A 141,922-nucleotide genomic window follows, 5' to 3' on the forward strand; every position below is an offset into this window, starting at 1 on the left:
CTGGTTGCCCCCACCTGGGATACGGGCTCCCCTGCGCTTGTCTGTCCTACACCACAGTGATGGGCACAGATGTGGCCCCAGGCCCCATGGTGCTTCAGTGACGCGTTGTGTGCTCAGCTAGGGCTGCTACACTGGGCTCCCTCACCCTGTCCTCACCCAGCACGCTGATTCCTTGCCAGTTTTGCTCACCTTTCTCCAGGTCTGTCTCAGGAGGTGACTGAAGGGCACCCGGGTCGCCTTTCCTGTTGGCAGCGATGGGAGAACCCGCCCTGGGTTTGCAGACTTTTTCATTTTGTGTCCATATGATGGGGGCAAAGCACAATGTCGTTGTGACTTTAACTCATACTCCCTCCACATACACGCTAGTGCGTATGTGTTTGTTGTAGTTAGGGTTTGTTATTCTGTAAGTTACTGATTTATATCCTTTCCTCATTTTTCGACTTTTTCTTCCAAAAGTCTCCAGGAGCTTGTTTTAGATGATAAATATTAAGCATCCATCTGTCATACAAATGTTTTCTTAATGTTGTCTGTCTTTTGACTTTGTGGCTGTCTTAAAGGAACGTGATTGAAGATGGACACAGGGATGTCTATATGCCTGTCTTGTCTTCAGAGCTTTTGGGTTTCTCCCATACCTGCTTCAGGTATTTTTTCATTAGAAAATTTTAATTACAACATTGTGGAAAATAATACTTATTGTAAAGTCATTAAAATTTACATTTAGAAATAAAGCAGGGCCGCTGTCATCATTGTTAATGTGATGGTTCACCAAACTGGACGGAACTGGAGCGCATCACCTTCGCGTTTCACCGTCAAAACCCTGTGTTGCGTGTTTCATCGCAGCTGGGGCCGACAAAGGAGATTTTGTGTCTCGGCACTTAAAATCAGGCACACCGCGCAGGTAAGCATGTCCCTCTTGCCTCTAAAGACTTCCAGGAGTAGAAATCTTGGGATCAATAGAACCAAGGCAATTGGTGTTCCCAGGCGAGCACCCAAAGAATCATGTGATTGGCAAGTGCCTCTTTCGTGTCTAAGTGGATGTGTGGATTCCCGGTGTTTTCCACCCCAGTCTAGTTCTGCCATCCACATGCTGGCTGATTTCCGGGGTCCAGCCCTTGGGGGTCTGGAGAGCTACCCAAGCCCACCTGCTGTGTGCAGCCCCGGCCATTTGAGCACAGCAGGTCCTTCTAACTGTTGTCATATGTCTTTGCTCTTTTCTTCTGTTTCCTGCTCTTTCACTTTGAGCTTTGCCCTCTGTTTCTCTTCAGAACTGCTGACTGCTGGTTTTACTTCTGCCCCTCCTTTCCTGGCCCTATCTGACTTCCACTTGGGGCCTCTGCCCCAGTGTCCACACTGCCACCATCTCGGCCATCTCAGGTCTTCTCTTTAGAAAGACGTGAAACCTACCAGGTTAAATGGGACTCCCATCCCTTCCCTCCCACCACAGAGGTCACCACCATCCGGAGTTGAGTAGAGCCCACTACCAGGCCTGCCCTCACACCTTTCATCCATGCAGGGATATGGACCAGCAAGATACACTGCTGTCTTGCATGTGTTGTAACCTTCTTTAAATGCACCACGTGGTCCAGCTCCATCTCCTGCTGGCTGCAGGACCAGATCTGTGGGAGTTTTCCCTGGGTCTCCCGGGGTGCCCGTCAGGCTGGTTCCTCCTTTGGTGCTGCTGTCTGGTGGCACGCAGCACATCTACACTCCAGCTGAACTCGAAGTTGCCAAATCCCTTACCACAGTGGTTGCTGAAATGACTGTCCCCCAGAGTTTGTGTTGCTCCGTGACTTCACCAGCACTTGGTACTGGAGAGGATGTACTGTCTGCTGATCTGATGGTGGTGAACTTGATACCATTTCCTTCTCGTTTGCCTTTCTTGGCTTAAAATTGAGGTTGCCTGGGAAAATGAAACATAAATTACCATGTGATCCAACAATTCCACTTCTGCGTATTTACCCAAAAGGATCGAAAGCAGGGTCTCAAAGAGCTGCTTGTACAGCTGAGTTCACAGCAGCATTATTCACAGTAGCCAAAAGGTGGTAGCAACCCAGGTGTCCATCGATGGATAAATAACAGATAAACAAAATGCGGTCCATCCATACAGTGGGCTGTTATTTAGAATGAAAAGGGAAGGACATTCTGACACCTGTGACAACACGGATGGACCCTAAGGACATTATGCTCAGTGAAATCAGCCGGTCAGATGCAGACAGACACTGTATGATTCCGCTTCTATGAGGTCCCTAGAGACAGAGAGCAGGAGGGTGGGGGCCTGGAGCTGGGGGAGGGGGTTCGTGTCTAACGGGGACAGAGTTTCAGCTGGGGGAGATGAAGGGTTCTGGGGATGGACGGTGGTGACGGCTGCACAACAGTGTGAATGTACTTCATGCCGCTGAATAATACACTTAAACACAGTTAAAACGGTAAATGTGATGCTGCGTGTAATTTACCACGATCAAAAAACCAAACGGGCTCTACCAGCCCTTTTGCTCTCTCTGTCTTTATTTAACTACATTTTTAAAAAAATCAACATTGATCTCAGCAATTCACTAGCTGGGAGGGCTTGGGTAAATTTCATAAGTGCCCTGTGCCTCAGTTTCCCCTCCCAGGTGTGTGGGGGGGTTGCTGCGCATGAGGACTCAGCACCTCTGACAAGTGTCTGCACAGAACAAGGTGTTGGTCCTGTCAACTCTTCCCAGCCTGGTGTTGTATCTCTTTGGCTGGACTGTAGATGAGGAAACACGAATCATGCTGGAAGTAGCTAACGGTTACTGAGGGTTTACTGTCAAGGAACATGAGTTTGGAGAAGTTGGATGACCTTCAAGTTGGTGGAGGTAGAAAGTGACCCAGGTGGGGTTCGCCCTAGGGCTTCAGACCTCCCTCCCTGCTCCCTGCTCTCAGCACCTGTTCTGTCCTCTGTAATTGGAGCCCTTGGCACCATGACTTGGGAGGCTAATTTCTTTTTTTTTTTCGGGGGGAGGGATACATAATTAGGTTTATCTATTTAATTTTTTTGAATAAGGAGGTACTGGGGACTGAACCCAGGACCTCATGCATGCTAGGCGTGTGCTCTACCACTGAGCTATACCCTCCCCTGCCAATTTTGTTTTGAAAATACATTTTAAATAGAGCTAGAAATCACATACCACACAGTTTGTGCTTTTAAAGTGTACATTTCATGTTTTTTAGAGAGTCACGGAGTTGTGCAACCAGCACTCCTAATTCCAGAACACTGTCATCACCCCCAAAAGAAAGCACGTCCCCATTAGCAGTCACTCCCCATCCCTGCACCCAGCAGCTCCAGTGCCCACTCATTTGCTTCTGCAGATTTGGATTCGTGTCTTGTGGGCCTTTCTTACAAGTGGGAACACGCTCCGTGGCCTTCTGTGTCCGGCTGCTCTTATGTGGCATCCTGTTTTCCGGGTCCACTCACAGCGTGGCACCGATCTGTACTTCATTCCTTTTGATGGCAGTAGAGTATTCCATTGCGTGGCTAGACCAGGCATCAGACCAGTGTGTTTATCCAGTCATCAGCTGATGGACATTTGGGTTGTTTCTCCCTTGGGCTCTTAGGAGTTATGCTGCTATGAACATGTGCGTATAGGTTTCTGTGTGGACAGATGCTTTCCTTTCTCCTGGGTCTATTGCTGGGATTGGACGTGCTAGAATCTAGGCTAATTCCACGCTGAATTGTTTGAGGAGCCATCACGCTGTTCCCACCACAGCTGCACCGTTTCGCATTTCCACAGCAATGCACAAGGGTTCCTATTTCTCTGCAATCCTCCGCACCCCTTGTTATTAATTTTTGATTCTAAGCATCCTAGTGGGTGTGAAGTGGGCTCTCATTATGGCTTGAAAATACATTCTTAATTTTCAAAACCCTCTAATCAGAGCTGTAATAGCACAGGCACTTGGATGTGTCACAGGTCAAGGGCGGCCCGGGTAGCCTGGGGTGCCTGACTCCCAGCCTGTCAGCTTCTCCAGAGAGTGCCCTGCCCTTGACAGGCGAGCCATTCAGAAATCCTTTCCGTTTGACTCTTCATCTTTGCCATTCAGATGGGCTACTTTTTCCAGATTGTTCTTTATATTGTACAAGCCAAACAGGTGAAGGGGCTGAGCCTGTGACACTAACAGCCACTGAGCTAAGCCAGCCCCTACTGGGGTCAGGGCTTCTGTGGTGGTGGATACCACAAACAACAGATGTCATCTCCGAGAGGATTTCAGATACTTCAGGTTGGGGGACTGTCAGAGATTAGAGATATTGTCTTATTGTATCAAAACCACAACCTACAGGCATATGCTGTTTACCAGACACACACCTAAAGCATATGTCTGCAGAAGGATCACAAGTGAAAGAATGAGAAGAAAAAAGATATACTCGGCCCCACTAGCCACAAGAGAGCTGGTGCAGCTGTACTGATATCACACAAAGCAAGAACATTTTAGGGATAATGTTAAAATAGGTTCAAAATATATAAAGCAAAAATTGGCAGAACTACAGGGAGAAATAGGCAAATCTACCACCACAAAGGGAGGTTTGTACAGGCTTCCCTCAGACGAATTTAGGTCAGGCAGACAACAGTTCCGTGAAGAGTCAGAAAACAAGCCTGTGACTAAGGGTGCTCAGACCATGTCTTCCTCAGTCGGAGTGTCTTCCATCTCCTCCCATGTCCAGAAGTGGCATTTAAAGACAATGGCAGGACTCAATCCCCAGTACCTCCATTAATAAAAATTTTTTTAAACAATTAAAAAAAATAAAGACAATGGCAGCAAGAAGCAGGCAGGTGTGAAGCTTGGTAGCAGAGCACATAATCAGAGTGCAGTGCCATTAGGTTAGAAGTCAGTTTGCATACACGCGCACACACATAGACACAACTGCCACATGTTGCAAAGTTTAAAAAAATCATGAGAATTTTAAAATACCAGAACTACAGTAATAAAAATAACTCAACAATAAAACTGGTGAGTGATAGTGAAATTGGCCCTTAAAGTAACAGGTACAGCTTTATAAGCTCACATATTTAAATTATATTTATTGAGTCAAAACATGTTAAGTGTACTCCTCACACTTTCTATGCACACAGTAGAGGCACCATCAAACCGATTCTCAAGGTAAACACTACTGTGACCTCTAGCACTACAGATTGCTTTTGCACGTTCTAGAACGTCATAGAAATGGAGGCATACAGCATATGACATTCATACAGGAACCAGCCCATTCATTCCTTTTTATTCCTGAGTAGTATCCCAACATATGGATACGTGACAGCTTTGTTTATGTGCTCGTCTGTTGATGGGCTCTGGGTTTGTTTCTAGTTTGGGGCTCGTATCAATAACGCTGATCCCGACAGTCATGGACCCGTCTGGACGAAACGTGCGTTCCCGGCTTTCTGGGATACACCTAGATGTGGAATTGTTTGCTTAGGGTAGGTGAAGTTCTAGTTCATAAGAAACCCTCCAACAGTTATCTAAAGGGCTGTTCCAGTTCACACTCCTTGTCGACACTTGTGTGAGCAGTCTTTTCACTGTGGGTCATGCTCGTGTGCGTGCGCAGCCATCTCCTTGCGGTTGGATCTCGTATTTCCCCCTGACTAATGAGGCCCAACATCCCCTCGCCTGCGTCTGCGTCTGCGTCTGCGTCTGCGTCCGCGTCCGCCCCCGTGGGGAGGGAAGGGAGGGGCGGGGAGCGGGGCAGGGGGAGGCCCGGCAAAGAGCAGCCGTGCGGCCCCTTAGGGCCGGGCTCCTCCGCTTTAACCCGAAGTGAGATGCATTCCAGCTCCGAGCGGCGGCCTTGAGCAACAGCCTTGAGCGGCGGGAGAGCAGCCGCCCCAGCTGGAGCTTCGTGCCGGGGCTGGGAGGGACGCGGGCGCCGCCGCGCTGCGCGCTGCGCGCGGCGGGGCGGGGCGGGGCGGGGCGGGGCGGGGCGGGCGCCGCTGGGGCGGTAGGAAACAGCCCGCGCCCGAGCGGCCCGGGAGACAGCCGCCGCTGGGCCGGGGAATGCCGAGAGGTGTCAAAGAAATCCTTCCCGGCCTTTCAGAAACGGGCAGTTCCACTGTCTTACGGAACGTAAAGAAAAGCTGCTAAACGTGTTTTAAGAAACCGCAAGAACCTTCCCCCGGGAGAACGTGGTCTCCGTCATTGATCCATTGCAGGAGTCCCGGCCAGTATCTGGTGCTCAGTAGGCACTTCTGGCCTCACTGAATGAATGAATCTGGTTTCCAGATTTGACAAAGATAACACTCCCACTCCGCACCCACCACAGAGAACACTTCAGATCCTTATCACTGAAATATCCATGCATATCAAAAATGAAAAATCAGCTAATACACTCCAAAAGCAGATTAAGGAATGAATATACCATAGCCCAATGGCGTTCATTCCAACAGTGCGGAGATGATTCATTTAGCGATTATGTTACTAAAATTAGTAATATTAATATGTCAGAGGAGAAAAACAGGACATTGGTAGATGTCAAAAAGGTCTTTGGAGCAATTCCACTTATGGGTAGCAACCCAAAAGAATTGAGAGCAGAGATTGGAACAGGTATGTGCACACCAGTGTCCACAGCTGAATTACAATAGCCAAAAGGTGGAAGCAACCCAACTGTCCACCAATTGATAAATGGAGAAACAAAATGTAGTGACACACAATGCAATGTTATTCAGCTCTAAAAAGGAAGGAAATTCTGATACATGTCTCAACATGGATGAACCTTGCAAATATTGTGCTAAGTGAGATAAACCAGACCCAAAAGAACAAATGGTGTGTGATTCCATTCTGTGAGGTTCCTGAAGTAGTCAAAGTCACAGAGACGGAAAGCAGGATGCTGGCTGCCAGGAGGGCGGCGGGGAATTATTGTCTAATGGGGACAGAGTTTCAATTTTGCAAGATGAAAAGGATTCTGGGGATGGATGGCGGTGATGATTGCACACCAATGTGAACGATCTGAACTTAAATCCCAGTTAATGGTACAGGTAGAGATGGTCAAAATGGTAAACTTTATATATTTTACCACAATAAAAAATAAAGTGGGGGGAAGGTAATAGCTCGGTGGTAGAGTGCATGCTTAGCATGCATGAGGTCCTGAGTTCAATCCCCTGTACCTCCATTTAAAAAAAGAACATTTAAAAAAATAAAATAAAGGGTAAAAGGTATTTGATAAAATTCAAATCACTTAATAATGAAGGAATTTGAATAGATGATATTCCAGTTAACTATGGCCGCACAACAAACTACCCCAAAACAGTGGCCTAAAACGACTCCGAGCCTCCATTTGCTAATGGATCTGCAACATGGGCAGAGCTTATCTCTGCTCTACGTGGTGTCAGCTGGGGCCAAGATGACAAGTGGGGAAGTTGGTGCTGGATGTCAGCTGGGAGCTCTGCTGGGGCTGAGGGCAGAGTGCAGAGGGCGTGGCATCTGCCTCCAAGGGTCAGCGTCTCAAGAGAGGAACCTGACTTTGGAAGCCACTCGTGTCCCTTCTGACAGACTCCATCTAGTCAAGGCAGTTGTAAAGGCCCACTCAGGGTCCAGGGGACTCCACTTCTTGATGGGGGAGTGGAAATGTTCTGGAAGAGTCAGTGGGGTGGGAAATATTATTCAAGTCATTTTTGGAAGGTGAAATATATGACAGATGATAGCTTCATAAGCTGAAACATTATTTATCATCTATCTATGTATCTATCATCTCAAGCCAAAGGGCAGTGCTATGTTTAATGGGGAAATAAAGCTGGAAGCATTTTCATTAGCCAAGAACAAGACTATATCCTGGGAGGAGAGGGAGGGTATAGCTCAGTGCTCATGCTTAGCATGCATGAGGTCCTGGGTTCAATCTCTAGTACATCTGTTAAAATAAACAAATTAATGAAAAAAAGACAATATCCACACGATCACCGTTATTATTTAACATTGACAAAAATACAAGGAACACATGCTGGAAAGGACAAAGCAAAGTTCTCATTATTGGTAAATAAGATGATTGTACAACTGAAAAGTCCAAGAGAATCAAGTGAAAAAGAGTTCTGAAAAACAAGCAAATGCAGTCAGTTGGCTGGTTACAAAATTAACACCGTACCCTAAAAAGGGTGGGTTTCAATGTAAAACCAAGTTAGAAAATGTAGCAGGGTATCCCATTCCACCCCCTCTCCTGAGGCCACACCAACAAGAAAGGCCGACCAACATGCAAGAGTCTTCCATATTAGGTCTTATCTGTTGAAGATCAGTGTTGCTCTTGGCCACTGGGTCCCACCTTGGAGAGCGCTGGTCCCCTGCCTGAGGCTCTGAGCTCCAACAGGTGGCGGGAGACAGCGGTGGTGGCGGTGTGCCCAGAGGCCACCCGGCATCAGTCAGTAGTGTCCTTCTGGTCTGGGGCTGCTGGAATGGCACGTGGGGCAGGACTGGAATCTCCTGGCCAGCCCTGATTCTGGGTCGGATCTGAGGCTGGGCATTGTTTTCTCTTTGGGTTTGCCTAGTTTTAGCATCAGGTTTCACTCCTTTAACCAGTCTTTGTAGGTAGTCAACTCTTTGGAAGCATATGCACAAAATGGTTTTATTTTTACCAGTAATTGCCCCCCCCCTTTCCATCGGGTTGTGGTAAATCTCCCTGAAGACATCGAAGGCAGAGTCCATCACTTTTCAGGTCTCCTGTGGTTAGTCTCATTCTGGTGAAACCGATGGTGTTCATTTTCATACATTACCCTTGAATCCAGTCCAAATCGCTCTCCTGCCCAGGAGTCCATCCACCTTGGGCTCGGCCTTCTTCCTTGCCTCTGGGTCCTGTCTACCCCACAGCTCCTGCTGCTGGTGGTGGGGGGTGGTCCCTCAGTAGGAAATCTTTGTGGGTAGAGTCAGCAAGATGGCCCACTTGAAACCCACCATCTCCTTGCTATGCCAGTCCCCAGCACCAGGAGCTCTGCCCCTTCTGGATGAGACAGGAACGATTCAAGCACCCCTCATCTCCAGGAGTGATTCTCTTGGGGCACCACTCCCTTGGCTTTGTAGAGGGCAGCCCCCCACGTGCTCCCCTCCAATGTTACACCAGCCGGTGCCTCTCGTTGCCTGAGCAGTAGCGTGACAGCTGTGGTGTTGGGAGGCCCAGTTCTGCTCGATTGCGATTGCACCTCTCGGCAAGCCCCAGGGAGAGGTGGCTTCCCTCAAACGCAGCAGCTTTGGACCTCCTCAAGTGAGAACTGAAACCATAGATAATCATCCAGCCTCTTATCTCCCAGTGCCTTTAGTATGCCAGGAAATTTTTGTCTAGGACGAGGAAGTTGCAAATAAGTTTATTGTTTATTTCAGGAACTTCCTGAAAATCCATTTATCCAAACATTCAACTAGCCCTCATCAGGGTAGCAGCCCCCAGCAGAGAACGAAGGTCTGCTCATCTTGGTAGTGCCAAAATGGGGTAGGAGCAACAGTGGCCTAGGCGGGGGCTCACTTGTGAAACCTGACACTGGCATCCTTTCCTAGTCCTGCGTTAAACCATTACACCTTACTGGGAGCTAACATACCATCCTGGCCCCATAACAAACAATTCTGGGACCAGGTATCCTTTCCCATTCCGTTGTTAAACTGGGAACCAAGCAAAGTACACAGGATACTGGCTCCTGGATGTATTCTCACCTAGAAGGTCAGACTATAACCCCACCTTCAAGGAGCCCCACCCCTGGGCTGTGTCCACCAATCCAAAGTGACTACATCATAACCTTGCCCTGCCCTCAGGTTCCCACCTTGAAATTGCTGTGAGACTCTAATGCCCCGAGCCTTGCTGCCAGTTTGCTCTGTGGAGGCAGTGTTCTTCCTCATTGCCTTTGCAGTGAGTCCAGTAAACTCAGTTTTGCCTGATCGACAGGTTTTTCTGGCAATCATTTTGGGGAGTTGGCAGCCAAGAGCTGCAATTGGGAAAATGGGGGGGGGCGCCGCTTTGGTCACCTCTAGTGGCTCTGGTGGCTGCACACGGGTAGAAAGAGGCCACACACACATTCTCAATGTAGGTTGTGTTCTAGTCCCAAGTTTATTAGCCAAAGATGCAGAATTGTGTCTGAAGCCAAATGACCACACTGCACAGGGGCAGACGCAGCCCCAGAGCCAGGCAGGGGCCCCGAGTCTCATTTCTTCTGATACTCGGGGCTGACCAGGCTCCCCCAGTGGAACTGCCTCTGTGAAAGGAGAGGACAATTTGCTAACACGGGCTGTTTGCCGTGTTTAGTGCTGTGGCTGGCAATTCCATTTCATGTGTGACTTTTGTTGTATTCAGTTTTTCTACTTCTTTTTCAGACAATTTTGGAGGTTTCCATTTTTCAAGGAAAATAATTTAGTCTAAAATTTCAAATTATTGGTATAAGGTTATATTTGGTATTTAGTATTTTTAAAAAATTTAATTTCCTCAACCCACGAGTAATATTCTGTTGTATATATAAAACCACATCTTCTTTACCCATTCATCTGTTGGTGGACATTTAGGTTGCTTCCGTATCTTGGCTATGTAAATAATGCTACTGTGAACACTAGAGTGCATGTATCTTTTCAAATTTGTGTTTTTGTTTCTTTTGGAAATAAAAATTCCAGGAATGGAATTGCTGTATTGTATGGTACTTCTATTTTTAATTTTTTTGAGGACCCTCCATACTGTCCTCCACAGTGGCTGCACCAATTTACATTCCCACCAACAGTATAGAAGGGTTCCCTTTTGTCCACATCCTTGCCAACATTTGTTATTTGCGGTCTTTTTGATAACAGCCATTCTGACAAGTGAAGTAAATTTTTGCATGGAAAGTACCAGGAACAAAGGTAAAGGCACATCACAAACCAGGATAGAATAGTCGTAACACATATGACTAGACCAAGAAGATGACCCCGGTAAGAGAGCCGAGTGGGCATTTGACCACAGATACGACTAGACAGCTCACATGAAAATAAATTCAAAAGGCCAATGAAGACCAGTACAGGAACAGCCAACTTCACTCAGACTGAAGGAAGTGCAAATAAAAAGCAAGATATGCCTTTTCACAGATTAGCTTTGCAAAGGTGAAGCTTTTGCCAATGCCTGGTGTTTTGGAGGCCACTTTGGCTCCATCTACCAAAACGAGTGATCCAGTTCCGAGGGGTCTCACCTAAAGAAAACCCTTGCCTGAGCGTGTAAAAATGCATGTGCAAGGATCCAGGATTGTTTATGGTGGCAGAAGCACAGAGTAACTGGAAACCTCCTAACTGACCGCCGATATTGTGTCTGCCCTGCCTCTCTGCGGAGGTACAAAGGTAGTGAGACTGGAAGGGGGCAGGGCACAGCCATTCAAGGAATGCCACAGCAATTAACATCAAAATGGTGAAAGATTCAACCCCCAGTAGGCCTTGAGGCTCAAGATGATGAGAGATTTAACTTCTAGTAGATCTTGAGCTTCATTATATGCTCATTGTAATATATTAACATGGTGAATAACACGCCCCCAGGCACCATGGCAGTCCCAAGGCTGGCCACAAAAGGTCAAAGGGTGGGAAATGGCCAACTTCCTGGGAATCCCAGCCCCTTCCCCAGGCTACTTAGACGGGTCCTTCCACTTATTAGCATATGAAGCCACCAAGCCCATAAAAACCAGCAACGCGGCGCTTCGCTGCCGCCCCTCTCTCTCCCTCTTCTGAGGCAGCCCACACTCTGCGGAGTGTGTACCTACTTTTAATCTGAGCACCCAACCCCCACACCTCGTGGCCTTTCTCTTGCCTTTCAATGTGTCTCTCTGAATAAATCTACCTTTACTCAACTGTGGCTCGCTCCTGAATTCTTTCCTGCACAAAGCCAAGGACCCACGCTTGAATGGGCACATCCCAGGGGCTCAACCGAAGCCTGGAACTCAGCCCTTCTCATGCCCCACATCCGGTTTCCTGCATCAGTAGGGCTGAGCAGGGGGCCAGGGCGCAGGCTGTCTGCACAGGGCTGGGTGCAGGGGGCAACGCCAGCTGAGTCACGGGAGGTGGCCCGTGGTGGTTTGCTGCTCTCAGGGTGGAGATTTCAGGTGGGGAAAGTGAGAAGGGGTTTGTCTTCCTTTGTACACGACACTTCTGTACTGTTTGGAATTCTTTGTAATGAGCAGGTATTTTTAAAAGGAAAGGTTTGTTGGTTTGTTTTTTTAAACAGACTCTAAAAATATTCTGGCTAGGGGAAAAAAAATGACTGCATGGTGGCCAGGAATGGGACGCCTGATCCCAGGTTGGCTTTGCTCCCAGCCTGCTCACTGGTTGCCTTAGAAACAGGCGGGGGGGCGCAGTTATCTAGGGTAGCCATTAAGGCAGTGACTCAGCAGAAAACTCAACCCAAGAGGGAGGTCTCCATTTACTGTTTTTGCCTGCTGACTTTCATTCTCTTCTAGAAAAGCAACAGCAAGGGAGAGTTTCTGATGTCACATTAGATATCTGTTGAGATGATTAAAAAAATGGAGGGGCTAGGACAAGTCGACCCTCTCTTCTAATTTCTCACCAGCTGAGCAGTGTTCCTGTGTTCTCCTGTCCCTCAGGGACCATGGTTCCCCTTTCCTCTGCCAGCCTGTCCTTTGGCTGGACTTCATATCCAGCCTCCACTTTGGGCTGGCATCCCAGACCCTCCCCCTGACAGTGTAAAGCAAGCCTCCTTTCAGGAGGGCTTACTCAAGGTTGCTACAGGAACTGGTGGCCTACAGACCACAAGCAAGCCAAAAAAACCTCCTACCATTAGTGGCGAAACTCAGTATGGTTCATACACTCAACGGAGAGAAAAAGCTAAGGGGCATAGTTTGGTTTGGCTTCAGTCTGGCTGGCCCGGGCACAGATCTGACTTGAACGGGGGTAAATGGACAGCACAGTTTGACATCTGAGTGTTGTCACTTCACAACTGCTGCATTCATGTCGACGGGACTGAGAGACCTGAATGGCGGGAGAAGAGGCTGGAGGGCTCGGCAGGGGCGGGGCCCCTGCAGTGCGATGCCGGCTGTTGGAGCCATCAGTGACAGAGCTGATGGGGGCCTGGGTGGGGCAGGGGCCAGGGAGAGGGTACCAGACCAGTGGGAGAAATGTACAATTTGGAAGAAGATAAGCTGTGTGGGTTCACTGGTGTTGGGGGTGTGAGTGTGGGAACAGGAGGAAGTAAGAATAACTTCTGGCCACGGATGATAGTCTATCAGACTCTCACTGAGAACAGCTATAGTAGTTGGACAAAATGTATATTTTTAAAGACTCATTTGAAGGCATCAGAGAACAAGCAGCAAAGGCCTGACTCAAATAAGGGTGCATGCAAGAGGCAAGGGCCAAAGTCACCCTGGCTTGTCCCCAGGCAAGAGAGGAGAGAGGGAGCGATACTTGAAGAGATAGTGGCTGAGAATTTTCCCAAGCTGACGAAAAGACATCAAACCCCAGATTCAAGGAGGTCACAAACATTAAGCAACATAGATACAAAAAAAAATCACAGCCAGGCACATCGCAGTCAAACTGTTGCAAATCCAAGACGGAGAAGAACTGTTGAAAGCAGCTAGCGGGAAACACTGCCGGCCTGCGGAGGCATCATAATATGACTGACGCTTGACTCGTCAACACAAATAGTGAACGGTGATGGGGTGATAGCTGTTAAAGTGCTGAAAGAGAAAAATTGCCAACCTGGAGTTCTAGACCCAGCAAAACAGCCTTTACAGGCGAAGGCAAAATAAATACATTTCAGGCAAAGGTTGTGGCAACTCAATGCCAGCCTGTGTGTCCTGTAAGAAATATTTCAGGGAGCTCTTCAAGGTGAAAGAAAATGACCCTGCACCTGAAAAGATGCTCAATGTCATTAGTCATTAGGGAAGTAGAAACCAAAACTACAGTAAACAAGCCAGCACTTCACACCTACTAGAATGGCTGTCATCAAAAGGACAGACAGCACCAAGTGTCGTTGGTAAGGACAGGGACACATCGTAACCCTCACACGTTCTAGTGGGGATTTAAAATGGTGCAGCCCTTCTGGGAATAATTTGACAGATCCTCAGAACGTTACACACCAGTTACCATATCACCTAGCAGTTCCACTCCTAGATTCATGAAACATGGCCACAGGAAAACTTATACACAGATGTTCACAGCAGCACTATTCACAGCAGCCCCAAAGTGGAGAAAACCCAGATTTCCTAGATTTCAGTCTAGGGATGACTGGATACACAAAATGTGGTCTCTCCATACGATGGACTATTATTCAGCTGTCAAAAGGAATGGCTGATTGACATCTGCTGCACCATGGGTGAGCCTCAAAATCATCCTATTAAGGGAAAGAAGTCAGACATAAAGACCACATTTTTATGACCCCATTTAGATGAACTGTCCAGAACAGTAAAACTGCAGAGACAGAAAGTAAATTAGTAAGTGCCTTGGTTTGGAAGGGGGACAAAGAAGGATGGGCAGTGACTGCTAATGGGCACAGCGTTTCTTTTTGCAGGGATGACGATGCTCTACAATACATTACAGTGATGACTGCACAACTCTAAATATATGGAAGGAGGGAGAAAAATAGCTCAGAGGTACAGTACAGTGCATGCTTAGCGTGCATGAGGTCCTGGGCCCAATCCCTGGTCCCTCCATTAAAATAAATAAATAAAATTGAATTGCCTACTTTAAACCAGTGAACCTTGTGGTATGTGAATTATATCTTTTTCCAATGTTATCTACTTTTATTTTTTGTGGGGGAGGAAATTAGGTTTATTTATTTATCTTTAGAGGAGGTACTGGAGATTGAACCCAGGACCTTGTGCATGGTAAGCATGTGCTCTCCCACTCAAGCTATATCCTCCCCACCCCTGTAAGTTATACCTTAATAAAGGCGTTACAAACCCCAGCAGATTTGCCCCAGCCCTCTTAATAAACACGTGATGGAGACAGGAACAACCTTCCCTGGGTTGCAGAGGACCACCCGTAGCATATTTGTTACTTAAAGTGTAATTCAAAAAATACTGACGTTTATGCCAGAGGACCCTAGAGGGTTGGCGGTGATGTTGGCAGGAAACAGCTGGGGCTGGATCCTATTCGTTAGTGTCTCCTAGAGTGATGCTATCCTCTCATTATTTTCTTGACCCTATTTTCTGCCAAGAAATGAAGTAATTTGAGAAAGAAAGCAAGGGAGGTGGGGAGGGAGGGAGGGATACAAGGTGGAAGAACAAAGCCCCAGGCAGGCATGTAGAACCCTGGAAAGGGAATTGATGGGGGTAAACACAGTTTAAGTCAAGACGAACTGTTTCAAACACCACCAGTAAAGCCTTTAGGGGTTTAAAAGATAGCGCCAAAAGCCAGGGGGAGGGGTAAATGTTCAGTGGGCAGAGTTTACATCGGGGACGAGGAAAAAGTTTTGGGGTACAGATAATGGTGATTGTTACGCAGCACTGCGTACGCCTCCAGTGTCAGTGAATTGTATACGAGCAGCTAACATGATAAACATTAGATCACGTACATTTTCCTGTGAGAAACACACACACACAACCATATGGGCAATTACATTAAAATGTCAATGGAGAAACAATGCTTGCCAGGCTGGATTAAAGGAAAAAACCCAGCAATATGTTGCTTAAAAGAGACATACTGTATTTTTGAGAGTTTTGGTCTTGTTTGGTTTTGGGGGGGGCTTGATTTTTTTATAATTTTTTAAGTTTTATTTTTAATGGAGGTACTGGGGATTGAACCCAGGGCCTTGTGCAGGCTAAGCATTTGCTGGACCACTGAGCTATAACCTTCCCCACCCTAAAACTGGTTTTTTTTTTGAGATCGAATTGACATAAAATAAACTGCACGTAGCTTAAAGCCTATAGTTTGAAATTTCCATCTGGGAAACCATCACCTCCAAAAGCTTCCTCCTGCCCCTGGGGACCCCCTCCAGCCTGGCCCTCCCTGCCCAGCCCCAGTCAGCCACTGAGCAGCTTTCTGTCATGAGAGATAAGTCTGCGTTTCCTGGAATTGTGTCTAAATGCGTTTGCTGTCAGGCCCCTTTCACTCAGCAGTTAGTCTGAGTTGGATCGTTCATTCCTTTGTACTGCTAAGTAGTCTTCTGTTGTATGAACACGCAGTTTATTCACCCAGTATCACCTGATGGCCATTTGGATTGTTTCCTTGGTCTGGCTGTTGTGAACAGAGCAGCCATGAACATTTGGATACCTGTCTTTGTGTGGAGATATGAATTCATTCCTCTTGGGTAAATCCAAGAGTGGAATGCTCATATCACGGTAGAGGTGGATGGTAACATTTTAAGACACTGCCAAACCATTTTCCAAAGTGGCTGACCCATTTTATATTCCACCACTGTAAAGACAAAGGGCCCAGAATAACTGACCATCTTGAAGAAGAACAAACCTGGGGCTTATCACTGACAGAAATCAAGACTCTGGGGGGAGGGTGTAGCTCAGTGGTAGAGTGCATGCTTAGCATGCACGAGGTCCTGGGTTCAATCCCCAGTACTTCCATTAAAATAAATAAATAAATAAGCCTAATTACCTCCCCACCAGAAAAAAAATCAAAAAAAAAAAAAAAGAAAGAAAAAAGAAAAGTTAAAAAAAAAAGAAATCAAGACTTGCTCCAAGAACCAAGCTGGTGCGGTGCTGGTCCAGGGCCAGCTAAAGAGACTGGGGGAATGGAACGGAGGCTAGCCGCAACTCCATGCAGACACAGCCAGCGGGCTGATGACAGAGTCGTCACAGTGGGTCAAGAGTCTTTTTACTAACTGGTGTGGGAAAACTGAATGTCCATGCAGGGAGAAAAGGCCATCTTGATGCCCACCTACCACCAGAAACAAAAATCAGTTTAATTACAAAAAAAAGGCAAAAAAAATCAGTTTGAGATAGAGCTTACACTCAAATATGAAAGGTAAAGCAAGGAAGTGTCTAGAAATCAAAGAATATCTTCATGACCTTGGAAGAGGTAAAAAAAATGTCTTAAACAGAGCACAGAAAGCATTGATCAAAACAGAAAAGATCAATTAGGCTGGACTTCACTAAAATTAAGAACTGTTCATCAAAAGGCGTCCTTAAGAGTGAGAAGGTAAACTCTAGAGTGGCAGGAGATGTCTATGGTACACATATCACCCAAGACTAATACTGTGAATATCCATGGAAGTGTTCCATATTGGCAAGGACAGCAACCCAATTACACCGCGTGCCTTCCACCGGGGAGGATCTATGGGTGGCCAATAAGCAAAGGAACTGATGCTCAGCATCATTAGTCATTAGAGAAATGCAAATTAAAGCCACAATGAGATCCCATCTCACATCTGTTAGAATGACTACAGTTAAAACTAGCTGACAATACCAAGTGTTGGTGAGGATTTGGAGCAATCAGAACGCTCAGAAACTTCTGGGGGATGGTGGGGGGGGTAGGTAAATGGGTACAGCCACCCTGGAAAATGCCTGGCAGGATCTGCTGAAGCTGACCATAGGCATTCCTTGTGACTCAGCAGTCCTGTTCCCTGTATACAGGCGTGTGCTGCTTTGGTACAGTGTCAGTCTAGCTAAGCTGGAGCTACATTTCCCAGAATTCCCTTTCCTGTGTGTTCTGGCTCAGAATTTGGCAGATGGGAGGCATTTTTATGTTGTGAAGGCTGCTGTGAGGCACCATCCCAAATGCCAGGCCAGATGTGTGTGCAACTTTGTGGTGAAGGGGGCCAGTCATCCCGGGGGGGCTGCCTGTGTCACCAGCATTTGAATACAGTGAGACAGATGTGGGCTCTACTTGGTTTTCCTCTCCCACGAATGGCTGTCTCTCCATTCCAGAGGCCAGCCCTACTGACCTGAGGCCCGACACCAGAGGCAGAAGCAACAGCTTCACAAAGATTGCCAGGTCGAACCATATCTGTATTGATTATTCTCACCTGTAGTGGTTCTGCCTCTCAGACTAAATCCGGATACAACACTCAAGAGAAATACGTCACTGAGCCAACCTAGTGGCTCTCGTGTGTGAGAAACCTTTCCAGGGCGACGGAAATGCCCTTGTGCCAGTTTTAACCCTGTCCATGAATCCTTTGATACTCCTCCCATCAAAAGCTGGACTGTAATTCCTTTCCCCTTGAGGGCACAGCAGAGACCAGGCCATGAAAGGTGACAGCCTCCACCAGGCTGTCTTGAGATGGTCACTCTTAGAAGCCACCCCTCGTGCTGGGAAGAAGCCACATGACCACAAGGAAGAGGCATGTTTAGGTGTCCTAGCCCCTGAAGGGTCCTCAGCTAACCACCAGCATCGACCACCAGACACGTGTGGGAGACTCCAGATGGTTCCAGCAACCAGCCTTCTGGCCACTCCAGCTGACACTGAGTTGCCCATCTGAGCCCCGCCCAGACTGCAGGTTCATGGGCAAAATAAACATCATTGTTTCAGTCCCTGAATTTTGAGATAGCTTGGCACAGGAGATAACTGGGGTAGACTTGCATCTAAGCATGGCTGTCGACACATATAAAGCCAGTGAGCAGTACATGACAGTTTGTGTACTTTTCTGCCTTTAAGTTATACCTCCATAACGAAGTCTACACAAAAAGCCTAACTTCCCAGGGTCTGGCTTGGGCAGCTGGGTAAAAGGTGGTGGCAGTGCCACACACTGAGACAGGAAGCTTGTAGCGACTGTGAATCCAGCATTCTGTTTTGTCATTTGATTGGAAACATGAGTGAGAAGCTCAGAGGAGGGTTGGGTAGAGATGTCATTTGGGAACGATCGGCAGAGAGATGATCTTCAGAGCTATGAGAATGAGTGAAGTCACTACTGGAGTGAATGGAGGTAGTGAAGAGGGTCTCCCACCCTGTAGAGGTTGCGTAGAGGAGACAGAGGGCAGTGTCGCAGAGGTCAATAGGGGAGGGCAGTTGGAGGGGCTGTGGGCACCGAGAGGCCACTAGATTCAGCAGCATGGTCACTGGCGTCTTTGACTTCACTCTGGCGGAGTGGTCGGGTAGGAGCGAGATGAGAAGGGATTAAAGGGGGGATGGGAAGGAAGTGAGAAATGAGGTAATTATTTTGAGAAGCTTGTCTATAAAAAGGAACAGAGAATTGGGGTCATGACTGGAGAGAGGTGTTGGGTCAAAGGACTGTTTGTTTCAAGAATGGAAGCCACCAGGACGTATTTGATGAAAATAGACCTAGGAAAAAAAGAAAGAAAATAGACCCGGGAGCGAGGAAGAAACTGACCACGCGGGAGGAAGACAGGCTGATCTTAGGAGTGAAGAACACCTCAGAGAAGACGGGAAAGCTGTGATTCTGGCCATAACGGAGGAACCAATACCAGAACAGTCCTCTCACTGTAAACAACTAGAAAGCCAGGCAAAATATTTCAAACAACTATATTCAAACAGTGGACAGCAGGCAGGGCAAGACTGATCAGAATGAAAACAAATGTGGTGGTCCCTATGAGCGGCCTGGGTTTCTGTCTGAGTACAGTGCAGGAAGGGGGCTCCTGAGCAGAACCAGTGCTCTCAGTTATTAGAGCTAACAAGAAAATAGTGGAGAAAAGATAGAATACCAGAAATATTTGATTAATCCAAAAGAAGTCAGGAATAGAAGAAAAAAGGAGCAAAGAATACATGGAACAAATAGAAAACAAATAGCAAGATGGTAGACTTACACCCAACCATTACATGTAAATGCATTAAACAGACCAATTAAAAGGCAGAGATTGTGAGGATGGTTTAAAAAGCAAGACTGAACCATATGCTATTTATAAGTGCACTTTAAATATAAAGACACAGATTATTCATACCAGACAAAGCAGATGTCAAAAGAAAGAACATTACCAGAGATAAAGAGGGGCATTTCATAATAAAAGGGCCAATTTATCAAGAACACAGAACAATCCTAAATGTGTATGCACCCAATTAGAGCTTCAAAACACAAGCAGCAAAACCTGATGGAACTGAAAGGGGAACGCAACTCCACAATTACAGGTGGAGAGGGCGATACTTTCCTCTCAGTCCGGCAGAGACTTGAACACTATCAACCACCTTGATCTAATTTGACATTTAGAGAACACTCCACCCAACTGCTGAATATACACTCTTCTGAAATACACATGGAACATTCATCAAGCTAAACCAAATGTTAAGCCATAAAACAAGTCTCAGTAATCTTAAAAGAAATGCAATTATACAGAATAAATGTTCTGACCACAACAGAATTAAAAACACGTAACAAAAAGATATCTGCAAAATTCCCCAAATGTTTGGAAATTAAATACACTTCTATGTAAGACATTGGTTAAAGAAATAATCACAAGGGAAATTAGAAAACATTATGAGCTGAATGATGATGAAAACAGAACATATACAAATGAGTAGAATGCACCTAAAGTTGTTCTCAAAAGCTTGCTTTATGTATGTATTTATTTATTTATTTTTGGTGAGAGGAGGTAACTAGGTTTATCTATTCTTAAAGGAGGTACTGGGGATTGAACCCAGGACCTCATGCGTGCTAAGCATGTGCTCTACCACTTGAGCTGTACCCTCCCCCCAGTAGTGTCTAGTTTTAAATGTTTACGTTACAAAAAGAAAGGTTTAAAATCAGTGATTTCTTTTTTTCTCCTCCGGGGACAGTATCTGGAGGCATTCAGAATGGTCCAGCGTTTGACATACCATCATAGGCTGTCCTACAATACAGCCTCTAACAAAACTAGGCTGTTCCGAACCCCTGGTAATAGAATGGTTTATGTTTATACCAAGAAAGTTGGGAAAGCACCAAAATCCGCAGGTGGCCTGTGCCCAGGCCAACTTCAAGGAGTTTGTGCTGTGAGACCTAAAGTTCTTACGAGACTGTTTAAAAGAAACAAACATGGCAGCTGGGCTCATGGTGGTTCCACGTGCACTGAATGTGTCCACAGCAGGTTCAAGCGTGCTTCCTTACAGAGGAGCAGAAAAGGTTGTGAAGGTGTCGGAAGCACAAGCACAGAGTCAGAAAGCTAAATAAAAACAAAGAAGCTTTTTCGAGCAATAAAAAAGTGAACAAAATAAATGATTTAAGGTATACTTTAAGAAGCTCAAAAAAGATGGTCAAATTAAACACCAAATAAGATTTATTACTCAAAAATGAATAAAAGGAAATGATAAAGAGTGGAAATAAAAAAAAATAGAAAATGGAGAAAAATCAGAAAACCAAACTTCGTTCTTTGAACACAATCAAAAAAAAAAAAAAGGAAAGACATAAATGCTTAAAACTGACACGTGAAAAAACAAAATCTGAATGGCCTCATATCTAATTAAAAAAATTATATTTATAATGAAAAACCTTCCTACAAAGAAAACCCCAGGTATAGATGGCTTCACTGGTGAACCCATCAGACATTTAAAGAAGTAACAGCAAGCATACACAAGCCCTTTAAGAACACAGGAGAATGAAATACTTTCCAACTTATTCTGAGGCCCTGACATCAAAACCACATAAAGGTATTACAAGTACAGATCAATATCTCTCATGAACATACTTGTAGAAATTCTCAAGAGATATTAGCAAATGGAATTCAGCAATATGTAAAAGGATAACACATCATGACCAAGAATTGTTTTTATCCAAGGAATGCAAAGTTGATTTAATACTTGGAAATCAGTTGGTGGGGTTCACCACACCGACAAAGTCCATCTGTGACAACCCTATAGGCAGCATTATGCTTAATGGTGAAAGACAGCACTTTGCATGTAAGGTCGAGAATGAGGCAAGGATGTCCACTTTCACAACTTCCATTCAACTTTTTTTTTAACTTGATATTTCTACTTCTTTTTAAAAATTTTTTATTAAAAAATTTTTTTAAATGGAGGTGCTGGGGATTGAACCCAGGACCTCATGAATGCTAAGCACACATATTTTTTTTTTTACCACTGAGTTATATCTCTATCCCTCGACTTCAACATTTGACTAGAGGCCCTAGCCAGTGAAATAGGCAAGAAAAAGAATGGAAAGGCATACAGATTGGAAAGGAAAAGGCAAAACTGTTTATTTGCAGATGAGATGACTGTGTGTATAAACTACCCCAAGGTATTTACCAAAAAACTACTAGAGCTAATGTGTGAATTGAAGCAAGGTCATAGAATGCAAAGCCAATATACAAAACGTAATCATACTTCTATACACTACTAATGATCAATTAGAAAGTGAAACAGGTACCATTTACAATAGTGTCAAAATCCATCAAATACAGAGGGAACACTTAACAACTTGTGAACACACTGTTGGTGAGTAGTGTTGTGAATGAGCCACCAGTCTGGGGGCCTCAGTGGGAGTGGAAACAAGACTCGTCAGAGGATCTGGGGCTGGGAGGTTGGTGCTTTGGTTTGGACAGTCGAGAACCCTGAGATGAAAAGCACTGGAAAAGCTCAAGGCTTTCAGCGCAATAAAGCCTACGGGCACAGCCAGAGATCGGAACTTAAGCTCTGCCGCCCCAGGACAACTGGGGCCTCACCAGGCCTGGTGCTGTGCGGCACGTAGTGTGACTCACCTTTGCAGACAAAAATCATCGTAAGCCTGGGCTACAACCCTGGGTGACTTTCAAAGACACTCAGTCACAGGAAACCTGGCTTGCTCCTAAAAACCTGAGCCCCATTCTCTTCTTCCTCCCTCTCTTCCAGCTTCCTGCCCTCTTGGGGACTCTCATTGTCTGCGTAACACAGGCCTTGGGCCCAGTCAAACCTTGGGTAGTGGCCCCTCGGTCACAATCAGTGCCTGGGCCTGAGGCTGAGCCTGTGGCCTCTGGAGCCTGACCTGGCTGGGTGCCCGTCTGGAGCACCCAGAGGTGGCCTGGCTGGTAGGCAGCCATGTTACGCTAGCCCCCATGTCCCCGGCGAAGCCTGCAGACATCGGCCTGACAGGAGCCGACGCTAGACTCTCTGGGCTGTCTCAGAGCTCTCACTTCTAGCTAGAGGGCTGAGCCGCATGACAGCCACAGCCACAGCCACAGCTCACCTTTCCTTTTCCAAATTACACGCGGCTGGTAGGGCCCTGGGCCTCAGCGACTCTGTCTTCAGAGTGGCTGCTTTCCCACAGGGCTTCAGCAAAGTCCAAACAGAAGGGCTAAGGGCTGCTGCTGTAGGCCTGGACGGCAGTCGCCCTGCCCGACCCTCGGGGGAGCTGGCTCCCCACTCTGTCCCACTGGACCTGCGGCCCCACTCTCCTCTCCTTCTTGGCTCCTGTAGCCAGCACCCTCAGGACATGCACTCTCCTCGCCATGGCCCTCCAATGACATCGGCTTTCCTCTCCTGAAAATTCTAGACTGTAGGCAGGCCTTTCAGATGTCCTGCCCTGCCAACGGCTAGCAGCGGCCAGCCCGGGGGGCTCTGTGTCCTGTCTGTGCCTAAAGCCCTAGAGCAGCAGGGCCCATCACCTGCTCTCCCACGGGAGGCTGGAGCCCCTGCCCCGCCACCCGCGAGCTGCCAACGGTTCGTGTGCCGTGAGAACTTCTGACCATGAGAACTGTGACTTCCAGGTTTGGGGGTCTAGTGCCCAGGTGAGCTGGTCAGCTCTGAGATTCATCACTCTCCTCAGGCCCCTGCCTGCACTGCTGGTCCGGGCCCAAGCCTGCAGGAGGAGGAAGAAACGTTGGTCAGTTAGCACACAGGGGGAGGCGTGCTCTGGAATCAGAGATTTCTATTCCTAAGCAGCACCCCTTCAAATATCACCTGGAAAGGAACGTGCCTGCTGGGGCTTCGTATATTCCAGAAGCATGGGGGGGGGTTTCTGGCACCCCCAGGCTAAGGGAAGGTGAGGGACCTAGGACAGGGCTTTGCCTAGAATACACACTTCCCAGAGGAGGTTTGGGGACAGGCTGGGCTTCCGGCCGTCTTCAGACGGGGTGTCCTCCTCTGTGCGATCCCATCCCCTTGGGGAGCAGTGGCCTTGGCTGTGCCCCATCAGGACAAACGTTCCAAGTGGCCCCAGAGGGCAGGCATCCAGCTGCAGAGTGCACATGGGCTACCCTGGGCTCCGAGCCCCATCACCACTGGGGGTGGGTCCTGGGGTACCTGGGAGGGAGCTTGACGACAGCAGCTGCAGGCTGTCCAGAACCCCATCCTCGTACAAGGCCAGCTTCTGCAGCATCTTCTGTCGGGCTGGGTTGATGACAATCTGCGGAGGCCGCGATGATGTGGAGCTGCCCAGGAGTGAGCCTGGGGTGGAGAGAATGCCCTCTTAGCTGCAGGGGCTGATGTCCCTGGGAACTCCCTGCTGACACTGCTGGCCTCAGGAGCCTTCCCGGTCTCCAGCCTAGCTCCCTCTCTTTTGGGATAGAAATCCTCAGCGCTCTCTCTGCGGGCAGGGCCTAGAGCCCAGTCCCAGGCAGAGCCTTCCTTGTTCCTGGCTTGCAAGAAGCAAGCTCCCTGCCTCTCTTCACCCACCTGGGGGCATGGCCCGGGGAGATGAGACAGCACCAGACTGTCCTGTGTCCCTTTCCCAGGCCAGGCAGGCAGCCTGCCCTGTGACAGTAGCTTGGAGCTTGCTAAGAACAGAGTGAGCTTAACAGCAGGCCCCAGTTCGAGGTGGGGAGTATGGGGACTGTCACCAAAGGAGGTCCCTGGGCCCTCTTCCGGGCATGAGCCCCAACTACCTTCCACGGCTGTGGGCTGAAGCCCTGGGCTGCTCCCCCAGCCTGACTCTCGGGTGGCGCCCTCTTGAGTATAGCCAGCCTGCCCGAGGGGTGCCAGTGCCCACTCGGCCGCCCCTTGCTTGGGGCTGCCTGGCTGGGCTGGGCCTGGGGGGCAGCTCGGGGTCAGGTGCCAGGAATGCAGGGCAGCAGACAGGCCAGACACGCTCTCATCACTCTCCACTGGCTGGTTGGTGCCTTTCTGAAGCCACTCTGTTGCCTGGGCCAGGGCTCCCGAGGGCACGGCCAGGGGCTGTCGTGGGCTGCCCCTGCTCAGAGTGCAGCCGGTGGTAGAGACGTAGGAGTTCTCCTGCGGGGAAGAGGGGTGGCGGCTGGTGGCCTCTGGCTCCGGGGATGGCCCCGCCACTGCCGCCTGCAGCTTCTCCAGCCTCTTGTACACCTGTGAGGAAAGAGAGGGGCACTCGGGCTGAGTGGCCCCGACATGGCCACGCAGACCAGTCATGGTCCTCATAGGAAATGGTCAAATGGCAGGGCAGCTCCAGGTCACGAATGAAGTAGAGCCAGAGTCACCAAAGCCAAGGACTGAGAACGGCTTCTCTCTGTCTTTTAGAAACAGAACTTCCCTGCCCTGATGGCCTTCAAATGGGGCTTCTCTCTACTCTGAACAGTCAGAGGGAAAGTGGCGGGGGCCAGGGAGGAGACATGAAAAGGCTGCACCAGCACAGAACTCCCAGAAGAGGGCGCAGTAAATGCCTTTTGCCTCTACATACTGGGCGGGGTTCAGCGGGGCTCTGGCCACCCTAAGCAGAACCAAAGGGCCAGGGCAGAGCATTGGGAGATTGTCTCCAGAAAGAGGTCTGGCAGGGGCTGTGTCTGGCTCACTAGAGGGTAGGGCCAGGAATGTGGGGTTTTCAGCAGGTCACTGTCCCCATGGCGGCTGGCATCTCAACGGCTTCTTGACTTGCCCCTCCCTGCGCCCAGGACTACCTGGGTCATGGGGGGTCTCCTCTTGGCCCGGCGGTGCAGGCAGCAGCAAGCCAGCTGGCCCAGGGCTAGTCCCAGCTCAGGTGGACATGGCCCGGGCCTGGGGTCCAGGTGCTTCTTGTAGATCTGGGTGGCAACTGGTACAGCCCAGGCGTCTGCAGCCAGACCTGTTTGGAGTGTGGTCTGGACACTTTTCAGGGCCACCCCAGCCTCCTCGGCTTCCTCTTCAACCAGGTCTTTCTGTGGGATAGACAATATGAGCGTGGCTGCCAGGCGGGGGTCATGCCTTCAGCAGCATTCACTGACTCCTGTGATCTTTCTTTGGGTTTATTAAGTACTCACTGGGTGTCCAGTGGTGCCCCAGGCCCCAGGGATACAGCCACAAACAGAACCCCCTGAGCCTGCTTTCACAGAGCTGACTTCCTGGGAGGGGGGAGAGGCCAAGGAGCCTGAAACCAGTGGAAACCAAGGCAGGGAGGTCCCACGGCGGTTTCATCTGGGACCTGAGCAAGCGGCACTTCAGCTGGGATCTAAAGGCAGGAAGCAGCTGGAGAGGGCGGAGCCGAGAGGGGAGCAGCCTACGGAGAGGCACCCTGGGTAGAAGCAGGACCAGAGGCCACCCTGAGTTCTCAGAGGGGAAGGGCCAGGAGGAAACACCTGGAGCCAGCAGAGTACGGGGACAGAGAGAAAGCTGGTGGTGGTGGGCCCCAGGGGGTTGTAGGGCAGGTCACGATAGTGGATTGGGCCTTTGTCCCGAGCACAGTGGACAGGTAAAGGGGCTTCCACGGTCTCTGCACGTCTTTGAAAGATAGCTTTGGCTGCGGCGTGGAGAACGAATAGAAGGGTCCAGCAAAGGCCCCTGAGGGAGAAGTCCAGTGTGCTGCCGATGCAGAGAGCAGCCCTATTTGCATCTAGCTTGTCTGTTTCCAGGTTCTGGCCCAGATCTGCTGAGACCCGGTAATGGACACAAACACACAGGAAATGCATCAGGTCCTAAAGCGTGAAGCACCAACATCGACTGAGAGGAAACAGGCCCAGCGGGGAGCTGGTCGCCGCCTCTGGCCCAGGAACCAAGGAGTAAGGGTGTCCCTACAACTTGGAGCATTCGTCTGTGCCTTGCCTGGGCTCCCCCAGTCCCCTGGTTCTGTTTCCCACTGCAGCTGCTGGTCTCGGCACACCAGGACAGCCCAGCCGGGGCTCCCCTCCCCTGCCCCAGCCCAGGTCGGGTCTGCAAAGGCCTACGGCATCTGCAGAAGGCAGATGGGTTTCTCCCCAGCAAGGCAAAGGAAGCCGTCTGGGACCCTGCCTACTTTCAAAGATGACTCAGCAGCAGCAGCAGAGGCTGGCTTCTGTGGGGCACCGTGTTCCGGGTCATTCCACCCTCCAGGGCTACACCTGTTGGTTGCCAGGAGCAGCACCTCCCTGCCTCCCTCCACCCTCCCTGCCTGCCTTCCTCTCCGCCCTGCCTCAGGAGGCTCACCAGATACTTGGTCTGGGCACCGTGCATCCTCACGGCCCTCTGACCAGCCAGGGTCTCCAGCACAACCTGGGAAGAGGGCGAGGTGGGATGTGTAGGAGTGCCTTCCGGGATGGTGCTGCCCCCAGCCTTGGCAGGGAGGGCCGTGTGCAGTGGGGGCTGCGGGTGGGATGGGGCAGCCTGGCCCAAAGGGGCTGCTAAGGCATGGCCTCTGGTGACAGGGGCCCAGCCCTCAGCCTGGCAGATGAGGTTCGGCTCCCAGTAGGGACAGAGCCACGTGCTGTGGGACTGAAGTTTTGGCAGTTTAGAGGACCCACTTGAAGAAAAAGAATGCAAAATTACACACATGAAGTGATGTGCAGGGCCAAGGAAGCAGCCCGGGGCCAGGGAGGGAGGGGCCTGGGGGTTGAAGCTCCATTAGCTTCCTGCCAGGTTGGCCTCTGGCCCCACACGGAATTCTCCCGGCCTTCCTGTCTTGACTTGGCTGCAACCCCCCACCCCTCAAGCCAGCAGAGGGCCCAGCGGCTCACCACGCCAAAGCTGAAGGTGTCGGTGTCCACGGCCAGCCTTCCCGTCTTGATGTACTCCTCGGGCAGGTAGGCCAGGGTGCCGCGCACAGTCCGAGTCCGGGCCACGGCGCTGCTCTGGCTGGGGCTGGCCCCTGCAAATCGGCTGAGACGGGCCAGGCCGAAGTCTCCCAGTTTGGGCATCAGTCTCTCATCCAGAAGGACGTTGGAACTTGAGGAGGAAAGGGAGTAGTGTCAGCCTGGCCTCGGCCCTGGCCTGCTCTGCGACCCACTCACCCTCACGCCTGCCTGGTCCTAAGGAAATCGCACTGGGGGCCGACACTTTCCCACAGAAAGTGGCCAGGGCCAGCCGCTTGAGCGTCCCGGCTGCCTGGGGCTCCAAGCCAGCAGCTCCCAGAGCGCCCTATGCAGTTCGGTCCCTGCTCATCAGCAGGGCCTATCCTCAGCCTCTCCCTCCACATGTGTCCCGTGCTGGGTGTTCAGTGACCTGGGGCCCCCAGCCCTGATGTCCCAGGCATCAGGGCTGCACCCTGTCCCCCACCTCAGTCTTGAGCAGGAGAGGGGAGGCCTATTCTCACCGGGGACACTCAGGGCAAGGCTCTGGGGAGTGGACACCAGGCCTCGGCGAGCAGGTCTCACTGCTCCCTGCTGGCCGCAGGCTGAGAGCAACTGCCCTTGCCTTAGACTCAGCTCTTGCAGCCCTCAGGGGCCCCAAGGGCCTGGCTGTGTCCCCTCCTCACCTCTTGACATCTCCGTGGATGAGACTGGGGCTGTCCTGATGTAGAAACTGAATTGCCCGGGATGTGCCCAGAAGGATATCCAGTCGCTGAAGCCAGGAGAGAGGGGGCCAGGCCTGGGTCTGGAGGGGCAGAAGGGGCAAAGGGGCAAAGGGGCAGAGGGGAGGCTGGAGGAGGGGCACCATTATTTGACCCCCAACCCTCCCTCCACCTGTCATCCAGGGGTCTGGATGAGCACTTCACTCTCTGGGCCTCAGTTTCCCCTTCTGGGAAACAAGGAGCAAAGTCTCTGTGAGCTACTTCAGAAAAGACCATGCTGTCGCGCTGCCTTGGAAAGCACACTGAGAAAGGATGGGAGCATGGCTGGGAGAGAGCTCTCAGGAGGCCTCACAGAACCTGGCAGCCCTCCGCTCCTGAAGTTTACACATTCGTCCTGGGACAATTAGAGTGTCCTCGGAGGCTCTCCCCCCACCTCCCCCAACGCGGCAAGTTTATCCTGAGTGCTTCAGTGCGAGGTCAAAGTCGCTCTCCCCCTGTGCAGTTAGCCCTTGTGTCTTGTGGGCGCCTCACGAGATGGGACCCAGTGGCAGATCCAGACAGAGCCACCTGCTGTCCACTGCCTCCTTCCCTCAAGCCACTCTGAGTCCAGAACCCCCCTTTTAGAGGCACTATGACCTAGGCTTCCAGGCACACAGGAGCAGCAGGGAGAGGCCCTAGGAAAGAGTTCCAGGCCCGGCCTGCTGGTGGAACCTGCTCCCAGAAGCTGAGAGCCCAGGCCCTGGTCAGGCTACCTGGAGGTGGAGGCGGTCTTCCAGGGAGCCATTGGGCAGGAAGCCGTAGACAAGGCAGTAGAAGCCACTCTGAACACAGTAGCCCGCAAAGTCCACGATGTTTGGGTGACGGAACCTGCTTGAAAAAGTAGGGTCTGAGCACTCTGGCCCCCAGCATCCACTGCACCTTCCATCTGGCCATCGAGGGGGTGGTCCCTCAGTTAGCCTGGGCTTGGCAGGCTTTGGGGGACTGAGGGAGCCAGGTCCCACGCTGGGCAGTCCTGGAGGCTGATGGGGCCCCGGCAAGGCTCTCCCTCTGCACCTGGCCAGAAGGGACACCTAGGCTCACCGTGACAGCTGCTCAACTTCAGTCAGGAAGCTCTGCTTCACTGTGGTCCACTCCAGGTCTGCATCCTGCAGCCCTCAGAGAAAAGGAGGGGTGGGGGCGGGCAATGTGAGGCTCTTGCAGCCAAGGCTGCTAGCCACTCCCACTGCCACCTGTTCTGGGCCCAGAACAAGCAAGGGTCTGGGGGCCGTGAACTAGGAAACCAGAGAGCTGAAGCAGCGGGGGGAGGACCAGGCAAGTGAGGGTCTGCTAACAGCCTTCCAGGGCCTGTGCCGGGATGCTACACCCACCTCCTTCAGCCTCTTCACAGCATATACCGTGTTTCTCATCACTGCCCGGTACACACACCCAAAGCCGCCCTCCCCGATCTTCAGCTCCTCGGAGAAGTTGTGTGTGCCCTGGCAAATCTCATGGAGGGGCCAGCAGAACGAAGAGGAGTGTGCCCCCCGCAGGAGGGACAGTGGGCTCTCTGCGCTTGGCTGTGGGAAGAGACCCCAGATCAGGTGAGGTCCTGGCTCCTCTCTTTTGCCTAGGCTCCAAGCTCCCCCAACCGCAGCCACCCCTGCTGAGCTGGCTGGGGCTTCCTGGGGTTTCAAAGGCTGGGGCTCCTGCGGCTTGTCTCAAAACTTTGGGGTGAGGTGCAGGACCCACCTACCTTGGTACAGGAAGGGGCTGGCGATGGTGGTGCTGGCAGGAGGGCAGCAGAGTTTGGGACAGGGCCAAGCTCAGGATCAGACTGAGTCTGGGTACCTGGAAAAGCTTCATAAAGACACCAGTGAGAGGCAAGCAGAGAACAGTGGCAGGATCTACAGCCGTGGCCATGGTCAAGGTGGTCCTTTCCTCAGGTTCATCAAGCCCAACATCCGGGCCGTCTTACCTGGGGAGAGGAGGGTGGAGGCTGACGAGTGTAACTTCCGGGGGCTGGGAGCCTCGGCCTTGGAGGGTGCAGAGATGCTGCTGGGCCTCGTGGCGGTGGTGCTGGGGGGCAGAATCGGGGCGGGAGGGTGCCCTGGGACGCCAAGGAAGGAAAGGGATGTTAGGCCAGGCCAGGGGGAGGAGCTCTGCGGTTGGCCCTGGGCGGTCCCTAGCCCGGGGGGTCCCGGGGGTCCCGGGGCCGCGCACTCACATGCGGTGATGATGTCCCGTGCACGGAGCAGCTGCAGGTGCGTGAGGATGCGCACGAGGTCGGCCACACGGGCGTTGCGGTTGATCCAGGGCCACAGGACGCTGGCCGTGCGCTGCCCGGAGCGCTCGCAGAGCCGCAGCTCGGTCTGGTCGCGCACGATCAGGGCGGCTGCGGGGCGAGGGGCGTCAGGCCTGTGCGCCCGGGGCCCGCGCGCCCCCGGCCCCGGCCTGCCCCGACCCCGCCGGCCCGCCGCCACCCACCGAACTGGCACCAGTCAGCTGGCTCCAGGGCGTCCATCACTTTGTAGAAACGGCACATGACCCAGGGCGGCACCTCGTACAAGAAGTGCTGGGCGCCGGGGACCGCGGGGTCTTCCGGGCCCGGCCCCCCGGCCATGGCCGCCGCCGCCGCCCGGCCGGGGCCTCTCGGGGCCTCTCGGGGCCGCGGCGGGCGCGGGCCTCGGCCGCCCGGGTCCGCGGACACTGACTCACTTCCCCTTTAAGCCGGCCTCGTGCGACGCCCGGCGGGGCGGAAGGGGCGGTGCCCGGGCCCGCCGCCATTTCGCCCGCCGCCGCCGCCGCCTCCGCGATCCTCGGCCACACGGGGGCGCCGCGCGCGGTCACTCCCCGAAGGCAGCGCCGCTTGGCCCGGCGAGGCGGGCGGGGCTGGCTTCCCAGAGGAGGAGCCGTCTGAGCGGGGCTGAGGGATGGACGGGATCGGTTCTGAGCGGCGGGGAAAGCCGGCCTGGCGAAGGCCCGGGGCCTTCCAGAAAGGGCTAGAATCGGGACTTACGCGAGTCAGTAGGAGGTCCCCTGAAGAAGTTTTGGTTTTATTTGGGAGGCAGCGGAGAGTGGTCAAGAGATCCGGGCAGGACAGGGTCAGATGTCGGTCATGCAAAGGCTCCTGGCTGACTGCGGTCAGCTGGCAGGGAGGCTGGGTGCAGGAAGAAAGGTCTGGAAGCTTTCCAGCAGGTCACTCCAGCTCAGAGCATTTGCACCCACCTACTGTGCCCGAATCCCATCTTTTCTGCTCCTTCAGGAACCTGCTCCAGCAGTTGATAGCTCTTTGCAATATCTGTTACTTTTCCTTCTTTGCTGGCTCTTTCCCAGCAGCACGTAAAACGTGTTTACGTCCCTTAAATTAAAACAGGCCTTCAGCTCCTGCTGCCCCTCCTCCCTCTTGTCGCACTCAGTTTGCACTACCCCTGTGAAGACAGCAGAGGCCGGCCGCTCCCACCCACTTTTCTGAAGCAGTCACCAGGCACCAAGCTCTGTTCCCTGCCTATTTGACATCTCCCCACACTGGTCTCTCTCGCCCATTCCCTACTCCGCCATCAGCAGCCACTGTTGTCCTGTCACCTCCCTGGACTTCTCTGGAGTCCATCTCATCCCCACAGGCCCACTGCCCTCACTACCACCTCTTGCCGGGATGAACCTGCTGGCTTCCTGACGGCTTCCAGGCCTCATCCCTGCCCTGGTGTTGGTCTTCCTTGGGCACAAATCAAGCCACATCACTTTCCTGCTTAAGACCCTCCTGTCGTTCCTGAAGCCCTCCAGTGGGATCCCAGCTCTTCTGCACAGCCTCCACTGTTGTCACAATGTGGCCCCTTCCCGCCCATCTCTGTCTAGCTCTCTGCACACCTCAGCAGCCTTGAGCCATCCAGAATGCCCCAGGGTTCCCAGACACCAGGGCTCCTGCACCCATGAGTTTGCAACTGTAGCTCCAAGGCCCTCAGGCAACAAGGTTGAGCTCAAACAGTTCCTCAGGTGGAAACTAGGGTGAGAGCTCCCTAGGCCCCAGAAGCCGAGTTGCCCACAGCCCTTGCCTCACCTGGCATCTCTGGTGCACCCTTCTCCACCTTCGCATTTGTCTGCCTCCCCCACCAGATGGAGGAAGACACCCCCGCCTCAAAAGCAGCAAGGGTGCCTTCCTCTTTCTCCAACTGGATGCTTGCTTGAAAGGCAACAGGTCTTCTTCCCTGATCACCCCCTTGCCCTCTCTAGCCTGACCCCAGAGGGCTGTCTCCTCCCCTCCCCACATTGCTGTCCACCTTGACAGATGTAGTGCTGTTTCCAGAAACTAGGTCTGCCCCAGACAGGCCTCCACTGGAGCCTCTTCCCAGAAGTTGCAGCCATTGCCAGCCACTCCCAAACAGGAGGCCAGCCACACTAAGCCCCAGTGGCTTCCCACAGGGACACCCCTTAGTGAGACTACAACCCGAGTCTGGGAAATTATCATGTGCATACACATGCACTAAGCTCTCAGGGAACAGGGACTTGGTCCTACTTGCTCACTGCTGGACTGCAGCTCCTGGGACAGCCCTGGGACACGAAGAACGCTCAGTACACACACATGTTGAATTTCAACCCTTTGTTTTAACGTTCAAGGCCAGGACTTTCCAGCGCACCTTCTAGTAGGTGTGTCCACATTTGCGTGTGATGCTGGACTCTGAGCAGTCGGTTGTGTCCCCTCCAGCCCATCAACAGCCAACTGGAAGATGGCTGTGGCAGGGCTGGCAGCTCCTGAGAGCCTGCAGCCTTCTGGGAAGCCAGGGAGCACAGGCCGGGTGTGACAAGGCCGGCAAACCCCAGTGACGACGGCGACCCCTTCGGGCAGGGAGCCAGGTCAGGGGAGGCCATGGGAAGGTCTCAGGCAGTAGGTCCAGGAGGAGCCCGAGCTGGGGGTGGGGTGGAGTGTTTCCAAAAGCACCTCGGCACATGCTGCACGTCCAGAGCAAGGAGACGCCCCTACTGTGGCCTCAGGAATAGGGAAGCTGCAGCCTGCCTGCTTCTGGACGTCCGGCACCACATGCCCAAAGGGGGGCCAGAGCGGGCTGCCCTTTCCGCCGTGGCAGTCCCAAAAGCTGGCTCATTTGTGCTCAGGGACCGCCAGAGCGAATCAGGAAACACCACCATGCTGTCCTGTGAGCTGTCTGATAATGAAAGCCCAGACCTTGAGTCACTTTCACAGAGAGATTTATCGAGAATGCTAACAGCACAGGATACAGTACTTCCCAACAAAAGGTGCAAACGCGTCACTTAGAAAGGCATGCTGAGTATTCTTGGCTTTCACACGTATTAAAAAACTTACAAAAATAAAATAAAACTGCGTGCTGCCCATCTTTTCAAATAGTAAAAGAACCTTATGAAAAAATCACTTGATTTTACAACAAAAGACACAAACGGACATTTTTATGTAAATTTATAAGGCAAACTCTTTATATAATAAATAGGTTACAGGGATTCAGTGGGGGGTGTTTTTGAAACGTATACAGGTACATTCAGACAGGTTTACTGAAATGGTACAAATTTCCTTAATAAATTGCCTTTTGTTTTTAAATATATCAGTGCTTTCAGTCATTTGGCTATACACAAAGAACCTTTTTTTTGAACACTACAAAAAAGCAATCAGTATTTTTTGTTTTTAAAACGACCTACTTATTTTTCTAAAGTAATTGTCCCAAAACACAAAAACTGAAGGTGAGTGCGACAGAGGGCTCTCTGAGACATCTCCAGCCAAGTCTGTCCCGGGCGGCTCCTCGCGCCCCACGCACACCTCTCCCGCCCTCTTTCGGGCTTCCAGGCTTCTGGGCTGGAGCCAGCTCCCTCTGCACAGGGCGACCTGTGTCGCTGCGACCTGGGAGGGGGCAGCGTCCCGGCCTGGTCCTTCCTGCAACTAAATCCCACATGCAAACGGTCACCACAGTCAGCACTGTCCTCGCCTGTCAGCGGAGGAGCCTCCGGGCACTAAGGGAGCACACACCTGTCCCTGTACCATCAGCCCCAAACAATGTCTGGGAGGTAACGGCTTCTCTGAGATGGGTCTGGTTTTGCCATGAAAAAATAAGGGGGTTTCTCATGTCGGAATTTTGCTGGGGATTAGATGACGGCGAAGTGGGGGCTATCCCTCCACCACCATCTTATCATCCGGGCAAGTGGGGAATGGAGAGGTGACGTTAGTGTTGTGCACTGCGGGACAGGGTGGGATGGGATGGGGGTGCCCTGAACAGTAATGCCCACCCTGCATGGTAATGCCCTGTCAATGTATACCTGACCTCCGGCCACAGCAGGGTCTTCAGGGAGATGCCTATCCTTTGTCTGAGCCACACCGCTCAGGCCCGCCCCAAACTTCCCCTACCCAGGCAAGGCTGCTCTGCTCACACACGTCCTGGCTCCCCTTGCAGGAACATGTCTTGTCTGTCCTTAAAAAATAATAATGATGCTAAGAATCTGAGGGGGGGTGGGCAAAAGAATTCACTGAGTGGAACAAAACCTGGTTTTGCTCTGACTTCGAAAATGGCAACACATCAGCTATTCGGCCCATTGGCTTTAGGCTTAGTGTCTTTGGGTGGCTTCCAGCTGATATAGGCAGGGGTCCTGTCTTTGGATCTCCCCTCCTGGGGAAAAAGGACAGCCCCTCTCATCTCAGTTACCATCCCGCTCTCCGAATTCTTTTGTTTGTAAAGAAAAGGTGTCTAGAAGCATTTGTCTCTGGAACAATTACTTTAAACATAGTTACAATACAGACTTCAGTTCAAACACAGAAGAGATTTACTTAGCAGAGTTCCTTTCACCCACCAAAAATTACACAAATATAAGCCTCAACACCACAGTTAAGAGGACCAGTAGAGAGAACCTCATGTTTGGAACACAAAAGGGGAAATAAAAACCAAACCAAACCCAAACAGAAAAACCCCAGAGAGACAAAGGGAGGGCGAAGGGGGTGGGGAGCAAACACAGCACACGGTACAGTGTCCGGGTACGCGGGAGCCCAGCGCGAGGAAAGGGCTCGGCACACATTGAGTAACAGTCCTGGTGATATTTGGTCATATATTCATCAACTACTGACTCTGGAGCGGCTGTTATTGATTGAAGCAGTGACAACTCAAACGGAAAAGGAGGCCTTGGTGGCAAGGGAAGGAGCAGGCTTCGAGTTCTGCAAGCCTTTCGCACTCCACCGTCCAGCTCCCCAGAAACACTGAACTGGGTGGGCCCTGCTCCGTCCGGGCGGGGCGAGAGGTCACCGGGTGAGGCTAACTCAGCGCTGATTTCAGGTTTCAGTCGGAAAGCACGCCTGCGGACTGGTGCAGACACCCACCTGGGGGAGGCCTCGCAGCAGCCTCCTCCGCCCCCGCCCCGGCTGGGCGGGCCAGGAGGCTGTGGCCCCACTGCTAATACTGAACGAAGGCTGGCGTGAGACCCCAGACCGGGCCCGGAGGCTGCCCCAGCCCAGGTTCTCCGAGGGGCCCGCGGGCAGCCTGGCCACCCAAAGGGCCTGCGAGTGTTTCTCTTTTGGATTCAGGCCTCAGAAGTCATGACGCAGGGAGGGAAGCTTTTGGCCCTGGTGATTATAATGCTCTCTGCTTTGGAAGAACAAGTTTCTGGATTTTTTTTTGGTGTTTTTAATTACTTAAAAAAACGATCAAAAAGAACTGTTACGGCTAAACTCTAGCAGATATTGCTCATTAAGAATTACAAAAGCAAATGCAATTACTCGTAGGATGGGGAGAAGAGGAAGGGATGTTTCTGGAGTCTTTGCTACCTCTTGGAGGGGACCCACTGGACCTCCTATGTGGTTCTGGGGTCCCTGGTGTACTACCTGGTGCAGCTCACACTTTCAGAGATGAGACAAGGCCTTCCATCTCCCCTCCAACCCCGGACTCTGCAAAGCAGGAGCCCTGCTGGTGGGGAGGCCTGCTGAGCCGACTCTCCAAACAGGATCACTCTGAAGGGGTCACTGGAAGGGGTCAGGGTGGGGGTCAGGCCACCCCCAGGTACTCCAGCTGCCCCACCCAGGATCGAAGGGGACCAGGTGGTGCCAATGACATTCCTGGCTTCGCCAGGGCAAGGGAGCACTCTTGCGCCCACCCGTTGAAACGAACTATCTTGCACCAGCACCCTGGGGCCTCTCTCTCAAGCTTGGGAGAAACAGTGCAAAACCCAGGTGCTGCCTGGAGCCTCCTTCGCTTGGCACAGGGAAGCCCTTGAAAGAAGCGAGGAAAGACCACGCATCTGCCTGGACAGAAGTGACCAGCAGACAGGTTTGTCGTTTTTTTTTTTTGTTTGTTTTGTTTTTTGTTTTTTTTTTAAATTTTCCCTTGTCCTATGCTATGGTTATCAGAAATATTGTAATTAAGCAACAGGTATAATTTTAACAGGTCTTTTTTGTGTGGAGCCACAAGCAAAATGAGTTTATAATTGTGCAATATACAGATATATATATATAAAAATTCAACTGCTTTGTGTGTCTAGTCGGTGTGTTAAATAAAAGGGACAGAAGAACTAAAAGCAAAACTAAAAAGCGAAACAAACGCCCAGGATAGAAGAGACCAAGCAGGCCTATGCGTATAGTCTATAAGATACTGGGTATAATCAGGGTCACCAGGAAGAACAGCTTTGTCACTTGACACACAAACACTGTGGGAAGAAGGACTACCAGTGGGCAGGAGCCAAACCTCTTGGCCTTTTGATCTCATTTTCTCTCACTGCTGAGCAAGACCTGAGGACAGGTAGATCAAAGGGAGGAGCTAGCAGAGCAAAGGCAATTTGCAAGTTTCCTGAATGTTCTGAAACTCAAAGCCAGATTTCCCTCCATGAGGGTCTCAACTCTGCCCTCCCTCTGCTCCAGGGGCTCCCACAGGGGACGGGCGAGCGGGGGGTCACACCCCACAGTGAGTGCTCAGGCCTGTCTTCACCTCCGAGCTGAGAAGGAGTGCCACTCCACCTGGGCCCAACAGAGAGCAGGGCAGGGGCCTGTCCTCAGGGCAGAGACTGGGAGGAGACATCACCCTCTCCCTACTAGTTGCCTGGGCCCCAGTTAGAATTCACTTTTCCTGACAAGTCAGCACTTGGGGCAGGCCCTGTCGAAATGAGAAAGGAGCCAGAAACAGGTGGCGCTGGGGAGGGAGAAAGTTGCTGGCTTTCAGACTCACTTGTGAGCACTCTCCTTCCCACACTCAGACCTGGGCTCCTGCGGTGGCAAGGCAGGCAGACCTCCCCACAGGACAGGGGTGGACTGCTCCCCAAGGCGAGATGGGCTCTCCAGTGACAGGATGGCCCCAAGTCAGATCCAGCACTTTCTGGCTGGATTCCCCTTAATTTGCAGCGCTCACCACACATCAGGTCAGGCTCCAAGTATTTTTACATCGGCATTTTTGCAAAAGCTTGCTCTTACTCATTCAGAAACATTGAAATGTAGTTCTCTGCTAAATGTTTTCTAGGTTTTCCTTCTGAATTGTTGACAAGGGGTTTCAGTGTTCACTTTTTTCCCCTTTCACATGGAACATTAGACCCTGGGGGTCAGTATCCTAGCGATTTGTAACAATTAGACTGTGCCTTTTCTAAAGACTGAGACAACATCTACAAGAGGAATATGCAGAAACGGAGACTCCACAAACCCCTCGGTGGACGGGTTCACTGACAGAGAGCAGTGAGCGCCGGGTATGATGTGGCGGGGCCGCGGGGCACCCCAAGCCCCAGCCTAGGCAAACGCCCCTGGGGCTCTCGACCCAGCTTGCTTACTTCCCGAGGTCTGGATGACCCCGGCCATCCTTGTGTGAAACTCACATCAGGAAACAATGTGCGGCAAGGACCCCGGCCAGCAGTGGAGACACAGAGGTGCTCTCTCTCTCAGAACTGGTACCCGTGACTTCCCCAGCCCCGTCAGCCCACAGAGCCTGGCAGGAACGCTCTGGAAAGGGGGCACAGAGCTCAGCTGCCAGGCTCCACCTGGTGTATTCAGTTCACACTCTTCCCTCCTGGGCTTGAGCCACTTATTAAAAGTTACTTAAAACTTGGAGGTCCTGTCAGCTAAGGAAGCTCCTTTCCCACCAAACATGGCGGCTTGTTTCCAGCTAGTACCCTCTTTCCTGACAGCTGTCACAGCAATGACAAGCTAGGCAGAGGGCAGGCAACAACTCTGGGCTGCTCCAGATCCCACTGCCAGCTTTCGTGGCCTCTAGCCTGGCATGACACCACCTAACAGGCTGATGCCATCTCCCTGGGGTCTCAGGAGTGGAGGTCAGGTGCTGGCCGTGGCCAGCATCCCCGGGCCAGCACTTCAGCTTTCACCCTCCCGGGAGCTGAGGGGAGGGGTCCTTGGCTAGTCTGGCACTGATGGACTGGGGGACATGGCATGTCTGGGTGTCTCCTGTGCCTTTTGCTATGGGAATACAGCACCAGCAGAAGAGAGCTGTACTAGAACCTGGCTGTGGCCGTGTCTCCAGTTCACTGCAATGCCAAGGCCAGCAACCACACTGCTGAGGACGGGCCCCCAGTGGGCAGGGCCCAGTGGGAGGAGTTCGAGGATGGCTGGAATTCTGTCAGGAGAGGAGGTAGCAACTAATGACCAGAATGAGGGCGGGGGATCTGAACATGACTCTGTGACCTAGCCCCGTGGGCATCTGCAAGCTGTTGGTCAAGTCTCGCCTTCCTGACATAGTCCCTAGGAGGTGCCCCCAATCTCCCTGGTCTTTAGGCACACACGGCCGAGGGCACAGCCCCAAACTGGGCCTGGCACAGCTGCTAAGGCTTCTGTGGCTCAGGCTTTCGCTCTGACTTCCCGTCAACCTGATTCCTGGGCAGAGGCGGAATGGGAGCTGCAGGGCCCCCGCCCAAAGGTGACTCACCAGCGACGCCTCTATCTGGGGGAAGAAGGAATGTGGAAGAAGGAAGGGGGGAAATGGAGAAAACCCTACAGTGCCTCAGGCGCCACCTGCAGCCTGGAAACTCTAGGGGAAGAAGCTGCGGAGCCAGGATGCTGCAGGCAGGGCAGAAAGGAAATGCCACTGGCAATTCTGGGTTCTCGACCACCAACGCCCAGTCAGCCCCAGAATGAACTGTCACAGGGGAAAGGGCCACGGCAGACCCAGCTCTCCTTGCCCCAGGATCCGATGGTACCAAGCCAATGGGGAGGCCATCTCTTGATACTGGTCCCAGGAGCTACATTTTACTGGACTAAAAGCATGAAGCCTAAAAACCTGACCGACCAAACCAGATGGGGTCTCCACAACAAACTGGTTGGACACCGTGCTCGTGTGGATAGGAGTTCTTCGGGGGTGCCAGGAATGCAAGCCACTGCAAGGTCAGGGGCCTTTTGTCCTTGGAGGAAGAGTTGGTCCCAAAGGACTCACCCCCTCCTCCAACCCCCCGTCCCTCCCTGGGGAGGCATCAGACGTGAAGCCTGGAGGGTCGGTAACAGAGCGGGTTTGGTTGTGGGACTTGCTTTTGCCGCATCAGCAAATGGATACAAAAAGAGCCAGAAAAGCCAACTACGACTACAAACAGAACAGTGCAAACTCCCTTGCTTCTAACCACTCTGGAAGAGACAGAAATGGTTTTTTTCTTAAGCTACTGATTGGAACTGTCGACTATGGTTCCTGATCACTAAGGACTGGCAAGGAAGTGCTAGACGGTTTCTAAGATGTTTCACTCCTTCATGGTTACACTGCAGTAAGGAAGCCAGGGGATAAGAACTGAAATACACGAGACAACACACACTTGACAGTTCATGGCAGCAGCTCACACAGGACGTGCTTGTGAGTGTTTCTGGAAGCATAAGACTGCTGTCTCGTTTGCTACTTTGATAAGGTACTTCTCAGTTGGACAGATTTAGATATAAGAGACATCTCTGTAAACACAGAAAAGGATATACCAATATGATGAAGATATGCAGCTAGATAAGGACTTCCTGAACCAAGGACGAAAGCATGGGGTCCGAATTAAAACTGATCAGTTAACGCCCACAACAAACCCGAGCCTCTGAGCCCCCACACCACTCCCCGGGTGCAGATGCGGAAACTTGTGAGGTACTGGCCCCACCCAGTCTCCAGCAAGCAGAGGCCCAATGGGGTCCAGCAGACAAGAATCTGCACTTAGAGGAGTGGCAGGGGGGCGTCTGCACCTGCTCTACCCGCTGCCCTGCCGCCCCGCCCCGCGCTAGCCAGGTCTGGCCGAGGCCAAGGTCGGGGCTGGGCCACTCAATGACTCTGGCAGGCTACAGTGGGTCTCTGTGCTGCCCCTGGCTTCCATATTAAAATTCGGCCCACTTCCTCCCACCCACCTCTGTTGAGTGGAAGGTTGAGAAGGCTCGGGATCCGAGGTCTGACCGGAGAAGGGGACTCTTAGGGAGCATGGCCTGGCTGCTCCCTTGCCCTTCAGAGAGGCTGAAGAGCAAGGGCCAGGGGGACTCAGCAGAGCCTGGGGCTTCCTCAGGGCTCAGAACGGGGTGGGAGGGGGGCTGGGGCTGACGGCGGGAAGGCCAAGGTAGGGGAGCAGTAAGTTCCAGGGCCTGAGCTGACTGGTGTCAGCCTGGGGTACAGTGGGGCACTGCAGCTGCCTGGAACAGAAGGGATGAGCAAGGAGGAGGAGGGGAAGAAATGAAAGGCTGAAGTGAAAGAAGGCAGAAATGGAAGGAGAGAAGAGAAACCAATCAGGAAGTCCTTATAAATTGCAGCAAACACTTAGAGTTTCGGAGCTTCGTGGGAACCCTATGTGCTGAGCCCACTTGAAAACAAGCGCAGGTATATACACATCCAGGTAGTTCTCAACACCATCACGTCTGGTGGCTTGAGGGACAAAGTGTCACCAATTCAAGCCAGTTTGCTCTCAGAGCATGTTTTGAAGTGGGAACATGAAGACTCAATAGTGCAAATAGTTCTAAGCTGTCCCTAAAGGAGTTAGAATTGGAAAGTTTTGGAAGAACATTCTCCCCTCCTTCCCCCGGCCCCCTGCCCCATCCTCTAAGGCTCTATCAGCCACACCTGCTCTGAGCGACTAGGAATCCCTTCTGCCCCGGGTGCTCGGCTGTCTGGAGCCCGGGCCAACCTGCCGGGGCCTCTCCTGCTGCCTTCCTGGCCTCTCTCTACCGCCACCCACGGGAGGACGGCCCGGGGCCCTCCTCTCCTCTGGCTCAGGCCAGCCTATACCCAAGCAGCTCAAAGGATGCCTCCCTCCTCCTAGCCATGCCATGACTGGGGCGGACAGGTGCTCCTTCCCTGTCATGTGAAATGTCCTTGTCGGTTTTGGATTGGGTCTGGTGTGGGGCCACATCAGTGCCACCACAGGTGGGATCACACGGGCTATACCGTCTGGCCATCTCCATCTTCTCTAAAGAATCCAACTGTCTGTCTCGCCTCATGCCTCCTTGTCCCGATGTGGGTGGGCATGGGGGAGGTTGGGGGAGCTGGAGGCAGGGCAAGGTGGGGGGGGGAGGAGAGCTGAGACTGGGGCACCAATGGCACCAAAAACAGGAGTGTCCTCTCAACGGCTCTCTGTCCCTAACGACCACACAGGGGGAGGTCTGGGTGGGAGGGGAGGTGCAGGCGTACCCTAAGAAGCCTGGTCAACAGCTTGTCTGGTCAGTAGTATCTGCAGCAAGCCTTGTTGAAGGAGCCTAGTTTAGAAAAGTGCAAAGCTACTTCTGGCCCTGGTTAGGTCTTCAACCTGACTGTGCTTGTCGGTAAGAAAAACATCCCCAATGCTCCAACTACTCCCACCCTGAAGCCACGAAACTCTAAGTTTACTGAAAGAAAAAAAAATATTTTTTATTTCAGTTAATCGGGAAGCTTTGTCAGAGCCCTACCCATAAGGAGAAGAGACAACAGCTGCCGTTATTCTTGTTGGTTTGCTTTGCAATCCGCTCTGTGTAAAGTCAGCTAACTCTCTCGGTCACGGGCGTCCGGCTGTCCACAGGCTCCTCTCTGTTTGGCCTTGGCATGGAGGATGAAACAATGTCTTTGCGCTCTCCCTCCCCTCGGTGTTTGTACTTTTCTGCGGCCGTGGCGGCGGTTGCGACCGCGGGCTGAGTCTTAGCTGGCTCCTTGGGGCAGCCATCGCTCTCCAGCGAGCCTCCTCTCGGCATCTTCTCCTCTTTGCAGACATTGCTGCTCAAGTCCTGGGGCTCAGGGGGGCTGGCAGGGTCCTCAGAGCTCTGCGGCTCGGGCGGGGGCGGGGGCGGGGGCGGGAGCAGCGGCACGGGCGCCTTCGGGGGCTCCGAGGGGTGGTGGTGGTGGTGGTGCTCCTTCTTGGGGGGCGAAGAGGCGCTGCCGCTGCGCCCCTTGGGGCTGCTCTCCTTGCTTTTCCGCCCGGGGCTCTTGCAGGTCTTCAGTCCCTTCCCGCTCTTCTCGCCGAGGGTGGACACCAGCAGGGGCTTCACCACCTCTTTCACCTCGATGCTGACCGTCTCCCGGGTCTTGCGCTTCTTGATGGGGAGCACGGTCTCCTGCACGGACCGGATGGAAGACTCCTTCACGGCTTTCTTCTTGGCCTCGGCGGCAGCGGCTGCAACCACACTGCCTGGCTTTCGGCCCCGCTTCTTGGGAATGGCCTGTGGGTCGGCCTCAGCTTTTCGCTTCCTGCCAGGGCGTTTGATGACCATGACCTGGGCCGATGTGGTGGCCCCACCCCCTTCGGTCTTGCTCCCTGGAGAAGCCTGAAATGGCATCTTGACGAGCAGCTTCCCGGGACTTTTCTCCAGGACCCTTTTCACCTGCACGCCCTCTGATGCTGCTGCCTTGGGTCTCGTGGTGCCGCTCCCTTTGGGGCGTCCCCGACCTCTGCCAGTTCCTGGAGCTTTGGGAGATTTGGGCTTCTTAGGTGGTTTCTGCTCTCGCCGGGAGGGGCTCCCTCTCCCAGTTACCGTGAAGTCAAAATCATTAGGGTCCAGGGAGGTGTCGCCTACCTTTTCGAAGTATGCAATCAACTCCACTTTAGAGCGAAAGGCTTTTCCCTGGGGACTGTGGGAACAAATGGAGAGACACAAAGACTGATCAGAAGCTTCCACAGCAATGTCGGAGACAGGGCACAGGAGGAGGAGGTAGCAAACTCTCTGGCAGAAGACGTTCTGCAACTGACATGCCCGATGACACAAACTGAACAAGAATCACATGTGAGAAAAGCTGAGATGAGCTCATCTAGGGGGGACCTGGCCCCGTTTATACATGAAGCAACTGGGTGGCCCAACAGCAGTGGGCACCGGCCTGGCTGGCTCTGTTGCCAGAACAACTTGGTGCTGGCTACTCCATGGCTGCCGCCCGGATGTCCCTGAAGAACTGCCTGCCACTGAGGCCCCTTCTCTGACCCCAAAGGGGTCTGGCCTGGGGACCCTGTCTGGCCATCAGGCTGGAGCCCATTCTGCTGGCTGGTGCCCAGAGCTCTTGTCTAAACTCAGTCTTGCGGCTTAGCCTCTCTGGGACTCAGTTTCCCAACTGGACAATGGGATAATGCTTTTCTCATCTTCCTCTGAGTTGCTGGAATTAAATTCAGCAAGCATCTGCTGTAAACTGCTAACCTTTTCGGAATCATCTAAAGGGCAGAACTGAAATGCACATGTTCAGACTCCTTCTCTGAGGCTCTGGCTTGGAAGTTACACTGTTTCAACAGACAGCACCCAACAAGCAGCCCAGAGCTGGACAAATGCAAAACGGACAGCTGGAAAGGCACATGGAACCCCTTTGGGTCACTCTCCAGAGGTCCTGTCAGAAAGGCCACCTTTCCCAACACGGTTCACAGAGCAGACTGAGCCCTGTGAACTCCCATTTCTTTGGGTTCATGAAGCAATGCCACAGAACGACTCCCAGAAAGAAGACATTAACAGGTGGTGAGAAGAGCCCCTCAGCTGGGAAATGGCAGCAACCTCAGGGAGCTCTCCTGGCCTCCCCAGCCCAGGGCAGTGCCCATGGCAGGCCCCAGGGCCTCTGGGTCCAGCCTGGGCAGGACCTTGTGCCCTTAGTGCTTCCCAGGTGACCTCTCCCGGTGTCCTCACTGTGGCCCCGGGTATGCCCTACTGCTATTCCATCTCCAGACGAGGCTTTGAAGGCTGGCGCAGTGAAGCCACACTTTGCTACCCCATGCACATCTCACTCAGGGCAGTGACCCACGTACACAGTCATTTCAAGCATACCTTGTCGTGCCTGCAAGCAGTCGTCATTACTGAAGCCCCCGACTCGATGTGGGGTTATGCACACACATTTTCCTGATCAATGAGTAGCAAAGAGCCATCCTTCCAAGGGATCCCCATCCCCGGCCTCCCGCCCCCCTGGCCCTTCCTGCTCTGTAGACAGGAGGTGCCCTTACTTACTTGATCAAATACACATCATACTTCCCAGCGGAGCGGCCAGATTTCCTTTGCTTAAGCTTTCGGGTCCAACCTTCAGGCAGAGTAGGGTCATCATACATGGGTCCCCGGTCACGAATGATGGAGCGCCGCTGTTTCGGGGAGGCAGAAGCTTCTGGGACGGCTGGCGCTGAGCCCGACCCTTCTGAGGTCTCTGCTTTGCCTGCCTCTGCTGGCTCAGCAGAGTGGTGGGCCGGTGGCTGCAAGGGCTCATGCTTGCCCTCTTTGTCTTCTTTCTTATCCTTCTTCACCTTTTTAAACTTCAAAGGTTTGTCCTTGAGGCCCTGGAGATCCTGTTCTTCTGATTTTTCTTCCCTGAAGTGTTAAACAAGTATGTAAGTATCACAAAGACCACACCGGTTTGCCGAAAAGTGAGCAACGGCAGACCCAGGGCGCCCCAGCACACACAGGGCCCCAGGAGATGGGGGCTGCCATGTCAGCGCTCACCTAGACCTGGGGGTTCTGCCTCTTTGGATTTCTTTAGAGCCCCTGGACTGCTGATGGCGGTGGCCAATGCATCCTACCTAGGCTGTGGCCACCCTGAGCCCTACTCGTAGCGGGACTGCACAGGTGGCATTTTGAGAGTAGAAATACTGTGTGGCTGCTCAGCTTTATGAGCTGTGCCCGAGGGCCTCTGGCTTTGACGGATGACAAAAGGCCCTGGATTGTGGGAGGTGGGGCTCCTCTTCATGAAGGCCTGGCTTGGGTGTTACTACAGCTTCTGGGCTTGCGGTTTTCTCAAACGTGTGCTCAATCAAACAGCACAGTACAACGTGCTGATGGGAACAGCCCCACACCGCCCTTGGGAGGTGGTGCACAGTGCGGTGCTGTAGAAAAACACGCAGACTTGGGGGCAACCTGAGCTTAAGTCCTGACTCAGCCATTTCCAAACAGACCTGAGTGTGTAACCTCAACATCTTGTGCCTCAGTTTCCTCATCTCGACGACGGGTGCCAACACCATGGAGAGAGAAGTGTTACAGAGGTACCGTATAAAGACTGGCCAACGTGGGCAACCAGACATCGCTGCCCAGGGTTCTGGCGTGAGAAAAGCAGCAACCCCAGATTGGGTAAGCCTTTATCTCCACACTCTCCCTTACAACGCGGGGGGAGAGCGCGGAGAAGGTGCAGAAGAGCAGTCTCCCCATCCCAGGGCAGCCGCGTCCCCATTCCTTCTTGTTGACGGAGCAGCTCCCTCCCTACACTTTGATCCTGCCTGGTAGGGTCCCTTCCCATGTATTTGAGAAATGGTCACTGGGCGGCCCTGGATCCCAGCGTCATAGTCTGGCCCTGATGCTTTCGTGACTGGGCCCAGAGGGTAAGAACACAACCTGGGCAGGGGGTGGGGCGTGGAAGGAAGGGTCGTGGGCTGGGAATCAGGTGTCTGCGAGCCCCTCAGTGAGCAGCTCCTCCTGGAGAAGAGCAAGACCCTTCCTGTCCTCAGCCCGAGAGCCGCCCTGGTCTGCGTGGCTCCTGTCAGCACTGATCACGGCCTCCTGTCGACCCCAAGTGACTTCCCTTCTTGTCCACACCATGGAGACTACAAGAAAGGCACTGCGGCGGGCCTGGGAAACCAGACTCCAATGACATGGGTAAGGCACCAAGGCTGAGTTAGCAGAACACTCAGCGCATGAGGTCAGGAGAGGGGAGACAGGTCCTGGCTCTTCCTCCAGCAGTTTAGGGCCCCGAGTGTGGCTGGTGGGATCACCCAGAATCAGGCCACTGCCCACAGAAAGACCCTTTCTTGCTGTAAAGCGGGGGTCCCTAACCTGTTCCAGCACAGAGCTTACTTTTCAATTCTCCCAGTCTTAGCTTCCTCATGGGAAATGAGGAGAACCGTGGGGAGCGAGGTGTGGCCCGCAGTCCACTGTCACAGAGGGGAGAGGGGGAGCCTGCCAGCAGCACAGCAGCAGACAGACTGGAGCCACAGGCTCCCTAGAAGCTGGACAGCCCGGAGTCAGAGAAACACACTGCACCGGTGGCAAAAGACCTGGCTTCTTCAGAACTCTCGTCTGCATTACCCAGCATGTTAACTACGGTTAAGTAAAGTACAAACCACATGTCCCAGGAATGCCTCTTAGATACCAGTGAGGGTGTCGAGGCCATGTTGGGCAATCCCATCTAAACATCTACCTTGAACAGACAACATGTAGAAATGGCAAACAAGATCATTGTTTTCTACAGCCTGAGACTGCAGATGTCTGAGACAACTGCCACCTGAACACACCCACCCCACAGAGAGTGGGGCAGATGGAGGAGGGGACGGATTCCTAGGGCCTACTGGGACGTGAACAATACCTACTGCAGGCTGCTGTGTGTGTGAGAGAAGGTGGGGACGTTAGGAAGTATGTGGCGGAAACGATGGAATTGGTCCCAGCACGGGGTAGATGGGGCCAAGGTGAGGACAGGCCTGGCTGAGCAGGTTTCAACCTCTGAATCGTGTAAAGGTTGACGTAACCAGAAAGAAAATGAAAACAAGAGGCCACAGAAGGGACCATGCCTAGTATCCATGGAAGGGAAGGCTGGCCCCTAGGAGAAGCAGGTGGCTCCGGTTCTGGGGTGGCCTGTGGGGGTGAAGGCAGGGGCACTTGGAGCGGATCGGAACGAGTCGGGACACAGGAGCTGGCTGGCAGGGCTCCTTGTGCTGGGCAGTGCCGTGAGCAGTGAGCAACTAAAAGAATGAAGTGGTTAGAAGACTGAAGAACAAGACCACTTGGTGGTGCTGGGGAAGGAGAGGAAGACATAAAGGGGCTGGAGGGGAAGGAGAGGCTGGACAGCAAAGAGGTCTTGGCGGGGCCAGGAGCTGGGGCCTGGGTTGCGCTTTTTCTGAGCATGAAGGCAGCAGTCAGGGGACTCTGAGCAGGGGTGGGGATGAGCTGCTGTGTGGAGAATGGCCTGTGGGAGACTTAAAGAGGGTGGCAGGGAGGACCTGTGGGTAAGGAAACTGGAGGAGCGGGGATTTACCGGGGGTGGAGCAGCAGAGCTGACTGGTGTGGGGAGGGGCAGGGGACACGTTAAGGACCATGGCCAAGTCCTGGGAGGACAGCGGGGCCACTGACGGTGGATAAGGAAGCCGGGGCCGGGAGCAAGTGGGAGAGTGCTATGTCCATGATTAGAAGCTCCAGGACAGGGGAACACAGGCTACCAAGTGGGGAGACCCTTGTGTTCATACTCTGACTTGGCCTAAATTAACCGTTTGGGTTTTTTAAAGTTCTTTATTGTGATAAAATATACATAACATAAAATTTACCTTTTCAACAGTTTCTTTTTTTTAAACATTTTTATTGATTTATAGTCATTTTACAATGTTGTGTCAAATTCCAGTGTAGAGCACAATTTTTCAGTTATACATGAACATACATATATTCATTGTCACGTTCTTTTTCACTGTGAGCTACCACAAGATCTTGTATATATTTCCCTGTGTTATATCGTATAATCTTATATATCTATTCTACATATGTCTGTCAGTATCTACAAATATCGAACTCCCAATCTGTCCCTTCCCACCTCCCTCCCCCTTGGCAACCACAAGTTTGTGTTCTATGTCTATGAGTCTATTTCTGTTTTGAATTTACGTTTTTTTTTTTCCCAACTGTTTCTAAGTGGACAGTAAGTTTTTAATAGCACCAAAGATGGGGAATAAAAGGGCCTTTAACTCTATCTGTAATATTCTAGTTCTTTTACACTGAAATTACTTGAAGCAACCATATTGGGTGACTTTCAATTCTGTGCACTGAGGGGCGCAGAGGTGTTCGTTACTTTATTTTCCAACTGCTACTTCTGTACTTATAAACAAATGAAAGCAACTGGAAATAAGACTCACAGATACAGAAACCTTATGGTTACCAAAGGGGAAAGGAGTGGGGGAGGGAGGGATAAATTAGGAATTTGGGATTAACAGATGACACTACCACATATAAAACAGATAAACAACAAGGACCTACTATCTAGCACAGGGAACTATATTCATATCTTGTAACAACCTCTAATGGAAAAGAATACATGTATGTAAATTTATAACTGGATCACTTTGTTGTACACCTGAAACTAACACAACATTGTAAATCAACTACACTTCAATACAAAGGAAAAAGGAAAGGAAGGAAAGAAAGAAAAGGTTCAAAGGAAGAAAAAAGCATACTAAGAAGCCTGGAAGCCTGCTGGGCGTGGAATGGAGGTAAAAATGATGCAAAACAGGTAATCTAGATGAGTTTACCCTTCGCCCAGCCACCGTTCAGTCTCAGGGTGACCTGAGGGAGAGAGGCCAGGCTTGGGTGTGAAATGAGTCCCCAAGCCTCCCACTGCCCACCAGGAAGTTCACAGGGTTTGCTGAAACATACTTTTTTTTTTCAAAGAAATCAAATAGCCCTCTTCATCCTACCTCTAATCAGACCCTGTACATGGGTGTGCACACACACTGACAAGACCATGAGAACTGAGCACCTAGTTCAGTTTATACATTTTAGAGCTGGGAGTATCCTCAGAAAAACCACCTGTTCAAGTCTTAAGTTGTCACAGGGGAAAAGAAAAGCAAGTACAACTTGACAAGGGAACTATCCAGGTCACGCCCAAGTCTACATGTGCTCAGAGTGCCCTTGCCCTGAGCCAGCCTCTGCTAGGGGCTGGGAGGCCAGGGTAGAATCAGCATCACTCTTTGGTCTTCACAAGCTCCCAATTTAGTGGGGTGCAGGGAGGCAAGAAAGAAAGAGCAATACTCTCCTCTGTTCCAGGCCCAGAGGGAGTCCACAGGGGTTCCCTGGAGCAGAAAGGCCTGAGCTGGGTTTTCAGGGCTGAGGAGGAGTTCCACAGGCCAACAAGGAGTGCTCAGGGCCAGCCAGACCAGATGGGCATGGACAGTGATGTGACACCCTCCCCGGAGGGAGAATGGGTAATGACAAGTACGCTGGGGAACCAGTGGCTCTGGGCCAGCCCTCTCTTGTCTACTCGTGGGCTCAGATGGCACTTCTGAGAAGCCTTCCATGCGCCTTCCCCCTCTCGTGAGCAGGAGCACCCTCTGTGCCCAGACAGCTTCCTTTACTGCATCTCCCTGCTCAGCGCACAGAACCAGGCATGGGGGCAGTGCTTGACAACTGAGTTCCACAGTCATAACCCAGATATCCTGCTACCTTCACACTCTGAGTGAGCAGGCTTGGAGTAAGTAAGTGAATGATGACTCTGGGCGCCTGGGCACTAGGGAGTTGGGGCTGGCCGGAGATGTTGCTAGGGTGGTCACGGAGGGTCTGGGCGCCATGCATGCCCTGGCCAGCCGCGGGCCTGCAGAAGCACCTTGGAGGAGGAGGAGGAGGAGCAGCACCAGCACCCCACCCTGAGGCCATGAGGAAACAACTACAAGAGTCCAAAGAGAGGGGCCTGGATTCTCCCAAATGGTCCACAGCATGGGGCAAAAAAGGGCCGAGGACCACCCCAGTTAAAGAAGATGGAAGAGATGGGATAATCAAAAGCAACATGCAATCCTACACTAGCTTCCCTGGTCTGAAGGCGCTAAAACGGCGGTGGTGGGGTATTCGCAGACTGTGAATACGGTTCAACCTGAGCCTGATGCTCAAGTCCCTGGGTGTCACAACTGCACTGTATACTCTTAGGAAAGCATGGCAGATGGTTCAGGGCAAGCAGACACAGCACCAACTTGGCGGTCTGCTTACAAAGGGGGAGATGATACCAATAAATCTGGAAGCTGTGCGGGTTGACAGGAACATTCTGAAGCAATGTCAGGTGGGCTTCCTAACAATTAAAGAGAACACCTTCATGTTACATGAATATATTAAGAGAGAAAGCTGGACACTTTGCAGAAGTGGCTCAAAGAACCACAATGTTTTCAACAGCGTAATGCTCTGTACAGTGAAACTGTGAGTGTGAATGAAGGTGTCAAGATATTTTCCCTGTGCTAAAAAAAAAAAATTCATTGCCAAAGGCAGCCCTGCCCAGGACCCAACTTTTCATACGAATGGAATAACACATCTGTGCATCATGCAGGAGGAAGTACAAATGTGTGGGTTATGGTGAAAACAGTCGGCTGAGGCAATGCCAGACACAAATGCCAATGGAGACTTCAGTGTCCCCGGTGTTCTTTTAATCACAGTTGGCACTGGTTCTGTGAGCTCTGGTTACCAATTCACATAGGTTTGGCATGGTCTACCCCACCCCAGTTTTCCCCATAATAACTCCTATGTTTTATTGTGTGACTTGTAGAACACAAGATTAGGAGGGAGTATGCACATGTCACAGCAAAGCAGAAGGCCTTCACACATCTTAAGTAACTATGAAGTATGAGAAGGTTCTTGGGTGAAAAAACATCACTTGGTAATTTTGCTGCTAAAACAAAAGCATTAGATCAAATCTTCCTTTGATCTAGAGAAGGAAATTAGAGTTGCAAGAATCTTGATTTCAGGCCAAATCACTGCACCCCAAGGGGTTTGATGTCGAGAACTGACTGTATGTAATGAAAGGAATCTACAGCCATAGTGCAGAAGGCAGCCCTGGGAGGCTGTGCCTGGCATGCATCTGACCCCAGGCTCTCGGACATCACAGGGGTGCAAACAGCTGACAGCCGGCAGGTGCAGCCGGCCAGAAAACTGCAGGCAAGGTGGGATGGCTCAATCCTCAAGGCTTGCAGATTAAAAACAGAGAAGAAAGGCTACAAAGCTAGGTGAAAGTTGCAGCTAAACAGTGTTTTTCACTTGAATTGGAATCCAGCCCCCTCCAAAGTGAGCTTGAAGAAACTCCCAGAGCCCAGCAACATCCTGACCTTTCCCAATTCCAGTCCTGTTTGCACCAGGTCAATCTCAGGAGACGGCTGTCTCCGCACTTTTCATTTCCAGAGATCCGCCCCATGGAGCTACATGAGGAGCAGGGTGGCGGCGATTTCCCCAGGTCCATGGTCAGGGAAGGGCCTCAGAGAGGCTGCTTCCACCATGAAGTGTCACTGGCTCAGTGCTTCTAATTCTTTCGGCCTCCAGTATGAGCTGCAGAATCTCAGAATCAGGGAGGCTTCTCCGCACAAATCAATAAAGGCAGCAGTGCTTTGAAACGCCAGCTTCAGCCCCTTTAAAGATCTGAGAGAAATCAAACTTGCACCAGAAGAGAGTCTCAGGGGTCTCTAGGGAGCAAACGAGGGGATGGGGTTCAGCAAGGTTTCCTCCCAGGATGATGAATGTGTTCTGGAACTAGAGAGAGGGGATGGGTGCACAACACCACTGAATTGTATACTTTAAATGGGTGAGTTTCACGGTATGCGAATTCTATCTCTATTTTTATAACAACTCACTAAAACAGCAGCTGACTTCACCAGTTACCCTGAATCGTAAAGGTGGATTTTGCGATGTGCAGGCATGTAGCTGTGCCGTCCATTCAAGAGAAAGAGGCCAGTGTGGGGACCTATGGTGACACACGCTAGACCAGACCAAGCTGACCCGAGTGCCACCTCTGAAGCCCAGGATACGGTAACCATGACAGTCGGAAAGGAATTTAGTCCAAGAAGTTTAATGACTAGGCATTTAGCCACGTTGAAGGTTGCTGGCTAAATATTCTGAGGGCATTTGATCGATCTTTTTTTTTTAATTGTAGTAAAACGCATGATCTAAAACTTACATCAGCAGCACTTAGTACGTTCAGTGTTGTGCAACCATCACCACCATCTAATGCCAGAACATTTCATCGCCCCAGGAGGAAATCCCACATCCACTAGGCAGGTTCTCCCCCGGCCCTCGGCAACCACTCACGTCCTTCCTGTTTCCATGGATCAGCCTCTTCTGGACCTTTCCTATAAATGGCATCATGTAACACCTGGCTTTCTGGGACAGGCTCCCTTCACTCAGCATACTTGTCAAGGTTCACCCACGCTGTAGCGTGTACCAGAACCTCACCCTTTCTTATGGCTGAGTAATGCTCCATGGTACAGAAACAGCACACTTTGTTTATCCCTTCATCTGCTGACGGACATCTGGGTTGCTTCTTTCTACCTTTAGCTGCTATGTACAAGTTTTTGCATGGATGTATGTTTTCAATTCTCTTGGGTCTATACCTAGAGGGGAATTGTTGGGTCACACGGGAACTCCAGGTTTAACCTTTTGAGGAAGTACCAAACTGTTTTCCATGTGATTTCCTTTGGGGTTGATGAGAATGTTCTGGAACCAGAAAGGAGTAAAGTGGGGTGGCAGGAACTGCTTCCACTCTGGAATACTTAGCAGGCAGGAGTAAGCTTTAAACAGAAGTCATCACAATGACGACACTGGGAACAGGGCAGGGGTGCCTTGTTTCACCCACTCACTCATTTAGTAGCTAACACAGGTGAGGACATTCCAGGTACCGTGCAGAGCTGTGTGAGGGCCCAGGTGCTAGAGCAACAAGATGTGTCTTCTACCTGCATCCACTTCTCTTTCTCCTGCTGTGGACAATCTTCTAAAGCATATAGTTAATAATGAAATCAGCAATTTTGATGAAAGTTGTGAAAAGGGAGATACGGGAGCTGGGGGAGACCCATCGAGGGGCCAGGGAAGAGCTCCAGGACATGGCTGTGACATGGTGACACTGTGTCCCATGGATGTGGGGCTGCTGGGGGTAGGGGAAGGATCAGGTCCAGTGTGGTCAAGCTGGTAAAACTGGGCCATGACCAAACTCAAGCTGGGTGGCTTCACACCAACTTCAGTCCCCATGAAAGCAACCGCAGAGGGAGCTGACCAAATGAGAGAAAAATGGAGAAAAACAAGAACCAATCCTTTTTTCTCCTTTTTTTTGGAGGGGAGGAGTTAGGTTTATTTAATTTTTTTTAAATGGAGGTACTGGGGATTGAACCCAGGATCTCGTGCATGCTAAGCACGTGCTCTACCACTGAGCTATTCCTGTCCCCCCAAGAACCCAATTCTTATTACCGATGCTTCTGTTATTTCATCTCTTCCCCTGGAAAGCCTGTATTGTTAGGACTTGCTCTCCAGCCTCCACATCTAGCGACTTCTGTCACGTTTCCCGGCAACCTTCACTCCTACACGCCTTACGGCGGTCCTCTGCACAAATGGGTGGACACGCACCTGGGTGAAGCTGGCCTCCAGCGTCCCCATGACCAACACCCAGTCTTCAAGCCCCAGCAGCCCATCTCCACAGACGCTTTCGGCATGCTTGTCTTCTCAGTCCCCAGCTGCTCCCTGCTGCAGTTTCCTGTCAATACTGTTTTCTTCTCACCTTTGTATACTTTATGTAAATAAGTCTTACAGGCTTCTATCAAAGTGTTGGCTGCTTTTATTGAAGAACAGAATATTTACTAAAATAAATCTTCAGCACAGAGGCAACCTATTTTGAGGGAAAAAAGGGGGCAGAAAGGAGATCTCTACTAATGGAAAAGGGAATGCTAAGGGTCAGCTCACTTTGTCTCAGTATCTTGTAAATGTCACTTGAACTGAATGCCCTTGTTTTCGTTCCTGTGCCTTACACTGGCGTACGTCACCCCACATATGCATGCCTGGCAAACTTGTTTCCCGACTATAACATATAAGCCACTGAAACGACCAACAAAATAGAAGGAAAAATCTCTCCATCAGTGCTGGCAAAGCAGAGGGGCTGCCGAGGCTGGGGCACGCCCACAGACTGCTGCAGGACGACGCGCGGCTGGGATCTGAGACAGAAGCCCTGCTTGCCAGGCTCCACCACACTCAGACGTGAGCAAGAGGACCTGCCAGGGAGGTCCGGGAATAGGGTCCCCACAACAGAGCCCTAGGAAATCTTTAAGGTCAGAATGATGAGACCTGGGAGCCAGGCTGAAGTGTAGTTTGCTGGTGGCAAACGGAAGGGCCTGGAAGCCCACTAGTGCTCGACGTGGAATGGCCAGCAGCAGGCTGAGGGGCTTCTCGAGGGGCTTCCCTGGGCACCGCTGAGAGCAGGAAGGGGCAGAGAAGGGCTGTGGGGCACCAGGGACCAAGCGCTGACGGAACACCCAGAAAGAGACACACAGATCCAGAGGAAGGTCCTACGTGCCTCAGTGACCTCCTCGGCAGCACCATGGGCACCCCCCGACCGGCTTCTGACCAGAGGGGTTCAAAGCCAGTGGGAAGTGGCAGGCAAGCAACATGGATGAAAGCTCTATCCCATCAACAACTCCAGGGTCTGGCTAAAACCTAAGTACTGTGTCTGTCAGCAAGACAATATCGACAAATCAGTCCTTCCCTGTGCACAAGCACTAACTGGGCAGAAAATGAGATGGGAAGATGAACACCATCCCTCCAGTGGAGATCCCAACAGAGTTCTCTTCTTGATGTGACATTTACATAGAATGAGAGAGCATAGAGGGGGGCGGGGCCAAGGATTTGCTTCTTGGGACCGCGGCACCATGTGCCACAACAGAGACCCATCCCACATGGATTCAAGAATTAGGTTCAAACAGCAGGTGACCACTTCCCCCAGAACTGCTTTCTCCCAGTCCCTAATAGAAAGAGAACGAAACAAAGGTGCAGAGGAGGAGTGTGAAGGGCAGAATTCATCAGACAACGGAAGGAACAGAAAATGGGATGCAGTGCATTTCTGAACCTGGCAGCCCAGGAAAGGATTCCAGAGGACAAAGCAGCAGCAAGACTGAGCTCTTGCCCCAGTCCCACCCTGGGAGCCGTGCTGGGGAGCCCACAACACCCCGAGACCTCTCATCTCATACGCTAGAAAGAAGCAATGGGTGGGAGTCTGGGACTTTTTGCTTTTCGGTCCAGGAACTACAGGCGTTCCTGCTGGGAGGTGTAAGAGAAACAGGTCAACTGCCCAGTGAGTGGGAGGCAACTGCTCGTGGGTGCACACGGAGGCAGGGAACCACTGGGAGCCTGGGGTGCCCCCTTCCCACATCCCTCCAGTGGCTAGAGTGAGCCTGGTTGTAAGACATTTAACACAATTCTTAGGACAGAGAGGAGACTCTAGATATTGCTGAAGAGTACCCCTGACTGCAGGTCCCACAGCTGTGCAGCTTCTCTCTGACCACAAGGCACCGAGCTCACGATGCCCAGAGGGGAAAGCAGTGCGAGGGAAGCTGAGAGAGTGGGAAGAGAGGGCCAGAAGCCCTGCTGTACCGAAGCACACAGGACGGCTGGACGAGGCCATCTAAGCCTGAGCCAAGCTGACAAGAAATGACATGATGACTCCAGAAACATATTATGGCCAAATGAAAACAAGGGAGGGAGATGGCTTTCCAAAGAAAGGCAAAGTCCCTTCAAGAAGAGAACACACCACAAGGAAGAGAAGGAAATTCCTCAGAACTTTATAAGAACATGTTCTCAGTAAGAGTTCAAAGATGAGATGATAAAACAGAGGCAGATGAAAGGGCAAATTCCCAACCCAGGGAAACAAACTGCAGACCAAAACACATCATCACAGAACTAATAAATACATTTAAATACAGCCAGAAACAGAACACACATAGCTGCAAATCAAATTAGACAAACAGAAAATGCAGATGAAAAAGACAAAAGCTAAAGCAATTAGAGTGAAGCTAACAGCATCGGAAGAGAGACAGAGACAATACAACATAAGGATAATTTGTGTCCCTGTAGTAGGGAATGCAAAATATGGAACAAAGATGCCATCAAAGATGTATTATAAGAGAATTGACCTGAAATGAAGTCGATCTGCATCTGCAGCCTGGAAGAGCACACCATGTTCCCAGGAAAATGTGATAGAGGACACTCGCCAGTGAGAGAGACCCTGGTCAAAGAATTCTTCGGGCACCTGAAGGGAGCTGGTCATATAAAGAGGGGCCCAGGCATAAGGAGCAGTAGTAAGAGCCAAAACCTTGATCCCAGGAACAATCTAGCAGATTTCAGGAAAAGCAGGAGTGATGGGTTGGAGCCAAGAAAGCAAGGCAGAGAAATTCAAACTGAGGCAGGCTTGGCTACATAATTTGCAGGGCCTCTTACTCAAAAATAGAGGATTTCGAGACTGCCATAGTAGAGCATTAAACCAAGCGTGGCTCTTCTAAGCCCTGGGCATCATATAGGCTGCATATTTAGGAAGCCAGCCCTGCTTCCGGGCAATAGACTTTAGAGTTTATTCCAAGAGGGATGAGAGAGCCCAAAAGGGCTTTTCTCGGGGGGGTGACACAATCAGATGAACAGTTTTCAAAAGCTCACTCTAACTATATGGAAGACACAGTGTGAGGGGGGACGAGGGGGTGGGGGGACACGAGCACTGCAGGGCAGACTCACAGTCTGGGGTGCTAAACATTTATTAGGGATTGACATCTGTGAATGGGAGGGAGAGGAAGCCAACCTGGGTGGAGGAAAAAGCCAAGTGCAATGCAGGCCCCATATAGCTGCAGACCACCTTGGGCAGCAGGGCAGGGCGAGGGGTTTGTACCCTCCCTCATTCTGCCCCGCCCCAGGCACTGCCGTGGAAATGGCGTGACCAGGGGAGGAGGTTCTCACAGCTGAGGCCAAGCCCAAAGGAGCAGGCCACTGGAGGCTAACTGCTGACCGCACTCCCCGCCAGGAATGCACACAGTGACCCACAGGCCTGCTGCATAGGGGCGGCTGCAGACTCTGAGCAGGCGGTGCAGCAGCTGGTCTCAGGGCCATTGGCAGTGGGGGCGTGTGTGCGGGGTGCAGAGGGAGCACCCGAGATCAAAGGGCTCTGACTTCTATATTTCACATTTCCAGCGTTGAGGCATTTCGCCTTCTAGAGGTCTAGGCCTGAGACAGGTATCTGACAGTCCTCAGCACAGAGGTCTGCAGAGCCAGGTGAGCGAGCGAGGGCAGCTGAGATGTGAGCCCTGGGCAGAAAATTAGATATTATGTCTGGACTCGTGACAGGAGAGTCAGCAAAGGAGATAAAGAGGATGTGGCAGTAGGAGGACGACCAGAGTATTGGTGGCGAGTAACGGAGAGCAACTCTAGCTGATTTACAGATGAGCACCTGACTGAATGGCTCCTGGAAGGTGGAAGGTGGTGAAGTTTGCACGGTACAAGTGTACTTAACAACATGAAAGTATATACTTAAAATGGTTCAAATGATAAAATGTTTTTGAAGTGTATTTTACTCCAATAACAAAAACTGGGGGGGGGGAGGCTATTAGGTGGCCAGAGGGTTGGAGAAACAGGTTTGAATCTAGTTGGCCAGAAACAATACTGCAAATCCTGCTGCCAGGCTGGGGCAGGGCAGCCAGCACCGCCTCTGCCACCCTGCAGGGGGGCAGCACTGGCCGCTGGTCCTCCCCCTGCTGGCTCTGCTCCCCTAGAGCAAGTGGCTCTGACGTGTACGCCATACTCCCTTGCAGGTCTTAGGCCATTTTTTCCTATAAAGGGGAGACAGTAAATATTTTCTGCTTTGCAGGCCACACGGTCTCTCACAACCACTCAGCTTGCCAGTGGAGCAGGAGAGTAGCCTCAGACAACGCACAAAGGAAGGAGTGGGGCTGGGATGCAGTGAGACCTTATAAAAACAGGCAGCGGGATATAGTTTGGGATGTAGTCAGCTGACCACCGTCCCAGCTGAAAGGGATGTTTAGTGACTACAGTCAGAGGTCGCTTGGCCTCCCATCAACTCATAAGATGAGGTGACAGTTCCCGAAACAAAGAAGGGGGCTCAGATATGAAAGTGGCCAAAGAAAACAAAGCCAACGAAGCCAGTGATGCTGCACCAGGAGAGTGTGCAGGCAGTCCCAGAAGAGACACAGGGGAGGGGTTTCCAGGAGGGAAGAACCATGTCAAGAGGAGGATTCAACACCAGCCACCGCAACATTGGACACCAGCAGGCACTGAGCAGAAGTCTGAGGTGAGAGGGCAACAGGGAGTAGCCCAATCTTGAAAAGCCTGGCCAAAGTGGGAACAGAGAACTGGGCAGAAACTGAGGTGGGGGGAAATGGAGATTCCTGGGGAGCACAGCAAGCCGCTGTCACCAGTGGAGCTGTCTGCCAGAGCTGCAAGGGGGCGGGGGGGGGCAGTTTCCAGTGATGACAAAGTCCAGGTTGTGACTTCAGCAATGGGTGGCTGAGGTCACTGGAGCATAGGTGATCAAAAGACAGGGAGCCAGGCACCAGGAGGGCCCTCTACATGCACACTCAAGTCACCTGTGGGATGGAAGGGTTGGGGACAGCAGCAAAGACTGTGGGCCTGGCAACAAGTCTTCAATGGAGGGAGACTATCCAGGGTGTTGAGCAGGCTTGTGACAGGGAGTTGAGTGGCATGAGTGTCACAATGTGCTTTTTAGGAGCACATGGACCATGAACAGAGAGGACATGCTCCTCCTCCTGTCCAGGGTGTGTAGGCTGTGACAGTCAACTGGTTGCCCTCTTGGAATGAGGTCTCTCTGGGGAGGTGGGAGCTCGACAGTAGAGATCTAACCGGATGGAGCCTGGGGGCCTAGGAAAGACTCCCTGCAGGAAAAGATAGCTGAGCTGAGTCTTCAGGAACAAGGGGCAGGAGGAAAGGCGGCAGGGGAACCATGGACAGAGGCCAGGAGTACGAGAGCCATCCTGCATGGTCGAGGGGCACATGTATAAGAAAAGGGGTGCTAACTGAAGAGGCAGGAGGCATGTTAGGGGTCCTGGCAGCATCTGAAGAGAGGGTGGACACCCTTGGGTGTAAAGCAGGAGAGTGGGGTGTGACACTAGGGACTGCACAGAAGGTAGAAGACATGTGGGAGAGGTGGCGAGTTACTGTAGAGTCCCAGAGAGAGAGGTGGAAGGCCTGGCCCAGGTCGGTGGTGGAAGGGATGGAGGAGAGAAAGCTGGGAGAAATAAAGGAACGACGAGCAGGGCTCCCAGCTGGAGTGACTGGCGTTGCAATCGACTGTGACACAGACCAGAGGGCAAGGGGTTTGGCTGTTATGGCTTCTGATCTATCCACCTTATTTTGGGGGAGGCAGGAGGGTGGTAGGGCAGGCAAATGGGAGGAGAATGGGAAGGGGGAAAAGGCCAAAGAACCTTCAAATGCCTTGTGTGGTAACATCTGATTGGCGTGCGCATATGCCCATGAGCCTTTTTTCTCACACGAAGGAAAACAAGTTCTAGTCCTTTCATACTTCTTTTTGGTGCTCTCTGTCGCCACCTAATGGGACGTCAGCTGAAGCACAAAGATTCCCTTGTGGACTGACCTGCAGCTGACTGGAGGCTCCTGAGATGGCAGGCACCCAGGCAGTGGGGGATGGGATAGCACCTGGTGGGGAAGAACCTGTTCAGCTAACTGGAGATCTAGGGTCCATGGGATCACCTTCTGGAAGATCAGAGGTTCCTGGAGCTAACAGACATATTCATTTATTAATAATATCTAATTCAACTTAAGATAATTTTCGTAAACGCGCTTCGACCTTAACTTCTCCGTACTCCCAGCATCAACAAATCGAATTGGGGTGGCTCAAGAACCCCAATCTATGAAACTGTTCCTTGGTGTGGCAAAAATTCTGGGGCGCTTGAGCCTAGCTGAGCTCAGGTTCTGGTTCAAGTGTTAAACATGCCACCTGTAGGTTTGGGCGGACTTACTTTATAAATTTGAGCTCTGGGAACAAAACAAAGAGCTACACCCCTTCCTGCCAACTGCCTTCCTCCCAGAGCTAGGACAGACCTACTTGTGTCACTCCCTGAACAAGAGGAGGAACAAGTGCCACAGTAGAGTTGACAAGGGCAGGCTGTGGTGGGTGAGGAGAGGCGGTCACTGCCCTCCGCGGCTTCAGCCGAGCAGGGGGCACAGGCAGCAACAGGTAACTTCCTCATCATCTGAGAATGAGTGGGGAGACGCCCACAGAGCCCAGTGCCAGGGTAGGGGACAAGGACATGAGGGCCAAAGACCATGACAGGGTTTAACTCCCCTTTCTGCCAGTGAAGAACTGCCAGAAGGAAATCAGTATTTTCACAGGCCATGGAGAGGCCCAGCTTGCCTCGTGCGGGCTGGTATAGATCCCATGAGCGGATCCTGATGGGGCAGGCAGACAGCAGCTGGTCCGGAACCACGGCATGCGTGTGTTGGGAGGGGAAGGACTGAGTGGAGGTGTGATCCCAGGAGCTGACCAGTGGGGACGTGGAGATCATGCACAGAAAATACTCTTCTGGAAAGCTTGGCATAAAGAAGATATGGGGTATCCAGAGGTCAGTGGTGGGAACAACAAAAGGCCAAGACAGAAGACACATGGAATTTGTAATGGAATGTAAGGTAGCTTTAAAAGGATGTTCACTGTTTTTCCTAACGGGTGTCTTAGTCAGCTTGGGCAGCCATAACGAAATACCACAGACTGGGGGCTTAACCAAGAGACACATATTTCTCACAGTTCCGGAGGCAGGAAGTCCAAGATCAAGGTGCCAGCAGAGTCCTTGGTGAGGGTCTCTCTTTGCTTCATAGACAGCTGCCTTCTTGCTGTGTCCTCCTCAAATGGCAGGGAGTGAGCTCTGTGGTGTCTCTTCTTCTAAGGGCACTAATCCCACTGGGCCCCAATCTCATGGCCTCATCTAATCCTAACGACATCCCAAAGGCCCCGCCTCCAAACATCCTTCACAAAGCTGGGGTTAGGGCATCAACATACGAATTGGGGGGGGGATACAAACACTTTAGTCCATAACAGTGGGGATGCTTATATCCTATTTTCAAATGGTAAGTGAAAGAAAAAGCAGAATGTGACACTACATATACCGTACGACACCAATTAAAACTCATTCCAAGAGTGCATAGTACAATTTGAATATATCTAATGCCACTAAAATGTACACTTAAAAATGAACTGAAGACAAGAGAAGGCAAGAAAGGAGAAAAAATAAAGAACAGAAAATGTGGAAAAAATCAAATGCACAAAATAGAATGGTATAAACAAACCTAAATACATCAGTAATTAAATAGATGCTAATGGATGTAACAGACAGAATGGACTTAAAAAATATCCAGCTATTTGCCATTTTCAAGAGCTACATCTAATCCATACACACACAGAAGGGAGGAAAATAAACAGCGGCAGTGCTGACCAAAAACACAGGTGGCGCAGCATGCAGCACTACTGTGAGATTCCGAAGCAAAATCCAAGGCGAAAGCGCTGTCAGTTACAAAGAGGGCCACTTTATAATGCCAAAGGTTTGATTCAGCAGGAAGACAAAATGGTTTCTAAAACTGAAAATCTGGCCTCAAAATAAATAATAAAGCTAAAACTAACAAAGCCCTCAGAGACACTGGTGTGTCCAGCAGCCCAGCAGGAGACTGTGACACACATTCCCCAGCAGTGGGGGGTCAAGCAGAACAACAGGAAGAAGAGAAGACACTTCCTCTGACCCACACAGCCCATGCTGGTCCCGGCGGTCACATTGCTTCATGAGCCGTGAGGCTGATGCCCCGCAGACCACGTTCTTGGAGCACAGTGCCATTTAGCTAGAACTTGATTTTTTAAAACAGTAACTAGGAAAAAATATCCCAAAGCCATGTACTTGGAAATTTAAAAACACATTTCTAAATAATTTATGGGTCAAAGAAAGAATCACAGAGGAAATTTAAAAACCCTTCGAGGAACTTACACTAAGTGAAATAAGCCAGACACAGAAAAACAAGTATTACATGATCTCACTTACATATAGAATTTTTAAAAGTCATACTCAAAAGTCATACTCATAGTAACAGAGAATAGAATGGTAGTTACCAGGGGCTAGAAGAGGGGGGAAATGGGGAAATGATGATCAAAGAGCACAAACTTTCAGTTATAAGATGAGTAAGTTCTGAGGCTCTAATATAAAGTAAGTGACTATAGTTAACAATACTATATGGTATACTTGAAATTTGCTGAAAGAGTAAACCTTAAATGTTCTTACCAACATACCCAAAGAAATGTTAACTATGTGAAGTGAGATACATTAATTAACTCAATTGTAGTAATCATTTCATAATGAATACCTTAAAGCATCACATTGTATGCCTTAAAAAAACATGTTGTACAACCTAAAACATGTAACAAATCAGGAATAAAATTAAAGGAAAAAAGTGAAAAAAAAACCTTCGAGCTGACTTTACACGGTGATGCTACACATCGAAACTTGATGCAGCCAGAACAGTTTGGGTGTCAGTTTTAAATGCTTATGTTTGAAAAGAAGGTTGGAAATCAACGAACTAACTTTACAATTTAAGAAGTGAGAAAAAACCAGAGAATGTACCCTAAGAAAGAAGATATGATAATAAAGATAAAATTTTACATAACTTAATGAACGGGAAAGCACACATACAGTATTAAAGGACAATGCCACAAGTTCACTCTCTGAAAGACTAGTCAACGGACAAAAGTTCTACCAAGACAAGGAAAAAAGGGAGCAGGAACAAGTCACAACACCAGAATGAAAAAGGAGACAAACACAGATGTTACAGAGGTTTATAAAAAGATAAGCGTAACTTCATGCTAGTAAGCTTAGTAATGCAGACAAAATGGACAAAAATATACATTAGCTACACTGACCTGGGCAAGTATAGTATGGAAATAAAAATAGGTTTCCAAGGGCGTGTATGTGTACAGAACACTTCAAAGGACACATACAAGCCCCTGGAAGCAGCTGTTCCTTGCAGAGGGGCCTGGGTGGCAGAAGGCAGACTCACAGACCAAGAGTCACTCTAGAGTTTGTCCTCCCTGAGTGGTGAACCACGTGCATGGGCCAGCTGCTCAATAACAGATACGCCCAGAGACAAGGAAAGGCCTCACCTGACTGCATGCACAGACCAGCCCAGGAGGTGGAGGGTGACATTTGCAGCAGGAGCCAATCCTAATATTAGCTGCTGCCAGGCCTTGTCTGTATTTCTATCTGTCCTTTTAATGTTCACACATTTGGTAGGTGAAAATGGTATCTTCTTTGTTGTCATTTGTGTCTCTTTGGTTATTACTGAGGCAGAACTCTTTTCCTATGTTCACTGGCCAGCTGTCTCTTCTTTTGAATCTCCTGTTCATATTCCTTGCTCATTAGTGGTGACTGGTAGTAAGTTAACAATAAGAACTGCTGCATTCAAGTCTAGAATGGAAAGGAAATGTAAAAATTTGCCCAGGTACACTCACAGTGACTGCTGAATAGCCCAAGAGCACTGTTCCCACTGTCCAATGGGAGGCATTAAATCTAGGATGATTCTCTGGATGGTGATCTGCAGCTGAACTATTTTCCCTACTTCAGACTTGCCCAAATGCCAAGAAATTGAACTCCAGCACTCATTCATTCATTCAGTCACCAAACAGCCTCTGTTTTTCAAGCACTTCTGTGCTCTGATGGAGGCCTTGCTCACAGTGGGCACCAGCGGTGCTTCCTGGCCTTTCTCACCCCCTTCCCAGAAAGGCCCTTCGAGCTGCTCTCAGTACTCCTAAGTTACTAACCTATCGCCCAAATGAGAAGTCAATCAAAAACTTCAGACCATGACATTTTTCCAGTTCTTTCACTATCATCACTTTACATACAACCTCATTGCACGCTTGCAACACATCAAAGCAGCATTTAACTAAAGGCAATATTGAGGCTCAAGGAGGAAAAAGTAACCTAGAAGCTACTAGGTGAAAGAGCTGGAATTTAATCCTAAAGTGACGGGGTTTAAAAAGCTTATGTCTGTCCACTCTATTCAAGATACAGCTGTTAAAGCATCAAGGTCCTGGGTTGCAAGCAATAGAAACCAACTCTAGCTAACTCCAGTCACGAAGAAGTTCTGTGGCAGAACCTGGGAATGAAGAGAAGACTACAAAACTAAGCCCAGAACAGCAGCTGCACGACTGAAAACAAGGCTAAGGTTGTACTAAAGGGACCACCTGGTTAGGACACACCCTGGGCGGCACCACCACCCCATCATCAGACATTAGCCACTACTGCTGGCTTCCTGATGCATGCGCCACTACCATGACTTCTCTCTCATGGTCTCTCAAAAGTCAAAGTCCCTGAGGATAGAATGGGTTTGGCCAAGCCTGGGTATCACTGCCACTCCCCAACTTCTGGAGACCAAGGGGCAGGAATATCTGTCCCCTGTTGCAGGCACTGCTAGCTGTCCTCCCGCACCCAGGTCCTCTGTCTTCCTAACAGGACCCTGTGCCCAGCTAAGGAAAGTTATTTCCCAGCTTCCCAGCAGAGCTGGGACGACGTCTGGCTGATGAGAACACAGCAGAGGGCTCTGCCTGTCCTATCCCTCTTCACGCCTGCTCCGGCTCATGGACTGGGGCAGAGCACACCTCCCTGCCCACTGTCTCTGCACTAGCTCACACGTCTGGCTTCACTGACGGGACTGAGGAGGAAGAGACTTTAAAAGGCCTCTGGGTGTCTGCGTCCTCCTCTTGGGCTCCCGACATCCACCTAAGAAGAGACCATCCCTGGCAGTTGTTTCTCCCTCCTGCGGCCTGGAAGGACAGGCTTGAAAACAGATCTGACCTCATCCTACAGCTGACCCAGACCCATGAGTGAGAAATTGTTGTTGGAGCTGCTATTTGTTTCTCAGAAAAAAAGGACGGACATGGGGATGGAAATGACTGAACGGGACTGGAAGGTGAGCCAGCAAGTGCTCTTTCGTCTTTCCCTGGAGAAGATAAAACGGCTAGAGCTGCAACTGCCATCATGTCTCCACAGGCAACCTTGCGGATGGAAGTCACCTGCTCAGGGTGATGGAGGAAAAAGACTGAGGGGCTCTAGATCCCACATACTTATGGAGCCATCACAATAGCCATGGATAGCCTGCCTCCAGACTTCAGGGCACACAGGAGAGGAGAGCACCACAAGTCTCCAACTCCACCTGCAGGCGTTCTTAAGTAGAAGCTAGGATCTACCAGTTTCCAGCCCGCGATCCACAGAGTAGGGGATTCTTTTCACACAAAAAAGGTTTCAAGATACTCAGAAGCCCCCCTCCGCCAAATGTTCCTGATAAGCCATATGTGATGTTTACTTGCTATATACACTTTGTTCACCAAGTTATCACAATCACTGTAACTTGAGTTACTGAAAAATAAAAAAATAAATTCTGAGATTCTTTCTTCCTATTTCTGTTGGCTAAAAATGCAGCCTTTGAATTCTTTATAAGTGAATTTAAGAGACAAAAATAAATCCAGATAATTCAGAATTGTACTGAAGACAACACATATGCCTTCTATGCGATAAGCTCCCAGCATTATTTATTCAAAGAAAACTCGCCTCACTGAAAAAAATATAAAAAGCTTAAAATAAAACAATTAATGATACAACATACCACTTCCTACACCAGATTCCTTTCCTTTCCTTTATAGCAGTGGGTGTCATCACCTGACCAGAGCAAAAACAAAACCGGTTCTGAACTGCTGAAGACTCAGAAAGTTCAATTAGCCAGAGCATCCTGCTTTCCTGCACTACAGTCACCGAGCAGGGAGGTGAGCAGCCCGGGCCTGCTGAGGAGCCTGGGCGCTAGGCCCAGCTAGCAGGCATGTGCACATGTGTGCCCAGAGGCTGTGTGCTGAGCCAGGAACCCTGCTCCTACGGCCCCCAGGAGACCCAGGATGAAGTACATCAGTCGTTCATGCCAGGCACTGTACTAAATATGCAAGGAAGGCCCCAAAGAGTCGCCTGGGGGTCTCTGCTCCAGAAGCTCATGACCCACTAGGAGAAAAGCAACATGCCAGAAAACTACAGGGCCTGCACCAGATGTCTGCAGGGGTCGCTAAGGGCCCAAGGGAGGAGTGGTCAGATCCCCAGGTCTAGGAGCCAGGGTGGGCAGTATCAGCCTCTTCAAAGGAATCAGCTTCTGAGGTTCCATCCAGTCAGGCAGAAAATCACAGAAGCCATTCTCACGAATACTTTAAGCAGCACATCTGTTGGCAAAACACAACTATTGTTACACAAATAAGAAGCTGCAGATTGCAAAGGCACCTGACAGCATTTAAAATTCATTTCTCCTGTTTTGCAAAGCTGCAATGGGAAATCATGCTGTTAAATTATACATTCATAAAGGATGTACAGACAGACCTCAGAGATATTGTGGGTTCAGTTCCAGATCACCACAAAAGAGCAAATACTGCAATAAAGTGGGTCACACAATGCTTTTGGTTTCCCAGTACATATGAGTTATGTTTATACTAGACTGTAGTCTATTAAGTGTGCAACAGCATTATGTCTAAAAACATGTACATACCTTTATTAAAAATCCTTTATTGCTAAAAAATACTATTTTCTTTCAGAGCTTTCAGTGAGTTGTAATCTTTTCACAATAGTAACATCAAAGATCACTGATCACAACTCATCTTAACAGATATAATAATGAGAAAGCATGAAATATTCTGAGAATTACCAAAATGTAACAGAGACACAAACTGAACAAATGCTGTTGGAAAAATGGCACTGACAGACTTGCTCGATGCACAGTTGCACAAACCTTCAATTTATAAAAAATGCACTATCTGTGAAGTACAATAAAGTGAAGCACAATAAAACAAGTTCTTTATGTTTAAAAAGTGGGGGAACTATGTGGGTGCTATTTAGACTTTCATCAGTTTCCTCCATGTTTCTGGATAACTGCAAATCTCCCCAAAGTGACTCAAACTCTAACTCTACACATCTGCCCTTTATGTGTACCTTCTACTCCAGACTGTAGATCTGATTAAACCATAAACAATACTGTTCCTCTTGGCCACATAGAAGCTAATGAGTCAATAAGCAGAGCAGGCTGCATTCTATTCTGTCCCTCTTAGTTTAAGACAAAATCTGAGGGCAAGGTCCCACTGCAGAATCCATCCATCTACCTAATAAGTATGCATGATTCAAGACACTGGAGACACAGCAAGGAAGAGGCAAAAAAACAAAACAAAATAAAACAAAACAAAAACCCTCTGCCCTCACAGGACTTAGACTCTAATGGAGGGAAAGGGAGAGGGAAGGGGGGTGGGGGAGAACGTGAACAAGCACAAATAAAACCAACAAGCAAAGCAGTGTATATAAGGCAGATGATGACAAGTGCTGGGCTAGCAGGGGAAAGTGGTGGGGTGCGGGCAGGCAAAAATTTTCAGGGAGGGCAACACTGGGAAGGCAACACTTAAGCCAATTTGAGGGAGACCACAAAGGAAGCTAAGTGATTCCTGGGGGAAGAACGTCCCCAACATAGGGAAGCCCAGGGGTCAAGGCCTTGAGGCAGGGCTGTACCTGGAGGATCCAGAGAAGGGCATGGAGGCCAAGGAGGCCACAGTGGGTGAGTGACAGCAGACTGGCAGGAGAGGTGAACAGACTGGGCCTTGGAGGCCACTGTAAGGACTTTGGCTTTAACTCAGAGTGAGAGGGGAGCCCACATGTTGCAGGACTGAACAGAGATGCAGGGGTCAAGGACAGAGGGAGGCGGCGAGGGTAAGAACTCAGACCAAGATGGAAACAGCGGAGATGGGGAGAACTTGTCAGGGAGAATGAACAGAGTTTGTGGACAAGTGGGCTGTGGTCTGAAAGAAAGCATTCTGGGTAACCAGCACCAGGTTTCTGACCTGAGGAGCAGGAAGATGGAGTTGCTGCTTACTGGGAAGGGGAGAGCAGGGAAAGAAAAGGCACGCGGGGTTAGGAGCTCAGGCTTGACCAGGTACAGCTAGAGAAGCCTGTTAGAAGCTGAGCAGAGCTGTTGAGTTGGCACTGGGAACACAGGCCCGGAGTTCACGGGGGCCAATCAGCCTAGAGACATCAAGTTGGTTACCAGTGGCTGGCAGATGGAAAAAAAAGCCACAAGGCTGGATAAGATCCCCTCAGAAGTGAGGGTGGAGAGGAGCATGAGCCCAAGGCCCGCCAACAGCACATAGGCACAGAGGGACCTGCACACGCCCACCGAGGACCTCCTGAGGACCCATGGGCACCAGACATCATCCTAGGCACCCGAGCTACCTCTGTGAATACAGTGAACAACCCCACCTGGCAGACGTCAGTCCTAGCAGGGACAACAGACAATTAAGATAAAGTCAGTCACCTATTCTATTAGAAAGGGACCAAAGCTATGGTTTGGAAAAAACAGGGCAGTCAGGATAGGCCCAGTTGAGGAGATGCACTCTGGCGGAGAGCCCCAGGAGAGGGAAGGGACTGACATGGATACTGGGGTCACTGATGCTGACCGGTCAGGGAAGAGGAGAAGTGACAACTGGCCCTCAGATTTGAAAATATAAAGGTCACCATTTGTGCCGGCAAAGGACTGACTAGAAAGGGCTCAGAAGAGCACGTGGAGAGACAAAGAAGAGTTCCGCTAGAAAAGGGAAGCAGAGAAGCTCGAGAGGTGCTGGGGCCAAGAGCAGCTGGTGTCAAGGTGGGAGAAGCAGCAGCAGGCAGTGGGGATGGGAAGGACCCAGTACTGAGGGAGGAATCTCCAACGTGGGACAGGGCCAGAGAGGTGGCCCAGAGCAGGAGAGGAGCAGGGAGTGAGGGCCGACGCTGGTAACGGGGTGCTGGGCCTGTGGGCGTTCTCTTCTGATGGCTCCCTGCTCTACAGGAACCAGGAAGTGAGGGATCAGCTGCGAGACGGTGGAGGGTGGGAGAAGCCAGGAGAGACTGGGGAATGGCAGTCAGGCAGCGTGAAGTGCCCCTGAGGTGAGTGGACATGACCTTGAGATGGGAGCAACCAGGAGGCTACTACATCCAGCTGCGGGGTAGAGCAGGAGCAAGGCAGGCGGGTGACTGGGTTTTACCAGGGTTGGGGCTTCATTAAACTGAGCATGACAAAGCAAGATAGTGGCAAAGCTGTGGGGGTGGTACTCCAGGGAGTACTCACGACCGCCCTGCCATCTACAATGGGAAGATGTGTGAGGATACAAGGGAGGCAAGGGCCAGAGAAAAGATGGGAACATCAGCGTTACCTGAGTGCCTGCAGTGGGAAAGGACTAACGGTGCTGGGAGTGGAAGCGGCGAGCGGGACATAACGACAAAGGTGAGGGCTAAATCGTCCGGCACCAGCACCTGTCAGTGTAAAAGCCTGACTCTGAGAAAGAATAAAAAGATGTGGTGATCCTTCAGAGCATGTGCATCTTTAAAAAGTTGTCTCGAAGAACACAATTTTACGTACTTTCACTTCTGAATGTTTCATTTCCGTGTCTCGTCATAGAACAGGGTACAGAAGTAGGAGGATGGACTTAAGGTAACACGTGATTTCAACTACACAGACTTTTCAGGGAATAATGAGAGCTGTCCTGTTACAGCTGCCAAACCGTGGCGACCAGGCAGCGAGGAGCCATGCAGGCGCTACTTAGGACGAGACAAGCATCTGATTAAATCTACCATGAACGCCTTTAGCCAAACTCCTGTGGCTATGCTGCATGGAATCAGACTGAACTGCCACTGCCCATCTGCTTATAGCTTGGATTCCACTGAAAAGAACTGTTCTGTGGGGACTCCTGACTTTGCCTGGGCCCTTCTATCCTGGAGATGGACAGGCTTCTGCAGCAGGTTCACTGGTAGCCCCAAAAGGTATGTATATGTCTTAACCCCCAGACCCTGTCAATGGGACCCTATTTGGACTAAGAATTTTGTAGATACAATTAAGTGAAAGATCTTGAGTTGAGATCTTCCTGTATTTCAGGTGAGAAGACACACACATAAGAGCTGGCCAAGTGAAGATGCAAGCAGAGATTGGAGTGATGATACCAGAAGCCAAGGAACGTCTAGGATTTCCAGGCAGCCACCAGCAGCTACAAGAGCCAAGAAAGGATCCTGCCCTAGAGTCTCTGAAGGGAGTGGGGCTATGCGACACCCTGATTTGGGACCTCTGGCCCTTGCACTGTCTGAGAATCCATCCACTGTTGGGTACTTTGTTGCAGCTGTCCTATAAGCTCACCTGCTTCTCCTTTAGCTCTAATTCTCACCAGATTCCTGAGCTTTCACAGACGATCCATGCACTTTCCACCCTCCCCACCTTTCTCAAAGAGGAAGTGCCTGCCAGAAGCCTGCCCTCCCATGGCCACTCTCCAAGCAAGGACTCTGTTCTTCCAGGACCCCGTCTCCTCTACCTCCACCTCCTCATGCAAACGTGCTATCACAGCCAACCACCTGATGAAGACTCCGCGCTCCACCCCCATTTCTCTGGTCCTTATCACAACAAACTTCTCAAAAAGTCATCTACACCCAGTCTCCACTCCCTCACCTCCCACTCACCCACTCCAACCTGGCTTGTCCTCACCACCTCTGATGAGGTTCACCACAATACAGCTAGTTTCTCGCTTAAATCTTTCACTAGAGGATGACCAACTGTATACATGCATTTGCTACCTAGCCCTTCAAACCTCAAAGAAACAAAGTACAGATGTGTGAAGAGGAAGAAACCTCCAACAGAGACGACAGAAAAAATGGCAGGAGGGGACTTCCAAACAGATGAGATATGTCTCACTAATTTCTAAATGCTGGAAAGAGGAGGAACATGTTGGCTAAGGTACAGAGTGAATGTATGACAAGGAAGCTACAAAGGAGGTGGGGGCCTGTGCGCCTGTTAGAACCCCAGAGGGGCTGGCAGAGCAGACCAGGGGTAAGCAGTGCCCGTCCAACAGTAAGTACGCACAGGTCATCGACCTGTCAGATTACGGTCCAGGACCATTGGGGGCTGGGCATCTTCAGCAAGCTCCCAGATACAGCTGATGACACTGGGGCTGGTCACCGAAGCACACCTAGAGTGGCAAGGTGCCACTTCCTTCCACAGGCAAGAAACCAAATGGTCTTTTCTAAATCATTTGATGGAACCGTCCTTTCCTTCTCCCTAAGGCTCTTGGTGTGGCTGGCAGCAGCCCAGGTGAAGCCCACCTCTTTCTGGCCTCCGAGGGTCCCCGGAATGAGGGCTGACCCCTGTATGTTTCCCACCAAAGCCAAGTCTGCTGGTCAGTCTGCCCTGTCCCCCACACAACTCCTACTCCAACCCCCCTGCCCTGGGGAGCTACCCCACAGGAAATGGGTGACTCCACCAGAGCAGGGGCAGTGTGCCACCTACTCAGACCTCTTGTCCCCAAACCCAGAGACCCAGCAACACGGAAAACAGACCAATTCTGTCCCTAGAGGGAACGTAATATTCTCATATTTTAGAATAAAATTCAGCCGTAAAACCAGAACAGAAACATCCACAAACAAGAAACAGATGATAAGAGTTCAGAGATTAAAAATGGGTTAGCTACAAATACAAAACAACAGTATGGCATTGTTTACTACAGGAAAAGACTGAAAAGTGCCGAAATGTGGGAGCTGCTTGACTAAAGTGTGGTTCATCTACACAATGGAGTCTGCACACAAAGAGTGCGGAAGGGAGCGCTGCACACCGCCATCAACAAGGAGGGCGTCTACGCTGACAGGAGGTCTCCAGGAAAGACGGAGTGAAAACAAACTAAAACCAAGATGCAAAACACTCCATCAAGTGAGCTTCTTGCGTAATAAAAGGAGAAATAACAATACGTATATTTATTGGTTTATCTTTGCAAGAAGAAACACTAAAAGGATGAGCAAGAAACTGAAAACTTCTGAGTATTGTATAAGCTTGGCTTTTTAAAGTTCAAAAAGTTTTTGAACTTTTAAAAAATATATAGGTTTCAGGTGTACAACATTATAATTTGACATCTGTATCCATTACAAAGTGATCACCTCCACACAACTAGTTACCATTCAGGCTTGGCTTTTTTTAAAATTCAAGTCTGCTATACTACATTCAACAGATACCAAATTGCATTTCAATAAATGTAATCAGAATAAATATAACAAAACAAGAATTACAAAACCCATACGTGTTGTTTACACATACATAAAGTGTGCATATAGCCTATGAATATAAAGAATCATTATTACAATCATAACTAAAGAAAATTCAGTGAAGTAGCAATTCTTCAATTAAATTAGGCTTGACTTGCAAACCACTAAATACATATTCCAAAAATAGAAGAAAAGCAAACCATAAAACTGAAAACAAATAAACCTAGCTGTGTATCAAATTAGTAACACAATCACACAGAAAAGAATTATTTCAAGTGACTTTTTCCAACATATTATAAAGGAAAATTCAAACATACAGAAAAATTGAACAAACTGTCCAAAGAAAACCCACATACTCATCGCCTAGATTCTACCATTGTTGACATGATTCAGCGACCAATCTATTCATCTTATTTTTGATGTATTTCAAAGTTCACCAGTACATTTCATCCTTAAACACTTCAGCATACAAATAACTAACTGGAGTTGAAAATTCATTTTCATTTTTTAAGGTAAAATTTACATCCAGTGAAATGACAAATCTTAAGTGTATCATTTAATGAGTTCTGTCAAGTGCAGGCACCTGTATAAGCCAAACCCCTATCAAGACAGATGTCATGAAGGCCACAGAAGTTCCCCTGCACTTCTTTCCAGGCAGCCCCACCCCACACCCTCAGCAACACTTGGTGGTGTCGGTTTTTAATTTTGGCCATTACAGTGGGTGTGTAGTGGTATTTCATTGTGGTTTTAATTTGCATTTCTGTTAGGACTTTCTCATAAGAATATTGCTCACCATTCAGATACCTTCCTTTGTGAAATATCTATTAAAATCTTTTCCTGTTTTAAAAATAGGTTGTCTTTTTATTACTGACTTATAAGAGTTCTTTATATATTCTCGACATAAGTCCTTTATCAGATATATGACTGTCTATTTTCTCTATGACTTGTCTCAACTATTTTCTCAGTAACTTATCTTTCCACTTTCTTAGTATCATCTTTTGAAGAGTAGAAGTTTTAAACTTTAATGACGTCCAGTGTATCCACTTTTTCCTTTAATAATCATTGCTTTCTGTATCCTAAGAAACCTTTAACTTCAGACTGTGAACATATTCTCCCATATTTTCTTCTAGTAGCTTTATATTTTTAGCTTTCAAAATATTTAGGTCTATAATCCATCTTGAATTAATTTTTATGTACAGTGTGAGGTAGTGCTTTGGGTTAAAATGTGTCCTCTTCAAAAAAGGTATGTTGGGGGGGAGGGTACAGCTCAGTGGTAGAGCACATGCGCGAGGTCCTGGGTTCAATCCCCAGTCCCTCCATTAAAAAAAAAAAAGATGTTGCAGTCCTAACCCCCAGTATCTAAGAATGTGATGATCTTATTTGGAAACAAGGTCCCTGCAGATGTAATTAGTTAAGATGAGGTCATCTTGGAGTAGGGTAGGATCCTAATCCAACATGAGTGGTGTCCTTATAAGAAGACAGCCACATGAAAACACAGACACAACACAGAGAATGCCACACAGTGAGGAAGGCAGATACTGGAGTTATGCAGCTGCAAATCAAGGAACACCAAAGACTGTCAGCAAACCACCAGAAGCTAGGAACAGGAAAGGAAGGATTCCCCTACAGGTTTCAGGGGGAGCATGGGCTGACAACACCTCGAGTTTTAAGCCACCCAGTTTGTAGCACTTTGTTACAATAGCCCTAGGAAACTCATATAGGTAGGGTCAAGGTTCCTTTTTGTCTGGTATAGACAGAACCATTTGCTAAAAAGGCTTTCCTTTCTCTCACTGAATTGCTCTGGCGCCTTTTAAAAATCAAACAATCATAGACGTTTGGTCAATTTCTGGGCTTTCAGTTCTATTCCACGGAACTATGTGTTTACCCTTATTCAAGTACCAAGCAGTCTTGATTATTGCAGATTTAACAGTAAGTCAAAGTCAGGTAGTCTAAGTGTTCCAATTTTGTTCTTTTTTAAGACTGCTTTGGATATTCTAAGTGCTTTGCATTTCCAGATACATTTTAGAATCACTGTAAAGATTATTTAGTCTTTTAATCCATGAACATGGTATATCTTTCTATTTATTTAGGTCATTAATTTCTTTCAACAATGTTTTCAGTTTCAGTGTACAGATCTTATACATTTTTCATTAAATTATTCCTAATTGTACTCCACTGCAAATTTCATTTTCCAATTAATTTCTGCATAATTGACCTTGTGTCTTGAGATCTTGCTGAATTTGCTCTTTAGTTCTAGTATGCCTGTTTTTCTTTCTTTTACATTCTTTCAAATTTTCCATATTACCTCCAAAATGAAAGTTTTACTTCCCTTTAATATTAATGTCTTTTATCTTTTTCCTTGCCTTATCATATTAACTAGAACTTTTCCCTGATTTTAGGGGTAATATGTTCAATGTTTCACCATTAAATACAATTTATATGTAGCTTTTTCTTAAAGGCACTGTATCAGATGAGGATGTTCCTTTCTATTCCTAATCTGCTGAGTTTCTATTATGAATGGGCACTGAATTTTGTCAAACACTTTTTCTATATCTATTGAGATAATCACACGGTTTTTCTCCTTTATTCTCTTAATATGGTGAATTACAGACTGGTTTTTAAATTTTAAACCACATTTGTATGCCTGGGATAAGTCTCAATTGGTTGATATATTATCTCTTTAATATATTGTTAGATTTGATTTGCTAATATTTCATTAAGATGTTTATATTTATAGTCATGAAGGATAATGATCTCTAATTTTCTTTTTATGTACTGTCTTTGTAAGATTTAGTATCAGGGTTATACTAGATTCGTAAAATAAACTATCAAGTGTTTCTTCTTCCTCCTCTATTTTCTAAAAGCTTATGTTTATGCAAGATTGGTGTTATTTCTCAAATGTTTGATAAAATTCACTCATGAAACCATCTGGGCCTAGAGATGTCTTTGTGGAAAATTTTTTTGATAATGTAAAAAAAAATCCTTTTCCTAGATGAAGAGCTATTGTTTTCTATTTCATATTATGTCAATTTTTATATGTCCTGTTTTTCAAGGAATCTGTCCATTTCATCCAAGTTTGTCAATTTTAATTGTTCATTCCCTTATAATCCTTTTAATGTCTGAAGAAGTTTTAGTAATGTACCTTTTTATGCCTGATATTGGTAACTTATGTGCTTCTCTTTTTAGCTTCATTAGTCTGGCCAGGGGATTTTCAACTTTGTTGATATACTTTGGCTCTGTTAATTTTCTCTAACCTTTGTCTGTTTTCTATCTCATAAATTTCTACTCTTACCTTTATGACTTCCTTCTTTCCCTCTATTTACTTTGGGTTTACCTTGCTCTTCTTTTTCTAGCTTCTTAGGTGGAATCTTAAATCATTAATTTTATACCTTTCTTCTTTTCTAATAAATGCATTTAAAGCTATAAATTTCCCTCTATTAGTACTTTAGCTTCATCCTATAAAACTTAATATGTTGTATTTTCATTATATTTCATTATTGCTTGAAATCTTCCCTAATTTTTCTTATGATTTCTTCTTCGACCCATGGGTTTTTTAGAAATGTGTGGTTTGATTTTCAAATATTTGCGGGTTTTCCTAGATCTTTTGTTATGATTTTTAATTTAATTCCTTCTGATCAAAGAACATAATCTGTAAGATTTCAAGCTTCTTAAGTTTATTGAGACCTCTTTTATGGTCTGGCAAATGACACGTTGAACTGTATTATGTACACTTGAAAAGAATGTGTATTCTGCAGCTGTTGAGTGTGTTATTCTATAAATGTGGTTGGTAATGTTCAGGTCTTATACATCCTTACTGACATCTAGTTCTAGTTCTACCAAATATTGGGAAAAGGGTATTAAAATTGCCAAGTATGATTATGGATTTGTTTATTGCTCTTTAATTCTAATTTTTCTTCATGCACTTTGCAGCTCTGTAATTAGGCACATACACATTCATGGTTGTTAATGTCTTCCTGATGAACTGACTCTTTTATCATGAAATGTTTCTTTTTATCTCTGGTAATATCCTTTGTTTCAGTCTGCCTGTCTTTTCTTTGGGGGGGGGTGCGGATATCACTATTGCCATTCCAGCTTTCCTGTGCTTACTGTTTTTATGGTTTATTTTTTCCCATCCTTTTACATTCAATCTAACTGTGTCTTTATTTTAAAACTGTTTATCTTATAGACAACTTATGGCTAGGTCTTATTTTCAAATTCACCTTACAATCTCTGCCATTTAACTGAAATGTTTAGTCCATTTACATTTAATGTATTATTGATATGATTGGACTTTAGGACTACTGATTTGTTCTTTCATTATGACCATATTTTATGTCCTTGAAGAGTAGTTAAAACAGTTGCTTTAAAATCCTCTAATTCCAACATCTGGATCATCTTGGGGTAAGGTGCCACTGATCACCTTTTCTCTTGTCCAGGGGTGGGCAAACTATAACCTGCAGACCCAATCTGACCCACTGTGTGGTTTTTTTTTAATTAGGGGAAAGCGCGAACGCAGTCCCCCACTACCACAAATTATGCAGTCGAGTTTCCCACATTTGGGGAAATCGCAGGGGTCAGCACATCCAGAGTGCAATGGATAAGCTTCGCCCTGGGAAAACCACCTTCGTGATCATGGTATCTCCCCTGCCAGGTAAGTATTTCCCACTGTGTGTTTTTTAAAGTAAAATTTTACTTGAATGCAGCCATGCCCATTTGTTCACATACCTTCTGCAGCTGCTTTTGCATCACAACAGCAGAGTTGTGTGTAGTTGTGACAGAGACTGTATGGCTTGCAAAGCCTAAAATAGTCACTACATACAGAAAAAAATTTGTTTACCCCTGCTCTTGAGTAAGGGTCATATTTTTCCTATTTCTTCAAATGTCTAGATATTGTGAGTAATACTGTCAGACTCTGGATTCTGTTATTTTCCAATGAAGAGCATCAATTTTATATTCTGGCAGGCAGTTAATCTGGTAAAACTAAAACTCTAAACTGTCTTCCCTATGGAGGGTAGCAGTCACAACCTCAGTTCATTTCTTTTGCCTTAGCTGGAGTTTAGCAGAGTTTATATGAAAAATTTGGACCCCTGCCCAAGGCTATCTGCTTTTCAGGATTTCTGCCCTCAGTCCTCTGATTCCTCAACCCCTGAGACTGTAGGTCTCTATTCAAGTCTCAGTCTCCCAGCAGCAGCACTGCCTAGGACTGCCCTCAGGTGAAAAGCTATTACAAATAGGAAATTCACCTAATGCAGTTCCCTTCTTCCAAGTATCAAGTTCTGTCCAGTTTCTGCCTGCTTTTTCTCTACTGTCTTTAAATGATTGTTTTTATTTCTGTCCAGAGTTTTTGCCTGTTATTTACACGGGAGGTAGTCCAAAATGAGCTACCTAACTACTACCAGAAGCAAATCCCTCAGGTGTCTTTTGAATGCAATAATCTTGATTTTACATCCTTGGTGAGATATGTCCTAAGGACAAAAAGAAGCCTTAAACTTCATTCAGGATTTTTATTGTTAGCAGTAACATTCAATAATAATTTTATAATTATTTTATGTATATTACAAGATAACGTAAATAAGCAACTATATTAAATTAGGAATGAACTTTTCTGCAAGAAAAAGATATAAGGATAAAATAATAAATACAAATGTGCTAATGTTACATTTCCACTGTAGATATCATTATATATTTATGAGTTAAAATTTTTTTTTCAGTATATTTTCTAGCTTTGTCCACTGAAAGGGCCTAGATGCAATGTCACCCCAGTAAGACTGCACACATCTAGCAACCAAATCTTGGATTCTAAATACCATTTCCCACTAAAAGGAACCAGAGCTCTTGGAACCAGTTCCGGGGTAGGAAAAGCACACACTGAGATGGAATGTGCCAGAAAGAAAAGACTCTTTCAAAGACTAATTAATGAGGGTATGCCAAGAGGACACAGGTGCCAGGATAAAGGAAACATCATTGCCCAAATCTGGAATAATCTAATCAAAATAATAAAGACTATAGCTGAATTGTAAAGCATTTAATAAGTAAAACTCCACAAGTCCATATCGACATGAAAGAGAACAGAAGAGAGAATGTCAAGTATTTTGCCACCATTTGAGGTGATTATTACACCAATTCCTTACTTTGGAATTTGGTAATTAACTTTGTAATCAAAGACAAAGATTTAGCATTTATATTGATGCAGGGTCATGATATCCCCTTACATAGAGGCAAAGTGCCACATGGACAAAAGGTGATGGAATGCAAAGAAGTTTAAAGTTACAGAAAAAATGAATATGAATCTCAACAAGGGAGGTGATGTAATAAGCTAAGTCATCTTTCATTTCTGGGAGTTAATATAATTCTCCAAAGTTGTCACATCAAGAAAGATGTATAAGCATACTATTTAGTTTCAACAGTAACCATCAAAGAAACTAAAAGTAGAAGCCGTTAAAAGCTGGAATCTCTGGGTCATGGAACAGGAAGGGGAAGAGGTAGACTAGTGTCTTCACCATAACCCCCTTTGAGAGAGGTTATGTTGTTATCAAGTGGCTGTAATATTTTGATAAAAAAATCAAAATCCAAACAACTTAACCCTCCAATAGTTTCCCACTGCTCTGACATTAACATCAGAAATCCTACACCAAGCCTGTCAACCTCTTAGCCTGTATACATCTCTGTCACTGTCACCCCCACCCCACTCTACTCCAGCCACACAGGGCTTCTTAAAGCACCTTAGATGGTACGCACCTGTCAGATTCAGGACACATTCACACATGCTCTTCTCCATCAGGAAAGCCATCCTCCACTCTGTCCCGTCCACTTTTGTTCACCCCTTGGTTCCCTGCTTCAGCACTCCTTCCTTAGGGCAGGCTTCCTTATCCCTCCCAAAGCTGGGCTGTCCCTGCATTACACATGATTTCAGTGAGCACCCCATCACCCCCATACTTGTCCTTCAGAGCATGTAACCCACTATAATTACATAATTACTTGTGAATTTTTTAAAGTCTGTCTCTCCAGCCAAACTTAAGCTCCATGAGGAAAGATACCAATCTTTTCTCAGTCACCCTACAGCCTGCCTACCACAGTGCCTCAGGTACTATAGACACCTAACTCCATCATGGAATGAATGACTGGATGACAGCCTGATGAACTGCAGATCCTTCAGCATGGAGCAGCAAGGAACTCGGTACTTAAACTGAACAGTATTGCCAGATGAAAAAGCTAAGAAATGTGGAACAATCCCATCATTTAGAATTGAGTGTCATAACAAATAGGCTTATGAAACATGTAGTGTTCCACAACTGTCAGTGAAGCTGTTCAATATATCACCCAAAGTTCCACTGCATCCATCTGAGAGGTGACCTGTGGCTTACACTGAGGTCTTAGTGAAGATGGTGAGAAGTGGCTGGTTCTGGGGTAATTTTTGAATGTACAGGTCCACAGGACTTGCTGTTGAATTAGAGGAAGGTGAGACAAAGAGGAGAATCAAGGACAAATCCTAAAATTTTACATTGGTAACTTGGTGGATGCTGATGCTATTTAATGAGATAGAAACTAGAAGCAGATTTAAGGAGGGGGGAGCAAGAGTTCTGTTTGGCAGACTCACAGGTATAGAAAACAAACTTAAGGTTACTAAAGTGGAAAGACGATGAGGGAGGGATAAATTAGGAGTTTAGGATTAGCAGATACAAAACTACTATATATAAAAAATAGATTAACAACAGGGTCTTAACTGTATAGCACAGGGAAATATACTCAATATCCTGTAATACACCATAATGGAAAAGAGTATGAAAAATAATATGTATATGTATAACAAAATCACTTTGCTGTACACCAGAAACTAACGTAACACTGTAAATCAACTCTATTTCAACTAAAAAAGAAAAAAAGAAAAAAAGCACATTTTAAAAAAAAAAAAAAAGTTCTGCTTGGGACTTGTTACATTTGAGATGTTCATGAGCAACTCAAGGGGAAATACTGATGAGGCCATCAAATGTGGGGCTCAAAAGGGAGGTTATAGATGCAGGCTAGAGACACGGGCACAGAGTAGAATGGTCAGCACACAGTGGTAGCTATCATTCAGAGCAATGAAAGCACAGAAACAATGGAAACACCCCTAATTAAATCAAAGCATAGCCATCAATAAAATGTCACGTGGTCATTAAAAACAATGGTGTAAAAACATCATCCAGATGCTACCCATCTGTAGATGGCAGTTGTATGGGCAATTCTTACTTTTCCTCTTTCTATATTTTCTAAAAACTTTTTTTTTCACTGAATAGATACTACTTTTACAATTAGAAAATACAATTATCTTTATTCTGATGGAAAGTGATGATAAAAATAAATTTTTACTGACATGGAAAGCTATCTACATTGTAATTTTTTTAAATTATTTTTTTCCTTTTTTCTCCCTACAACATTATCATTGAGGAAAGAAGGCAAGTTAGAACATGATCCCATTTATCTAAAACAATATGTATGCATGCACATGGGTACATAAGGAAGACTCCAGGAGGATGTTTAAAGTGCCAACAACAAAGGTAACTTTCTGGCTATTATTTACCAGTTTTAGTTGCACTGCACTTTGCACGGTATCTGGAAAACGCTAAACGTGTTCACAAAAATATCTGATGTAATAATCTGAACTAAGTTTTAACTTCATTTTGTCTTCCTTTATTCCACATGTGCTTTAGGGCTTTCCTTGGTCTCTTTCCCCAACAAAGTGACTACTCAAGTGCTGGCTGTTCTTGTATTTGGAGTTGCATGGTATCATGTGCATGACAGGCGTTCTTAACCTTTTTCTGCCACGGGCCCTTTGGCCCTCCTCAGAGGAATGTTTTGAAATGCATAAAATAAGATGTGTAGAAATTGATGAACAACATACTTTTAGAACTGGTGCTACAGTTCTTCCTTAGTAAACCATTAAATAAACAGATCTGGCAGTGGGTCTAATAACTACCCTAAGCTTGAACTTGGTGAACACAAGTGACATTTCAAAGTATCTGTAACTATAATATGATAGAAAAGCATCTTTGATCTCTATCAGTGACAAAGTCATAGGTATTCCTAATACTACCATGGTCTGTTGCCTACCTTCGTCATTGAACTTTCAATGAGAGGTTAGTGAAAATAAAGTAGTGTTTTTCCCATCCAAGGTCACAAAGCCCCAGACTTTTCCACCCTGAGCCAGAACCCTCAGTCTAGAAAGATACATACCAAATAGCTACAGCTCCCCGTGGTGGAACTTCTAGAATGATTTCCACATGCATCTTCTAAATTTCCTACAATGATAACTTTACTTATGTAACTAACAAATAAAGAGCTTAATAAATACTAAGTTTTCATTAGTTCATTTTGTTTTATCTTCTTAACCTGGAATAGTGGTTAAGAAATTTTATACAGTTGCTTACAAGCTACACTAACATTTTCTTATAGGGTGATATTACTTAAAAAAAGACTTTCAACCTTCCCTAACTACTAATTATGATTTTAATCATTTCCGTATCCTCACAAGCCTAGAAAAAAACTCACTTGAATTATTTATTCTGGAGTTAAACGAAACAAAAAGACAAACTGTCACAACTGCAGACATTTATCTATTTTTTTGCCAAGTGTAACTCCAGAAACAGTTGAAAATATTAGAGCAAATTAGTACTTAATACGGACTAATACCTTCTGCTGTTTACAAAAACACAAAACACAGAAACACACAGAAATTTATATTTTAAAAATAAGTTACTAAATAATGTGTATACAAATTTAAAATACAACTTATCGAAGTTGTGTCAAAACTTAAGTGCCACTAGAAGCCCCAGAAAAACGAAAATGCTTTAATTTTTCAAAAATATTTCACATGTAGAAAGTCAGCTCGTGCTGAAAAGTGCTCAAGTTGGTGTCTTAGAAGCAATGTGGAAATATGCAAAGGAGATGGGAATGAAGGGAAATGTGCATATCTCAGAATCCTGCTTTGATTTCTTTCAACTCTAAAAATAAAACCGTTGGACTGCTCTATTAATAAGTCTAGAAAATGGATGCCTTTTTTGTGGAAAGCTTTCACAAACATAGAAATAAAAATATCTTCTCAGTTAATAGACCCAAAGGATGTAAACATAAACCAGATGTCAATCCTTGTTCCTCTACAATTCCATTCTCCCTCAGGGCTCTGGTGGGACTTTTGTTGTAAAGATGTTTCTACAGCACAAGGAGACACGTTAAATGAATGAAGGTCTGCACAGAGCACCATGGACCAGGCTCAAAAGCCAAGTATAGCAGGAAAAGAGTGAGTTGCAGGATGTTACCATACACTGGGATACCATCCCATCAATTTTCAAAACACTTTTGAATGTTGTGTAATGTGTAACACAGCATAAAGCTAGCATGGACAATAACCCCCATCACCCTGGGAGACAAGCTACCTCTGGGAGGGAAGGCAGCAGTGCAAACATGGGCTGGGAGTTCCCTGGAGCTGTCACACTTGAGTTCTTAACAGGAAGCTGATGTGAACAGGCAAAGTGCTAACATTTCCTAAGTCTATGTGGAAAGTAAAGTGCCCGAGGATCTGCCCTGTGAATAGAGTGCAGAGGACTGGCAGGAAGAGGGCTGGGAGGGCTGCAGGAAGGCAGAACCTCAAAGGCAGCAGGGTGGGGACAGCCCGAGGGAGGGCAGAGGAGCAGGTGCACAGAGGTGCAGGTGAGGAGGGCTCCAATCCCCAACCTCCCGAGGCCAGGTCTGCGGAGATCACAGCCAGACGGTTCACAGTGGCTCATCAGGGCGGACCTAGTCCTTGATGAGACAGGAGTGAGCTTGTTTATGCACTGCTTCCTTCACCATGAAAGTCCTGGTAAAGGGTAATAACTAAAAATCAGAAGAACCAAGCAGTGTGTATGGTACCGCTGCTGCCACACGTGCCATGTAAGCTGGTACTGAGCCCCAGAGACTGGAGTGTGTGGGAAAAGAAGCCCTCTCCTCATGAGTTCCCTGGGTCTCCTGGGGCAGAAGTGGAGGGAAGGAAGATTCCATGAAGAGATCTGGAGGGTGAGTCCCGGGGGGCCTGATGGGGATTGCAAGTCAGCTCAGGGCAGATGGCATCCAGTGCAGTGCAGGGCAGAAAGGGGGCAGGATGGATGGCCCTGTCTTCTGGGGCTCAGAAACCTCTCAGAGTGTGACGCAGCTTAGAAGGAAAGCCAAGCCTATTTGGCACAACTGATGCAGCTGTGCCTGATTCCTACCAGCACACTCTGCAAACAGAACTGCTCCTAGACCCCGGGCCTGGCTTGCTCCGCCTGTCCGTCTCCACACTCCAAACCTTCAGACCCGGCCACACAGTGTTCTCTCACCCAAGCCTCCATCCGTGCAGCTCTCTCCTCCACTCACACTTTCTCCTGGATGAGCTAGTGTTGCCTGATCGTTAAGGTCTGGGGGGGGGTCACTTTTCTAAGAAGTCTCTTTCCTGACCCTATCCCACAAGCCTAGGTAGAACCCCTCTAATGTTTATGTGCCCCCTCAGTGGCCAGTACTTCTCCACTGTAGCATTTAGCCCCTTGTACAGTAATGGCCTATGCCCGTCTGTCTTCCTGTAGGCCAGAAGGTCGCTGAGGGTAGGGATAGTCCCTAGCAGCTAGGACAGTAACTGACAAATAATAGCTGCTCAATTAGTATAGGGTAAATGAATAAAGTACTGCAATATAAAGAGTACCATAGTGAAAGACAAGTGTGGCAACAGCATTATGGTTCTGAATACTGCTGGGATACTCCTTATGCATACCACAATACGAACAAGACACAATGTCTAGCAGCTGCGGGAGACTCTTTACCCTGAGTCCCAAGGAGCCACTGCAACTTAGAACAGTACCAAAATAAAAATGCTCCACTCTCTTCAAGATTCAGAAACAAGAGCTGGGGTGAAGTTCTGCTTGCCAAGTAAAGGGTCCTGCCTCAGCCTCTGCTCACATGAGGTCACGAAATGGAAGCTTCAGAAGTTTTGTTTTCTAGCGCTGCTAAAAATGATTTCTTCCCAGGCTAATGAACAGCTCTCTAATCTCCACAAACTGCACTGCAGTCGTAAATTTGGGGGCTTATCTCCTCATGTGTAGCCTTTTCTTTAAAACTTTACAATTAAAAGGCCATCCTTCATTTAGCAATATCTATGACAAAGTTTAAAATGCATGATCTTTTGACCCAGCAAGTCCCATCTCTAGGAATTTCACCTACAGATAAACTTGGCTGTGAGCAAAATATACATAAAAGACTATTCACTACAGCATTAATGAAATAAAATACATTGGAAACATAAATATCCCTCAATAGAAAACTGGTTAAATAAATTACAGTGCATCCATAATGGACTACGACTAATCTAACCCTTAAAAAGGGTGATACTGCTATCTATAGGAATTGGTATCAAACAATCATCAAGATATATTAACTAAGAGCAAACCATGCAAATGTGCATGATACTTTACTGTTTGATAAACACACACACGTTTGTGTGTGTATACACAAACATAAGATATATACATAAAGACATATATAAAAACATACAATAATATGAGGTCTCTAGAATAGTCAACTTCATAGGAGACAGAAAGTAAATGAGTGATTGCCAGGGGCTGCAGGAGGAGGAAGGAATGGGAGTTATGGTTTCGTGGAAACCATTTCAGTTTTGCAAGATAAAAAGGGTTCTGGAGATACACAGTGGTGATGGTTGCACAAGAAGGAGAATGTACTTAATGTCACTAATTGTGACTGTACATTTAAAAATGGATAAAATGTTAAATTTTACATTATGTGTATTTTACCACAATTTAAAAATCTTTCTCTCTCTCTCTCTCTCCCTCACACTCACATACACAAACAGATTAATAAACTGGTAATGATGGTTGCCTTCAGGGAGAGAAATGGATGTCTAGGGACAGAGTGCCAAGGAGATGAGATCTTATACCATATAAACTCTTACACTACCTTTTTCATTCTTTACTATATACCTAACTATTCAAAAATATCATTAAAAGAAAGACTTACACAAGAAGCCTTTTCCTTGATCACAAGTCATTTATATCCTTTCTATAAGTTAAAAAAATCAGGATGCCACTTCAGTTTTGAGGATATTTATTAGATTTAAATGATACAAGTTGCAATAAATAAATAAATAAAACAAGTTGTGAAAAATTACACTTGTTTGCCTAAGAATATTCACCAAAATCCTGTCTTTATTTTTATCAGCTATTACAAAAAACTTGAAAATCATAGAAGAAAATTACCATTTTTATCAGCATGCAACTTTTATTCCATCACAACCAAGCCAGCTGAATATAGAACTATTTTAACAGCAAAAACCCTTCATCATAAATCAAGACACAAATCAGCCTGCAATTACGTGAGTTAGAAAACAAACTATGCTTATGTTGCAGTCTACCCTAAAGCTCTAACGTCTATGTCAGAATTTAAAACACACATGCAAACAGATGCATGCGTGCACATGCACACACACATTCTGGATTCCTCATAGTTTATCTAAAACCTACTTTTGTGAAGATCCACTATTTTCTTGAGTCTTCCAGAATAAGCACTGTAGTCATGCAGCTGGCATCACGACCTCTGTAGCCGCCCCCCAGGCTCCCCAGCAAGTCAAGGAGAAGGCAGCACTTGCAGGGCCCAGCACTGCCCCTGGCTTAAAGCAGGGGCTAAAATATTTGTTGGGTGAACGAATAAAAGATTATCTGCTGACAGGCATGCCATCAAGCTTCACAAAGAAAAATTCAGCAAGAAAAAAGTAAGAGATGCTTTGTTCACTTGAAGTCAGAATGTGATACAGGTTAACACTGGATAACTGCTTCAGCAAATAGCTACAACACAACTGGCTAAGTGGGCTCTAGACCTCACCCCATTCCACAGTTAAATACAAAAACAAGTATTTCAAATACCATACAAAAAACATGGGACAACTTACCTATAGGATTCTTTTGCATGTATCAAATATGTATGTACGAATATAGCACATCATCAAGTTTTTTAGGAAGAAAGAAAATATAGATGAATACAGTCGTATTCTTATAGTAGGAAAGGACTTTCTAAGTATGAAAGCAAAATAAGAAACCATAATAGAAATTTTATGTATCAAAAAGACAAGCAGAATCAAAAGATATATGAAAAAATTAGCAAAAATATGTACATGATGACAAAGATTTAATATCCTTAATACATTAAGAGTTCTTATAAATCAACTTAGAGAGAAATATCCTGATGGAAGAATGAATGCAGAACACCAATAGGCAATTCACAAAGACCAAATACAAATGGCCAGTGACTACTGAGGCTCAGCCTAGTCATAACCCTAGGAGCACAAATTTAAAAGACGGATATCCAATTCTGGGAGGGTATGGGAAGGGCACTTTCTAAGACTGCTGTGGGAACTGGGATAGCCATTTTGGAAGATGATGTGGTAGCAGCCATTCTTCAAAAAGACTGGCACAGGAGGAAGTTCAATCCAGTAGCGTCATTAATTGCGGACCATTGGGACAATGCATGACAGTGAACTGGCACCAAACCACACTGCTATTTAACAGAAATGAGGCAGAGAAATGTTATCACGTGGATAGATGCAGAGTATGTATAATACCATTGTTGTTTTGTCAAAAATACAAAAGGTGCCTATCTGCATAGCCTGAGAAGAAGATTCAGAAGGATCGACATCACGCTATTGAGAGCAGTTACTCTAGGTAGTAAGTATGGAGAGCAACGGGGAGCTTTCACTTTTTTACTTGATATACCTTAAAATGGTTAGAATTTTCTATAAAAAGCATGTATTATTTTTATAATTTCTTAAAAAGGAATAGAATAAAAATAGTAAGATATCAAGCACTTATCTATTAAAGACAGGTTCTGTCCTCTGAGAATTCCCTTCAAAGTTCTTTGAAGCTCAAATGGCCGAGTCTTTCCCATTCATAAGTAATAAGAGATATTTTAAAAAACATCTTCCTTTTTACATTTCTTAAGAGAAACCGTACAGAGTCACCACCGTCTGTTTTATAAAATCCATTCGTAATCTGAGAAAAAGACTGTTAAAAACATAAACCCCCTTGGGCTTAATATCTAACAGAAGAAACCCGTATTACATTTAGTCCACGCAATTTGAGACAATGCACAAAGCACCAGCCACACAACTCCCACCAGCATAAATTCGTGGCGTACAAAGAACGCCCTGTCAGCAGGGCCCAGAGCACACCCCACAGCAGTAATGGGAATGACAATTTGAGTCACAGGATCAGGAGTGGAACCAAATTTGGGACTTGGAGGCAGTGTAATGCTCCTCACTTCCTTCCACCCAAACTCTGCCCCTCACACAGTCCCCAAATGGGCCATCTGTTACGGATGTCCACACAGCTTTATCCAGAGGTGTCAGAAACCACTAGGGAAATAGAACAAAGTGCTACTTGAGGGTCTCAGCTGGAATCACAATGGCAGCATATGCGCAAACACAGGAAACGAAATGGAAAAATTCAATTAGAATGTTCTGTCTTACCACATGGAATGTCTGAAATCCAGGTGTCAAAACATCAAATGTGGAGTGGCCCCTGACTTCAAAAAAGCTTGAGATACTGAGCCTGATAGTTGAGAAATTAAGGAACCACTCATTTTTACAAAATTAAAGTCCACACAATAGCGCCAAAATAGCCCAAAGTGCAGCAGACAGAGCACCTTAGTGTTAGACCTCAAATGGCTTAGATTCCCACCTTTTCAAAAGGTATTCATTCTGCTCTAGAGTCTCAAGAGCCAGAAGTGTATCTGGGTGCCCTCCTGAATTCCCATGGGAGGGGTGCGGCAGGCACACGCCATTAGCCGTGGACTCCGCTGTTTGGTGACAGCTTTCAGGAAATCATCCTTCTAGGGGACCACACACAGTTCCCAGATCTGAAAATGCATTACCACCACTCACTAATATTGACCAGGAAGTCATTTACCCAAGACCAAAGCAAACAAAGCACTATGCTGAAGACCTCTAGGTGACAGCAGTAGCAGCAGGTGAAGAGCTCAGTCAAAGCGCTCTCAGCTCAGCTGACCTGCGTGAAGGTGAACTGAAGGTGCAGATCACCAGTTCCGGCTCTAATCTGACACCCGCCCCCAGATCACACTGTGGCTCCCAAGTAACCCTACCCAAACTGACCTTTCAGGGCTCAGGGAAGTGACTTTTTTTTATTATATGGCACAGTTTGGCACAGTTATCTCTTTAGTCTTTGGGGTACTTTTATACTGTCCAAGAGTAGTATATCTTGTTTTATTCCTTTTTTTTTTTTAAAAACAGATGGCCAAACCAGGACATATACTAAAAAAAAAAAAAGGAAGGTTACTTACCTGAGCCCTAACATTCCAGCTACCATGGAATCTTGTTGGAGCTGGTCTACAGAAGCAAGATGTATTCTGGGGAGTCACATGTCACATCAAAGCAGGAACTGGTGAGTCTGTATTTTTATGGAGCCTAAAACAAAGAAAATCGTAAGTTGAAAGCCCCCATTGTGCTGCACGACCTTTTTCCCAGGGCTATTTGGGACATTTTGAAGATAAACATACAAAGTACTATGCTATTTCCCAGCCAACCTAGCTATAAACAGAGACCAAACTACAAATTTCTGGCACATAACACACACAGTGCTAAAATAAAAGAAATAATCATACGTGTTAGAACCGACACTATCTCAGGTCTTGTCACATCTGAGGTACATTTTGACACTATAAAGCATACCGTTAGTAGTGATCTCTGGTAAGTATTTCTTGCACCATGTCATACAGAAATATTCAGGGAGAGAAGACATGTTTGAGAGAACATGCAACATCAAAATGTCATCCCCAAAAGAACACGTGAGATCCAGAGGCAAAGTCTCCCTTCTTTTTCAAGCAGCTAAAGTGGCAACAAGCTGCTGTAACATCACATAAAGGGGCTTTTAACCTTGAGAGAAAAAAAGCAGCACCAACAGAAACCAAGCACCCTGGGAGATGCAAAGCCATCCTCAAAAATACACAAGTCTGTTTCAGAGCAATCATTTTTAAGCCTCTCAGATTAGTAAATCGAAACATTTAACAAAATGAGTTAGTAGTTTGATAGTTTCTCTTTTGCTTTTGAACACATGTTCAAAAAAGGTCTTTTGTCATTATATTTTTCATCATTAAGATAACCATCATTTCCTTCTTAAAACCTAAACCGCCCCATATTAGCTAATCTCTGATATTTTGCTGGCCCAAAAGTAGCACTTTTATCTTTCAACTAAAAAAAGCCTAGAATGTACAACTTAAAGGCTATTCACACAATTACTCATGTAATCAAACCCAGAGGAAGGGCAACACCAACCGAGTCTTTTACTGCTGGTCTGTAACTACCAGGATGGTACTTGGAATGACTTATCTATTGAGGTGCAGTCAGGCCTTACAATTCCCTTAAACAGTCGAGTCACAGAATGCTTTGAGATCCCAGAAGTCAAGGTAACAGTATTACTCAGCAGCTATATAATAAAAATCAAACTGGTATCCTGGCTGGGAGGCCCTGGAAAAGCCACAACTTCTCACAGCTGCATTTTTTTTTTTTGTCAATTGCATTTTTGTCTGTAAACTGAGAGAGCTGGCCTAAGGTTCCTTCTAGCTCTGAAAGTGTAAGATCTTTGATTAACTCAAGATTTCACCAGCAAATGTGAGCAGTTAGGTGAAGACCCAATAAAGCAATGATTTGCAGGTCCATATATTTGGTGTCCCCAGCTCTTAGGCAAGGAATACAAATGAACCCTTTCTAAGGCTTGCTCCCAAGAGTCCAGACTTCGGCAGTACTGCAAAACAGCTATACTAAGGACACGTTCATATACCAGCAGAACCAGCATAAGTGTGCCTTGAAGAAGCGAAAAAAGCCAAGGCTTTATTCTGTAACGGAATAGTCACAACCCCCCTTGGATATGGGGGCTGCCGGCTCCCAAATTCCCCTTCCCACTCGGTTCCCCACACACCATACCTACCATCACAGTGGTGGAACCAAGTATTTAAGCAATGGCATGCAGATCAAGCTTTTAATAGGAAAAGGTTCCTTGCAAGACAAAGGCAGAAAAGCACAACTTCTATGTCAGTGAGTCCAAGGAAGAGGAACTCGTTTACATCTGTCCTACCCGAAAGGAGGTAAAGGCACAGTGTTGACAACGGCAGTGTGACTGAAGAGGGTTGGTACAGAAGCGGTGAGGACAAGGTCCTTCCACTGGAGCGGCAATAATGTTCTACCCAAGAAGAAAGGTCATGTCTGCCGGCCACATGAGGCTGGTCTGCATGTCACCAGAGCAGAGGGAGGGGACAACAAGCAGGTGTCCCGCCACACTCCCTGGACTCATCAGTCTAGGACTATGCTTTACCTCCTTGTGCTTAAAACACTAGTTACTACAAATGTCAAACATTTTCTGTGATTCTCTTCTCCTCATAGATAACTCGGGCAGTCTGGCAACAAACTGCTCTTAGCCAATTAAAAGATTTGTGCTGATATTCACCTTTGTAAAAGATTACAATTCCAGGAAATACCATTTATCATGCAAGTAGTCCCAGGTAGGTATACTAGTGGTGGAAACCGGACTGGAGTACGGAACAATTTCATCCCTACCCTTCTTTATTCTAGGCTAAAGCAGAGAGCTTCTCACTCCATCCTCAATAGAGGAAGGAGTATTCCGGTGAGGGCAACATCGTATCGAACTCATCTAGCCAGTTTTTCTGTCAAATTTCACAGCTTGCCTCCCCAACCCCCTAGATTCAGCCACAGAGAGTCACGGCAGGCAGGCAAACAGTGTCTCTGGCCAGAAACTGCAAATAGAATGCAAAATTGTATTCTAACCCTCCCAAAATAAGCAGTAAAAAGTCAGAGTACAGTGTGACTGCATCGCGCCCTATCAGGTGAAACAAAGACGCAGCACTCTAAGTTTAAAGCATTCCAGACAAATTTGTAACAACAAGAAATGGCATGGTGTGATAGGTCAGTACCATCAAGAAAGCCATAGCAGGTTTCTCCAAGCTATCAGGACATGCTGACTTCAGATGCCACCAGGTACTCTGCAGAAAAACTACATTCTAGAAGTTGTCGGTGCCGTTTAAAGGGCTAGGGGTGTGATTAAACAGCTAACTGGCGGGGCACCCAAGGAGGCAAAGGCATTGCCCACGATGCAAAACAGAGTCCTGTCCTGTCACGTCTCAGGCTCAAATGTACAAACCTTGGAATCTTCGTCAAGTGAGGCTTCTGTGTCTGTGTGTGTGGACGGGAATGGACCTCAGTGATTGGACACCGTGTCACCATGGAGTGACATGCCATGAATGGGTGATCTGTGGCAACTTACTTAATCAGTTGTACTTCTACTAGACTGATTGTGCCCTTTAAGGTTCTGACATAGCTGGGTAAGAAAATTAAAGCAAATGTTTCCTAGGCCCCCTGACTGGGATTTTTAAGTTGAAGTCCTAAAAAAAAAAGCCCATAAATAAGCTTATTTTCCCTAAATCCCTGGTGGAAATTCACAAAAGACCTAAAAACTCCAGATCTTGTTATTTTTTAAATAAGTATCCAGCATTTTCAAAGGACCCAAGAGAAGCGCTTAATCTCATTGTTAACTGAAATCACTGAGATGCAGATGAAAATTCCAGCCGCGAAACCCAAATTTCTCCTCTAGAGTAACTACCTATTAACAATGAATTTTACTACCAATGCCCGAATATATTTCGTTTTTGTACCATAACAAAATGTCCAAAACTTGTCAGACTCCTACAAAGTCTAAGCCACTTAGCCTCACAGGCCAGTAGGTTTGGTTCCACAATCACCAACCACCCACTGAATCTGATCCTATCATCTCACAATTTGGGGCACTGATCCCACACAGCAGAGACAACGTGTGAATGGCTCTGCAGAGCCTTTCCTATTCCTGGAAAAATAACCAGAAGCACACATCTGCCTGACCATGAGTCAGGAATATCAATTTTGTGGTGGAGCCCATTTCTGCTGTGATCAATCCGCCCATACTCACAACAGAAGCAACGGCCACAGAGGTATATTCCAGAGTAAGCTTTCACCCCTTGGATCCACGCTTAGCATAAACGATCTCCTCTGCAAGAGCAATCTTTAGACTTTTCACAATGACCTTAAGTCTTCAGTGCAAAACCACAAAAACATTGCCACGCCACGTATGTCACCTGAGTTTCAGTCTGGGTGGTTCAGTCAGAACCAAACTAAAAAGAAAATAAACTTTCAGAGACAACTGATAGGAAACCACAGCGATGCGATGAACGTGCCCCATCTGGTACTGGTGATCTTGAGCAGGGTGTGCTCCAGGACTATGGAAGCCCGTTACATGCTATGTCCCACTCCACTTATGTAACTGGAAGATCGCCGGTGAACGGGGGGATGGGAGGGCGCTCATATTCTGAGGCCACAGCACCCCAAAGACCCTGGGGTTGCGCTCCCACCGAAGAGCCTCAGGTGCTGCCGGACACACAGTCCCCTACCCACGGCTCCTGATGGCAACTATAATCGCCTCTTTATGATGAGCTGTGGGACCAGGAACATAATGTCTAGTGCCTTTTGTGGGTGGACAATAATTCCCACCCACTTGTTCCTGCTAGATTGGAAAGGAACTCGCTCGCAGTGGGGGCAGAAAGTCATGGAATGGGCGAGAAGGAGGGGGAGGCAGAGTCTGGAGATGGGGGTGAGAGCGCAGGAGCCCTTGTGGCGCACTCTCCCGATCGGAGGCGGACTGCGCACGCGCGCCAGTGGGGGGGCCGAGTAACGGGAGAGGGGGCGCGCGAGGGAGGGAGAGGGGAAGGCGCGATCCAGGGAGAGGCCGGGGCCGCGGGCGCGCGACGGCGCCGCGGGCCCGAAGCCCCACGAAGGGCACGACGCGCGCGTAGCCCGGACAGGCGAAGCCCCGGCGACTGGGGCAACCGCGGGGCCGGGGGCCGGGATGCGCGCCGAAGGCGGGAGGGAGGGGGGAGCCAGGCGAAGGCAGCCCTGGGAGGCCGCGTCGAGGACGGTCACCCGCAAGTGCGGGTAACGGGCCGGGGGGGGGGAACCGTCACCAGAGGGAGGGGGAGGGTAGAGAGGAGGGACGCCATCCGCCAGCCGTGTCGCCCGACCCCGCGGGCCCCTCCCGCGCCACGTCCCGCCCCTACCCCCCGCCCCCCAGCGAGGGTCCCCGCCCGCGGCCGCGGCGGTCCCACTCACAGTCTCTCCTCCTCGCCTCCTCCTCCTCCTCCGCTCGGCGCGGCAGCGGCGGCGGCGGCCATTTTCCGGACGGCTTTTACCACAGCCCTCTCTCCGAGAGGAGGGAGCGCGCGCGCCGCCGACGCCGGGACCCCGCACGGCCGACGTCGCGCCCCGCCCTCCCGGCCAGCCTGCGCGCTGCTGCACCTGCGCGCCCGCGTCCCGCCCTCGGCGCCGCAGCGAGCCCGCCCGCCATTGGGTGCTGCGGTCGGGGAGGGGCGGGGCCTCGGCGACGATACCGACAATTGGCGGGAGTCCGCGTCCATTCCGGCAAGGGAAAAGGGGGCGGACGCCCCATCTAGATGCCGATTGGCTGCCGTCGGCCGTCATTTGGGAAAAAGAGGCGGCTTGGGCGCCGAGGGGCTGGTCTAGGGGGCGGAATTTGAATATTAAGGATTAATGGGCCCTTCCTGATGCTGGGGCAAGTGAAGGCCTAGGCTCGGGACGCCTGTTTGCGCGGTCATCCTGGGCCCTCGACCCGCTGTCCACAAACACACAAAGTACGCTACTATAAGCGTTTCACAACACTCGCGTTTTCTCAATATCACAACCTTCAGTACAAGCAGCAAAGTTGCCTGCCCCAGAGCCTGACATTGTTCCATCCCGGGGACCTTGGTTTAAGAGGCCTACCCAATGCATTCTTCCATCTGAGCCTGCCGTGTGCCACACTCTCATAGGGGAAGGGAGCAAACTGACGACCAATCACAGCCTTGGCCTTCTTGAAACTGGTGGAGGGAGAGGGTGCATGCCAAGGCTGCACGAGACATGTCTTTGTTGGATCATGTGATTTGGTGGACGTGGGCAGAAGGGGTAGGGGGAGCACAAAGGAAGCTGCACTTAGTTCTGCCTGGAGGGGAGAGGGAAGACTTTCTAGAAGAGGTGATTGCGGAGCTAAGCTCCAGCAATGCTGGTATGGAAAAATATTTAAGAGTATGAGAAAAGTTTTAGCTAATGGATTGTTCAAGACAGGACTGTTTGTCAAGGCAACCTTACTCTGATTCCAGCTGTCATCCGATTCACCCCATGCTGCTTGTGTTAATTCTATGCCTCACAAGGAACCCTCAGATTCTGATGTGGCTCCTCACCCCCAATTCATTTACTAAGTATCTGTTATGTGCCGGGCACTGTTCCAGGCTCTGGATGCACGCACTGTTCCAGGCTCTGGATGCACAGCACTGAACAAGACAGTGCACCAACATTCTTGTGGGGGAAGATACATAACAAACATACAAATAAGTGTATAATACATTGCCACATGGTGATAAGAGCTTTGAGATAGATAAAGCAAGGGTAAAAGGGTGCTCTTTAAATATTCACAGGCTTTTGCTCTCATTTTATTCCGCCATATGGATATCTGGGGAGAGAAGATGATTCCAGGCAAGTTCAAAGGCCCTAAGGAGAGACTATGCCTGGCACACTGGGGACTAACAAGGAAGTTTATATGGCTCTGAGAGTGGTAGGGGTATGCGGTTGCAGACGCAGCTGGAGCCTCCATGGGAGCCCAGTTGAGAGGCCACGACAACAATCTAGGAGAGGAGATAATGGTTTTAACAAGGGTGGTAGCAGTGGAGGGCCTGAGAAGTTGTGAAATTCAAGCTCTATTTTCAAAAATTGAGCAGAGAGGATTGTGTATAGAGAAAGACAAGAAACAAGGATGTTTCCGGAGTTTTGGGCCCTAGCAAATGAGTGAATGGGTGCTTTTACCATGATGGGGGAAAGCTTTTGGAAAAGCACTGTTTTTGGAGGCACAGATCTAGAATTCAGTTTTGGCCACGTTAAGCCTGGGGTGCCTGCCTATTAGATGTGCAAGAGGAGATGTTGAGTAGGCGGCTGGGTCAAGAAGCAGTCAACAAGCCAACAAGCTGAACATCCAGCTCAAGAAGCTATAAAAGAAACAGCAGAGTAAACCTGGAGAAAATAGAAGGAAGAAAAATAAGGGTGAGTAGAAGCTAATGAAACAGAGACAATGATAACAAAGATTGAGAACATCAAAAGCTTATTATTTGAAAAGCTGGACATAAAAGCCAACCCTCTAACAAGCTAGATATAAAGAGAGAAGACACAATAAATTATATCAGAAATGAAAAATAAACATAACTACATACACAATAGATTACATAGTAGATAATAGATAAAACATAAACTTTTTAAAAAGGTATTTTAAACAACTATATGTCATAATTGGAAAATATAAGCAAAATGAACAAGTTCCTAGAAAATCTCAGCTTAGCAAAACTGACTGGAAAAACAGAAAACCTAGACAGTTTCAATGTAAGGAGAAAGACCCATTAATCCCAAATTGATTTCCTTGCTGTTAGGACACAATCATACAGATCCATCCAGTAACAAAAAGCTGGAAAAGTAATGGGAAAAAAAGATGCAACTCACTTTAGCTACAAAAATTATAAACCAGCTGGGAATCAGCTTAATAACAAAAGCCAAAAAACTATATTAAAAACTATAAAACTTTACTGAAAAACATAAAAGAAGACCTGAAAAAAAAGGAACTACCATAATCCTGGAAGGAAAGAGTTGACATAATAAATATGTCAATTCTTCCTAAATTGATCAGGAAATTCTTTGCCTGAGTCAAAATCTAGGCATCTTTATGGACTGTAACAAGTTAATTCTAGATTGAGAAGCATAGGTGTACAGGACTAGAAGTAAAGACATTTTTGAAACAGAAAACCAATGGAGAGGGTCCTGCTAAATTCCTTAGTTTGAAAAAATGGGATTTAAGTGATACAATTTTATTCTTGCCTTTGAAAAGTAGAAAAATATACTAGAGTTTAAAGTATTTACTAGTAGAATTTAAAATGGGCCATTCTTTAAAAATGGAACTAGTATAACAGTTTTAAAATGGATCCCCTTGAAAAATGGGACTGTAGGTGATAAAAATCAAAAAAATACAGGACAGATAGCAATTGACAGAAAACTAACAACCAGCAGGGTTTTACTGATGTGGCAGACAGAGCACAAACTTCTATTCCATCTGTCTAAAAAATCCCTTGAAGTGATAGAAAAAAAATATGTTTCAGAGCAAATCTAAAATGACAACGGAAAACGAGAAGGGTAAAACAGTTCAAAATTTTAGAACTAACATCTCAGATGATACCACAAAACATAAAACACAGAAATATGTTTCAAACACTATGGAGCATTTCCTAAAGTTGCTAATGAATTAGAGCTCTCGAAAAAAATCTCAATAAATTTCAAAACGCAGAAATCATGCAGTTCAGTCTCTGGCAACAATACAGTAAAATTAAAACTAAAGAACAAAAGAATGGGCAATAGCAAAACAAAGCAAAACCAAAAAAGCATTTTCTACTTGGAAGTTTTAAAACAGGCTGCAAAGTAACTCTTTGATTAAAGAGGAAACAAACTAAAATTATAAACTCTTCAGAAATGACCAACAATGAGAACCTTACATATTAAAACCTATGCTGTGTGGCCAAAGTAGTCATTTAGAAGAATTAATAACTTTAACTACATTTATTAGAAAATCAGAAAATAAGAAGTGAATTGATTCTGATACATCATGCTCACATGTGTACACACATACACACAGATACACAGAATTTTCTTTCTTTACACTTAAAAGCTTACTACAGGAAAAATATCTAGGAACAGAAAGGAATAAACCCATCAGAGTGAAGAGAATGTGGTGAGGATGGGAGGTTATCCTCAGTTGACAGATTTCAACAATTTTGGGGAAAGTAGATGGGAATTAGTTGATGAATAAAATAGGCAGGAAAAATCCAGCCTAGAATATTTGACAAAGGAGCAACAGAGGAAGGGGGAGCCAGTTTGCCAGATATAACACCAGAGGATAGGCTCATAATCAGCAGGTATGTGGTGGAAGGCAATAGAATTAAATGGGTCTGAACACATGGGGATTAATTGAAGGCCCCCATACAGAATGACTGCTTCATTTGAAACCTCCTCTTGTCCACCAAACAGCTGAGCTAGCAGCTGGTACAGGCCTGCAGGGAAAATACCTGACAGTTCTCTAAGGAAATTGAATGAAATGTCTGTAGAGAACTAGGACTTCCAACATTGGTGATGGCAACCCCTGAGCAATTGTTTCCTTATTCTAGCATTTGCAGAATATGAACTCTGTTCCTCTGCCCTGTGCTCTACACAGAGGCATCATAGCAGGAAAATGGACCCATTTGCTCTAAAGCTGATTAAATTCACAACAGCTATCCAGCCTTTCCTTACTAAATGTGAGCCAACCACTAAGATCATCAGAAATCTGAAGAAAGCCTTCAACATTAAAAATAGTCAAGTATAACCTTTAGGGAAAAAAGGGAACTTGGAAGAATCCTAGAAAATGCAGGGGGAAATATGGGAAATTTAACATTTTTAATTAGCACATTCAGAGAGCTAAGAAATATTGTATCCACAGAACAAGAACAGAATATTATGTAAAAGGAGTGGAGAACAAGAAAGAATTCTTGAAAATTAAATGTGATTATTGAAATTCAAATTCCAATAGAAATATTGAAAGATAAAACTGAAGGAGTGTCCCAGAAAATAGAGCAAACAACACAGACAAAAACTCTGAGAGAAAATATGAGGACTTGGATGAGAGATCTAGGAATCCAGCAAGCAACTAACAATAGTTTTCAAAAGATAAAATTGAGAAAGAAGAGTAGGAATCAGAATAAACAGTATCAGACCTCATAACACCACCAGATGATAAAAGATGATAGGGCAACAATTAAAAAAAAGATAATAGGCAATGCTTTCAAAATTCTGAGAGAAAACGATTTTCATTTTAGAAATCTACACCAGCCAAAATATCCATTAAGTGTGACAATGAAATAAAAATGTTTTAAAATAGACAGGAGCTAAGAAAATTTACCTCTCAAATATATTTTTCCTAGGAAGCTACTTAAGGATGTTCTCCAGCAAAACAAGGGTGTAAACAAAGAAAAAAGCAGATGTGGGATCCACAAGACAGTGGATCTAATCCAGGAGAGCAGTGACAGGAAATACCAGGGGTGCCAACTGGGCTAAAAGCCTGATTGGCAATCAGTCTGGATAAGAGCAGAGAATTTTTTTTAAGTATATTTATGTGAACTTGACATATTAGATAGTGTGATTGGGAGTTTGAAGAAAATTGAATTTGATGATGCTAATTAGTACAAGAAAATAAGGAAACCAATTAGAAACAGCACGGAGAAAAGAACTGTACTAGGAAGTTATGATCAAAATAAGAAGCAAAGTAAAATATAATTCTACCGATTGATGGTGTTTAAGGGAAGAGAATCCATTGGACCTTGATGCTAAGAAAATTGTCTTTTCAAATGGCCCAGGAGTCATCAAATTAGATTTGTAAGAAGGAAATGTAATCCTAGTATGCCTCTTGTTGATCTGCCATTAAAAAAATAATTACAGAAACATCATAATGTGAATTTTTGACTTTGGTTTTTCAACTTTTAGAGTCAACCTGTATAGAAAACATGGAGGGATAGGTTTTGTTACAAGATTGGACACAAGTCTCTTCCCCTTATGTGTAGTAAAGGGTTAACTTGGCAGGCCTGCATGTTCCTGACGATGTTCCTGGAAACCCCATGACACCACATTTGATATTTATCCTGTTATCTTTAGTTCTTTGTCAGCTTAAATACTACATTCAGACCTTTTGTTCCATTACTGTCACTAGTATTATATCTTTGACCACTTGGTATCAGCTACACTTTACTTTGACGTGGTCAGACTTCACATTTACATCCTATCCTCATAAAGATGAAAAGACAATCACTAAGGAAGAGGTGGGAGGGTGGAGGAAGTTCAGGGAACAAAAGCATATTGGGGTTTGTAGGGGCCCAATAAATGACGTCCATCTCTTCCTACCTGAGCGTCACAGAAGCCGACAACATGATTGTAAGTTTCCTAAGAGTAAATGTGCAAAATGGGCCAAGAAAATGTTGACTTGAGGGAAGACTCGCTTTACCAGTACCCAAACACACTCTGAAATGGCACTGATGAAAAGAGTGCAGCTTCTGTGCTGAAAGAGACAAATGATCAGTGGGGCCTTTGTTGGTAGAGCTCTGGTTATATTCTGAACCCCATTCTTTTCTTGAAAGGAAAGAACTCCTGCTGTAGGGAACTGTGGTGGCTGGTAACCTGCTTCTGGCCAATGAAAAGTTCAGGCAAATCCTTCGGGGGCTCCAAGGATGCTTCTGTCCTTCTGCTCCTCTTGGACTGGGTTGAGTCTGGAGGTGACATGTGAAATGGTGGTGGTAGCTCAATCAGGCATCAGAATTTTCCTTATGAGGACTTTCTCCATGGTAAAGGGTTCCCCTGCCACAACTACTTTTTCCATTGCCTTGATCACAAGTCACCTGTGGCCCTAGGGGGCTTATAGTCACTTCTGCGAGGTCTCGGGGGATTAGAGACTTCTTCATCCAGTATGTTTTGTTTTTTTCCCTTGCTTAGGTTGGCTACTGTTTTATCTTTTTGTCTTGTTTTTGGGTTCTCAAAGAACCAGCTTGAGGATTGATTTACTAGTTCTCTGATGTCTCTGTGTTCTGAGTCAGTATTTTCTATTCTCGTCATTCCTGTTTTCTAGATATTCTGCGATTTTTTCTTTGACTTTTTTTTAACTGAAGATTTTTTTAAAGGGAGTTCTAAAGGTAGGCTTTGGTTTTCTTTCCTTTACTTTTCCCTTTTTGTTGTTAACGTTCTAGGTCAAGAATGTGTTCTGTAGTGCTTTCTTTTCTATTTCTTTGGAAATTTCTTGAGTATTGTTTGTGGCTTAGTATTTGGTCACTGGTTGGGCTGTCACTCCCCTGTGCCATGCTGCCCAGCACGGGCCGTTCCTCATTGTGTTCTCAAAGTGGCTATGCTCTCCATGAGGGTCCTCCCCAGAAAACAGAAACCACTTCAACTGAGGGCACTGAACACCAGGAAAGGGTACCCAGGACTACTAGGAGGTTGATGTGGGGGTCGTGAGGCAGCTTGGGGAATCAGCACAAGCAGAAAGTCGCTGCTGCCCTGAGGCTGGTGACAGAGAGGGAGAGAGGCGACACCTGAGCTTCTCCCCTCTTCTCACCCTCTAATCTCTTATTCATGTCCCCTCCACGGTCAATCCCGGCCAGAAACCAACTGAACCCAGAGCCTGGGAAAGGGAGGCAGCAGGGCCTAACACTGAAGGGCATTGGGTCTGAGGACAAACAGGTAGGCCCACTGATGAATTCTCTACTTTCAAAGATGAGGAAATAAGGACACTCATTGTCCTTGTCACTGCGCCTCCTGCCCTGCCCTCTGCTCCTCCGAACTTTATGTGTCTATCATTACTTTTAGATCTTCTTGTGGTTTCATTTTATACTTTTAAAGAATATATTCAAATCTTTATGACTTGATTTACCAACTTTGGACAATAATGATTATCTAAAGATAAGGAAATCAGCCCCCTTGAACTTTCTCCCACCTCTTCTCCTGTCAGCCCTGATTTCATCCTCTGAATTATTATTTCTGTAAAGTCACGCTTCCAGACACATATGTTTTGTTTGGGCATAGCAGCCCCACGGTTCCCCATCTTCATGGATTTCATGCTCACCCATCATTCCTCTGATTGCTATTGCTCTAGCCCTTGGTTTTGCTTCACTGGTTGTCAGATAATTTCCAAAATGGGATGATTACCCCTGAACCAGGTACTGGAGTTACCCCTTGGCCTACCTATACCCCATGGGCCCTCCATTCCAAGCCAAGGCACGCTGGTTTGGCCTTTAGATGAGGTACTTAATTTGAGCAGCCTGTGCACTGGCTGAACTCTTCAGAGACACATCTGCTGTCAGCCACCTCCTTTGTAAATTAATGGAAAAAGCAATATTCTTGTCTGACAAAGGAGAATTCAAAGCATATTAAATGGTACCCCAAAAGTATAATTTTATGTCAATAAAGAGCACACTTTACAATAAAGAAGTCATTGTAATGAATCTTTCTGAACAGAGTTTCACTGAAGCAGAGAAAGCACAATTTGCTTTAAATATGTGAAGAAGAAATGGGCAGAAATGTAACAGTCTTATTCTTGGGGCAAAACAAAGAGAAATCTCCAAGTTTGGGTTTTGGATTATTTTAAAGGATCCTTAGTCAGGTGCGGCCACAAGAGAAGACAGAGAAGAGGCTCAGGAAAACACAGTGCATTCGATTTCCGGGGCCTAGAGACAGGAGGACAGTCTCTTCCCAGCCAGAAGGTCAAAACACCTTAATATACATAAATTTTTTAAATATTTACATCCTAATACAATTGGCTAAAACCAGAATCTGTGACATTGGTTTTCTAACTACTTATTAAACTGTATATACTACAGAGAACACATGCTTTCCTGGTCAAATGAGAAATTTACAGAGAGTGGTTGAGAAATACAGGAAGAGTGGTTGAGAAATTCACAGAGTGATCATCGAGTATGCTTCAAAGGAAATCGGGATCAATTGCTCAAGTGTCCGGGGCTCAAAGGAGCCCCTCACCCACTGCACCTAAAATAGCAGCCACCACTGCCACACTGCTCCCATCCACACCTTGGCTCTGTCTTCCTTCCAGCTTCCTGTCTCTCCCGAACGTTACAGAATCCAGAGGCATGTTAGCTTTCGTCTCCTCCACTGAAAGGTGAGTGCCACGAGGGCAGGATTACACCTTGTTCTCCACGCCTTGTTGGTACTCAAATGTCAATTGACCTAATGGGTAAATTCCCAAAACACATTTGCGCCTCTATCACCTTTGTTATCACGGTCAAGGAGGAAATAGCATCTTTGTCAGATCTCTTCACTGTTCTAGGATGACGGGCAATGGGAGGATTGCAAGTTTAGCCAGGATGACAGGAAAAGCTCACTTCATAGACGTGCACGAGGAAGATGATGGATATAAACCCTGAGTGGTGGGGAAGGAGGGACAACCTTATCACTCTAGGGCCCAGGCTCCCCAGAGATGGGAAACCGGACAGAGTTTCCAGCTTCCCTTCGAGTTCCCTTCTCGGGAAGCCAGTAGGCAAGGTCATGAGTGACTAGAGGGAAACAGGGCTCCCCGGCCAGGCATCTGGTGGAGCACCTCTAGATCAGGGACTGCATGTGTCTGTCTATCGCATAACATTTTTCAGATGTATACTGGCTGCTTCCTGGGACTTGGAGTCAGGCTGGACCCTCCTCCTGGCTCCTTCCTCTCTCTGTTGGAACTTGTTTCCCTGTGGCTCTTGCCTTCCTCCGTTGTGTTTACCCTGCAATTCAGGGGAGGGAGGGCACATTCTTTAGCAGATCTCTGAGGAACAGTATGTGGGAGAGACATTTGTGAGAATTTGCATGTCTGACAAAATCTCTGTTCTACCTTTAAGATACCAGTGATAATTGAGCTACTTATAGAATTCTAGTTTGGAAGAGATTTTCCTCCAGCATCTAGAAAAAATTGTTGCATTACCTCTTTGTTCCAGGGATCACCATTCTGATTCCCAAATCTTTATATACTGAATCCTTGCCCCTCTCTCTGGAAGCTTGTAGAATCTTCCTTTTGTCCTCAGTGCTCTAAAGTATCAGGAGGATGTACCTGGCAAAGAGTCTGTTTTCACCCAAGTGCTGGAACCTCTCAATTTAGCAGCTCCTGCCCTTCAATTCTGGGAGAGTGACTGGAAGGCCAGTCTCATCTGGATTCCCCAGAGAAGACACTGATAACACTGCCTAGAGGCCCAGATCTGGGTGCAGAGGAAAGGATCTCTGCTTGGTTCTGAGACAGGAGAGAAAGAGGCAGGGCACAACCATTAAAAGACTGACACAGCCATTGAGGAGATGACAGAAGATGGCAGAAGATTTGTCTTCTAGTAGACCTTGAGTCTCATTAGCTGCTAAATGACACACCTACTGGCAGCATGACAGTTCCCAGGCTCACTATGAAAGGCCAAAAGTGGGCAGGGGGCCTAATTTCTGGAAATCCTCACACCTCTTCCCCAAAACAGAATAACCCTCTCACTTGTTAGCCTATGAAATTACCCAGCCCATAAAAACTAACCGCCCCCACACCCCGGGGCCACTTTCCCTTCTAAGATGGACAGCGTTCTGTCTATGGAACCTGTGTCTCTCTAAATACACTTGCCTTCACTTTACCATGGCTCACTCTCAAATTCTTTACCTCATGAGACAAGAACCTGCTCTCCAGTAACACCTTCAGGTAGAGTTTTCCTCAGCTCCCAAAATGTTGTTGCTGTGGTCTCATCCTCTGCCCTCCCCTTTCGTATAGATTTACGTTCTTTTCCTCCTCAAAGTCACTTTACTGCCTGAAATAAATACTGAAGAAACAGACACAGACGTTCAACCTGCCACCTCCACCTGGAATTAAACTCTGTGCATCTTTAGGTTCAGAGCGGCTTTATTTGTAATAGTTCCAACTGGAAATAACTCAAAAACTCGGTCCTTCTGAGTCTGAATGAGAAGCAAACTGTGGTCCATCCAAGCAAGGGAATACTACTCAACAACAGAAAAAAAGGAAATATCAAAACATGCACCAACCTGGATGCATCTCGAAGTAATCGTCATGCTGAGTGAAAGAATCCAGACAGAAAAAGAGTATATACTGAATGAGTCCATTTATAGAAAACTCTAGAAAATGCAAAGTAACATATAGTGATAGAAAGCAGATCAGCGGTTGCCTGGGGACAGGGCTATGAGGAGAGGTGGGGAGGAGGAGTGGAAGGAACTTTCTAGGATGATGGCTATGCTCATTATCTTGCTGGTGGTGGTTTTATAGGTGTATATATATGTGTCACATGTGCCAAATTGTACACTTTAAACCATATACTTGGTTGTGTGTAAATAAACATACAATAGAGAGCTCACGAAAGCTGTTTGAAATAAAGTGCATCAAATACACTGTACAGTTGAAAGAACAATTCTGAAGCAAACGTCTGCGCAGTGCAGTAGATCAACATTGTGCCACTCCTTTGCCATAGTCTTCTTATTACAGCCAGTTGTGACTCCTTTCTTCACATTTGTTGTAATCACTTCCTCACTTTTCTTTAGTATTTTACCCCCTAAGGAAGCTTCTCCAAACAAGAGTTTAGTTGGGCCTAGTTTGGGACTTTATATGAATGGCATGTCTCTCTTCTCTCTCACCATTATGTTTATGAGATTTACCTATGTTATTAAATATTGCTGTAGGGAATTCATTTTCATTCCTGTATGGTATTTCGATGTGAGCCAATACCACAGTTTCTTTTCCCATCGTACTGTTAACGGACATTTAGGTGGTTTCCAGTTTTCACTCAGGACAGAGAATCAAACATCCTCCTCTGAAAGGTCATGTTGGAGCCTCTGTGGGGCATGTACACACATCCCAGGGCGAAGTGGCTGGGGCACGGGCAGGTGCATGGTCCAGTGGAGGAGATAGTGCCAAACTTTCTCACAGGGTTTGCACCAAATCCCAGTCCCAGTGCCAACCCACGGCACCGGCAGAGCTGGGACTGTTAATTCTCATGCACCTGGTGGGTAGGGGGAGACATTTTGTTGTGGGTTAATGTCCCACTTCTCTGCCGTCTGTCACAGTTGAGCACCTACTCATGTGTTTATGAAAAGCTCTGCTTTGGGGAGGTGTCCGCTCAAGTGTCTTGCCCATTTTTCTACGGAGGGGTTAATGTGCATCCTCTCTCTGGCTGAGACTGTTGCTTGCACACGTTAGAGGGCTCCCCCACCATCACTCGCCTGGGAATAGCTATTCCAGGGGTGCACAGTGCCAGGGTCCTTGAGTCTCCAGCCTTTTGCCCAAAAGGGAAGTGATCGAGCTGGCTTCTGGGCTCCCATCTGTCAAAGTCTTATGGCCACAGACTTTGAGGTTTCTAGTCCTCCGGTCCATCTTGGTTAGTTCCTCTTTCCTTGTTTCTGTGAATTGTCACTGTGTTCCAGGATACAAAACTGACCAGGCTAGAGGGGGAGGGTATAGCTCATGGTGGTAGATCACATGCTTAGCATGAACAAGGTCCTGGATTCAATCCCCAACCTTCCCTCTATAAATAAATAAATAAACCTAACTCCCTCCCCCCACCAAAACACACACACACACACACAAAACCCAAAAAACTGACCAGACTAGACTAAAGCACGTTTGTCTTTCAGTTTAGAAACTGAGAGCCTGGGTGAGGTGTTCTGTCTCCCAGATTGAAGTAACACCATTGCTCATCCTCTCTGTTTCCACTCTGAGGCCAGAGTAACTGTGACCTAGGGCCAGTCCTTTCTGCCTGGGTCAGCCCCAGTCCAGTAGCTGCCCCTGTGAACCTGGAGGTCCGCCGACATTTAGCTTGTAGTTCTAGCTGCAGAACTGGTTCTGTTTTCTGTGGTCTTTGCCTGGAGCTCTGCTCCCTGGAGCCATTCTGAAGGGGACTGGGACACACTGCATGTCTGGGTCCTGTAAGGAAAGATTCATGCAGGTAGTTGTAAAAATGGGACAGGTTCACAAGAGAGCCACCCACAGGAGAATGATCTTCTGGAGGAGTCCAGGGCACCGGTGACATTTGGAGCATGGCCATGGGGGTCTGAGTCTTGTCCTGGGAGGGAAGCAAGTGGAGTCCTGGCCAGCTCAGTAGCCTAACCTCTACCCAAGCTCCAATAAAGTACTAGCTTTCCAAGGCGCTACACAAACTGGGGGCCATCTCCTCCACTTGCCCATTTACACCCAGGAGTTCCTGAGCTCATTGACTCTGCACCCAATGAACACCCCCGGTTTGGGCATAGTTGCAGTGGGAGGACTTCTGTCCTCCGAGGAGGCCCCCTTGACAGCCTCTAGCATGCCAGAGAGGTCAAGGAGATTCTTATGCCCGGTGAGGGCAAGGCTTTTTTCTCCGTTTTATGCATATCAGTGGGGGGAGTTTCCTTTGAAAGCTACTTCTGCCCACTTCCGGAGGAAATAAACAAATGAAGACCCCTAGGCTCTCAAAGCCAATAGAACTTCTCTTTCAATCGATCTCAAAGACTCCCAGGGGGAATACATGCGAAAATGTAAGCCCACACCTCTGATGCTGTGAAGATACTGGTCCCTCAAGGTTAGGAAACAGAAGAAAACACAGACAGGTTCCAGGCCACCCTCAGCTCACCCCTGAAGGGCTGGTCCCAGAGCAGGGAGCCCGGTCTGAGCCAAAAACCTCAGAGGAAGTTCATGAGGTGGCTTTCCTGATAAGGACTGGTGAAACAGAAACAGACTAATCTAAACCATCAACAGTAAGACATTTTGATCAAGCATGCCGGAAGAAAGACTGCTTTACTGTTCTAGTCCCTCTAGAGAAAATTATGTTTCAAAATCATTGTCATATAAAAATGTGATAAAAGAATATGTAGCCAAAATGAAGGGAGAAAAAGAGAATACAGTTAGCTCAAGTAGAAGTTATACAACAACAGAATTTTGCTGGCTTTTGTTATTTTTGCGGTAATTGTCAACTTTTTAAAATTTGTCATTTGTTGTGATTTCTTTTTTTTTCATAAATAAATATACACTTTTGGAAAGAAATTTGTATTCTTTTTCTTAAAGAAAGACCCTAATTGTCTAAACTTCAGTCCTCATACGAAGTGCATCTGCCTTCTGGTGCACCTGTTCAGATATTTAAATAAATTAAAGAAATTGATCTTGCAGAGACAATAGCATGTCATGTTTGTTTTCTGTGCACAAAGGCAATTTCTAAATGCTCAAAAAGGAAAAGACAAAAAGTAATCAATAAAATCATAGAACTTTGGGTTATTACATGCTAATAAGTAAAAAGAAAGTATGCACACACAACCATCTGAAGCGATTAGGCTGTTACTAGTAAAAGTTAGGCAGTGGCCTCATGTCCCCGGTACACGCTCTCCCTAAAAAAAGTTTTTGGATGTGAGAAATGGAAAACTGGAGTTTTTTTTTTAATTGCCGCCGTGTCCTTATTCCTAAGTTACAGGATAAGGAAAAGGAAACATATGTTACTATCAGGCCAAACTTTAAGAGTTATGAAGAAGCTCCAGGAACCCCTTCCATATTAAACACTCTCACCAATATTTCAAGGGCTTTCACAACATAAGAGAGACAAAGGGGGAAGTGGCCTGAGAGCCCGATGGGAATAGAAGAGCTGAGAGGAAGTTGCTGAGCCCTGAGGTTTTCCCTGCTCCACTCAACTCCAGGGGTGATGAATGGGGGCCAAGAGCTGGGAACCTCCTCAAATCCCCACCAAGCACGGGATTCTAGGGCCTTTTCAACTGGGAACTGGGTGGCCTTGGATTGCAACAGCCCTGGTCACTGCATTCCTTTCCAAATGACACAACCCCACATGTTTTGCGATTAAAATTTCAGGACCCCACTTATCAAGTTGTGACCCTTGTACTCCACTTGATAAAATAAAGCCAAGGAGATCATCTAAAATGCCGAGTTCATTCAAAATTTCTGTGCGAGGTAAACCCTTGAATAAATGAAATTGTTTTGTTAATTTTCATTTAAAAAAGATGGCTCCATCTTCTGCCCAATTTTATCACAATATAAAATATCATACAAACATTACCTTTGAGTTCTTGCAAGATTTGAGATGTATTTATTATTAAGTTTTTTCACAAGAAATACTATTAAATGTAACTTCCTACACTCCTGATACTTATTCTACGGAGCAGATATGTGATCATTTCTTACACAAAATATCTATGTTATGCAAATGTAAACACATGAGTTGAAATCAATTGAGTTGAAATAATTAATTGATCCTTTTAAATTTCCAACAATAGCACTAGTTATGTAGCCTTGCAAAGCGAGTCCACTTTGCAAAGTGAGTAATTTTCATTCATCAACTCTGATTGTATTGTTCTTCAAGCTCAACTCACAATTTCTGAGATTCCCTAATCTACTGCCTTTGAGACCTTGGGTGAATAATAAATTGAGATAATTAGCAAGTAATCTCTACCTGGACAATCTCCAAAGGAATTCAAATTCATCGTGACAGAGAACCCAGAAATACATGACCACTTTTTGCTGAGACATTCTTGTTTCTGTATAAACACAATTGCCCCTCACAACACTCAAATTTGGAAAATTACCACAGGGTAAATATTGCTTCATTTTCTGTCGGGTCATTTTGATTATATTTTAAAACTTAAAATCTTAAAGCTTTAAATAACATTGCCACCTGCACATCTTTCACTAGGACTGTACATAAGTAGTGTAAAGTTGCATAACACATATAAAGTGTATTAAGTCAATAAATGTTTTAAAACCTTATGTATACTACAGAGGCCTGACTGCTCAGAAGTAAAGGGGTCTTTCAGTCATCAATCTCTTTATAGCACAGGTATTCTACCCAGAGGGCAGAGGTTTTTCCTCACACTAGTAGGAACTGACAGCTCAAAATTCTGTTAACAGAGGTGTTTTTCTGCTGACCCTTGGTTATTTTCCAGCTGAGGTCAATTATAAGAAAATAAACAAGCAAACAAAACAAGTAGCAAAGGTGCTTCCTCAATAGAGAAGTTAACATTCTGACTGGTTATTGTGTTACTTTCTCCTGGGTTGGGTTGTTACCAAATATTGTGACTCTGGTTACACGGTCAAGGCCATGGTCATTTCTGGTTCTAGGGCAGTTGACCCATCTCCTCTCACAATGCTCTTTGATGCTGGTCTTCTCCAAGATCAGTCCTCAGATTAACAACAGTGCTGGCAAGGGTCTTCTTCAGACCACCATCATTGGTAGATGGCTTGGGTAAGTCACTGGACGACACATGTAAATAAAGGGGGTGTCAGGAATAATGAGGAATGATCATGAGGCACCATAGTTATTAAAAACAATTCAATGCAATTATCAAAGCTACCTTGTGAATTTATTGAAATGTCATTAATTTACATATGTTCCAATAAAAAGGAAGTCCTGATCCATGCTACGTTTTCAATGAATCTCAAAAACATGGTGCTCAGTGAAAAAAGCCAGACACAAACGGTAACATGTTGCATGATTCCAGTTGTATGAAATGTCCAGAACAGGTAAATCCACAGAGACAGACAGCAGATTAGTTGTTGCCAAAGACTGGGGGGAGCAGGGAATGGTGAGTAACTGCTAATAGGTACAGGGTTTCAGGTTGGAGTGATAAAAGTGTTCTGGAATTAGACAGGCAGGGGTGATAACTATACAACACTGTGAAGGTACTGAAATGTCACTGAATTGTACACTTTAAGATGGTTAATTTTATGTTATGTGACTTTCACTTCAATAAAAACACTTAAAATATATTTTAGCAATTGCATAACTTCTTAGGATAAATTTGAAAATGCTCTTATTTTTATGCACGAGCTAACACAAGCAGTCTCAGCACAATGACTTTTATACCTTCGGAAAGATCATGTTCCAAGGCTTAAAATCCCCTTGTTTATTAATAGCTTTAGTGACACACGGAATGGACAGATCGGCAGGCCCAAGGTAGCTGGAAACAAGCAGCCGGGCAGGACAGGATCACAGTGTACAGCCTGGCTAGTATGTCCACATCAAGGCTTATCAAGTGATGACCATACAGGCACCACCACTTAGGGAGGGGCAGAGCCGCTGTCACTGACCCACATGTTCCCCTATCAGAGACCTCCGTGCCAACTGTTTAACAGCTTCTTCCTGTCTCTTGGGTTTTCTCATACATGTGGGGACTGGCAGAGCACTTCTCACTGGATGGATGGACTGTTTCCAAAGATGGTCACTGCAATGGCCCCTATCCTGCACCTCCTTCTGCAATATGCCTGGGCCGCTCCTTCCCCCAACAAGAAGCAGAGTCCATTTCCCCTTCTCTTGACCAGGGCTGCCCTTGAAACTTGCTTTGACAAATAGATTGTGGCAGAAGTGACACTGGGTGACTTCCAGGCCTCAGGCAGAGAGGTTTTGCAGTTTCTGTATTTACCGTCTTGGAATCCAGTACCATGGAAAGAAGTACGGGTTGCTTTGCTTGAGAGGCCCTGTGGAGAGAAAGGCCTCAGAGGATGAGATGCATGGAAGAGAATAACACAGCCCAGCTAACAGCCAGCACCCACTGCCAGACATGGGAGTGAGGCCATCTTGGATGTTCCAGCCTCCTCAGCTATGCTCCCAGCTGAACGAAGTCACCTGAGGGACCCTAACCACATGAGGGACCCCAACCAATACTATGTGGTGCAAAGAACCACCTCCTACCAGGGCTCAGACAACACATAAACTCATAAAAAAAAATCACTGTGGGTTTAGGGTGGCTTGTTACGTAGCACTAGATAGCAGATACACTTGAGGTCCAGACCAACTCGTAGAATGTATGTAAACTCCTGAGAGTTGCCTGAAACTACCTGAAAACCTTGCCTCAACCTCTAGAGGACTAAAGCTCAACGCTTCTAGGATAAACCTGGGCCAGAAGCCGATGACTTCCTGGAGTAGGCTGCTGGCTCAAGACCAGTGGAACAAGACAAAAATTTTTAGGGAACCAGTGAAATTGATGAGAGAGAGCCAGCTGTCATGATCTGCCCTGGAAGATTTTTGGCACTGTCTTTAGTATTCCATTTTCTCATAGTCACACAATGATACCTTTTCTTCTCGCTCTTTCTCCATTTCCCCATTTAACAGGTTCTACGTGTGCAGACTGTACTACACAGCCCCCTGACATCGGGATTACATTAGAGTTCCTAGATGCAACCATGTGAAAGGAAAGTATTGCAATGTGGAAAATGCTCAAGAAAATCGGAAGACAATGACTACAGATCAAGATTCGGATCCACTGATCATAAATGGATTCGAAAACCCACATCTGTCTTTTGATAGAGTTCTTTGGGGTGACAGTCTATTAACCTTGACTTTTACTCATTCATATTTGCCCCTGGACCCCACCCCCTCAAGTTCATGTCCTTCTCACATGAAAATACATTAATTCCATCTCAACACCCCAAAAGTCTTAACCAGTTCCAGCACTGACTCAAAAGTCTAGAGTCCAAAGTCTCATCTGAATATCATCTAAATCAGATATAGGTCATATTCGAGGTCCAATTCATCCTGAGGCAAATTCGTCTCCAGCTGTGAAGCTATAAATCAAACAAGTTCTGTGCTTCCGAAATACAATGGTAGGACCGTCAGAGGGTAAACACTCCTGTTCCAAAAGGGAGAAATCAGAAAGAAAAAGTGAATGGGTCCCAAGCACGTGCAAAACTCAACAGGACAGATAATGTCAAATATGCAGGCTTGAGAATTATCTTCTAGAACCCGATGCTCTGCCCACCAGGCCCACTGGGGCAGGAGTCCTGCCTGCTAGACACACCTGTCCCTGGGGCTTTGCTTGGTGCAGCCCACACGCCAGCTCTCACAGATTGACTGGAGTTCAAGCCTATAGCTCACACGCCAGTGGCCCAGCCAGTCCAGAACTCTTGGGGTGGCCCCAATCCCACAGATGCACTGGGTATTATCCTAGCCTGGCACTCTGCCTGGGTCTCACATCTGCAGTGCCAGGTGTCTCCATCTTTCCAAATCCAGGTAGCGGGAGCCATGGCCCCAGAGCTCTGCTGGGCACCACACCACCCACTCCTGGTCAGGGCTTTGGGAGACACTGTCCCCACAGCTTTGGGTGAGGATCGGCTGACCTGATGAAATCCAGACAATGCCCCGTCCCTTTTAAATGGAGGAGGCAGCGCTGATGCTCTCTGAATAGCCCTTGGGGTCCTTCTCTTGTCTTTTTTTTAATTGAAGTCTAGTCAGTTTACAATGTTGTGTCAATTTCTGGTGTACAGCATAATGTTTCAGTCATACATATACATACACATATTTCTTTCCATATTCTTTTTCATTATAGGTTACTACAAGATACTGAATATATTTCCTTGTGCTATACAGTAGAAACTTGTTGTTTATCCATTTTAAATATAGCAGTTAGTATCTGCAAGTCTTGAATTCCCAATTTATTCCTTCCCACCCCTTTTCCCACTGGTAACCATAAGTTTGTTTACTATGTCTGCGAGTCTGTTTCTGTTTTGTAGATAAGTTCATTAGTGTCTTTTTTCTTTCTTAAAATTTTGTTTATTTAAAAAATTTTTTTCTTCCCTTGTCTTGGAGAACAGTTCTATGTCCCATCCTGTAAACTTTAAGAAATCCCAGAGCCTTCCTTCATTCCTTCCTATCTCCTCCCCCTGCAGTTCCAACTGGCAGTTTTCTTGCTGTGATGGCTGAAGTCCACGGCTCTCGGCCACACGAGTCTCCTTATCAAAGGCTCGCTGGGCCACACCCTTAGTGTTCCCGTCCGAACACGCTGCCTCATTTTTTTGTAATCTGCACAGGCTGGGAAGTTTCCAAAAGTTTAACTTCTGCTTCCCTTTTAACTATTAACCATTCCATCTTTAAGGCATGTCTCTGTTCTCGGATTTTACTGTAAGCATTGATGTGAAGCCAAGCGCACCTTCAATGCTAAACTTAGGTTTCTCCTCAACCAGAAATCCCATTTCATTGCTCACAAACTCTACCTTCCACAAAACACTAGAACATGAACACCATTCAGCCAAGTTCTTTGCTATTTTATGACGAGGATGACCTCTTCTCCAATTTCTAATAACCTGGTTCTCTGTAACCTCCATGCGGCTACCAGCAGTCTGCGGCCCCTCAGGCATTCTTGGAGAAGACTGAGGCTTTCCTCCGTAACTTCTGGGTCCTCATCAGAGTCGCCTCCAAACTCTTCCAGCCTCTATTCACTCCTGGGTTCCAAAGCGGCTTTCATGTGTTTAGGTACTTGTTACACCATCATCCCCACTATTTGATACCAGTTTCCTGTCTTCGTCTGTTTGGGCTGCTGTAACAAAACAGCACAGACTGGAGTAGCTTAAAGACGACAGACAGGTATTTCTCACAGTGCTGGAGGCTGGAAGTCAGAGATAGGGCACCAGCAGGGGCAGCTGAGGGCCCCCTTCTGGGTCCCAGACTTCTCACCTGGCAGAAGGGGAAGGAGTTTCTGTCAGGCCTCTTTTGTTTTTTAATTATTTTAATGGAGGGACTGGGGATTGAACCAAGGACCTCGTGCAGGCTAAGCACATGCTCTATCACTGAGCTCTACCCTCCCAGGCCTCTTTTATAAGGGCACGATGTCATTCATGACGATTCCACTCTTCTGAGTTAATAACTGTCCAAAGGCCTCACCTCCTAATACCAGCACACTAGCCATTACGGTTTCAATATATGAATTGCAGAGGGGACTACAAACGTTCAGACCAGAGCAAAATCATAATACATTTACAACTAACCTCAGGTGCAGCTATAACAAGTCAAAGACAGCTGGCTTAACCCTCGGCATCGTGGTACCAAGGGTGTGCTGTGCCCCTTCCCAGGAGCTGCTGGGCTTCAGAGCAAAGCAGTTATTTGCATCAGTCAGAGTTGGTCCTCTTGACTCCCAAACTGTAACTGGATAAAATGAATTTGTAATCACAACCTCACCAGAAATGTCACTTATCAAGGTAAAGCCTGACTTATCAGATTCAGACACCCAGCCTTACAGAAGAAGGTGTGAATGGACCTCGCAGAAAATGGCCCAGGGCAAGTGCCACCCTTACAGAGAAGCAAGCAGGCCACTCTCCCAGAGAAAGAGGGACACCCTGCAGTTGGACCCAGTGGAGACAAGCTTTCTGTTCTTGGTTCCCTGAATCAAAGACGGTAAAAACATTTCTAGAACAATGGAAACAAAGCAGCATATCTCTTGTTGCACCATGTCTAAAAGGCAGGACAGACAAAAGGAACACACACCAGAACAGATAAAATGAATACACACAATAAAAACACCAAGCCCTGACCTATAGGAAATACTATTGTTAAAAGGGATTCTCCCCAGGCTTCTGTTCTGAATTTCTTCCCAAATAGTGGTAGACAGTTTAAGGTAATCATATTGTATACACACATCTTGTTGATAATTTTAATTGCATATATATTGTGTAAGGTTTGGTCTGATGTCCACTGCCTGGGATAGTGAAAATTAAAAAACCAATTAGCTGGACCACAAATTGAATTCATGATCTTAATACAAAAAAAAAGACAATGAAGACAACACTAATGTACTAACGCCACTGAACTGTACACTCAGGAATGGTTATGATGGTAAATTTTCTTATATGCATTTTACCACAATTTTAAAACCAATTTTTCAAAAACAAAAAATAAGATAATGAGGTTCAGGTAGGAGTAAGGAGGCAGCAAAAAACCCGAACCCCCCACTTCTAAAAGCACAAGAACATAAGAAGAACGAATGAACCCCCCGCCCCCCCCCCCACCTGCAATTTACGTTTCGTGGAACCAGGAAGCACAGACAACTGGTAAGCAGAATCTGTAGGATCAGAAGCCACTAGGGTGTGGCAGGGCAGCAGGGCGGTAGGAAGAGTCCCAGCAGTCCCCAGGACGCACAGACTAGGACCCACCCCCTCAGGACACGGCCCGATCCCGCGCGGGGACCTCTGTGAGCAGATCTGCGAAGGATGGGGTTCGAGGCCGGGGCTGGTGGATGGATAGAGTAGGAGGCGGAGAAAGCGGAAGCGGCCCAGGGCGGCCGCGCAGCTAGATCTGGCGGGGCGAGCGGCACGGCGGCGCCAGAAGAGGGCGCTCGAGAGCCGGCGCGCAGGCCGAGCGGCGGTGACTTCCCGCCCCACGAAGGGTCCCCGCACTGAGAACTGGCAATTAGGAGACCCGAAGTCGTTCCAACACAGCGAAACATTTTGCGCACCAGGATGGAGTTAGAGGCTTGCACACACTCCATCCCTGCCAGAAATCCTTTTATATGCTCAGTTTGCCTCCAGTTTGGTCGCGGGGAGTCCCCTGGAGCTGGCTCCCGTGCCCTTTTGCCTTTCCCTTCTGAGCGGACCTCCCCCGCTCCGCGCCCCACTGCTGCACGTGGTGCAGTGTGGGTCCCCTCCCACGTGGTTCCTGCGGACCAGATGGCTCACCCGGGCCTCCGGTGGGCAGGGGCTGCTCCCACCAGGCCCTGGCCCAGCACAGCTTCAAGCTCAAAGCCACACGTGTGGTGTTCCCGTTTGGAGTGGTAACAACGCGAACACCGATACCTGAGAATATCATAGACCCACACGTTCCCCTACCAGAAACCTCGGTGCCAACTGTTTAACGACCTCTTCCTGTTCCTCTGGATTTCTCTTAGGCAACAGGACTTCTCTCCCGATGGGGCACGTTGTTTCCAAAGATGACTTTTACCATTTTAATTTTGTCCTGCGGAAATATACGTTCACCCTGGGCGTGATGTCGTTGACAGTGAAAAGGAGAATACATATTTTAAAATCGTCTTAATTGTATTTGTGGTAAAATACACACAACACACTTAAAATCTGTGTTACTGGTGAAGATCATACAAAAAATGTCATACCCAGGCTGAAAATCACCTTAAACTTTGTGGGCGGCTTTTGCAGTTATGGCTTCAATGTCTTAATGAACTCTAGATTTTCTAATTCTTCACGGGCCCCTTTTGTTCTTTGTGTTTCTCTAGGAGTTTAAAAGTCTAGGAGTCTTTCTAGGAGTCTAGGAGAGTTTCTCTAGGAGTCTACATCCACCTCATCCAATTTTTCACATTGACTGGGATAAAGCTGTCAGAATGTTCTCTTTAAATAACGTCTGTGGGTTGAGGTGATGATTCATTTCATTACTCACATTGGCCATTTGTTTTTAATGGAGGGACTGGGGATTGAACACAGGACTTCATGCAGGCTAAGCACATGCTCTACCACTGAGCTCCACCCCTGCCGACCAATATGGGCCATTAATGCTTGAACTCCTGATGCTCACACATTCCCTCCACCAGCCAAACTCACACTACCTTGACTGCTCAGCTGAGGACAACTCCATCCTTCTGGCCTTGACTCCTCCCTTTGTCCAACTGCCTCCACCAAAGCTATCAGGAAACTCTGTTAGCTCTACCTACTAAAGCTATCCAGACTCTGACACCCACACTTGTCACCAGCCTGCTGGCCCCTCCCTGGTGGGAACCTTCATGCTGTCCCACCTGGATCACCGCAGGGCCTGTCACATGGTGCCCCTGCTTCCTGCCTGGCCCCTACCACTCTCAGAACAGCAATCACAGGAAGTTTGTTAGCATCTAAGTCACTCATATTGTGTCACTTTTCACTCAGAATCATCTAATGCTCCCCATTTAATTCATAGTGAAAGCTGACACACTGCATGGCCTCTGGGACCCACATGTTCCAGCTCTCATCCCCTGTCTGAACTTCCTTTGTCCTAGTCTCCGCTCGCCCACTCTGCTTCAGCCACCCTGGTATCCTTGGTGTTCTTCTCACTTGCCAGGGACGCTCCTGCCCCAGGGCCTTTGCACTTACTCACTGCTCCCTCTCCTGGGATGACTTCTTCAGATCTCTGCATGGCTTCTTCCCTCCTTGGAGTCTTTGCTCTCATGTCCCTTTCTCAGAGAGGCCCACCATGATGCCCTATGAAGATTGACATCTATTCCCCCCCCGACCTCCACATCCTGTTTCCTTTTTCCCGTTCTCCATCCTACTTAGCACAGCTTATTTATTATGTCTAGTGTTCATGTTGTATTCCACTCACCCCCAACTAGGATGACAGCTGCCAGAGTGCAGGGATCTCTATCCACTCACTTACTGGGAGCCTAGAACAGCACCTGGCCACAATGGGTGCTTGCTGAGTAGCCGTGGGATGAAAGGCTTTGCTAGAACTCTTCAAAAGGATGACCTCATTCAACCCTTGCAGCAAGGAAATGTTACCAGTGTCTTCCCAAAGAGGAAATGTCACACACTCCAGAGATGGTGACTGACTTGCTCAAGGTCACGAAGGGCAGCCAGGGTAGGACTTTGGGTGGCCCGCAGCTGATAGGGTGAGATCATGGGACTGAGGTGAATACCTGCAGACTAACCCAAGGAGGAAACACCAGCCAGTTTGGGGAATCAGTCTCTGGAGGAGTGAGGAAAGTCAAGGTGACAGTCAGCTCCCAGGGCTCCAAATAGCGCGCACCACCCCCCAAGTCTCTTCGGAGTAGTCGGATTAGAAACAAGTCCAGCATCTCATCTTCCAGCCTTGCCAGGGGGCCCCAGCTGGTGGCGAAGGTGGGAGACTCAGGGCAGAGTGGAGGGCCTGGCTGGGGGCCCTCCTGGCCTTTGCTCAAGGGTCCCGTTTTCTCAAAGCACACTTGCCTCCTGCTTGGCCTTTTCTCCCGGCCCCTCCCATCTCTCCTGCCTCTCCTCACAGATTTTTGGCCCCACCCCTCGTTCTTCATCTCCCTCTCCAGTGCCCCTCCTCTTTTCTCCACCCTTTGCTGGAGTTCGGAATCCCAAGTGAGCTTCCGCTGGGCCTTGGTGAGCACACGTGTGTGCCCAGGTGCTGGTTGACTTTCCAGGGCAGTAATCTGCTTTTGGCTAAAATGGGACTTGATCTTCTGTTAGCCCTAATCATCAATTAGCACCCCACTCTGCAGAGACGGCGCCAGTCCAGGACTCACTGCCACTGCTGCCTCCTCCCCCTCCCCCAGGGTTTGGGGGCAGACCCCCGGCTGAGCTCAATCATTAGTGTGATGCTGGCCAAGGGCAGGCCCAGTGAGCAGTGGGCTGGGCCACTCCAGGGCTCAAGCCAGAGGCTCCCCCCAGATGTCCAGCTGAGACTGTGCTTCACGTTCACAAAGGGCTTCCAAACAGCAAGGGGACCCTGGACTTGAGCAGCAGCCCGGTTGGGAATGGGGTGGGCGGGAGCAGGCAGGATTGGTCGTCTCTCTTTAGGCAGAAGATGAACCTGGCCTGAGGGGGAGTGGTCACCCCATCCAAGGCTAGCCGGCCAGTCCATGGCAGTCCTGGGAAGAGGTGGTCCTGTGTCCAGTGCTCAGAGTGGACCTGGGCAAGCAGAAGATCTCTGAGGCAGCCCACTTCCGCTCTCACATTCTCTGACGCTCTGCCTTTGGCTCTGGTGCGGACAGGCAGATAAAGCTCCCTGGGATCTGGGAAGAGGGAAAGCTTGGACTGGGAAGTCAGAACGGCCTGGGGCTGAGTTCTAGGGATATGACCTTGTTCCATCAAGCTGCATCGTGAGGCCTGGGTTCGTGCTGTGAGCCCCTCAAAACCCCACGCAATTCTTTCGGGGACATACCCAGAAGCAGAATTTCTGGATCACGTGGTAATTCTATTTTTCAGTCTTTGGATTTGCCACAGTTTTCCACAAAGGCTGCACCATCACGATCTAATTTTACGATATTTTCATCATTCCCAAAGGGACCCCTGTCCCCATTAGCAGTCACTCTCCATTGTCTCTCACCCCAGCCCCCAGCACCCACCAATTTGCTTTCTGTCTAGTCTGGACGTTTCGTATAAATGGAATTGGACGACATTTGGTCTGTTTGTGTCTGCCTCCTTTCACTTAGTATAACATTTTCGAGGTGAATTCCTGTTGTAACACGTTAGAATTTCATTCCTTGTTATGGCTGAATAATGTTCTGTTGCACGGATAGACCACATTTTCTTAATCCATTCACCTGTTGATTCACTTTTTTAAATTGTATATATATATATTTTTTAATTTTTACAATTTATTTACTTATTTTTGCAGGGGAGAAGTAATTAGGTTTTGTTTGTTTGTTTTTTTGTTTTAAGAGGCGGTACTGGGGATTGAACCCAGTACCTCATGCATGCTAAGCATAGTGCTCTACCGCTTGAGCTATTTCCTCCCCCTGTTGATTCACTTTTGGACTGTTTGTATCTTTTGACCCCTGGTGAATCATGCTGCTATGAGCCTTCTTGTGTTACGGACAAACAGGCAAGGCTGCAGAAGTGGGCAGTTAGCAGGTAATTGGTGCCCCTGCCAAGCGCTAAGCCAGCAGTGGCCAGACTGCAGTGGGAAAGGGGACAGCAGAGGCAGCCCATCTGGAACACTCTGTTGAGAGGTTTGCTTTTGAGGGCAAGTCTAGAGGGAGGCTGAAGTCAGAGGCAGTCCAAGGAAAGGTCATGAACTAATGGGAGAGTGGTTTGAGCAGGTGGGGTCCGAACGCCTGTAGGCACTGCAGGTGCTTCCAGAGGGCTGCTGGGAGGGCCCAGATGCGCTCCTTGGTGACTGAAGTAGCTGCAGCTCATGGGGAACAAGGTGGAGAGGGGCGGAAAGCAAGATGCATGGTGGAGTCTCCCCCCACTGCAAGACCTGTCTGTCCCTTCCTAGGGGAGAAGCCACCCCAACACAACCTGCATCCACTGGGCCCCCCGGGATGGCCTGACCCACAAGGAGGCTGAAGTTCCAGGCCTCAGCCCTGCAAAGTCTCCTGGGGAGAACCACCTGGGAAAGGCAGACTGGGGCCTTGGGCTGCTTCCTTACTCACACTGCAACCTGGAAATCCTGGCCCTTGTGTCTGCCTGACCTAGGAGCTGGTGCAGAACGGTGGAAGTGAACAGAAGACATGCAAACCTGAGCCAGGGCCCATGGCAGCTCCTGCAGCCACCTTGGCTCCAAGTTTGGTTCCCAGCAAATCCCTCTGAGCCGCCCCTCGTGGGCTCGCCTTAGGAACTAGGAGGCTAGGGTGGGGGAGGAGGAGGTCTAAGTCCAAGGCCCAATTAAGAGATCAGATGGTGAAGGGTTTGGGAGCTTTTAAGGTGAGGAGGCCTGGGATGATCTCGCAGGCTGGTATAAAATGCTGTGACCCCCTGGCAGCTCCAGGGCTGGTGGGCATTGGGGACAGGGCTTTCTGGAGCCATGGCCCAGCATTGGGGCCCCCAAAAGCTTGCAGGCGGGCAGCTGCAGGCCAGCTTTGAGGACAGCACCCCGGGGAGCGTCTTCACCTACACCAACAGCAACGCCACCAGAGGTGAGCGAGCAGGTGCCATGGAGGCTGGGTCACACTGGCTGGAAGGGCCCTCCTGGGACATGGGCCCCAAGGGGGTGCTGGCGGCCACCCATCCCACCCAAGAGAGCCTGTCTTCCTGGCAACCCGCAGAGACGGTCTTCTCTCTTAGCTTTTATGTATGATACCATGAATGAGGGGTTCCTTTCTGAACATACAAGGACACTGAAACTGTGAATATGCATTTGTGAACCACATAGGCTTCCCAGACCCTCTGAGAATTCCCATCCCAGGAAGCTTCATGAGCTCTCTCCTCGTGGCCCCGTGCTGCTAGGGAGACGCGCTCCCAGCATCCACCTGGCCGCACTGCCCTCAGCTTCCTGGGGAAGGAGCCGGGTCTGACTCATCCTTGCAAAGGAGACAAATAGCAGGAGTGGGAGGCTGGGGTGACCCGGAGGACGGTGGGTGACTTCAAGAGCCTAAAGTTCAGAAGAGACTGAGGTGTCATCTTGTCCAGCTTCAAGCCCGGAGCCCCAGCCCCTGGCTGCCCATTCTAGGGGGGAGGCTGGCTCGGCTCCCAGGGTTGCTGTTCAGCTGTGGGATGTCCCAGGAGGGAGGGCTTGGGCCCAACAGAAAGCGGAAAACTCCGTCAAGGCCGCCCGAGTTTCTGCCCCGGGAGCAGCCCAGGCCCAAAGCTTTGCAGGCAAGCCCTTCAGAGGGCCAAGGACACTAGTGACCCCCCACCCCCACCCCAGGTCCCTCCTTCAAACCAAAGACCTTCAGTTCCTTCAAGAATGTCTCACTTGCCACAACGGGGTTCTTGAACCAAACTGGTTGAGAACCCTGCAGTCCGCCTGGACTTGCTTGTTCGCACCCTGGAATGCCCTTGATGGAGAAGAAACAACGCTCTCCCTGGAGGCCCTTGCGGCTTCACCAATGCCCAAGATTCCTTATTGTATTTTTTTCCCAAAGATTCAAATGTCTACCAAAGACAGGGAAGATTGTAATGAACCCCCCAGGTATCCGTCTATTGTCTCATTTCATCTGTAACCCCCTCCACAAACCACTCCTCCTGATTTCTAGAAGCAGATCCAAGACATCACATTGGTAAAACTTCAGTAGGTACCTCTTTAAAACGCATAACCACAAGACTATTATCACGCCTAAAACCTAGCAGTGCCTTGATGTCAGTGATTCTCCTAGTTAGTGTCTAAAAAAACAAAGTCATATTTTGTTTTTCCAGTTTGCTTGAATCAGGGCTCAGATAAGTTCAACACATTCAGATGGATCGATAATGTCTTTTCATCCTCATTGAATTTAGAGGTTCCCCCTCAACCTCTGTGCAATTTTATTTGTTGAAAAAAGTCAGTTGTCCCTGGACTTGCCCACTTCAAACTTTGTTCCCACACCCCTTCCATTGTGCTCAGCATCGTGTTTCTGTAAACCAGCACTTAAGATGAAGGTCTGCTGGGAGGTGGGTTGGATAGGTCAGGCATTTCAGCAAGACCTCTCCATCAGGAGGGTGTCCCTTTGTCCGCATGTTGGCAGCTGCTGAAACTCAATGCTAGGACCCATGAAGCCACTGGGGATTTTGAAATGGTGACATTCTGATTTTTCTTACCCTGTCCTCATGGACAACTTCCATAAAGAGAAACTTGCTGTCATGTACTCTGGGGGCCCCAGGGTATGGTGCGTGTAGGGAAGGCAGAAGACACTCTTGATTCTTTTTATTTCCCCCATTTCAAAATAATCACTTGGCGGGGGGTAGGGTATAGCTCAAGTGTAGAGCACATGCATGAGGCCCTCAGTTCAATCCCCAGCATCTCCATTAAAATTTTTTTATTAAAATAAATAAATAAATAAACCTAATTACCTCTCCCCCCTCAAAAAAAAAAAAAGAAAGAAAGAAAAAGAAAAAGGAAAAAAAGAATAATAATGAATTAGTTCCCCAGTGCAGCCAGCTGGCTTTGACCTCTGTGCCTCCTTTCTCTCCCACTAAGCATCCTTTTCTCAAGGGCTTTGGGTAGAATTACAATTAGAGTATCATTTAATTACTCATTTGCTTTATTTCAGACACACTCATAGGGGTCTCAGAATAATGACACCAATGCTATCGCCAACAACATGATTACCAGAAACTTAACGTTTGGACAGGACTTCTTATCCTTAGAGGATATGCCACAAGTAGTCAGAAGAGTCTTTTCCAGTCCCATAGAATAGCCCCTCTCTATGTGACTAAACCATCAAGTGGATATACATTTAGGTCCATTTGTTTTATTTTTGATTTTTAAAATGTAGTCTTTTTATAATCACAGGATAAAATATTTGCAAGGCTCCACATTAAAATCTAGAAAATAAGGTATATAGAAAACGGTCTTGCTTCTGTGCCAGCCCCCATCCTCGATTCCCCTCCTGTGTGTATTTCTTAGAAGACCTTCACCTGGGAGCTGAGTGAGGGAGACACAGTGTTGGGGCATCATGGGTGCTGTGGGGTCCAGTTGTGCTGAGGGCAAGATATAAACCACCCTCATAGCCACGGGAGCCAAGAAATCCCTGTCTCTCTTAAATTAGTTTCAGTTTGGATTTAGTGATACACAGGTCAAGCATCCTGGTTAATTCGGGGACTCTGCGTGGTTGCCCTCCTAGGTGCTGGGAGACCTTGTTATGTGGCTGCAGGCACTGTGGATTGTAACCCCTTCGAGTATTCTGCCAAAATGATGGTGGTGATAAAGGCCCCTTCCCACCCGGAGAGGTGTCTATGACGTAATAAACGGGAGTTGCCCGCCTTTCTCTTCTGTGTCCATTTGCTGGGACTGCTGTGATGAAGCACCACACACTGGGTGGCTTTAGTGACAGAAATTTGTGATTGCCCAGTTCTGGAGCCCAGAAGTCTGAGATCCAGAGTCGGCAGGTTGGCTCCATTGTGGCTCTGAGGTTCCCGGCAACCTGCGGCCACGTGGCTGTCTTCTCCCGGCATGTGTTGTGTCTGTGTCCCAGTCTCACCTTTCTAGAAGGACACCAGTCGTGTCCACCCTAATGACTTCGTGGTAACTCAATCACCTCTGGACAAATCCTTTCTCCAAATAACACCACATTCTGAGGTCCCGGGGCTGAGGACCCCCACATATCTTTTTGTGGGGGACAGAATTTAGCCTATAGCAAGCTCATTCATTCCTTTGTTCTCTGAGTGCTGATTGTGAGCTGGACCTGCCGTGTAAGATGCGTGAGACACGGTCTGGTGAGGAAGGAGGAACATGCGCACCCACAACTCCCAAGGGTCGCCTCAGCTAGGGAATTTGGAAAGGTTTGGGAAGGCCAGGGCATCTGAGCCTGGCTTTACGGTGTGAAAGGGAAGAGGACCTGGGTGTGGAGGGAACGTGAGCAAAGGTCTGATAGCAGAAGGACTTGGAGCATGCACGGGAGGCAGTGCAGGGTACGCAGGGGGCTCGGGAGGAGGCTGGCCCAGTGCACTGGGGAGGAGGGGCAGGAATGTGAAGGGGTGGGGAAGGGCGGGACGGCGTAGCTCCTTGCCTCACTCCAGACCTCCTGCCTACAGGGCCCTTTGAAGGCCCCAACTACCACATCGCGCCTAGATGGGTCTATCACCTCACCAGCGCCTGGATGGTTTTTGTGGTCCTTGCCTCCATCTTCACTAATGGGCTCGTGCTGGCGGCCACCATGAGGTTCAAGAAGCTGCGCCACCCTCTGAACTGGATCCTGGTGAACCTGGCAATCGCTGACCTGGTGGAGACCATCATTGCCAGCACCATCAGCGTTGTCAACCAGATGTACGGCTACTTTGTGCTGGGGCACCCTTTGTGTGTCGTGGAAGGCTACACTGTCTCCTTGTGTGGTAAGCCGGCTGGGGGCCCAGGTCAGGGGAGGCCCAGGCTGCTGTGCGTAAAGGAAATACTCACCTGGCTAAGTCCCCAGGTGTGCCGGCGGTGCACATGAGAGGCACACGTTTGAAGGGAGACAGATGGGCAGGGGAAGCGGGGCTGGGGTCACCAAAGAGACAAGGGCTTGTGGTCCAACACACCCCGAGCGCCTACTCTGAGGTAGGCTGTGCCTGGGAACATCCAGTTTCAGGCCATGCAGCTGGCATGGGAGGGGACAGACAGATCCGGATAATCCCAGACCAGTGTGGGAGGGGAGGGCTTTGGGACTCCCACCCAAATCTGGGGCACAGGCTCTTTCAGCTCACCGATGTCAGCTTTTCCCAGGGAAAGAAGCAATTCCCATTAGAACTTCTGAGACATTGAGACCAGATCCCACATCCCATTCCCCATCCCTGTCACTAATACCTTTGTTCAGATCAACATTGGCCGAGAAGCACCTGGGCTCCAGGCTCTGTGCTGTCAGGCATAGAGGGTGCTGCACACACAGTCCAAGCCTTGAGTGCTCCCGGGTCCTGGCAGGAGGGGCTTCTATCCCAGACAGTGGCCACATGATGCCATCAGTCCTCTCAGAGGACCTTGTCCCTGAGGAGGTGATGAAGGGGCTGAATATTGAGTCAGCAGCCCAGGAGAGCTGGGCACAGACAGCTGGGTTGGCTGGGTGGGCAGAGGCCAAGTGAACAACGTGCTACTGCCGAGTAGACCTCAAGACCGTAGGCAGGCCTTGGAGTGGGGAGGAGACAGGAGGGGGAGACCCAGGACGTGGCTGGAAGATGGAAGGGAGGCAGACTGAGGGAGCAGGGGCCATGCCAGGCTAAAGCAGGAGCTAGGTCTATGGCACTTCTGGGCTCCAGGCCGGGCAGCGGGTGCTGGGGGTTGCCATGAGGCCAGGTTTCTTTCTCTGGGGCCCACAAAAAGGAGGACAGACAAGCCTGACAAGGCCAAAGTTGCCTCAGGAGCCCTTGTACAACACCCTCAAGAGAGAATGGAGGGCCGTGGGGCTGCAGCTCGGTGTCAACCCAAGAAGGTAGGGAGTCCAAGGGCCACAGCGCTCAGCACATGCAGCCTGTCTCTAGGCCCCAAGCCACCAAACCAGAGAAGGCTTGCAGCTGCTCTCCCATTTGGGAAGTTTCCCAGGGCCACCTGGTGACAATGCCTGGGTCCTCAGCTCCCACCTAACTTGGGTTTGTCTCATTGCTGCCTAAACTGATCTCCAATTCGGATTCCAAGGTGATGAGTTTCAGAAAGACATTGGGATTAGAGGAACACAGGGAGTGGGGAGCCTGGTCGAGGATCTGAATTACTAGTGGTGTGAGCGCCACAAAGTCACTTTACCAGAGAAGGTTGGGCAGAGTAAGTCCATCCCGAGTTCAAGTGTTCCATGTGCCTTGGTAGCTGGTGCATGGCCCTCCCGGAGTGGCTCCTGCGTATCACTCACATCTGGCTTGTCTTTATATCTGCTTGAGGTCTGCTCCTGGGTCGCCAGTTTTGATGCCATCGACACCGGGCTGAGGATGTCCGTGGCACCGAAACTGGTGACCTGAGGAAACCCATGGACCCCTTCTCAGAAGAATATTTGCAAATGTGCACAATGAGACCCACAGGGTTGCAGAAGCAGTAATGACGCTGAGACATAGGTGTCAAAGAACTAGGTGTTACTTACCAACATACTCGCTCAGTGGAAATATTAGTATTGAAAGCATTTTTTAGAAGTCTTACCGACACCATTCTTTATATTAAAGTATCAAATAACTGTATCTGGCCTGACAACCCCTGAAACGCCAAAGTGGTCATGAATACAGGGATATTGGGCAACGTCGGCCCCCTCTGTAGAGTAACCAGGTCCCGGGTACTGCCGACGCTACCACACTGGTGATGGCACTAAAGGAGGCCAAGTGTCTGTTAGAGGGTGGTGGGACCAAGACATCATTTTACCCACCCTCGTTCCCAAAGCTCTGGATTCTCCACCCAGACCTCTGGATGATGGGCAGTAGTGAGAGGTCTGGGGCCTAAAGGAGTATGTGCATGCTTGGCAGAGGGCACAGGCTACTGGTTCTTGGCTGGGACAGCAGCACCTCAGTGTGGCCTCAGGCGTGTACGTGTCCATCAGGAGTTGCATTGGTGGCATCACAAGAAAGGCTGGTGGTCGAATAAAAGACATATGGGAAGCAAGGTGGGCAAAGTGGCCGAATAAGAGTGGGCAAGGAGAGGCGGGCTGCAGATGAAATGCAGAGGAACAGGGAAAGCAGGCGTGAGAGAAAGAAACTGACGAAGAGACCCACTGCTCCCTGGACCTGAAAATACCTTTTGGAGACAGGTTTTGCAGGTAGGTAGGGGCATATCTTGTGATCTTGAAAAGTGTCTGCTCTCCCCTGCAGGGATCACCGGTCTCTGGTCCTTGGCCATCATTTCCTGGGAGAGGTGGATGGTGGTCTGTAAGCCCTTTGGCAATGTGAGATTTGATGCCAAGCTGGCCATCGCAGGCATCACCTTCTCCTGGATCTGGGCTGCTGTGTGGACAGCTCCACCCATCTTTGGTTGGAGCAGGTAAGGGTACCAGGGTGCCAGGAAGGCGAGCCATTTAGAACAGAGCAGGGAAGCCCAAACTCGTGATTCTCTTAGTGACCTTGGGGCAAACCACTTCCTGTCTCTGGGATTTTGAGGCCCCACGAGTAAAGTGAGGATGGACAGGACTCTCCCTGAGACCCCTTCGAGCGTACAGTGCCTATGGATGGATGAATCTGCCTGGCTGAAACATGGAAACGGGCCCTGTGGTCTCTATGCACCTGGAAAGGTCTGTTTATCCCAAACAGGAGCAGCTTATGGGAACACATGGAGAAACGCCACCAGCTCAGGCCATGGGCACATTTGGACTCCAAGGTTCTCTTGTCCACTGTGCCACAGGCCTCTTTCTTTTTTTAAAAAATTTATTTTTCATTGAAGTATAGTCAATTACAATGTGTCAGTTTCTGGTGTACAACACAATGTCCCAGTCATGCGTATACATACATATTTTTTTCATTAAAGGCTATTATAAGATATTGAACATAGTTCCCTGTGTCCAGGCCTCTTTCTTGAACCTTCTGAGAGGCTCCCCTTTCGAGGCTCCTTGGGTTGTAGGTATACCAGTGTCCTAACCAGGTGGATTCTCTGGGAGAAGAATCGAATTTTCAAGGAAGCAACTGAGGTGTCTGAGGTGGAGGGATGGCACAAGGATGCTGCACTTCTCTCATGACTAAGTTCTTGCGGTGTCTGGGGCGGGCGGAATGCTCTTTCTTTGGGAAGCTTCCATCATTCTGGGAGACCAGTCTCAGGAAAGCTTGTCTCTGTCACCCTCCTCACCCCACCACACCCACAGTGGCTGCGATGGTTAAACACGTGTGTTATCTCATTTAATTCTCGGACCCTTCTGTAAGCAAGTGTCTTTATTACAGTGGCTGCCTAGCTGACCCCAGAAAAAATGATACAGGTATTCACAGGTGTTCTTAAGAGGGCGCCTCCCCTCCCTTTGTAAAAAGGGGATGTGGTTGGGGTGATGAGAATGTTCTGGAACCAGATAGTGGTGATGGCTGCACAAGACTGTGAATGTACCAAACCTCATAATGATGTTGTATGTATTCACTACAATAAAAAAGAGGGCAACAGGAGACCTAAAAGTGCACACAGATTTACTGAGACCCTCCTGAAGGCCTTCCTTTGGAGGTGATGGAAGAGGCAGCAGTTGCACAGATTCTGAACATACTGAATGCCCTGAATTGTTCGTTTCAAAAATGGAGAATTCAGGGAATGTGAATTTCACCTTGCTAAAAACATCCAACAACCCAACCCAAGTCAGCAGCGCACGGGGGTTGGGGAGGGTCCCGGGTTGCCCCATGCACTTCAGGACAGGCTGCTGGCCCCTCTCTCCAGGTACTGGCCCCACGGCCTGAAAACTTCCTGCGGCCCAGACGTGTTCAGCGGCAGCTCTTACCCCGGGGTACAGTCCTACATGATCATCCTCATGATCACGTGCTGCTTCATCCCACTCAGCGTCATCGTGCTCTGCTACCTTCAAGTGTGGCTGGCCATCCGAGCGGTAAGCCCCCAGCCTGTGGCCTCCACCCCTGCTGGTAGGATCATGAAGGCCAGGGACATCTCGGCTGGGACAGAGGGTCACCTGGTCTGCTCTCCTTCCCTCAAACCAGACATGAATCTAGCAATTCCTTCGGGGCTGTGGTTGCTGCCCTGGCTCCCCTGCCCTTGCTGCTACAGGATGGGAAGGGACTGCCTCCTCTTCACGGAGGGGACCAAAAAGGCAACACAGCTGCACTGCCTCCTGACCCAGGACAGTTCTCCTTAGGGGTGGAAAGCCAGCCTCTTCCATGGGGTGGAGTGCCACTGGGCAGATCTAAAAGCAAGACCTGCAAGTCTATGGGTGTTTCTAAAAGGCTGCCACTGGTGTGCCCTCACCCCCCCACGGGGCTGTCTGCTCCACACTCCACCCTCCTCCCTGGGAAGCTGATCCCCTCGGCAGCCACACCCCTCCCCTGGTGCAGGAAATCAGCACGGGGCAGGAGAGGAGATCAGGGTCTGGGGTGCTGCGGGCTCTGTGCTTCCTTCATGGTACCCTGAACGCCATCCGTAAGTTGTCCCTTTGTCAATCAACTTGCCTACAATTAGCTTGATCTGGATGTGCCATCTGTCCCTGCTGGGATCCTGCATGGCACAGGGAGTAGAGGGCCCTCTGGGGTGGCACCTTTCCTGTCTGAATCTGCTTGTGCCCACAATCGGATCAGCATGTGCTTATATGCTCTTTCTAGAATGGAGGCCATGGGCTTGAGATAAGCTCCCTTCACCTCACTGCCTTCAGCCTGTGGGTAGTCAGGGATCAGAACCAACTGAGCCAACTCCCACAGGTCTCCCTACATGGCTTGGGCCATGTTAGCCCTGGGCTGAGGAGCCCCGCCTCCAGAACATGCCCCTAGGCTGTCACCCCTCATCCCCATCTGGCTGCTGGCCATCAGTCCCTGCCCACAGCAGGAAATGGCCCTGCTCTGCATCTTGTCCCGCCTGGCCCGCAGATCTGAGCATGGGAGGGGACGCTGGTAAGGAATCAGGTGAAGCCAAGAACACCCTCCTTAGCTCCCCCACCAACTCTTAACAAGAACCGAGCTAAGCAAGTGCTTGGAAGGTGCCAGCTCAGGGCTGTCGTGGCCAGCCCCCCACCCCGGCATTTTACCTCAGAGCCTGTAATAGCTCCCACAGGGCCAGCCTTGGCCACGTGCACTCCCGCAGGTGGGAGCTGCCGGTGTGCTGGCCAGTGTGCTGTAGCAGGCGCATCCGTCTCCTTCCCTCTACTACTCTCCATCCCTGAGCTGACCACCTCTCGCTGCCTCCCCGACTAGCTACCGGAGCAGCAGCAACACAGAATTCCCCCGGGGTTCGCTACAGAGCCCTGAGGGACTCTCCCACTCGCCGTCCTGGGCATAACTCTCTGTCTCCCCCAGGTGGCAAAGCAGCAGAAAGAATCCGAGTCCACCCAGAAAGCAGAGAAGGAGGTGACCCGGATGGTGATGGTGATGATCTTCGCATTCTGTCTCTGCTGGGGGCCCTACACCTTCTTTGCATGCTTCGCCGCTGCCCACCCTGGCTACGCCTTCCACCCTCTGGTGGCCGCCCTGCCAGCCTACTTTGCCAAAAGTGCCACTATCTACAACCCAATTATCTACGTCTTCATGAACCGACAGGTAAGTCATGCTGCCGGCAGAGCAAACCAGAAGTAGACCCTGGAAGACCCCGGTGATGGCTCCCACCAGGAATCGTGTCTGGGGGAAATCTGACAATGACCACCAGGACAATAACCCGGGAAGACCCGGCCTGTGACCCAGCTGCCTTTTCTGGTCTGGGCCCAAGGGTGGGCACTTCCTGCAGCACACCGTGTGTGCCGCAGGCCCTTCCCCTCTGTTGGCCTCAGGGCAAGCCTGAAGCATAAACACCCTAGGACTGCCAGAACACACCTACACCTACCCTAGGTGCACCCTTCTTGATTTCATAGACAAGACTCATCTCTCAGCCTTAATCTTTCCATACTCAAAGCCTAACTCTGATAAGGACACAAAGAGGCCCTTCTAGGCTGTGCTGGTCTTGGGCTTTCGTGATTTTATGGGTTAGGTCGGGGAAACACGCTGTGGTCTTGTCAGGCGGCAGCCATTGGGGGCTGGCACATCCGGCCTCAGCAGCCACCCGCCTATGACTCCTAGACCATACTTTGCCTTGAATTCCTTATGTCCACTTCATTAAGGTACAGCTGTGGTGTAACCTGATGGTGATCAGAAAGGTCTGTGGGTCAGAACCACCCCCCTGCAGGGGCCTCCCATTTCATTAGGCTGACGTGTGAGTGTTGAGTAGGACCAGCAGCATGTTGGACTCCCCGGGGACCCACTGTTGGCACCCCAGTACCCAGAGTGTAGTTCCACCCTCAACCCACTTCTTGTCTTCCACATGGTCCCTTTCTAGGTCTGGCTGTTGTTTGTGGAGTCCTAGGCCATCTTGCCAAGTCCTGTCTTTACCGGAGCCTTTCCTTGCTCCCCTTCTAGAACTCGCCCTCCTCTACAGCTGTCTGCACTTCCTGACCCTCCAGCCTTTCAAACTTTGCTTTCACTCTTTCTGCATTGCTATCCCTTCCTGTGGCATTCAGAGAGAATTTTCTGGAATGGAGCTCCACAAGGACACAGCTGAGCCAATTCTGCTGTTCAAGCCACTTCTTATATAACTCATTCCAACAATTATGTTTTTTATTTTTAAGAGTTTCAATTTTGGAGAGAGCTGGAGACAGTCAAGAATAGGCCTGGAATAGATAGGAAACGCCTCTGGTCTGCATTCTTACAGCATTTTTGTTAACTCAGGGATGATATGAGATATAATTTGAGACATGAATACAACCCACATCTCTTTAGGGGCCAAGCAGCAAAAAGCAGGGCCCTCCTAATGCCAGAAATTCTCTTGGCTGAAGAGATGAAGTGGGCCGTCGCCTACCTAGTCCTCACCTAGTTCTCACCCGGCCCCAAGACTGGAACAGAAACAACGTACAATCACTTTCCTTTCCACTGAAATGCCTCCAAATCTCTCCCAGATGTTGCAGGGATAGGTCACTACACCTGGGCCGCTTCGCCCGCATCACCCTTCTGTCACTGAGTTTTGTGCGGCTGCTGTAACAAAGCACCACACGCTACAGGGATTCAACGAACAGAAATCTAGTCTCTCAGTTCCGGTAGTGAGCAGAGATCAAGGTGTGGGCAGGCTGGGCTCCTTCTGAGGGCTCCGAGGGAGAATCTATCCTGGCATCTCCCCTAGGTCCTGATGGGTGCCTGTCACCTGTGGGGTCCTCTGCCTTCACGTGCACATGGCCTTCTTCCCTCTGGGTCTGTGTCCAAATTCCCTTCTGTTTATGCGGACACCAGCCATTGGATTAGGGCGTGCCCACTTCAGCATGACCTCACGGTAAAACACATCTGAACCACATCTGCAAAGATTGTTTGCAACTAGTGTCACATTCAGAGGATCCATGGGTGAGGACTTGAACATATCTTTGGGGGAAAACAATCTGACCCAAAATAGTCACCATCAACTACTAGATCCGATGGCTCAGATAACCGAATAGTCAAGAATGGACCATCCCTGTGGGCAAGGAGTGCCTGGAGCCTCCCCCTCGCTTCCCTGGAGACTCCAGATGGTAGAAAAGCAGGTGTACCCCATCCTCAGAGTGCCCCACACCCGACTGAGAGCCTAGCACACTGGCCCTGCCCGCCCTACTGAATGACACTTTCTGTCCTGTCAGTTTCGAAACTGCATCTTGCAACTTTTTGGAAAGAAGGTGGATGATAGCTCTGAACTCTCCAGTGTTTCCAAAACAGAAGCCTCATCTGTCTCTTCGGTGTCACCTGCGTGAGTCTCTCCCAGCCCCAACAAGAAAAACGTCTGCCTCCTCCCAGAAAACTGTCACCCCTCTCCCACTCTCTGGGGTTTTGGTCACACCGCCCCCACCCCATGTCTTCTCAATCCCTGTGAAATAAATGTAGTTTCTCTTTGCCAAAAATGACCAAGTCACAGAGGCTGCCACTGCAGTTTCGGGGCATCTGAGCCTCTGAGTGTTGGGTCACTGGGTCACGAGAGGGCAAGTGGGGGCAGAGGAGAGAGCAGCACTGCACTTCAGAGACATTCATCTTTTCCAAGCCTCGTATCTGCAGATGGGATGGAAGGATGGTGAGGAAGGGAAGTGAGAGGCAGGAGGGCGTCCATGTACCTCCCCGGGGCTGGTGGTGATGGGGGAGTAAGGGAGGGCTGAGAAGTGGCTGTCTAGGGAGGGCTGACTGGCTGCCCCCAACTCCCAGGGGACAGGAAGAGCTGGCAAACCTAGGCCCTTTAAGGCCCCTGTGACAGAGGCTTGGAGTCCTTGGCCGACTGTCTCCATCTGGCCGGGACCCAGGCCTCCCAGTCTGTGGTGGGGAGGGCGTGCCGCTTCTGCCAAGCCAGGGCTCCCAGCCCGATCAGAACAAGCGTGGTGCAGGTACGCAAGCGTGAGTTCACCAGCGGCAAGGGGCAGGCACACACGGTGGAGACCAAGACCAAGAGGAGGGTGGCCAGGGTGAGGATCAGGCTGACGAAACGGAACATTAAGTCCTGGGGACGGCACCTGAGCTTCTCTGTCATCGCCACTTGGGTCACTTGCTGTAGACTTTCGAGCTTGGATATACGGTTCTTGAAAGTCTCCATGACCTCCTGTAGGTGACAGAAACACACACTGTCACCAGAGGCCAGAGTTCCTAAGGGCTGCATGGCCAGGGTCAGAGAGAAGAACGCAGAGCACAGGCATGCCTAGGGCCGTCCTGGGCAGGTCTGTGCTTCCCAGGAGCAGCACAGGTCTGGCCAGCCTACCGGGCCTGACGCCGAGAGCCCGAGAGCCCGGCATGAGGGAGTGGGGCAGAGAGCGTGGGGAGAGCACGAAGCTGCCTGTCACAGGGGCGGGGACTAGCTAACCCAGGGCAAAAGCAGGGCTGCCGGCAGCAGGGGGTCCCGACGCCCCTCAGGTGTGAGGGCCGCAGGGCCCACCTCTCCAGACCTGGTAGGCTGCCTCTGGGAAAGGGCAGCATGAACACGAAGACTGGACGACAGGGCCCAGCTCCCGGGTTTGGGAGGTTCCAGAACAGACTCACTCATCTGTGGCTTCCCTCGTTACCTCCTCTCACTAGGCATTTCTCCAACAGTCCCCCATGAGGTGCTCACCCAGATCTCCTTGGCTCTCTCATAGGACAGATATGCCATTTTCTCCTCAGTGCAGGCCAGATTCTGTTTGAGGCAGTAAATCTCATCCAGGTGCCCCTGAAGGTGGACATTCACCTGTCCTTCCATCAGTGCTTGTCTTGGGAGCAGAAGAGAAAGGAATATTCGCTGAGGTTAAAAAGAATATAAAAACAAACAAAAAAGTACTCGCTGAGAACCCTGCCCAAAGCTTGTGCCGCTGGTGAGAAGCCCCACATCAAGACGAGACTTGCGTCCAGAATCCGCCTTCCTCCTTCTCTCTCCTCAAACTCCACCCAAACTCGGCCTCCTCCTCCTGGTCCGTTTCCAAAGACCCCACATGCACATCAGCCATACACATACTGACATTCATACACTTTTATATACAGCTATTCTTCTGTAACAGCTGTACAAAAATAGCAATAAACTAGAAGGGATAGAAATCAAACTGTAAACTGTGTGCCCATGGTATTCAATTCTGCATGTACCCTCACACCCCTGCTCAGTGCACAGCAGTCACCCCACAGACGCCCGTGGGTTATAGGGATGGAGCAGTTACAAGAGAGCACATGCTGCACGAGTCCACTGATGGGAAATGTCCATAAAGACAGAAACAGACTTGTGGTTGTTGGGGGCTGGGGAAAGCAGGACGTGGGGAGTGACTGCTACTGCTGGTGGCGCTTCTTTTTGGAGTCAGGACAGTGCTCTGGAGTGAGAGTGCTGATGGCTGCACAACTGTGAATATATTAAAAAACCACTGAACTGTACACTTTAAATGAGCAAATTGTATGGGATATGAATTATATGTCAATAAAGCTGTTACTAAAACAAAAACCAAGCTCAGACTGTCACAATGGCTATACAACTCGGTAAATTTACTGAAGATCATTGAAACATACAGTTAAACTGGTACACTTTATGGCATGTAAATTATATCTCAGTGGAGCTGTTAAAAAACACAAATAAAACATCACTACCTTTGTTTATGGCCACATATGTAAGTAGTAAAAGTCTAAAAGCACGTCTGGGAAAGCTAAGTGTCTAACAAGGTGCACGAGATGGGCAGAAGGAGGAGGGGGAGGGGAGTGTTTCAAGTGAATCATCTTTTCAAGTTTTATTTCTTAAAAAACATAAAATTGGAGGCAAATATGTTCAGATTTGAGACAGCTGGGGGCAGGCATACAGTGTTGATCATATTATTCTGTTTTCCCTGGGCTTGGAATATTTCATGATTTTAAAAACCTCTGAGGTTCCTCATTTGGGTACCAGATGGCTTCTAGCACTGTCATTTAGGGAAGGCCAGAGGAAGGCTTGACCCAAACCGGGGTGGTAACACAGGGAAGATACTGCAGACACAGAACGGGCTGGGGCCGAAGGCCTGTGGAGAACAGGGAATGTGAGGAGAGGAGGTCAACTATGTCCAAGTGAATCTCCATGAACATATTCTTCGTGAACGTGAAGTCAGCGAGTAGATTCTTCATGAATGTATTCATAAGAATGTATGAATAGGTTATTGAATAAGATGTTAACTTAGAAGGATATTCTCCCAGGCTTCCCTTGTCTCTGGCTTGTGACTCAGCTGACTCTCCTCTCCCGTCCATCCCTTGGTCAAGGACTCCTGTCTGTCCGGCATCTACAGCCACAGAGGCAAACGCACCACTGTGGAATGCGCTCTTACAAAGACAAAAGGATGCCCAGTCAACCAACATGCCCCACCCCCAATCTTCCAACGCTGTTAAGGCCACCCTTTCCCACATAAATGGTCTTAAATACTATTGTTGCAGAAGAGTACATTCTTGTCCACATTTGAGAACTGACTTTGACAGATGGAGCTTGAACCTAAAGGACTGAAACTCAGAGAAACAGACATAGGAAGGATGGAGCAGCCCTTGAGGGTCGGGTGGGGTAACAGGGCAGGGCCAGAGGCGTGCCTCCTGAGCAAACATGCAATCGCATGTGTCCTTAGAGGAGGGAGGAAAAGGCCACATGACGACAGAGTAGAGTGAGATGTGAAGATGGTGGCCTTGAAGATTGGGGTGAAGAGGCCACAAGCTAAGGAATGCGGTAGCCACAAGAAGCTGGAAGAGGCAGATTCTCCCCTAGAGTCTCGGGGCTGGGGGCAGCCTGTTCTTATGCTGACTTCTGACCTCCAGAACCATGATGGAATCAATTTCTGTCATTTAAGCCACCAAGTTTGGGATAACCTTTTTTTTTGGTGGGGTGAGGTAATTAGGCTTATTTATTTATTCTTGGAGGAGGTCATGGGGATTGAACCCAGGACCTCATGCATGGTAAGCACTCTACCACTTGAGCTGTACCCTCCCCCCTCAGATAACTTATGACAGCCAAGAGGAACTCCTCCAGGGGGCTACTGGCATCTAGTGGGTAGAGACCAGGGACACTGCTAAACATCCCACAGTGGTCAGGACAACCCCCTACAACAGAGAACCATCTGGTCAGAAAAGTCAACAGTGTTGAGGTGGGGAAAACCTGGGCTGTCGTGACACAATTTGGAGTTTAGGGCCCACCGAGTTATGGCTGAATGGAAAAGGCTACAATTTCAAAGACTGACGTACCAAGTGTTGGCAAAAGTGTTAAGCAACTAGAACATAAAATGGTACAACCATGTTGGAAAACAGTTTGGCAGTTTCTTGAAAAGTCGACCATACATCTACCTCATTACTGGCAATTCCACATATGAAAGCATATGTTCACAAAAAGACTTGTACCAGAATGTTCCCAGCAGCTCAATTCCTAACAGCCCCAACCAGCAGCAAATGAACGGGTAGATATATTGTGTTCCTCCCATGGAATAATGCTGAGCAAGAAGGAATGAACTGCTCCCATGCACAACTTGGATGAATTTCAAAATAATTACACTGGGTGAAAAGAAGTCAGACACAAATGACCACGTAGCGTATGATTCCATTTACTTGAAATGTCCCAGAATAGACCAAACCAGAGAGACAGACAACAGATCGCTGGTTACCAGGGGCTGATGGAAGGTGAATGGGGAGTGACAGGGTCTCCTTTCAGAGTGATGAAAATATTCTGGAACTAATGGGGTTCGTGTGAATGCACGAAATGCCATTGAACTGTAAGCTTTAAAACGAATAATTTTATGCTTTGTGAATTTTGTCTCAACTGAAAAATACAAAAGCCCTCTCGAAAGCAAACCGATACACCTGTGTCACAGAACTTTTCAGTTTGAAACTTCAGTTTGTGATGCACCAGAGATGTGACAATCACAGGGGCCTGGGTAGTGACCACACAGTTGTGGACACTGGGTGACACTTCATCAAGCTGAACATAGACACTTGCGCCTGAGACTCCGTTTCCCCATCTGTAAGGTGGGCATCTGAAAGCTACACGTAATCAAGGCTACGTGCTCCCCGTCGTCACTGTTTCTACATTACGTCATCTTCAGCCCGTTCTCCATTTCTCCCAGTAAATCTGAGTCCCACGGACCCATTTTGTTTTGATTTGTTTTGCTTCTAATGTATATTAATTAAGGTAGGCTGAGTGCTGGAGTCAACAACCAGAAAATCTCGGTGTCTGAACACAATGAAAGTCCACACCCACCAGTCTGATGGAGGTGGTGGTGGTGTGTGAGGAGCTGCTGCCTTAGAAGTGCAAGCTAGTGGAAGTCACACAGAGTGTGGCAGGGAGGCAGGTCGCGCTGCTCCCCCGCACGCCTGGCAGATTCTGATCTGCTGCAGGTTAAGTGCTTACCAGAGCCCAGCAGTCACCCCCAGCCTGGGCACTATGGAAACACAGTGGGTCTGCATACTGTCAGCGAGCTCCGGTTTGCCCTATGTAAACCTAACCTTGGAAATGTTATTTTGAAAAAGGGGTCTTTAAGAGTCCTGAGATTTTGGATTTGGTTGCCATGTCCTACAAAACTCACCTCCTGAGTTCTGAATTCTGATTGGTTATCTTACTTGACGGTGGGCTGTCCCTGAATACTCCTTGACTGCCCTTTAGGGATTTGCCAAGCAGTGTAAATGCAGGTTGGATTCCCTGTGCAAACAGAAGATGGGATTCCCATGCTGCTCTTCCCCACAAACACGGAGGTGCTAAAGGGACTGCGGAGGCATTCATGAAAATGCTGACAACCTGGGCTCAAGTAAGCGACCCCCACGCAGCAGGGAGAAAGCACTCCTCAGAAGGCAGTCAGGTTCGGAGCAAGGAAGCTGCACGGAGGGGCCTTGTGCCCCGACTTAGCTCTGAGCCCGGGGAAAGGGATCAGGGCTGGCGAGGCGGGTCCAGTCCTGATGCCCCCTTCAGCAGACAGGGACCAGCAGGGCCCCTCCCTGACTGAGGATGGCCACCTGCCTCGTTTGCCAGTAGAGGGCCAGGCGGGCAGGCAACAATGGTCAGGGGACTAGCCCTCTCCCCTCAGGGCTCAGTCCTGGAGCGGAACACTGACTGCCCCACTCCAGGCCAAGGCGGCAGGCAGGAGGGGCTCCACCTCACCTGCATTTCTCCTCCTGAAGGGATTCCAGTGACACCTGCAGGTCCGTCAGGTACCTCTCCTTTAGGCTCTGACAGGACACCTGGAGGCTGAGGTGGAACTTCTTGATTTCTTGCAGCTCTTCCTTCATCCTCTGCCACGGCAGGGCTTGCTGCTGGGCCACACGCTTGGTCTTGGAGGGCCTCCCCGGCTGCAAGGCTGGGCAGTGACTCTCCAGAGGGAAGTGTCCGATGACATGAGACAGGCTAGTGGATGGGAAATCCGCCCCATCTAGCTCGGGGGACTCTGAACCCAGGGCCCTCTCACTGGGCTGCTCGCAGTCATCAAGGCTGCTGTCTGCCCTCAGCACTAAGCCCTTGGGCCTGCAGCCCTCCTCCAGCTCCTGCAGCTGCTGGTGACACTGGCGGAGCCTTCGCTCGATCTGGGCGATGGTGGCAGAGGTGCGCTGGTTCACCTTCTCGAAGGCCTGCCGGATGTGGGGGGCCTGGTGCCGGTCGGCTTTGGACACCAGCTCAAGGTAGCCCGCGGTGTTCTCATCCCGGCTGGCCCTCTCCACCCTCAGCTGCTCTGAGAGGTAGAGGATGCGGTGCTTGATGCTGGCCTCTAAGTTCCGGGCCAGCTCCCCATCTGAGAGGCTGCAGTGGCCACTGGGGCCATCCTCACTGGATGACAGGGATCTGCATGAGGGAACATCAGAGGGGAGGGCTACAGTTGGGCTCTTGCTGTGTTCTGCCTGCAATGGGAAACAAGAATCACAAAATATGCACTTTTGTGACATACACAGGAGGAGGACTAGACACGTTATTGCTCCACTCTCTAAAAACGCTTACACGTATGCGCTTATACTGACACACGCACAATTTGTGCATCTAAGATGGGCCCAACACAGACTGGCAAATCAAGTTCATCTTCTGGGCCCCTCTCCTCTCCTTTTCAAGCACCTGACTCCTTACTCGATGGGCATACCTCACTATGGCCACCAAATGGCTAGAGTCCCCACCTCTACACCTGCCCTGTCTGTTCTTGAACTTCTCTTCCAAGAATTATCAATTGTGGGACTCATTTTATAAAGAATTGTTCTTGTAAAGTATGGAATACACTCACTTCCATTAATCCATACTGCTTGCTGTATTGCTACTGCCAGGGAGACAGGCAGGGAGACTTGCATCCCAGCAGGTTCATTCCTTCATCTAATCATTCAGTCAACACACATGTCCTGAATTCCTACCATGTGGTACAGAAGCCAGACACATTCCTTGCTCTCATAGAGCTGATGGTCCAGCGTGGAAAGTTCTATGTAACACCAACAAATGAGGCTCTCGTGTGGGGATGGATAATAGCAAGAGCATCGCCTTTGATTTTTGTTTTTGTTGGTATATATATATATATATATATATTTACTGACATAGTCAGTTTTCAATGTTCTGTCCATTTCTGGTGTACAGCACAATGCTTCAGTCATACATGAACATACATATATTCATTTTCATATTTTTTTCACCGAAAGTTACAAGATACTGAATATAGTTCCCCATGCTACATAGTATGAACTGCTTGTTTGCCTATTTTATATATATTAGTATCTGCAAATCTTGAACTCCCAATTTATCCCTTCCCACCCCCTTCCCCCTGGTAACCATAAGTTTGTTTCCTATGTCATGAGTGTGTTTCTGTTTTGTAAATAAGTTCGTTTGTCTTTTTCTTTAGATTCCACATATAAGTGATATCATATGGTATTCTTCTCTCTGTTTCTGGTTTGCTTCACTTGGAATAACATTCTCCAGGCCCATCCATGTTGCTGCAAGTGGCATTATTTTATTATTTTTATGGCTGAGTAGTATTCCATTGTATGAATATACCACAGACTGTTTATCCAGTCATCTGTCGATGGACAGAGCATTGCCTTTGATATAGAGCCAAGTTCAAATCCTGACTCTACCACTCTGGGACCTTGGGCAAGTTAATAAACCATTCAGAGGGTCACTTTTCTCATCTCTAAAATAAAGGTGGCCATAGCAGCATAACTGGAACACAGCAGACCAGGACAGAGTGGGCAGTGATGAGCTTGAAGATGGAGGAAGGGTCAGAACAGGTGGAGCCTCTGTTCTATTTCTCCTTTTTAACTAAAAGCACCTTCATGACTGTTTTCAATCTGAAAATGCTCTCCTGGTAGCAAGCCAGGAGTGATTACATTGTAATGGATAGCTTGGCTCTGTGCGTTTTATTGTATGCAATCATGCCCTTGATTGAAAAAAAGAGCATATGATACCACTATGCACCTAGCAGGTTGACAAAATTTAGATGAACTATAACAAATGTCAGCAAGGATATGGAGCAACAGGAACCATCAATCACTCCTGTAGTTGGTACAGACATTCTGGGAGAGTAGAGAAGATGTTATACATATATGTGATGGAATATTAACTGGCCATAAAAAAGGAATGAAAAATGCCATTTGCAGCCATATGGATGGACCTAGAGATGATCATATTAAGTGAAGTAAGTCAAAGGCAAATATCATATATCATTTATATGTGGAATCTAAAAAAATGATAGAAATGAACTTACCAGAAATAGACTTACATAGAAAACAAAGTTATGATCACCAAAGGGGAAAGGGGAGAAGGGATAAATTTGGAATGTGGGATTAACAGGTACACACTACTTCATATAAAATAAACAATGAGGACCTACTGTACAACATAGGGGACTGTATTCAGTACCTTGCAATAACCTATAATGGAAAAGAATCTGAAAAAGAATATACGTGTGTGTGTATATAACTAAATCGCTCTGCTATACACCTGAAACACTGTAAATCAACTATACTTCAATTAAGAAAAACATTTTGGGAAAGCAGTTGGTAATATCGTCAACTTGAAGACATGCATGCTGAGTGGCCCAGCAACTGCATTCCTAACTATATCCTTGACAGCCGAGTACACTAATACTCCTAACAGCCAGCTGCTAGAAACAACCCACCCACCGACTGATAATAGAATGTCTACATGAACTGTAATATATCAACAACATAGTACTGCACAGCAACGCAAGTAAACTCCGGACTTGAAAACATGAATGAACAAGCATAACGTTGAACAAAAGAAGCCAAAAATAGAATAATCTATACTTTATATGGTTCTATTCATATAAAGTTCAAAAGGCAAAATGAAATAATGTCATTTCAGAATGCACTCTCAGGCAGCAAAGCTATAAAGAAGAGCACAGGCATTACCAGTGTAAATATCTGGAGAGTGGCTCCCACTAGGCCAGGAGAAGGGGACCGTGACTGGGAGAGAGATGTGGAGGCTGGAGTGTCTGACGTGAGTAGCAGTTAAATGTGTGTTTCCCTTATTATTATTTCCTAAACTAAATGTTGATGTTTTCTGCACCTTTACATGCATATGCCAGATTTCACAATTTTTAAAAGTTTTTAAATGTTCAGTAGGTAGATTTAATAGCAGACTAGAAATGGCTGGAGAGAGAATGAGTAAATTGTAAAACAGAGCTAAAGAAAGCATCCAGATTGCAGCACAGAGGCACAAAGAAATAGAAAATTTGGAAAAAAATTGAAAAATAGAAGACATGGGAGATAGAATGAAAAAGTCTAACAAAAATCTAACTGCCATGCCGTAGGGAGAAAACAGAATGAGGCAACGGCAAGATTTGAAGAGATAGTCACTAAGAATTAGCCAGAACTGAAGAAAGACAAATCCACAAATTCAAGAAGCCCAAGGAATCCCAAACAGCATAAAACAGAAATAGATTCGCACCTAGACACAAGATCTTAGAAGCAACCAGATTTTAAAAGGTGATTACCTTTAAAACCATGACTTTTAAACTGAAAGCTGCCTCTTTGATGGCATCAGTGAAATCCAGAAGAGAGTTGAATAGTATCTTCAATCTGCTGAGAGAATAACTGTCAGAGAGAAAAAAAATAGATTACATTCAAAGAATCAGAAGCCAGAATGTCTTCAGACTTTTCAGTGAAGCACTACGAATTAGAAAATATTGAAGTAATACCTTCCAAACTTGGGGGGAAAGTAATTTTCTAACCTAGAATTCTACCCCCAAACTTTCGATTGTCAGGTTAGACTGAAGACATTTTCCAA

At 48.2% G+C, this 141,922-nt stretch overlaps 5 protein-coding genes, 1 long non-coding RNA gene and 1 other non-coding gene across 10 annotated transcripts in view; 2 read left to right on the top strand and 5 right to left on the bottom strand.

Moving 5' to 3' along the window:
- The first annotated feature begins 19,984 nt into the window (after nt 1-19,984).
- LOC140691755 (large ribosomal subunit protein eL34-like) lies at nt 19,985-21,310 on the top strand. Its single transcript, XM_072955779.1, has one exon. The coding sequence runs from the start codon at nt 20,410-20,412 to the stop codon at nt 20,902-20,904; it is 495 nt and encodes a 164-aa protein (XP_072811880.1). The 5' UTR covers nt 19,985-20,409; the 3' UTR covers nt 20,905-21,310.
- Nucleotides 21,311-21,904: 594 nt separating this feature from the next.
- IRAK1 (interleukin 1 receptor associated kinase 1) lies at nt 21,905-31,000 on the bottom strand. 3 transcript variants are annotated; one of them, XM_072955776.1, is made up of 14 exons: nt 30,755-31,000; nt 30,495-30,662; nt 30,246-30,377; nt 30,024-30,127; nt 29,659-29,847; nt 29,372-29,436; nt 29,044-29,158; nt 28,256-28,374; nt 27,519-27,726; nt 26,992-27,057; nt 25,515-25,751; nt 24,531-24,966; nt 23,950-24,093; nt 21,905-23,506 (listed from the first exon to the last, which is right to left on the bottom strand). In XM_072955776.1, exons 1-14 carry the CDS (start codon nt 30,888-30,890, stop codon nt 23,445-23,447), a joined length of 2,181 nt encoding a protein of 726 aa, XP_072811877.1. In that variant the 5' UTR covers nt 30,891-31,000; the 3' UTR covers nt 21,905-23,444. The 3 variants fall into 3 exon arrangements, with proteins under 3 accessions (XP_072811877.1, XP_072811879.1, XP_072811878.1); XM_072955778.1 differs by lacking the exon at nt 29,659-29,847; XM_072955777.1 differs by lacking the exon at nt 26,992-27,057.
- A 2,452-nt stretch (nt 31,001-33,452) lies between these two features.
- MECP2 (methyl-CpG binding protein 2) lies at nt 33,453-93,553 on the bottom strand. Of its 2 annotated transcripts, XM_072955653.1 has the most exons (4): nt 93,402-93,537; nt 88,538-88,661; nt 44,571-44,921; nt 33,453-43,227 (listed from the first exon to the last, which is right to left on the bottom strand). In XM_072955653.1, the coding sequence occupies exons 2-4, from the start codon at nt 88,561-88,563 to the stop codon at nt 42,144-42,146; spliced, it is 1,461 nt and encodes a 486-aa protein (XP_072811754.1). In that variant the 5' UTR covers nt 88,564-88,661; nt 93,402-93,537; the 3' UTR covers nt 33,453-42,143. The 2 variants fall into 2 exon arrangements, with proteins under 2 accessions (XP_072811754.1, XP_072811753.1); XM_072955652.1 differs by lacking the exon at nt 88,538-88,661 and having other exon boundaries at nt 93,402-93,553.
- Nucleotides 76,686-76,849, bottom strand: LOC116277320 (U1 spliceosomal RNA). Its single transcript, XR_004186796.1, has one exon. It is a non-coding gene; the product is annotated as a U1 spliceosomal RNA (small nuclear RNA).
- Nucleotides 93,554-109,282: 15,729 nt separating the features above from the next.
- On the bottom strand, nt 109,283-114,888 carry LOC140691984 (uncharacterized). The gene is made up of 3 exons (XR_012067587.1): nt 114,799-114,888; nt 113,638-113,794; nt 109,283-110,355 (listed from the first exon to the last, which is right to left on the bottom strand). It is a non-coding gene; the product is annotated as an uncharacterized lncRNA (long non-coding RNA).
- A 5,188-nt stretch (nt 114,889-120,076) lies between these two features.
- On the top strand, nt 120,077-132,128 carry LOC102544218 (opsin 1, long wave sensitive). Its single transcript, XM_006218499.2, has 6 exons — nt 120,077-120,188; nt 123,721-124,017; nt 126,439-126,607; nt 127,970-128,135; nt 129,547-129,786; nt 131,877-132,128. The coding sequence occupies exons 1-6, from the start codon at nt 120,077-120,079 to the stop codon at nt 131,985-131,987; spliced, it is 1,095 nt and encodes a 364-aa protein (XP_006218561.1). The 3' UTR covers nt 131,988-132,128.
- Nucleotides 131,753-141,922, bottom strand: part of TEX28 (testis expressed 28) — a 25,427-nt gene continuing 15,257 nt past the window's right edge. The window contains exons 2-5 of the mRNA XM_031671454.2: nt 141,630-141,729; nt 137,813-138,543; nt 133,322-133,457; nt 131,753-132,817 (exon numbers count right to left, since the gene is read on the bottom strand). Of these exons, the coding sequence (XP_031527314.2) occupies nt 132,461-132,817; nt 133,322-133,457; nt 137,813-138,543; nt 141,630-141,729 (1,324 nt within the window). The 3' untranslated portion in view covers nt 131,753-132,460. The remainder of the gene's footprint in view (nt 132,818-133,321; nt 133,458-137,812; nt 138,544-141,629; nt 141,730-141,922) is intronic.

Source organism: Vicugna pacos, chromosome X (genome assembly GCF_048564905.1).
Source record: "Vicugna pacos chromosome X, VicPac4, whole genome shotgun sequence".
NCBI classification, from domain to species: Eukaryota; Metazoa; Chordata; class Mammalia; order Artiodactyla; family Camelidae; genus Vicugna; species Vicugna pacos.

Coding starts and splice junctions, on each gene's coding strand:
- LOC140691755 (XM_072955779.1), top strand. CDS start 20,410: ATGCGTGCTAAGCATGTGCTCTACCACTTGAGCTGTACCCTCCCCCCA.
- IRAK1 (XM_072955776.1), bottom strand. CDS start 30,890: ATGGCCGGGGGGCCGGGCCCGGAAGACCCCGCGGTCCCCGGCGCCCAG. Junction 25,752..26,991: donor GTGCCCAGACCAAGTATCTG/GTGAGCCTCCTG, acceptor TCTATCCCACAG/AAAGACCTGGTTGAAGAGGA. Junction 23,507..23,949: donor GTCGTCAAGCTCCCTCCCAG/GTACCCCAGGAC, acceptor CTCCTCCTGCAG/GCTTGGGCCCGGACCAGCAG.
- MECP2 (XM_072955652.1), bottom strand. CDS start 93,463: ATGGCCGCCGCCGCCGCTGCCGCGCCGAGCGGAGGAGGAGGAGGAGGC. Junction 44,922..93,401: donor GGAGGCGAGGAGGAGAGACT/GTGAGTGGGACC, acceptor TTAACACTTCAG/GGAAGAAAAATCAGAAGAAC. Junction 43,228..44,570: donor TATGATGTGTATTTGATCAA/GTAAGTAAGGGC, acceptor TTGTTCCCACAG/TCCCCAGGGAAAAGCCTTTC.
- LOC102544218 (XM_006218499.2), top strand. CDS start 120,077: ATGGCCCAGCATTGGGGCCCCCAAAAGCTTGCAGGCGGGCAGCTGCAG. Junction 124,018..126,438: donor CTACACTGTCTCCTTGTGTG/GTAAGCCGGCTG, acceptor TCTCCCCTGCAG/GGATCACCGGTCTCTGGTCC. Junction 128,136..129,546: donor TGTGGCTGGCCATCCGAGCG/GTAAGCCCCCAG, acceptor TGTCTCCCCCAG/GTGGCAAAGCAGCAGAAAGA.